General features: G+C 36.3%; 6 protein-coding genes across 8 annotated transcripts in view; 1 reads left to right on the forward strand and 5 right to left on the reverse strand.

Annotated features, from left to right (window-relative positions):
- Positions 1-3102: 3102 nt before the first annotated feature.
- Positions 3103-47465, reverse strand: LOC121408710 (serine racemase-like). The gene is made up of 7 exons (XM_041600314.1): positions 47259-47465; positions 28636-28819; positions 24332-24565; positions 9926-10045; positions 9232-9306; positions 7906-8118; positions 3103-4003 (listed from the first exon to the last, which is right to left on the reverse strand). Exons 2-7 carry the CDS (start codon positions 28795-28797, stop codon positions 3827-3829), a joined length of 981 nt encoding a protein of 326 aa, XP_041456248.1. The 5' UTR covers positions 28798-28819; positions 47259-47465; the 3' UTR covers positions 3103-3826.
- LOC121408709 lies at positions 12636-21281 on the forward strand. 2 transcript variants are annotated; one of them, XM_041600313.1, is made up of 2 exons: positions 12636-12885; positions 14078-20849. In XM_041600313.1, exon 2 carries the CDS (start codon positions 14284-14286, stop codon positions 19489-19491), a length of 5208 nt encoding a protein of 1735 aa, XP_041456247.1. In that variant the 5' UTR covers positions 12636-12885; positions 14078-14283; the 3' UTR covers positions 19492-20849. The 2 variants fall into 2 exon arrangements, 1 of the variants encoding a protein (XP_041456247.1); XR_005969080.1 differs by lacking the exon at positions 12636-12885 and adding an exon at positions 21190-21281 and having other exon boundaries at positions 13748-19997.
- Positions 47466-50710: 3245 nt separating the features above from the next.
- Positions 50711-61067, reverse strand: LOC121408711 (heparan sulfate 2-O-sulfotransferase 1-like). The gene is made up of 8 exons (XM_041600316.1): positions 60715-61067; positions 60007-60128; positions 59378-59506; positions 58283-58365; positions 54019-54142; positions 53218-53309; positions 52014-52183; positions 50711-51470 (listed from the first exon to the last, which is right to left on the reverse strand). The coding sequence occupies exons 1-8, from the start codon at positions 60839-60841 to the stop codon at positions 51316-51318; spliced, it is 1002 nt and encodes a 333-aa protein (XP_041456250.1). The 5' UTR covers positions 60842-61067; the 3' UTR covers positions 50711-51315.
- Positions 61068-67300: 6233 nt separating this feature from the next.
- LOC121408712 (solute carrier family 43 member 3-like) lies at positions 67301-87426 on the reverse strand. Of its 2 annotated transcripts, none has more exons than XM_041600318.1 (10): positions 87201-87426; positions 81310-81531; positions 80637-80821; positions 79105-79228; positions 77739-77831; positions 73239-73776; positions 72679-72783; positions 72073-72271; positions 71602-71725; positions 67301-68562 (listed from the first exon to the last, which is right to left on the reverse strand). In XM_041600318.1, the coding sequence occupies exons 2-10, from the start codon at positions 81490-81492 to the stop codon at positions 68479-68481; spliced, it is 1635 nt and encodes a 544-aa protein (XP_041456252.1). In that variant the 5' UTR covers positions 81493-81531; positions 87201-87426; the 3' UTR covers positions 67301-68478. The 2 variants fall into 2 exon arrangements, with proteins under 2 accessions (XP_041456252.1, XP_041456251.1); XM_041600317.1 differs by having other exon boundaries at positions 77739-77834.
- A 7785-nt stretch (positions 87427-95211) lies between these two features.
- Positions 95212-111963, reverse strand: LOC121408713 (solute carrier family 43 member 3-like). The gene is made up of 10 exons (XM_041600319.1): positions 111748-111963; positions 104359-104565; positions 103241-103431; positions 102333-102456; positions 100394-100486; positions 99505-100027; positions 98167-98280; positions 97209-97404; positions 96559-96682; positions 95212-95760 (listed from the first exon to the last, which is right to left on the reverse strand). The coding sequence occupies exons 2-10, from the start codon at positions 104536-104538 to the stop codon at positions 95659-95661; spliced, it is 1647 nt and encodes a 548-aa protein (XP_041456253.1). The 5' UTR covers positions 104539-104565; positions 111748-111963; the 3' UTR covers positions 95212-95658.
- A 5650-nt stretch (positions 111964-117613) lies between these two features.
- Positions 117614-129606, reverse strand: part of LOC121408714 (solute carrier family 43 member 3-like) — a 27790-nt gene continuing 15797 nt past the window's right edge. Inside the window, exons 3-10 of the mRNA XM_041600320.1 lie at positions 125988-126111; positions 125522-125614; positions 124537-124837; positions 123388-123570; positions 122501-122614; positions 120943-121132; positions 120396-120519; positions 117614-118587 (exon numbers count right to left, since the gene is read on the reverse strand). Coding sequence (XP_041456254.1) covers positions 118465-118587; positions 120396-120519; positions 120943-121132; positions 122501-122614; positions 123388-123570; positions 124537-124837; positions 125522-125614; positions 125988-126111 — 1252 coding nt within the window. The 3' untranslated portion in view covers positions 117614-118464. The remainder of the gene's footprint in view (positions 118588-120395; positions 120520-120942; positions 121133-122500; positions 122615-123387; positions 123571-124536; positions 124838-125521; positions 125615-125987; positions 126112-129606) is intronic.

Here is a 129606-nt window from a genome sequence, read left to right on the forward strand (position 1 = left end):
CAAGAACTAGAAAAAATTGGATTGACAACTGATTTAACGCGAAAGATATTTATTGCTGCAACTTATTTCATTATAAGGGAGACATATTATTCACACAAGTACGAAATAATGAAAAAAAAATATGATTTTATGTAATAACATATAGAACGGAAAGTTCATGACGACTGTTTTCACAATATATTGCTAAATTTTAAACTTTAATAACTTTATTATTTGTTATCCGATTTTGATGAAATTTTTGGCATTTTGCTCAGTGAATTCTATGTATAAAATATTTTCAGCCAGGACCATCCTTTAAACCCATGCTTATTGGCGGCGAAGCCAAAAAAATTAGGGGGGGGGGGTCCACCTGAAATTTTGGGATGAACACAGGTAAAACATTTGACCAGAAAAAAAAAAGATTATCAAACAAAATTTTAGGGGGGGGGGCACAAAAATTTAAGGGGAGGTTCATCTGAATTTAGGGGGGACGCAGGAAACAAAATTGACAAGCAAAAAAAATAGAAAAAACAGATTATCAGCCAAAATATTAGGGGGCGGGGGAACAGCAATTTTTTTTGACAAGCAAAAAAAAAGAAAAAAAAGGTTATCAACAAAAAATTAGGGGGGGGGGGGTGGGCGTCCACCCACCTCAAATCTAGGGGTAACCACCTCCCCCACTTCCGCCGCCTATGCCCCTGCTTAACTTAAAGATTATAGGAAACTGGTTACCAACTCATTCACCAAGTACAGATTATTCCATGCATGCAATGAAAGGCTGTACAAAATTGAGAAATGAAAAAGTAATATGTGAGTATACAATGAATTTCACTGAGTACATTATATCTTTGTCATTAAAGGACAAGTCCACCCCAACAAAAACTTGCTTTGAATAAAAAGAGAAAAATTCTACAAGCATAACACTGAAAATTTCATCAAAATCGGATGTAAAATAAGAAAGTTATGACATATTAAAGTTTTGCTTCATTTCACAAACAGTTATATGCACATCTCGGTCGGTATGCAAATGAGGGAACTGATGACATCACTCACTCACTATTTCTTTTGTATTTTATCATTTTTTTCTCGTCATTGTCATGTGAAATGAAGTTTCATTCCTCCCTGAACACTTGGAAATCCATTATTTTAACATTTTGTGCTTCAGGAAAGGAGGTCCTAATCATCAAATTCGTAAAAATTGAAATATTGTATAATTCAAACAATAAAAAAAAAAGAAATAAAAAAGTGAGTGACATCATCGACTCTCTCATTTGGATGTAACTGGCTCGTTCATATAACTATTTTATTAATAATAAGCCAAACTTTGACATGTCATAAATTTCTTATTTTACATCCGATTTTGATGAAAATTTCAGCATTGTGCTTGTCTGACTTTTCTCTATTGATTCAAATCAACATTTTTCTGAGGTGGACTTTACCTTTAACATAGAAGTGCAGAATGCCAAGTCTCACTCCTTAGGTGTGAAACTCCAGCATTAGAGACTCTTGCTCCTCCCCTAAATCTTAGCTCATATACTGAATCGTTTAGATTATTCATAATATGTTATGATCTCTTCCATGATCACGCATCGCTGGTCTTTGAACTTGCCTTGGAAGTGCACATTAACTAAAAACTCTTGTTTAGTAAATACATCAACACAACAAAAATAAAGAACTAGGTAAAAATCATATGAATTGATAAAACTCGTTATATTTGATTTGCTCATTGTTTAAAACAATTTGATATCAGATTGTTAAATATAATATTCATGAGTCACAGGAGTAGTATATAAAATAAAAGTTAAAAAGTATAATCTTGAAATATATTTAAGAATTAAGAAAACATGATTCATAATAATGTATCATCGGAATAAAGCAATTTATAGATAGTTATCAGAATAGAAAGAATATAAATTATTAATGAGTCCAATATTAACATTGGGTCTAATAAATAGAGTTTCCCTAAAGGACAAGTCTACCCCAACACAAAGTTGCCATGAATGAAAAGAGAACAATCTAACAAGCATTACACTGAAAATTTAATCAAAATCAGATGTAAAATAAGAGAGTTATGACATTTTTAGTTAAGCTTGATTTCACAAAACATTTATATTCACATGCTGGACGGTATGCAAATGAGGGGACTGATAACGTCACCCATTCACTATTTCCATATTTGTTATAATGACATATGAAATAGGCCTATTCTGATCTGCTCCTCATTTTCCTGTGAAACAAAGTTTTCTCCTCACTGAACATTTGGAATTACCATTGTTTTAACATTTTATGGTTCAGTCAATTTGGTCTTATTGTCAAATCTGTAAAAAAATGAAATAGGCCTACTGCATAATTCAAACAAAAACAAAAGAAAATAGTGAGCGAGGGACATCAACGAATATCAACGTTGAGCATATAACTGTTGTTTGAAACATGAGCGAAACTTTAACATGTCATAGTTTTTCTATTTTACATCCGATTTTGATGAAATTTTCAGCATTATCCTTTTTTTTCTCTCTATCTGTCTATTGATTGGAATAACATTTTCTAGGGTGGACTTGATCTTTATTACTAAGCTGCTCAATTTTGCGTTTGCCCAGGCAAGGTTTGTTTTCGTCACTGATGAAATATATTTGATTTTGATTTGACGTGATTCTAAATAAATATGATCTACTACCAATCATTAAAACATTCACAATTTGCAGAAGTATTCTTATGCGGATTACTTGAAAAAGAAAAGACAATCTCGGATTAAAATTCATTAAATTAATACATTTATATAAAAAAAACAGAATGGTAATATCTGTCTATGATTTGAATAATGAAGATGGAGATGAAATAAGGATAAGGATGGATAATGATATACATTAGGCAGAAACGTTCTGTAAAGAAACCACACATCTTGATGGGATGATTCGAAGACTACGCTACTGTTTACCCTGCCTACGTTTCACAAGAACTCATTTGACATGCACATTAGACAGGGGTTGCAGAATGGTTTTGAAAATGTGTGTGGTCGCGCGCGTGTGTGTAAAAGGGTTTGTGCGTGTGTGTGTGTGTGGGGGGTGGGAGTGGGGTTATAAAGAACACAATTCAGTTCAATTTATTTTTCATTCTTCAACATAATACAATTAAATAAGAGATAAATTAATTCAATCTAAATAAAAGCATGAACAAAATTCAACATTAAATAAATGATATACAATTCAATAAATGATTCCAATGGAAATTAACATGCATGTCAAATTTAAATCAATATAGTCAATATAATTAAATATAACCAAAGCAATATACATGTCATTGTATATCGTGAGAAGAATGGAGGGGTCCACTGAAAAGCAAAGCTTGTAAGATGTGGACCCCGCAAAAAGTTAGGATAGAAGAATATTGAAATATATGTAAAGGAATACATGAGATAACGAAAAGGGCAAAACAATTCTTACATACAGGATTGTAAGATTAATAAAAATTCTTATATACAGGATTGTGAAATTAATAAAAATTCTTACATACAGGATTGTGAAATTAATAAAAATTCTTATATACAGGATTGTGAAATCCTGTAAAACACAATCCGATGGACATTGCATTTTTTTTACACGTTTAATGAAAAAGTGAGGGCATCTCCCACCCAGGTTTAGCAGCTCTTACTGGGGAAAATTATTATTTGTTTTCGTTATAGGTTATCATGATTTTAGAGCTATAACAAAATAATTAAGAAGATTTTTTATACTTCAAATACACCCCACGTTAAAAAACACGGTAAGTCTGCTCTACATCTTACATGTCTTTAAAAAAGCCTCTTCAAAATGTTAACCAAGAGATAACCAAGTCTCATCTAGTCTTATGTTCATAACCAATGTTTAACTGAGCCCAAGTCCACATTGCCGCCGCAAAGTATGACAGCAACATTCTTTAAATCTTGGGACTTTTGGGAGAACTCCTGACTTAGAGCTGCAGCAACACCTACCCCAGCGGAAGGTTCGATGAAGAGCTTCATAAAGTGCCATATGTAACGAGTTGCATCCTGAAGGTAAACCAAAAAGGAAAACCTGATTCATAAAAATAGCATATTTTCACTAAACTTTCGACGAGCGAAGCAGCAAAAATGAGGCTTTGACTTAGCTTCAGAAATATGCCACGCTTGGGATTAGAATATTTGTGTGGTTAAGCCGAGATAAAATTCTGATCAGTGAGAAACTTTGTTGGGATATGTAATATTCTTATCACTACTGATGGAGGTTGTTTTCATTCCACACACACACAAAATCCTAATGAAAACAAAAACATAATACACAGATGTAAAAACAAACAAACAAACAAAACAAACAATAGATTTATGCTTCGACAGTTGCCAGGTCAATTACAAACCTAACTTTAACGATTTTCAAATAAATGACCTCTACGACCTTTGACAATTCAATTCATCAACCTTAAGTCAGATCACCATATTGTTTCATAGTTATGAGTACATGAACTTATCAGGTCATCATCACTCCCATATGTATAGTTTGGCGAGGTTTGGAGTTGACCCGTCAAACATTTTATTCATTTATCAAGGAAATGATTGAACGGACAAACAGGGTGGACGGACGACCTGAAAACAACATGCATGTTGACAACCGCCTACAGTCAGAGGAGACATGAAACTTATTTTTGATTACTTTTTTTGTTGTGCAGCCCCAGGGGTGGATCCAGCCTTCGCCAATGGGGGGGGGGGGAAGGGGGGCCCGGACCCCGATCGGCCGCTCGAAGATGATTTTTGGTTTCTTTGAAGGGGTAGTCCTAATAGTCACTTCTTAGCTCTATTCTTATAAATCATTTTATATAGATATATCATAATCCTTATTTATATAATGCGAGCGCGAAGCGCGAGCTGATTTTGGGGGAAATCTTATGTATATTTTCATATAATTTGAACATTCTGGGCAATGTTTGTTATTCTGGAAATGTTTGTTATGTGTATGCAATTAAATAATTACAACGAACGCGATGCGCGAGCAGAAATGAACTGATGACATAGGTACCTGTTAAAGACTGCATGCAGTTAGCCATAAAGAAGTTACATTTTTATTTTTAAAATCAAATGCGAGCGCGAAGCGCGAGCTGAAATTTTTTGACATTTTTACCTAAAGAATGGAAATTCTAAGCACTTTTTATAATTTGAGCAGAATGGGTATATAACTAAACATGCAAGCGCGAGCGGAAAATTTTCGAGATTTAGACCTACTGAACGAGACACTCTATTCATGTTATGTAAGCCATGAAAAGGATGAGTAATTGGGGATCTTCCTTACATTAATAATGCGAGCGCAAAGCGCGAGCATAAATTTTTTTTATATACGTTTTGAACTAATCGAAAAGGTACCTGTTAACGACTGCTTGCACTTAGCCACTGAATTGAACTGAATTTATTTCCATTAAAAACAGATAACAATACATATAAAATTATACATATGAATTGGTAAATAGAAAACGGAAGGATGGCCCTACTCAGCAGCATCAATGGTGCTGCTGATCTACCGAGGAGTCCTCATTTAGCATAAAACAAAATTACACAAATATAGATTATACACAATATAAAAATAACATACCAAAACAATAAGAAATAAAAATAATCGGTCATAACATCTAGCCCCCACCCCCTACGTTAACACACCTTACATTTCAATGCATAGAAATTGAGCAACAGAGAATAATGTACAGTCAGACCCAATTTAAGATGTGGTTATTAACTACGTTATTAAATGAACTATAAGAAAGAGAAAATTTAGCATCACGTGGCAATTCATTAAAATATGTCGTACACCTGTATGAAAACACTTCTTCTACAGTATTCAGTCTGTGGTTTAGGGAGAGAAAGATTTTTATCAGAACGGAGAGAATATTTATGAGTAGAAAACTGAAATATATTATTCAAGTAAGGCGCACTAAGACCATTCAGACTCTTATACACCATTGAAAGAGTATGCTTTATACGCCTTGATTTTAATGACTCCCAGTTAAGAGTTGATGAACAGTGTGGTTTGATATATGTTTAACCGGATTAATTTTGAGTATTATTCTGCAAGCTCTATTTTGTATTTTTTTTGCAATTGTTGGGTACATTTCAAATTTCCATGAAGACGTAACATATTCCAACAATCAAATAATGCGAGCGCGAAGTGCGAGGTGAAAATTTTTGACATTTCTACATAAAGAATGGAAAATTTTGATAAATTTTATGTAATCGTGAACAGGATAGCTATATAATTAAACAATTGATGCGAGCGCGAAAACGCGAGCGAAAAAAAGAGATTTAGACCTAAAACCGGGACACTCTATTCATGATTTGTAAATCATGAAAAGAATGAGTAATTAGGGATCTTCCTACATGAATAATGCGAGCACAAAGTGCGAGCAGAAAATGTTTGATATTTTGTGATCTGAAACTGGATAATGATTTAAATGGAGAACAAGAGTATCTGAATAAACATGAATGCGTGTTTCATATTTATGCCTAGAATCCAGTCATTCTAAATAATCTTTTATTATGGAAATCAAAGCGAGCGCCAAACGCGAGCTTAAACTATTTTATATTCCGATCTAAAAAGAGAGTCAATTTCAGCTCTATATTTTAGCACTTCCTATACCTCTTGCTAAGCGCGAGATGAAACAAAAAGGAAAATTTAATTACTAAATTGATATCTCATTCATTAATGCCTGATGATGCGTAATCTAATGATATTATGGCCTGAAAACTAGACTTTTTTGTGATTATAAATAGGATGCATCAGTTAATATATTTTAACCATTAATGCGAGCGCAAATTGTGAGCCAATTTTTTTTAGAAACTATGTAATGTAATTTATATTTTGATCAGTATAGATTGAAAGAAAAAAAATATCATGAAAAGGGGACTTTAGAGACATACATAACTCGCCAATCGAAATGCGAGCGAGCAGCGCTTGCTGATACGTTTCGACAATCAGACCCGAAAAAATGATATTTTGAAAACTTTATGGAATACACGAAAATAATAGGTACCTGATAAATCAAAATTTGCGGCCGCACATTGCGCAGCGCGAGCAGAAAATGTTAATATTTAGACTACAAAACTGACATTTTTACAGAGCACTTTTCAAGAATCAATCACATAAAATTACGAAAGTTCGGTTTCCGAGGTGAAATATGTTTTGTATATTGACTTGACTTGATATTTTAACTCCATATTGAACAAGATATGAATATCACCTGACAGGCAATGTGAGCGCGAAGCGCGAGCGAAAATTCTATATACTGACATGAAAGATTCTTTTCATTTTAGTCACTCGTTTTCATCCTCTTCTTTCTCCTCTCTTTTCCCTCCCTTTTTCTATTTTTTTCTTTTCCCTTTTCCCTTTTTTGCTCCGCCAATAGGGGGGCCCGGGCCCCTCGGCCCCCTGGATCCGCCTATGCAGCCCGATATACCTGGCCCATCACCAGCAACATTTAGAATGTTAGTGAGTCATCCTGAGATAATTTTATATTACTAACCTTTCGTTTTGAGACAGTCACTTCAACAAGTCAAAGTTACAGCCATAAACTTATAAAATGGTACTCTAGTAGCAATGGTTTATAATCAACACTAAGATTATAGGGTGCCGGTTATCATCTCATTCACCACATACGAATTAGTTTCATCACGCCATGTAAAGTTTTCAACAAAAAAGTCGTGTTTTGAAATGAGAAGACAAGACCAATATGAGTGTACAATCAATTTTGATGAGTTGAAATTTGGTTTATCATTTTCTTTATGGATATTGAAGAAGCGAGGTGAAAGCATGCATTCCAAAATTAAAAGATAAATACTCTGTATAAAGGTAATCCTAGTTTGACTATCAAATAGGGGCCTATAATCTTTGGGCCGTTTTCCCAAAATCTGAGTACCAAGTCATATTCCAAACCTACCTTTATCTCATTTTCTGTGACCGTGATGACATCATCAACATACTTCTCAATGATTGGCCAAGTTAACTCTCCAATAGAAACCCTCATACCATCAGCTATGGTGTCTACTGGGCCGGGTGGTAGAGGAATGAGCTTCTTGGATTTGAATGATCGAAAACAATCATCTGCATTTTTGGGTTCAGCTGCAAAGACTCTGATTGCTGGATTTTTGCTCTGAAGAATTTTGATAAAAATGAAGATCCATTCGTTTTTTTTTTCTCAAATAAATGCAACATCTACAATTACATTATTTTTTCATTAAACCCCCCCCCCCCTAAAATTTCAATTTTCGTCTTTATTAACACTATCCTTTGCATCACAGAACCCCCATTTATCTTTCAAGGTGGCGTGGATAACCATTAAACAATACAAATATCCTAATTTGAAATACCCCTTTCATAAACCCAATTATGCGGCTAATAGCAGCATAATTTGGTCGTAAAATCGGAGGAGGACCAGAGTTATCCGCATTATTTTGATGCTGCTATTATCCGCATAATAGCAGCATCGGGACCAGATTTTTATTTTATGAACGCATTTCCAAATAATTGCCATGGTGCGGTCACAAGGTCACCCTTTTCCAACACCACCGCATCGGAGGGGGCGTGTCCAGTTGTCATGACGTTTATCCGCCTTTTTCAGGACGGGCGCTCGTAAAAATAGTGCGGATTATTTTCGGAGTTTGTGAACTCAATTTTTATTGAATTATCCGCATTAGGCGGCTAATTGGAGTATGGGTTTATGAAAAGGGTATAAAATGAAATGTGTGTTCAGAACACACGGTATAGTATTTAGGAGGTGCTCTTAGTGGCATATCGACTTGAGTCAGGAGAAGCAAACCAACAGTGGTGACGGAAGTCAACGGTAGTATGAAGAATTACACAGATATGTAAAAACCCGACATGTCTAGAAGTGTTGCCAAGCCTAGCTCCAATATACGTAAGTTTTAAAGAAATTATGCCAATCACAAATTATCGCTAGCTGCTGAACCCCTATATGCCTGTACCAGCTCTTCATTTCATGTCATGTGCTTTGTTGGTGTAAAAAAAGAATTGATCCAACAACACAGTTGTCAATATCAAATTTTATTTCATTGTCATTTTTATTGTTTGTTGCAAATAAGATTTTATTTGGCATCCTTTTAAGAGTGAGGAATCTTTCTTGTTGTTTGTCAAAACTTATTTTCTGAGAGGATTGGAATGTACCCTTTTACCCATCTATTAATAAAACCCGGGATATACCCCTGTCCCCTGATGTCATCAACATTATTTTCAAACATTGATTTACCTTCAATGCAACTGCGATACCAGCTACCATTCCACCTCCTCCTACTGGTACTATTACAGCATCAAGATCACGTATCTAAGATCAACAAAAAATCAGGAAGATTAAACATTCCCCTATTACTTATTGTAAATTTTGATGCACTAATTTGTGTAATTTGAGTTGGGCAGTCAATTTTTTTTCACAATCTATGATAGGGTGTTTGTGTGTGTGGAGGGGGAATTGGACAGAGGAGCCAACTGGTCCCATAATTTTTCAAATACATAGGGAAAAGGAAACGTGCCAATCGAGAGGTCTACAGTCTGGGATGTGCAAATGCATAGTACCGGGCCATATTATCAAACTGAAAATAAAAACCGCCTTTAGGTCATCTTGCCGCTAAGGCGCTAATCGAACAACCATCGAACAAAAACTAAAAATGGTCAGGTTCTTCAAAGGTATGCTTTTGTATTTGAAGCTTGTTTTCATATTGAAGTGATAAATCACCTTATGCCCATAACAGCAAGCCCTTTTAGTATATTATCAGACATGTCAGACATTGTTTCTAAAACGTGTGGGAAGAAATTAATTACTTCAAATTGCAATAAAAAAGTATTCAAACTACTATCATATTTTGATAAAGTCCATTCTATTCTAATAGAGAAAATGAAGGAATGTTCGCTGACTGCTCCTCATAAGTGACAGATGTTTGAATTACCTGATCTAACAGCTCAAGACCGATGGTACCTTGTCCTGCTATGACGTCATACATCTGAGATGAAGAGAAAAAATGAGCTCCGGTCCTTTTCTGTACTGCCTCCACCGTAGTCCTTCTCGACTGAAACAACCAAAAGAATGTTTATAAACCACCATAATGTATACACACCCACACCCCCACACACACCCTCACACACACACACACACACACATATATATATAATGTATATACTCCTGAAGAAGACGGAGGACCGTCGAAAATTCGAGTAAAGAATAAAACCTATATTGGCAAGGAAAGCATTATCTTCAGCATACATGTATTTTGTTTATATATATGTGTGTGTATATATATACAGTGCGTATAAAAAACGGGACAGATTTGAAAGTTCTATTAAATTTTTGTTTCAAATAATGATGTCTATATTTTCGTGTTAATAGATGCTCTAAGGTCTTATCTTTGAAATGCAATTAAAAACAATAAATTTTGTTCATGTTTGAGCGAACACGAGACGTTTTTATTGGGGGTTCAAAAAGAGGCTTGCGCCAGATCAGGAGACTTCCTCTTGACCTTTTCATTATCTGTGCCACAATTTTCGAATTATGCTGTCAAATTTCATTTACAAATTTATTTATTTAATTGAATTATTCTTTTTTTTTATTCAAACTTCTCTTACCTTTTAATTTTCCTTCATAAGTAACTGAGAAAAGAAGATTTTTTTTGTCAACCCAAGCAAGAAGATTTGAATTATTAATTGGGAAAACTTATTATGTGAAACAAAGTATGTTATGTACCTTTAAAAGACATGAATCTATTTTTCAAGTGGTCATTAATTCCTTGACAGGAAACACAGGAAGGGATTAATGTATTTCAATGACAATGGTGTATTGAGTCAATTTTGAAAGAGCTAGGTATGGCAGATCGGGTAAAATGTATTAAAAAGTTGTGAGCGAGCGAAGTGAGCACGCAAATATTCCCACTTTTTAATACAATATCAAATTTTGTGATAGATTTTGACATAATCATTCAGAAAATAATATCATATTTTACTTTCTATCTTTCCTTTTATTTCCTGTCCACTTTTTTTCTTGGTCAGGATTTTTGTTTTGATTGATCGAGGGGGGGGGGAGCATCCCGAGCGCCCGCTCATCTGTGTGGCACTGTTCAAAAGGCACCATAACCTTTGTAGCACATAGTTAAAGGATATGAATAAAAAAATCCATACTCTCCCATAATTTGGTTGAAACAAAATTGTTTTAGCTTGAAGAAGGAATACTTAAAGCTAATAGAGAGCATATTTAAAAGAAACATTAGGATAATGCAAGCAAATAAATAGTTTTGAAAATGAATTTTGACCGCATGATTTGAAAGTTATGGCAAATATAATGAAAAGGTTAAGAGAAAGTCTGCTAATTAGCAAGAAGTCCGACCATCATATAATTTTATGCCATTTTGGCGCAAGCCTCCTTTTTAACCCCAGAAAATAACATTCCTCAAGCATGAACGAAACAATTTTTTTCAATAACATTTGAAAGATAAGACCTTAGAGCATTTACTAACCACCACAATATAGACATCATAATTTGAAACAAAAATTTTATAGACTTTGAAAATCTGTCCCATTTTTTTTGATACGCGCTAATTATATATGTATATATATATATATATATATATATATATATATATATATATATATATATATATATATATATATATATATATCATCTTCATCCATTTCTTTACAATATTTAAATAAAAAAGAGTTGCCAAAAGCTTTTTTTTTTTCATATTGTTTTATTCTGATTCCATGAACAAAAATACATAACATTTCAATTTAACATTTCAAAACACATAATATTTTACATTTCATATTTTGACTTTTTTCACTAACTTAATACAAGCATAAATCATATATAACTTAAAGGAGAAACAATGAAATCAGTTATAAAAATGGTTGAAACACCACTCCCCCCCCGCCCCAATCAAAAAGTCTTCCCTTGCACATTTGTGGAGGGCTATTTATACATGGAATACAAAGAAAGAACAAAACAAAGTAGACCCAAATCCAAAACAAACCAATTAACAAATAGATATACTGACACTAGGATCCCCTTAAAAAATACATATAATATGCCTAACACTTTTCCTTTCATGTATCAAATATTCAACAATGATTTAAAACCATATGAGATTACTTGGCTTGCACTCATCAAAAACAAAGCAAATCAAAAAAAGAAATCGACAAGTAAAAAAAAAAAAAAAACATCCCAAAAAATCACCCATCCCAAAGGAAAACTTCATTATCCCTCCCCCAAAACACACATATAAAAACACCCACTCACATACACACATACACCCTCACACACACCTACACAGTCACTTTCTCCCAAATCACACCTGGATATCGCCCTCAGTCCTGCCATTTCGGTACATTCTCTCCCATTTTAATAAATGCTTGTCTAACTTGTTCCTTTTAATAGCTATTGCTTTTTCTTCATTTCGATATTCTACGACTCTCTGAATACTCTCTTCTTGAGTAGGAACTCTACCTTCTGACCTTGATCTAAAAATGATATATTTCATTAAAAAGATTACCGTGTTACAAAATTTCACTTCAAGATCGGATCCATTAATTCCCACATGTATATCTTTCCACTCTGCATTTTGAAGCTTTATCAAACTAAGTTTTTCAATGACCCTCTGCCATAAAGCATTAACATCATTACTGGTTTGCAGAGCAAACCTTGAAACTATATTTTGTAATTTGTCGATTTTTGCTCCTTGTATTTTTCAAGTTCGATTTTGTCACTTTCGTGCTACCATGAAGTTTTTGTTTATCTTTTGCCGATTCTGCTCATGAATATGTAAATTTAGATGCCATTTTGATTTTGTCAAGCACTGACGTTCGAGGGACGAAAGTCTCTTAATTTGTATCAAGTTGGCCAGGAAATGCCGCCCAAGAAGTAAGTTTGATGATTAAAATACTATATATTATATAAGTAATAAGATATAAAGATAATTTCCACAGAGTATTAAGAAAAAGTACGTTTAAGATAGTGTAGAGATTCTTGAACTGTAATAAACACGTGCGGCGTGTAATAAACGCTCGCAGTATGCGTGTCTGTGTAATGTACAGTAAATGGATGTGAAATGAACTTGAGTTGCGGTGCGCACTCGATTCGGCAAGGTAGTTGTACTTTATGAGCCGAAGTGTGAAGTTTTAAGAGTATATTTGAACGTTATAAAGACATAAGCTTGATAGATTAATTCAGGAAAAGTAATATGAGTCGTATGAATATTTGAGTTTTTGAAGGGAACAAATGTTGAATTTAGCGGCGTGATGACGTCATAGGCGAGATTCGTTAGGGCAGGCATATGGGCGTGGTCTCATGTATTGATTGACGTTTGTTTTCGTTTTAATTCTACCAAAGATAGGTGAGGTGTATAAAGGCACATTTAAAAGGTTGTACAATGACAGTTTGAGTAATTATCCGATTTTTAGGAACTTTTAGTTCAGTAGTTTTGTCAAACAAACGAAGCTTTAATTTATGCAAGGTCAGTTCAGGGTCACCCGTTGCCTTTCTTTTGTGTTTTTAATATTAGTTTGCAAACGCTAGCTAAGAAGGATGCCTGTTAAGTTGAGAATATATATTGAATGTTTTTAAAGGGTTTCTTATAAATTTAGTCGGGCTTAACTATTTATCTGGTTAATAAAGCTTTTTGGCAAGTTATCATTAGGCTCATTCATGATATAACTGAAATTAATAACGGATATATTTGTTTGTTAATTGTGTTATTTAATAATAAGTTAAGAAATATGATATTGTAAACGGGAAGCTGATTTATTGGAAATTTATGAAGCATTTGACTAAGACTTAATGCAAATACATATGCAAATGAGGTTTATTTCTAGTCTCTTTTCAAGACGTTTTAAAGATTATGTGGATTAATTATAAACCGTTTTTTCTTATATAGATGAGGTTTAAGCATTTGTTTACATCATCCACTATATACAGATGAATATTTATATTTATATTTCAAGTTGTTTTAAAGAAGAAAAGAAGTATTTCTGGTATGTAAATGACAACAGATAATTCTTTGTGTCAAATCATTGGACATATGTTTATGATGCTTTTCCGTTTTCTGTCTTTACAGATTGAATAAAATAAGGTAGTGAGCCTGCCTGACTATACAGTTTAAAGCGGCCTTTTCTGGTGTCTGTTATCTCTGAGTCTTCGACGATCCATCAATTCAATTTCTTCAATTTCTATGATCTGGGAGAGGTCTGAAGGTCACCACGAGAAGTCTGCTGTCTGGATCTGACGACTCTTCACATCAGGGATCAGAAGTCTTAAAGAGATATGTCAGTTGAGAAAGTCAAGTCTCTGCGCCTGCAGAGGAGAGGGGCAAAAGCCAAGTTGTCCAGGTATGGAAAGGCCCTTCAGAGCCTGATCAATGATCAGAGACCTGTACCAGAAGTACAGGAGATGTTTGAACAGTATGCTGGTGCCTTTGATGATCTTCAGAATAAGCATGCTAGTTATACCGAAGTGGTAGAAGATGACGACGAATTCGAAAAGGAAGAGTTGTGGATGGACGAGTGCCATAATTCGTTCATGAAGCTACAGATCATCGAAAGGGACTATTGCAAGGTTGATGAAAGTTTCAGGGAAGTAACGCAACCCCAGGAACATCAGCAAGGTGCATCGGCCAGGTATTATCAGAGTTTAGAAGCAACGTTGTCAGCCGATGAACAGCAAGATGAGTCACCCAGAGAGGCAGGTCAGCCTGCTGATGCAGGAAGGAGAATGAAAGGATCTGCTTATAAGATGGAGAGGCCTAAACTGCCAAGCTTCGATGGCAACATCCGAGATTACTGTATCTTCAAGGCTGATTTTCTCCATGCTGTTGGAAATCAGTACGATGATAGAGATGCCCTCATGATTCTCCGCTCTTGTCTTCAGAGCAAGCCCTTGCAGTTGGTTAAAGGGATAGGACAAGACTATACCGCAGCCTGGGAGCAACTAGATATGATTTACGGGGATGAGCGGTTTGTAGCTGACGCCATCATCAATGATATTTCCAAGGTCAGACCATTAAAGACGGGAGAATCTGACAGGTTCTGTGAATTCGTTCACCTTGTTCGAAGGAGTTACAACACCTTAAAGGAGATAAACCAACCAGGGAACCTAGACAACAGCCACATGCTTGCCATAATGGAAAAAAAGCTTAGCCCGGAAGACCGACTGGTTTGGTTTAGACACCAAGAAACATGTGGCAAGGCAAGCTTCGATTTGTTCCTCACCTGGCTTACAATCGAACTGAAGTCCAGAATGAGAGCGTCGGCCCCAGTAAGAAGTGATAGTAAGTCAGGTGGTGTTCATATAGTAGGAAAGGCAGTACCCAATGAAGAAACCAAATTCCAGCCTTTTCACAAGTGTTGGATCTGCGAGACTTCGTCACATTGGTTGGATCAGTGCAAGAAGTTCTTAGCCATGTCACAGATAGATAGGCTTCAACTAGTCAAGACCAACCATGCATGTTTCAGCTGTTTGAAGAAGGCTGGGAAAGAACACAGAATGTCCAACTGCAAACGAAGACGTAGGTGCAGTGAAACAAGTGCTGGGGAACCATGTAAATACTTCCACCATCCCCTCCTACACGCATCAACAGAAGTCAGAGGTGGAAATGTAGATGTTGCCTTTGCGGGCAACTCGGAAGCACTGCTGCCTATTGTTACAGTCGAGATCTTGGGGCAGCGAGGAGCAGTCTGTGAGGGAAATGTGCTCTTGGACTCTGGAGCACAAGTAAGTCTAATCAAGAAGTCTGTTGCTGAGGAACTGAAGCTGAAGGGAAGCAACATCAGCATCACCATTACCAAGGTCGGTGGAGAGCAAGAGCAGATGGAAACCCAACAACATCAACTGAAAGTGAAGTCCCTCTCTACTAATGCCATCCATTCGGTGACAGCAGTGGCATTACCATGTATTAGTGAGAACATTGCAGAGGTGAAGATGGATGCAATGGCCAAGCTGTTTAATCTGAAGTCCGGTGATCTACGAAGAGGAAGTGGGTCAGTTCATCTTCTCATTGGCATAGACTACCCAAAGATGCATATGGGTAAGTCAAGACAGAAGGGACAGTTAGCAGCTCGTAAATCTCCACTGGGCTGGGTTATCTTTGGTGCTCCCAAGAAAAGCAGTGACAGGATGAATGTGCTGCATGTGAAGTTGACAACTCCTATCGACTTGACTGATTTCTGGAGCTCAGAATCCATGGGAGTGCAGTCCAGCTCCTGTCATTGCGAGCCAAGTCCCTTGAGTAAGCAGGAGAAGGAAGAAGAGCAGATCATCAGAGAGTCTAGCAAAAAGGTTGGAAATAAATGGGAGATTGCTTATCCTTGGAGAAAAGATCCCAACCTACTTCCTGACAATCGAGCACAAGCAGAGAAGGTACTGTGTTCAACAGAGAAAAGGCTTGCACGAAACCAGGACCATGCAGATGCCTATGTTAAACAGATGAAAGAACTGGTAGAGAATGGATTTGCTCGTAAGTTAACAGAGAATGAAGTAGATCAGTATGAGGGTCCTATTCACTACATATCCCACCATGCTGTTCTGCGACCTGAGAAGAGAAGCACACCTGTACGCATCGTATTCAATTCATCATCATCATATCACGGTCATTGCTTAAATGACTATTGGTTCAAGGGTCCAGACCTCCTGAATGATCTTTTGGGGGTGCTGCTGAGATTCCGGATGAATGAAGTTGGATTCTGCGGAGACATTTCTAAGATGTACCACAGGGTCTCGATTCCTGAGAGAGATATGAATGTACACCGGTACCTGTGGCGAGACATGCAGACCGATAGAAAGCCAGATGTTTACATTATGAAAGTGGTTACGTTTGGAGACAAGCCAGCGCCAGCTATGGCCCAGCTGGCATTGAGAATGACAGCGGAAGCAGCAGAAGCTACACATCCGAAAGCAGCACAGGTGTTGAAGGAGAGTGTCTACATGGACGACATTTGTGACTCAGTTAGAGAAGTGAGTGAAGCAGAGCAGCTTACAAGTGAAATTGACCAGGTACTTCAGGAAGGTGGCTTCAAAGTCAAAGGCTGGACCAGCAATGAAGCATTGAAAGGAGAAAGTAAAAAGGAAGGGGAAACCAGAATCCTTGAAGCTGCCCTGGAAGACAAAGTGCTGGGAATAGCATGGGATAACCAGCAAGACATGTTCTTCTACAAAGTAAAGGAGACAGTTCCCAGTTCTCCTAATGATGGGAAAGATGAAGAGAGTCTGCTTACCAAGAGAAAGGTCCTGAGCAGAATTGCACGAATATTCGATCCAATAGGCTTTGCCGCTCCCGTACTAGTTCGTGCAAAAATTGGAATGCAGCAGCTGTGGCAGAGAGGATACGATTGGGATGAACTGTTACCTTCCGATCAACAGAAGTGGTGGGTGACATTCTTGAAAGAGATGCAGGACTTAAATAACGTCAAATACGAGAGATGTCTTACTCCACCGATGGCTATCGGTCAACCCACACTATGCATATTTGCAGATGCATCTGAGGTAGCATTTGGAGTCTGCGTATATTTGCAGTGGAAACTAGAAGATGGTAAATATGCTGTTAGATTTGTACTAGCCAAATCTCGAGTCGCTCCTCTGAAGAAGATTACTGTACCTAGACTAGAGCTTCAGGCGGCAGTGATGGCTGCAAGAGTCTACACAACTGTCATGAAAGAACTGAGGCTGCAGCCTGAGAGTGTCATCTTCATGACTGATAGCATGATCGCCCTATCTTGGATTCGAAGTGAGGGTAGGAGATTCAAGCCATTCGTTGCAGCAAGGATTGGTGAAATCCAAAGCCATACCAACCCTGCACAGTGGAAGTATGTCCCAGGAGAGCTTAACCCAGCTGATGACGTCTCTAGAGGTCTGCCAGTAAAGAAGCTCTCAGAAAGATGGAAGCAAGGACCTGCGTTCCTGTACAGACCTAAAGAGGAATGGCCGTCAGAAAAGGCTGTTCCAGACACAGAAACAGAGGTTGAATCAGAACGACGCAAGGTCAATCACATCTCAGCCAAACAAAATGATGTGATAGATGTCAAGAAATTCTCAAGCTGGAGAAAACTAATCCGAGTGACAGCCTATGTCTTGAAGTTCGTCGAGAAACTGAAAGCTGCACGTTGGATAAGGTCTGATGACAATGTCGATCCTGATGAAAGATGCTTATCGACAGCCCAGTTGCAGAAAGCTGAACGCTTTTTGATTAAGGAAGCCCAAACTACCTTGCATCAACGGGTAAAGAATGGAGACTTCAAGACACTAAGCCCGTTTGTAGACAAAGAGGGAATTATCAGAGTCGGTGGACGGCTAGACAAGGCTCAGATATCTTATGAGCAAAGACATCCAGCTTTGCTGCCATATGGTGCATGGATATCAACGCTGATCACAAGACATATGCATCAGCTAGGACATGGTGGTGTGGCAGCTACAGCAGCAAAGATAAGACGCCAATACTGGATCCTGCAGATTCACAAGCTGGCAAAGACTGTGAAGTATAGGTGCGTGATGTGTCGACGCATGGAGCATCAGGTGGAGTCACAAGTCATGTCTGATCTACCAGATGAGAGAGTTGCCCCGTTTACACCACCATTTTACTTCTCATCTGTGGACTATTTCGGGCCAATATCAGTTAAGGTAGGGAGGAACAAGACCGCCAAGCACTATGGGGTCCTCTTCTCCTGCCTGAATACAAGAGCCATACATCTTGAAGTGGCTGTTGATTGCACGTCCATGGAGTTCATGCAGGTGCTACGGAGGTTTTTCGCCATGAGGGGTCAACCTGCATTCATACTGAGCGACAACGGCACACAGTTCGTCGGTACTGAAAGAGAGTTACGTGAGATGGTGCAAGGTTGGAGCTCTGAGGAGTTAAGAGATTTCTGCGCTGAGAGAGGAACGACGTGGAAGTTCACAACTCCATCTGCACCACATCACAATGGGTGTGCTGAGGCGCTAGTGAAGAGCTGCAAGATTGCCCTGAAGAAAGCTATCGGGGATCAACTGCTCACACCCTTCGAGCTGCACACCTGTCTCCAAGAGGTCGCTAATCTCGTCAACCAGCGACCCATTGGAAGAGCACCAAATGATCCTGATGATGGGACATATCTGTGTCCAAACGATCTACTCCTTGGAAGATCTTCGAGCGCGGTTCCTCAAGGTCCCTTCAGAGAGACGAAGAACCCAAGACATCGCTTCGAATTTGTCCAGCGAATCGTCGACGCTTACTGGAAGAGTTGGATGCGTGACGTCTTTCCACTACTGGTTCCGCGTCGAAAATGGAACAATGACAGACGCAATGTCCGAATCGATGACGTGGTAATTCTGGCTGACCATAATGCAGTTCGAGGAAAGTGGACATTGGGTAGAATCATCCAGGTGTACCCTGGAACTGATGGGAAGGTTCGAACAGTAAAGGTCAAATCTAAAGGTTGTGAGTATAAGCGACCAATCTCGAAGATTGTTGTAATCTATCCAACAGAAGGGTATGACGATGAGTAAAAAGGGAGTTAATCCAATTATGTTGGCTCTATTATCTCGCTAAACGAGGTAATTTGTGAATTTTGTGATACGTTTGAACATGTTGAATTTTGTACAAGCAAAAATTTTATTAACGCACAGTTGTTAAAAAGCTCAAAATTGGAAGCTTGGGATATATTTGTGACAAGTACAATTTTGAAGTGAATATTTTTCATCAAGTTTGTTAAACATTGTTCTTTTACAGTGAAGGGATATTGACCTGTTTTCCGCTATGGTTGGCGGGGGGAGGATGGTTTGCAGAGCAAACCTTGAAACTATATTTTGTAATTTGTCGATTTTTGCTCCTTGTATTTTTCAAGTTCGATTTTGTCACTTTCGTGCTACCATGAAGTTTTTGTTTATCTTTTGCCGATTCTGCTCATGAATATGTAAATTTAGATGCCATTTTGATTTTGTCAAGCACTGACGTTCGAGGGACGAAAGTCTCTTAATTTGTATCAAGTTGGCCAGGAAATGCCGCCCAAGAAGTAAGTTTGATGATTAAAATACTATATATTATATAAGTAATAAGATATAAAGATAATTTCCACAGAGTATTAAGAAAAAGTACGTTTAAGATAGTGTAGAGATTCTTGAACTGTAATAAACACGTGCGGCGTGTAATAAACGCTCGCAGTATGCGTGTCTGTGTAATGTACAGTAAATGGATGTGAAATGAACTTGAGTTGCGGTGCGCACTCGATTCGGCAAGGTAGTTGTACTTTATGAGCCGAAGTGTGAAGTTTTAAGAGTATATTTGAACGTTATAAAGACATAAGCTTGATAGATTAATTCAGGAAAAGTAATATGAGTCGTATGAATATTTGAGTTTTTGAAGGGAACAAATGTTGAATTTAGCGGCGTGATGACGTCATAGGCGAGATTCGTTAGGGCAGGCATATGGGCGTGGTCTCATGTATTGATTGACGTTTGTTTTCGTTTTAATTCTACCAAAGATAGGTGAGGTGTATAAAGGCACATTTAAAAGGTTGTACAATGACAGTTTGAGTAATTATCCGATTTTTAGGAACTTTTAGTTCAGTAGTTTTGTCAAACAAACGAAGCTTTAATTTATGCAAGGTCAGTTCAGGGTCACCCGTTGCCTTTCTTTTGTGTTTTTAATATTAGTTTGCAAACGCTAGCTAAGAAGGATGCCTGTTAAGTTGAGAATATATATTGAATGTTTTTAAAGGGTTTCTTATAAATTTAGTCGGGCTTAACTATTTATCTGGTTAATAAAGCTTTTTGGCAAGTTATCATTAGGCTCATTCATGATATAACTGAAATTAATAACGGATATATTTGTTTGTTAATTGTGTTATTTAATAATAAGTTAAGAAATATGATATTGTAAACGGGAAGCTGATTTATTGGAAATTTATGAAGCATTTGACTAAGACTTAATGCAAATACATATGCAAATGAGGTTTATTTCTAGTCTCTTTTCAAGACGTTTTAAAGATTATGTGGATTAATTATAAACCGTTTTTTCTTATATAGATGAGGTTTAAGCATTTGTTTACATCATCCACTATATACAGATGAATATTTATATTTATATTTCAAGTTGTTTTAAAGAAGAAAAGAAGTATTTCTGGTATGTAAATGACAACAGATAATTCTTTGTGTCAAATCATTGGACATATGTTTATGATGCTTTTCCGTTTTCTGTCTTTACAGATTGAATAAAATAAGGTAGTGAGCCTGCCTGACTATACAGTTTAAAGCGGCCTTTTCTGGTGTCTGTTATCTCTGAGTCTTCGACGATCCAATTACAAAGCCAGAATAAATGTTCATAAGATTCCGGGTTATGTTTACAGAATGAACAGATATTAGTATCTTTAAAACCAAATTTGAACAAATGTTCGTTGGTGTATATTGCACCATGAAGTAATTTATATTGAAATTCTCTTACTTTTGGTAAGATTATTGTGATTCTAGGTCTTATAAATATTCCTGAGATTTCTTTTTTTGAGACATCAAAATTATTGTGTGTGTGTGTAAAGTTATACAAGTACTACATGTATAACTTTACACACACACACACACACACACACACACACACACACGTATATATATATAATTATACATGCATCTTAAGGTTTCATGTATTTTTTAAGTGGTAACAAAACAAATCAAATGATATCCACTTATTGCTCATGCCAATCAATAAATATTCATTAATGCCTCAATCAGATCAATCAGAGCGTCAGAAAGACGTTGGTATGATGACTTATTCCGTTTTTCTTCTCAAATCAAATATTTGAAACAGAATTTAACACATTTCAATGGATTTAATGGAACCTCATGTTAATTTGACTGCTTGGATTCCTCTTGGTAAATGTGCGTGTATTTTACCTTGATAACCCCGACGTGGGACCCCAGACTGAGTAGAACTCAAGAATATATTAAAGTTCTACAGATGATTGTAGGCTGTTTTTGGTCAGAGGAAAGGTCTGAGGAAGCTCCTTGGAGGAAGTCTGGAAGTGCCCGTATGACAAAGACACTCCGATTTTGCTCATACCTAGATACAAACCAGTGGCGGCCGCACAGAAGCGTTGTTAGCGTAACAGAACGCTAACAGTGGGCATGGTAGGGCCAGCCCAGTCACATCTTTCACGGGCGACAACCGCCTAGACGCCATGTTTTCACTAACAGGGCACGAAAAGTAGGCTATACTGGTATCGATAAACTCACAGAAGCTTATAGTTAGATGTTCCCTTGCAATCTTGCAGATTTGCTCATAAGTGTCTTCTCCGCCAGCTTCAGGAATGACAGGAAAGAATCATGATGTGTAGATAGGGACCTAACTCATTCACCTATGCTGCTAGTTTGCATTCCAAATAAAAAAAAGTTTGCCTTCGGTGACCTCAATCTGATTAGTGATCTTGTTGAATGCACCTTTCACTGCGTCATGCACTGATTGACGTATCAACTCTCGAAGGGAGTCACCATCAACAAACTTCTTCTTCGGGGCACACACCACTATTTCCCCATAAACTCATGTGTAAACATTTGAAAAATCGCCAAAAATAAGTCTTTGAAATCACATCATCCACACCTTTATCATTTGGTAGTTCATCTAATATCCTTCAAACGCTAAATATATGAAAAGGTGTTTTTAAATATATGAAAAGGTGTTTTTCAGCATTTTTTCGAACTACAGGGGCTCAAACCAAGACTACGTGCAAACTTGGTTGCAGTCACAGTGCTCACAACTAATCAAGTTCCCATAAAACCCAGCATTGACAAATTACTGCTCTCCCATGGGACTGAACAGATCCAGTAGTAATCCCTCTCTATGCCCATATGAAAAAAATTGTTCAGATATGCACCGTTGATTTTATATGAATATTTTTCCAACCATTATTTTGAGGTACGGGTCTAAAAGGGATTCCCGAAATTGCCGGATCCTATTATTGGTGTGCGTCCTTCGGCGATAGATTCCGCTATGGTTTCTATTTCTACTTCGCTACGTGTAATTGCCTGAGGCATACTGAACCAGTATACCCTGTGCAATAAAAATGGCGCCAATACTTAATCCAACGTACTTAAGGCTCGCAATGGTACAAATCATGTATAGTCAATTGAAGAACGGTTGAACATGGAAAATATTAACATGTCATGTTTATTGTAAACAATTCAGAAGAATGAAAAAGTGTTTAGAAACGTTGTGTATAATGTCACAGATCACCGTTTTTAAATTCTGACAGTGAAATGTTGACTCAACATAACTATGAACTCTCTTTTTAAAAGAGATTCATGTTCTCAAGTTAAAATCAAAATCAAATATCACATGTCAATGATGCACTCCTCCGAATTGTAATTATAATCATAAATTTAGCACATCTTCGAAGGGGCGAAAAGTTACCATTGGAGTTACAGTTCATTTATCGCTCATGTAAAGTGTGAAGTGACGTGGAGATTTTCAAGACACAACAAGCGTATTTGTTCGGGACTACAGTAAAGTTTTAAGTCCTCACTGGTAAATTAAGGATCAGAACATGTAGAGCGATAAATATAGCTCAAAAGGACGTATCCTTTCATGAACATCAGCGATGTCCAGATGTTACACTCTCACGTAATATCATATGGTAGGATTTCTACGTAGGAAATTACGCCATGGCTGGGATTCGAACCCACGACCCTCTGTTTCAAAGTCCGAAGACTAATCCCCTGGGCCACAACGCTCCACTTGTCATCTCATCATCTTTTCTACAGGATGTAGACATGACGGGAGCTAAGATCATGTCACATCATCATTTCTCCCACAGGATGTAGACATGACGGGATCTAAGATCATGTCACATCATCATTTCTCCCACAGGATGTAGACATGACGAAATCCGAAATCTTGTCATATCATTATCTCTCCCACAGGATGTAGACATGACGGGAGCTAAGATCATGTCACATCATCATTTCTCCCACAGGATGTAGACATGACGGGATCTAAGATCATGTCACATCATCATTTCTCCCACAGGATGTAGACATGACGAAATCCGAAATCTTGTCATATCATTATCTCTCCCACATGACGGAATCCGACGTCTTACTAAATCATCATTCCTTGTACAGGATGTAGACATGACGAGATCGAAGACCTTTTCATCTGATCAACTCTCCCACGAAATGTAGACATGACGGGATTCAAGGTCATGTCATATCATCATCTCTCCCACAGGATGTCGAAATGACGAAATCCGACATCTTGTCATCTGATCATCTCTCACAAGGGATGTAGACATAAGATGAATATTTTAACACCTGGGTGAACCTTTTTTAGAATCCATAATTGGGAAATTGGAAACAAAATTACCTCTTCTGTAGGTTTGCACGTGATCACCTCTGCTCCATATCCCTTTACTGCATTAAACTTGCACTGTGGAGCATTCTCTGGCATCACTATATATGCATCGAGGCTATTCAGCTTGGCAGCATAGGCTAAACCTTGACCAAAATTCCCTGAGCTAGTTGTGACTACTTTCGGCTTCTTTTGATCCTCAGCTATGCCTTCAACAAACTTTGACACTGCATTTAAAGCGCCACGAATCTATTTGGGGAAAAGGGAACATACTTGTAATTTTCATTTTTTCAAAGTTCACTTTCTGGTACATAAAGCTTGAGAATTCAACAAGTGGGAGTCTCTATTTGCTCATCTCAAGGATAGATCTCTTAGAGAAGTTCACCTGATGCTTGTTCTTCCCTCGGAAAATTTTCATTCCTGTAAGTTTACTATACATGATAAAAGCACAATGGGAATAAAGTCACTATGGACAGCACACAATGTTGTGATGGATAATGCAGTATGTATAAAAAGCATGCACTTTACATTTTTTGCTTGATTTCACCCCTTTTTATATAGGCCCGATAAATACCTCAACAAGCATGACAAGTGGGTTTTATTGCGACGTGCACCTGCAGTGTTGCTCAGTTATGCTATGATTCTGTTGGATGATGGCTCAATACTTAAGTACCCATTTCTGGATCAGTTCTTGACAAAAAATTCACGTCTGACTGTAAACAATATATTTATCATGCACACGGCCTCAATAAAATTGATTAATCTTTTTAAGATTCTATTTCACACAGATCAATACAACCAGGAGCCTTTATTTGGCAACCTCTTTTCTTGTTGGGAATTCACGGCTGCATTTAAAACTCATTTCACTTGTATATGAAAAAAATATTGAGCAGATTTACAAATGAACTCAAATCACCGAATTCTGTGTGAGCAATGTAAACGTAAGGGCTGAAACACATAAAGGATCATATTTTGACAGAATGATCACAGATCAGAGATATCCCCTGGACATCCCTGTGATTCAATTAACAATTAAGTGACTCTGTGATTCAGAATTGACCCTTCCCATTAGAAAGTAATAAAATGGTATCGAATCTAATGATCATGGAAGATCAGATGGATAGGCTTGCAACGTTTACTCACGTAATCACGTCATGGCGCAAACGTACGCAAAACATCTACCTAATCTACGAAAATTTTAACATAAAAAAGTAAGATTTTGGCAGCGTAGTCATCTGACGGACGCATTCTCATTTATGTTATAGCAACAGATGGCAGGACAGTGAGTGAACAAGAATGAACTTATACGTTAACAAAATAAACAGACTAATATATCCTGGCACGGTAAACGGCCGACCACCGGGCCGCGATATACTTTTGTAAATTGAATCTGAAAATCACAAGGTTCCATGGCAGGGGCGGATCCAGCTCTCGCCAATAGGGGGGGGGGGGCCGAAAAAATTTTTGATCAACATTTTTCTCGATTGGCCGCTACAATCTGGCTTTTTTTGTTGGTTTTCACGGGGTAGTCCTAACTAAAGACTGAAGTTTTAAGTATATGTTAGTTTTTATTGCTATAAACAATATTAGGTATCTCATGTGGTCTTAATATATAATGCGAGCGCGAAGCGCGAGCTAAAAATCTTTGATATTTTATGTCCTTAGAACTGAAGATTCAGAGCAGTCTTTATAATCATGAACAAAGATAAGTATCCAACTAAACAATGCGAGCGCGAAGCGCGAGCCGAAATTTTATCATATAGTAACGTGAAAAGTGACTCAATTAGGACTGTTTTTAGTGATTATTGAAGAGGATACAAGTATCACCAAATAAATAATGAGAGTGCGAAGCGCGAGCTCAAAATTTCTGATATTCCGACCTGAAAAAATGAACAGTCTAAGCGCGTTTTTATTTAAATAAACAAGCTGTGCGTCTCAAACAATTAAATGCGAGCGCGAAGCATGAGCTTAATTTTTTGATATACTGACATGATAAAGGAGCATTTTGACAAATTTTGGTAAGAATTTCCAAAGAGCATAGGTATCTCACAAATTAAACAATGCGAGCGCGCAGCGCGAGCAGAACATTTTGATACACATTTAACAATTTGTGTAAATCAAACAAAATAATAAATGCTTGATGTGCTAGAGAATTGTGTGCAAATTGATATCAGAACTGGATATATTGTATATATACTGGTTATATATTAGTGTCATTTAACCCTCTTGAATGGGATTCATTACACAGGCAATGCGAGCGCGAAGCGCGAGCGAAATTTTTTATATAAAGTCTATTTTCCAATTCTTCCCCTCACCTTTATTTTGTTTCCTTTCGGGGTCGGGCCGGTCGTTACGAGGCTGTAAATTACACATCATGAGTAAAATACCTTTCTTACTTTTCTTTCTGTTTTTCGTAGTTTCTATCAAGGTAAAGAGTAAACTTTTTTTCTGCAGGTTGTCAAAAAATAGGGGGGGGGGCCGGGGCCGGCTCGGCCCCCTCCTGGATCCGCGCCTGCATGGAACGCCCGGGGAACGCCGCCAGAATTTCTCGTTTTAAGAAAATACAGAAATTTACAGAAACACAAATGGCAGGTTACGATCGGAGATTAAACTGCTTCATAGGTTACCACTTTGCGGAATTGAAAAGAGTACAGGAAAGTTTATTAAAAGGGTAAAATTTTCGGACTAACATGTTTTGTTGCACAAATGCATTGCGAGTGCATTTTAGGTGTGTGACGTTATGATTAGTCTCACTAACGAGCGCTTGTAATTTCTAAAAGACTTGAAAAAACTGTTGGGTAAAATGCGCAAAGACTCCTGTTACGTATGTGCAGAACTGTGACTTTTCGTGATTTACCGGCGTGCAGAATAACAAAGTGTAGACCCTCTACATTTCGTAGATTAGAGGATTCGTTTTTACCACGGACCTATAAAGAGATAGAGAATCAATGCGAGTCGATATTCCTTGGAGGCAATGATATTCACCGTCACCTGATTAATTGTATCTAAAGGGTGTTTTGACAATAGAGTACCATGACTACCAAGGTGTATCTGATCATTTACAAAGGATCAGTTTCCATTGCCTTAATTTTTGGTGGCTGATGCCCTGTTTCATAATATACCTTCCAATCAAGGTGCTTCAGATTTGGAGCAACAAACTTGTGATATAAGAATATATACTGGACCACACGGGTCGTGTGGTCTAGTGGTTTTAGAGCATTGGACTCATAATCGCAAGGTTTTGATATTGAATCCCAACTCTGCCATTGTCTCCAATTTGATAAAAGCCCGATAGTGAATCAGATATCTGTCGTATGTAACGTCAGCCACTATGACTGATTAATCTAAACGTAAAATGTTTCATAGGTAATTGGTTATATGCACCAGCTTGGCGTTTACCAGCAAAAATGATGTCCTGTCGAGTTCCTACGGGAGTTACCACAAACAGAAATAGAAAAATGTGTTATTATTCTTTCCGCAAACTTCCGCAAAGACAAGTCAAAATAACATTTAAGATACACTCGGGGATACACTATCTCTACACGCTACATGTACACTGTAAAAACTGTGGTGTTAAAACTGACACCAATTGGTGTTAATAGAGGACCACACACTGAGGTATTGAAATAACACCCTAGAGATTGAACATAACACCAAAGAGTGTAAATGTAACAACCATAGGTGTTGTAATAACACCTACAGGTGTAAAACTAACACCGCCAATTTAACACCGGTGTAAAATAACTGGTGTGGTCCTCTATGTACAACGGTTAACACAACAGTTTTTGCTGTGAATGCACCATGTACATGTATCTCAGTCTGGAATTTAAGAGGACACTTGGAAATGGGATCATAAACGATAAAGATAGAAAGCAATCACATTATTGCCTTTTTCTTAAAATATAAATATATTTTTCCAAATAAAACTTATGGAACTAAGATTACTAAAGGTAGGCTGCAAAGCCTTTTGAAGATTACAGCAGATGATGATGGAAGGTCAACTAGAACTGCACATCGATTTTCCAGTATATATTTGAGTGGTCTATTGTCTTCTGCGCATACAATATCAATGTCTAATCACTAACTGCTTCACGGTGACGATCATAGAATCAAAGTAGACTTCTGTGAAGTCAATGTTATTCAGGTGACAATTACAGTTACCGGTTAATAGTGAATTCATTATCTAACCGATGAATGTCCATCTCTTCATAGGTCTATGTTTTGACGAAAAGTCTTAAAACAAGATAGCGCGCCGTGATGTGATTACTTGAGTAAACGTTGCAAGCCAAATTGATGGCCCAATTTGCCAATAAACTTGCCTTAAAAGAGCCCGTCTTCTGGAGAAGTTCACATTTAAAAAAGAGGTTTCTTCTAGGAATCATCTTGTCTATCATTCCACTGGTCATGACTGGGGTCAGGTGTACATGAACTTTGATCCGCTTAGCTGCATCCTCAATCGCTTCCAGGTCAACCATTTCCATTATCAAGTAAGGTCAAGTCCACCTCAGACAAAAAGTAGTTTTGAATCAACAGAGAAAAATCAGACAAGCATAATGCTGAAAATTTCATCAAAATCGGGTGTAAAATAAGAAAGTTATGACATTTTGAAATTTTGCTTATTTTTCACGAAATAGTTATATGCACAATTTAGTCACATATGCATAATATGAGAGAACTGATGATGTCCCTCACTCACTTTTTTTGTTTTTATTGTTTGAAGTTATACAATATTTCAATTTTTACAGATTTGACAATAAGGATAATTTAATTTGAGCGAAAATTCATTATAAATAACTGTATTCAACGTTTTTAAACAAAAGTGCCAAGAAATCTACCTCATTTGCATAATATACAAGTAAGCATCATTGTATAGAAAACAATGTCAAGATAATGTGTTTACATTTCATTCATTTCGAAATTTACATGCTGTTATCACTAAGGACGTTGAACACATTCATATTCAGCTTATTGTATGTAGTGTAATTTGCATATTATGCAAATAAGTATCTAGCATGTTATAAATATTCAAGAAAATACACTGGTAATACATCCCTTAAAAATTGCAAGTAGATTATCTATTGTAATTGGAACATGGCAATGCCTAACAGGAACGCTTCCTAAACACCATATTAAAAGTCCTAAAATATACAACCATATTTCATAAAGTTTGCATTTAATGCAAATTAGCCATAATAAGTTGCAAATAAGGAAAATAATCCAAATGTTGGGAATCACGTGCAGAAAGCAATATTAATTGAACGGAAGCTAACGATAAGTTTTACAAAATTCATTTATTCTTTTAATTAAAAAAATCGTAATTAAATCTATCTCATTTTGTATGAGCATTCTTATATGGGGTAAGAACCCAGAAAATTTGATTTTTCTCACACAAACAGTTATGAAAACATTTCAGTCGAGATCTTGCCAATCCCATCATCTTGTCCAACAACATGGGTTTAGGACGCGAAGAGCACATTTCGAGTATTTTCCCTTAAATACAAATTATAATAGGAAAATATTCATGCTGCATCTTGATGTGTACAACAGTCAATGTGAGAAAATAAAAATTTCTTGACATTTTCTATATATTAGTGGTGGGTTACCCCCCTATTCTGGCTAGATTGACTGGACTACCGTACTTTGGTTGGGGTGGACTAGTCCTATCTAAAAGTAAAAAAGAGTACGTTTCCAAATTCCTTCAAACAATGAAAATGCACTGCAAAATTAAAAATAAAAGAGACTTCACATGATCTAATGTATGACTGAAGTAAAGCAAAGTAGAAGAAATCGTAAAAATGTTCCTATTATGCCATGGGTTAGTGCTTCTTTGTTGAGATCCATTAACAAGAAAAACAAGCTGTATTATTCGTATAAAGTGCGTGGTACTGAATCTTCACGTAAACGTTATGTAAATTATAAAAATACGCTTACTTCAGTTCTACGTACTGCAAAGAAATCATATTATTGCACTCAATTTCAAGCAACAAGAAACAATATCAAGGGAACTTGGAAAGTAATTAAGAAAGTATTCAAGTCAAAGGAAAAGATATCACATGTAAAGAGTATTGAAATTAACGGTCATGTGGTGGAAGAAAGGAATATTATAGCAGACAACTTTAATGATTACTTTTGCAGCATTGGTCCAAAACTTTCACGGGCAGTGCCACTTTCTCAGCAGACGTACAGAGATTTTATGAAAGAGCGAAATAGTAAAAGTTTATTTTTCTTACCAGTAGTTCGGGAAGAACTGCTTACCATTGTGAAATCTCTTAAAAACGGGAAAAGTCCCGGTTATGATGGGGTTACTAACAACTTAATTAAAGAAATTATCTTAGGAATTATTCAACCTCTACTTCATGTCTTTAATCTATCAATGTCATGTGGGAAAGTTCCTACTGACATGAAAATTGCGAAGGTCGTACCCATTTTTAAGAAAGGGGACCCTCAATATCTGAATAATTACAGACCTATTTCTCTATTGACTGCATTCTCAAAGATTCTTGAGAAAGTGATCTATGTTAGAACTCTGAAATTTTTCAACAAGAGTAATATATTTTCTAAATTTCAGTTTGGCTTTCGCGAGAAACATACCACCACCCATGCCTTGCTACATTTTATTGATAAAGTATCACAATCCATAGACAAAAAGATGCATACAATTGGTATATTTCTTGATTATTCGAAAGCTTTTGACACAGTAGATCATGATATTTTGATTGGCAAGTTATCACATTATGGTATCAGGGGTACAGCATTGGACTGGTTCAAGAGTTACTTAGCTGACAGGAAACAATTTGTCTCGATAAAGGATGCCGAGTCAGGTTTACAGAATGTCACTTGTGGTGTTCCCCAGGGATCCCTCCTTGGTCCGTTATTATTTATTGTGTATATTAATGATTTTCACTATTCCTCTGATATTTTATCGTTCATTTTATTTGCAGATGATTCAAGTTTGTATTATTCCCACAGAAATCCTGAGACCCTTTTAAAAACAGTTAATAGTGAACTGAGGAAAGTCACTTTGTGGATTCAAGCAAATAAATTATCTCTAAATTTGCAGAAAACAAATTACATGCTTTTTAGCAACACGATTAGAGAAGTTCCGGGTGATGTTATATTTAATGATGTGTTAATAGATAGAGTAAAGACGACCAAATTTCTGGGGTTGCATATAGATGAAAAACTGATTTGGAAAACCCATATAAATCATCTATGTAAGACATTATCAAAAAATTGTGGTGTAATATACAAATTGAAATCCTTTTTCTCTACTGATATTCTTTGTATGATGTATTCAACACTAATTCTCCCGTATCTCAATTACGGTGTTCTTGCATGGGGTAATTCTCTTAAAACCAATCTAGAAAGGGTGTACTTGATTCAGAAAAGAGTTTTAAGAATTGTTTGTAATGTTAACTATCGCTCGCATACTAGCCCACTTTTTTATGAGCATAGGATTCTTAAATTACAAGATATCTATGATTTTCAACTTGGTACTCTAATGTATGCATACAATGCAGGCATCATGCCACCAGCTCTGGTCACAATGTTCATGAAAAATAGTGACATACATAACTATTATACACGAAATGCTTCTGCATTCCACTTACCAAAGTTACATACAAGTTTTGCTTTTAGGACAGTTGTAAATACAGGACCCAGGTTCTGGAACTCTCTCAATTCAAATATTAAAAAATCGGTAAGCATTTATACTTTTCAGCGTGTACTTAAAGGTTATCTTCTTAATTGTTATTTGTGAGTTGCTCTAGGTTAAGATATGCTTTTTATACTATGTTATTTTTTAATTTTGGAGCCTATAAAAACTGTATATAAGACTGGAGAATGTTATGATATATCAATATTTATTTATCTTGTATCTTATCTAACTGGATTCTTCTGCAGAGGGTCAGCCCATGTTTTTTTTCCTTTTGTATTCTGTTCTTGTGTATCTTTTACCTTTGTCATGTTTTTTTTTTTTACTTTACTATTAGTATTTATACATACGATCTTCCTCTTTTTTTTCATGCCATGTTATCCATACTTATTTCTTCTTCCATCATATATCCCTTAATTATATCATATTGTTGTTAGTTTATTAGACTTCATAATTGTACATTCAAGCAATGTGTTTTTTGTCATTGATTAGTTTTAGTTTGTCTTTTTTTTTTATTGTTGTTGCTTTTTTAGTTGTTTTGTTTCTTTTGTATTTTTAAGGATATCACATTTACACACTGAATACTATTTAGTCATGTACTTGAAACAAAGGAGACCCTAGCCTTACAAGCCTTGCTTTTTCAGGGGTTCTCCTTGTCTTTCTCTCAATACGTAATTAGTTATTTGCTGTGTTTCTTTTTTTCTCTACTGTAACAATGATTTATGGTTAATTGATTTTCATTTGTAGAATGTGAAATCACACTTGTAAGATAAAATGTATGTGCAGACAGAAAGACGAAATCTTATCTTATCTTATCTTAAGAAAAAAATCAATCAATAAAGCATGATCTATACATACATCAATGCGAGAAGTTACCCACCAGCTAGTGTAACCTTGCTCTCCATATATGTATAATAATATTCTCTTCTTCTTTTGTACGTGTCAGTTGATAGTTAATGTGTGGTCATGGTTTAGAGCGTTCTTTGAGGGAATTAATAAGTATGTGATTTAAAGCTATAATTGTCCCTAATTTGGTGATACTAGCTTTAAAGGTCTGAACACAATTAAAGTTACTGGAGCGGATCAGAACTAGGCCTATATTTATTTTGCAAACAGCGAATAACTCTACACTGCGAAGCATATTAAATGCGAAAATATCTTGTAAAAATCAGATGGATCTGGGGAAACGGATTCGCAGAAAGTTATTCTGCAGAAAGGTTTGAATACATTTTCGAATTCAACTGGCGATACACGTGCAAATCAGGGATCCGCGTTTCTTCCTCAGTGAAATGACCACGTCCACTCTCTTAAGAGCGTTTCATCAACATTTTTGTCAGATGGGCTGATCACAAGAGTGAGCACTAAAATGCACATTATTAAGATAAACGAGTGGAATATTGACTAAAAACATCTATTGTTAACAAAATATGTTATTCAATATGCCATGTATGTGTTAAATGTTTAATTTTGATATTCAAAATGACCGCCAAAGATTCTAACAGTACTACATACAATGAGAAAGAGGACCAGAGGAATCACAAGAGAGGGGGGGGGGGGGGGAGCACTAAAATGCATATTTATGACAAATAAATGGAATACTGTCAAAAAGTCATATTTCTAAAAACAATATATCATTCATGTTTCAAGTTTGTGTTCGATACTGCATTTTGACTTTCAAAATGGCCGCCACAGACATTGCCTGTATTTTGTACAATGCGAAGTGAGACACCAATTTTCACAGGAGTGAACTCCATAAATGCACACAATGTGATCTACGGGTAAAATATTGTCTGAAAGCATAATGTTCTGACAAGATGTATCACTTCTTCTGTCAGGTAGGTGATAAATACAGTGTATTTTGAAATACAAAATGGCCGTATATGTCCAACGGTATTATGTACAATGTGATTGGGGACAATAGATTTTAACAGATTCTGGTTTTGCTTGAATATGGTGTTGTATGAGTGAAATAGTGTCTTGAAAACTGATTTCTCACGAAATATGTCATATTATCTTATTCTAATTTAGGCGATGCTTTATTTCAAAATTCGAAATGGCTGTAATATGCCCTTTTATACAAAATACCTACCCCCATTCAAATTGTACATAATACGATAAGGGCCTATGGCGGCTATTTTCAATTACAAAATGCAGGTTTTATCACCTAAATTACACAATGATATATCTCGGTAGAAACCATGAATTCTGTCAAAATTATAGGTCCCCAGATACAATATACATAATATTTTTAGGGGCTATGGCAGCCATTTTGAATTTCAAAGTACAGCATTTCATGATCAATTTTGTTAGAAATCATTCTTAAGACAATATTTTTACTCATACATCACAGTAACATGCACTTTATGATTCTCACTCTTATAAAAAGTTGATTCCCTATACGCATAAATAGAATATTTTTCACCTACATGGCGGAAGAAATTCAATTCATTAAAATCATATTTTAAAACAATATTTGCTCATACAACAGGATTATATGAATTTCATAGTCCAGCAAATCCCTTCATAATTATATGTCCCCATTTACAATGTAGATAATAGGCCTACTGTTAGCACTGGCGTAAATCCGTGTTGATGGGTGGGGGGATGACTGAAAATTTTTGGCATTTCTTTTCTGCAATCATGTTATTAGATATGCAAGGAATTGTCATTGATATGTCCACAGTGGTGTACCGTGGGTCACGGCATTATGGGGGCACCAGCATAATTTTTGAATCACTGAGTTAGCACGCGAAGCGCGCTCAGTTGCCAGATATACTGACCTAATAGAGCCATTTTGAGGACAATGTCATGATTAAACCGATATGTATCTCACTGATCAAATAATGCGAGCGCGAAGCGCGAGCTGAACTTTTTTCATATTCACACCTTAAAAGGGACATTATAATCAAATTCGTGTAATCATAATCGGTACCTGTCTTGGTAAACAATGCGAGCGCGAAGCGCGAGCTCAAATTTTCGTATATTTTGACCCCAAACAGCGAGATTTAAGGAATGTATTTTAGTAATCCATTGAGAGTATGCATATCTCACCATAGTCATATAATGCGAGAGCCAAGTGCTTGCTGATTTTATTAGAATTACATCTGAACACATGAAACACTTTTTGTAGTCATTGCAATCATGATTATCATACGCATCTCAATAACCAAATGATGCGAGCGCAAAGCGCGAGCTGAAAATTTTTGATATACAGATCATCAGAAGGGACATTTTAAGGACCGATTTTAGGAACTCATGAAGAGCAGATATAACTCACCAATCCACTAATGCGAACGTAATCACGGACAGGACATGTTTCATATATAACAGAAGACCTGAACATGGGACAACCACCGTTTGAGTCATGTAAAAGAAGCACATGTCCCTACATAAAACAATGATAACTCAAGTGCTAGGAAATATATTTGGTTTATATTGACTTGAAACGGGATGTTTTAGTACATCAGGATTATATATCTCGTTAAACAGACAATGCGAGCACCAGGAACAATGAAGACGTAGGCCCGGGCAAATTATGTTTCATAAAGTTATGGTAAAAATGGTTCTTATGTAATGTAACATAACATAATCATAATATAAAATAACATGATAATGAATAATATTTTCTTCTTTCCCACTACGTTTCCTTTCTCCCTCTTTTCTCCTTTTCCCAGTTTTTTATTTGGTCAGCCGATGGGGAGGGGGTATGTGCCCCCATGTCAACCCGTATTTACGCCACTGTATGTCCATATGGCAAATACGCCTTCAATATTATTATCTTTTTCACCCCATGATGGTGTAATGGTTTTATTAGAGATTACATTCAATTTTTATGACATTCCATCTTAATCCCTTCCCAAAGACCCTAACATTGATGAATTGGAAGAAACGGGGGTTTCTCTTCAATGTTATAATAAGGACATAAATATTTCGTTCGGAAATAGTGAACTGGCTCTTTATATGCATTTTTTGATTCAATAATATTGTTTTATTTGTTAAGCGGTATTTTAGGAAGAATTTTCACCAATAAATCAATTATCTCTTGTGATTTTGTTCATTTCTTTCGTAAAAAGTGGGGGGGATGATTGTACAGGCCATCCCCCCCCCTCCTCGAAAAGTGGGGGGATATATCCCCCATCCCCAGGATGATGGCCAAATGAACAAAAAACTTATCAGAACCGTGTCTGATCTGAACGCATTAAACTAATATGATGTATTCATAGACGATTTGTGAACGAACTTGTAAACTGGACTTATAGAAATATATTAAACTATGAACTCAGTATTAAACTCTTGTCTTATTGAACATCTACGGATTACTTTAACTATGGATATCATCCTGAGTATCAAAATACTTACATGCTTACAGTGATAAACTTGCCAGTGGACTCAACTTCATATCTATACTAGTAGTTTCAAATTTACCTTGTCTGTTTTTTGTAAATATATATATACATTTTGTTTTTCTTCTTTTCCGTACGGTTCATAATTTTTGTGTGAGTGGTGATGAAGTGTTATATTTGTGGTAAATGCCTGAGACAGTATACACGAGGTAACTTATGTGATGATTGTATTTATGTGTTACCCTTTAATCATTATAAATCCGACAATGAATTCAAATTCCAGTTATTATCATTCTTTAAGTTGAATAAGGATATTGAGTACGACAGATTTAGATGTATGAAATTAAACCCATTCGAAATGAATGATCTAGATTTTGACATTTGTTCTTATGGTTTGGACAATGAAAACTTTATTGAAAGATTAAAATGTAATTATATATTTTCTGACGAGTTCAATAACATGCTCAACTGGGATCCAGATGATTTATTTTCCTTGCTTCATATTAATGCAAGGAGTTTGATCAGAAACTTTGACAAATTTTTATACTTACTGGGGTCAATTCAACATAAGTTCAGTGTCATTGGTATATCAGAAACCTGGTTTCAACCATATACAATCACAGATATGTTTAATATTCCTGGTTATACTCTTGTACATGTAAATAGATCTGAAAAGGCTGGAGGTGGAGTGTGTATCTATGTTAACAATGATTTTGATTTTGAAACATACCAGGATGTATCTACTTGCTCTGATATATGTGATTCTTTATTTATTGAATTGAAATGCAAGAAAAGAAAGTCTATTGTTATTGGTTGTGTTTACAAAGCACCAAATGTGAACTTGACATGTTTTAATGAGAAAATGCAAGAATATATTAATATGATTAATAGAAGTAATCTTGAAATGTTTATTATGGGTGACTTTAATGCAAATCTATTGAATATTGAAACAAGTCAGAGTACTAATGCATTTTTGAATCTCATGTATAGTCATAGCTTTTATCCATTAATAACCAAACCCACAAGAATATCTAACGCATCAGCAACTCTCATCGATAACATTTTTTGTAATTCTTATGATGTCAATATGATAAAAAGCTGTTTACTTATAGATGATATATCAGATCACTTTCCTATTTGTGCAGTGAAGAAGATTACACATGTGAACAAATGTCCTAATACATCTGTAAAGAAGAGATTAATTACTGATGACAATATCAATGCATTTAAGAGAAAACTAAAAAACGCAGACTGGAGTATTTTAGGTGCAATCAATGATGTCAATGTATGTTATGAAATGTTTCTCAACAAATTTCAATGTCTGTATAATGAGTCTTTTCCAGAGGTAGTTAAAAGAACACATAAACACAAATTTAAAAAACCATGGGTATCAAAGGGCTTGTTGCGATCTATTAATAAAAAGAACAGACTGCATAAGAATTATTTGAAAAATCGATGTCTGGAAAATAAGATTAAGTTGAATAAATATAGGAATAAATTAACTCATTTGTTACGTGCTGCAAAAGAAGATTATTATCTCCATCTCTTTAATAATATTAGAGGAGATATTAAGAAAACATGGAACCAAATAAACCATCTGCTAGGGAAAAGAAAGCTTCGTGGTATTCCTAATGTTATGTTTAATAATGGTAAAAAGTATGAAACAGCACCTGATATTGCAAATGAATTTAACTCATTTTTTGCTTCCATAGGTAGTAACATTTCTCAGAATATTCCATCTACACCGTGCTCATTCAGCTCCTTTCTTAGTAATGAATCCCCGATAAATTCAATGTTTTTAACTCCAACTTCGGTTTTTGAAGTTCTGAAAGTATGTTCCACTTTAAATCCATCAAAGTCGAGCGGCTTTGATGATATATCACCTCGTGTGGTAAAAGAGTGTATAAACTTTTTTGTAGAACCATTAACCTATATCTTCAACCAATCACTTTGTTATGGAATTGTACCTAATAAACTGAAAATATCAAAAATTATACCCATATTCAAAAAAGGTGACAAAAACGAAATGACTAATTATAGACCCATAGCAGTACTCCCAATCTTTGCAAAACTACTTGAAAAACTCATTCACAAAAGATTGTATTCTTATCTTCAGTTGCATAATATTTTGATAAAAGACCAGTATGGTTTTAGAAAACAACATTCTACTGAACTTGCAGTTTTGAATTTATTTCAACATATTTTATCAAATATAGAACATGGGAAGTACTGTGTTGGAATATTTATGGACTTGTCCAAAGCATTTGACACCATTGATCACCACATTCTTTTACAAAAGCTTCTTCATTACGGCGTGAGAGGTAATGCATTTAATTGGTTTGATAACTACTTGAATAATAGAACACAATACGTGGTGGTCAATGGTGTCAAATCATCTATTCAATCGAATAGATGTGGGGTACCCCAGGGTTCTGTCTTAGGCCCCCTCCTGTTCCTTGTCTACATTAATGATATTGTAAATTCATCACACTTGGTTAAATTTTCTTTGTTTGCTGACGACACTTGTGCAATGATGGCTAATAAATCTTTAACTAATGTTATTCAATCCATTAATGTCGAATTAAAAAAAATAAACACCTGGTTCCAGTGTAATAAATTATCCTTAAACGTTTCAAAAACTAATTATATTATTTTCAGGACAAGGAACAGGAGGGTTCCTGGAAACCTAGATGATATTCATATTGATAATACAACATTAAATAGATCAAGTGATGTTAAATTTCTTGGGATTATATTTAATGAAAATCTAAACTGGAGTACACATATACATCACCTCTGCAACACAATATAAAAGAATGTTGGTATATTATCCAGGCTTAAGTATATTCTACCTAAACATATTCTGCTTATATTATATAATACCCTTATTTTGTCTTATCTTAATTATGGAAGTTATGTCTGGGGCAACACGTATAAAACTCATTTATCCAAAATTGAATTACTTCAAAAGAAAGCAGTTAGAATAATCAACAAATCTGATTTTCGTTCCCCATCTGCTCCTCTATTTAAAAATTTGAAAATACTGCCTATTTATGAACTTGTCACCTTTAATACAATTATATTTATATACTCCACATTGAATAATATCATTCCTGAGTCTAAGGATAATCCTTTTGTATTTAATTCAGAATTGCACCCTTATAACACTCGTCAAGGTAACAAGCTTTATATTCCTCATTTTAAAACTACAGCTGGTCTTCAGTCCCTAATAAGCAATGGAGTAAAGAAATGGAATGAACTCCCACCAGATATTAAATCAAGTACAACTCTGAATAAATTTAAATTACTGTTCAAATCACTACTTATGGACGCTCTTTAAATATATGTACCTCCCTTAAGTCTTTTAGTCTCAGGCATTTGTGTGTGTGTGTGTTTTAGGGTGTGTGTGTGTGTGTGTGTATGTTGGTGTGTGAACTTATGTTCTGTTGTTATTGCATTTGTTCTTAATGTAAGTTATTTCTTTTTATAATTTTTTGGGATACCATGTACAAGCATTTTGCTTTTCGGTGTCCCAAACCATAATTTAATTTTATCATCTATTGTACATTGCTATTTTGATATGTGTTTTATGGTTGAATAAATAGATACAATACAGATACAATACAATCCCCCGGGATTTGATTACGCCAGTGACTGTTAGGGCCTTTAGTGTCCATTTTGAATTGCACAATACATCATTTTATGTCATGCAAGACTAAAGAAAAGATATGATTTGCTAGAAAACATGTTTTCAGATAATATTTTACTCGGAGATCACGAATACATGTATTTCATGGTTATTGTTCTTGTGGAAAAGCGTTGGACATTTTTATCATTGGACATTTTTTTACACGCACCCGATCAGCGCTAAATTAAGCGTAATTTATACAGGAAATCAGCATAAGCCATGGATTCAACCGTTGGTTTAATTCGGGCCAATGTGTTTGGGAATGAGTCCCGTCTATGCTGATAGGCGTCTCATAAAAAAATACGTTACAGGATTTTTTTATGAAGGTGCTCATGGTTATTATTAAAGGACAAGTCCACCCAACAAAAAGTTGATTTGAATAAAAAGAGAAAAATCCAACAAGCACAACACTGAAAATTTCATCAAAATCGGATGTAAAAAAAAGAAAGTTAAGACATTTTAAAGTTTCGCTTAATTTCACAAAACAGTTATATGTACATCCTGGCTGGTGTGCAAATGAGGAGACTATGATGTCATCCACTCACTATTTCTTTTGTATTTTATTATATGAAATATGAAATTTTCTAATTTTCTCCTCATTGTCAAGTGATACAATGATCAATTCCTCCCTCAACATGTGGAATTAGCATTGTTTGATACTCTATGGTTCAGTCAAGTTGGTCATTATTGTCAAATCTATAAAAAGTGCAATAATGTATAATTCAAACAATAAAAAACAAAAGAAATAGTGAGTGATGGACATTATCGACTTACTCACCTAGTTGTGCGTATCACTGTTTTGTGAAAAGTAAGCGGAACTTTAAAATTTCATAACTTTCTTATTTCATATCCGATTTTGATAAAATTTTCAGCACTATGCTAGTGATTTTTCTCTATTTATTCAAGTAAGCATTTTCCTGGGGTGAACTTGACCTTTAAATTGGACACTGCCATAACAATCACCACTTCGATTGCAGCAATCATTACATAAACAAAACTTTTTTTGCAAGCAAGGGACTTAATATTCCATATTATCAGCTACTGCCTCAGTAATCAGAGATGGAAAATAATCCGACAACCATTACTAATAACATATGAAGTTATAAAAATAAATGTATTTTCAATCAAAAATAACATTCAAATGATGAAAAGTAAATACGAACCAATATTCACATTATCTAATGTATGACTGAATAAACACAAATTTATACCACGGTGAGTAGATAAAGAAGAAAATCAATCAATAAAGCGTCATAATTATATACATACATCAGTGCGAGTGCATGTTATATTCAGAAGTTACCAACCAGCTAGTATAACCTTGCTCTCCACATATGTATATGTTATGTACCTTCATCTTTTGTACGTGTCAGCTGAGTTGATAGTTAATATGTGGTCATGGTATAGAGCGTTCTTTCAGGGAATTCAACAAAAGTATTTGATTTAAAGCTATATTTGTCCCGAACTTGGTGATACGAGTTTTAAAGATCTGAACACAATTCAAGTTACTAGAGCGGATCAGAAGTAGATCTATATCTATTTTGTAAACAGTAAATAACACAACATACAATAGACTGCGAAGTACAATGCGAAATAGTTATATATAGTTATTATACCTTTTAAAATTCAGATGAATATAGGAAACGGATTGGCAGAAAGTTATTCTGCAGAAAGGTTTGAATACATTATCGAATTCAACTGGCGATACACGTGCAAATCAGGGATCCGCGTTTCTTCCTCAGTGAAATGACCACGTCCACTCTCTTAAGAGCGTTTCATCAACATTTTTGTCAGATGGGTTGTCAGATCTGACAACTTTCCTTGATTTTGATTGGCTGAGAACTTTTGCCATGGTAACTGTCGAATAAAAGGTACATACTTGTCAGATGCAACGTCCGTCATTTCCTTTCATGAAAAGCTCCCCTAAACATTTTTTTGATGGCCAGTCGGGTTGGGAAAGGGCGAAAAATTAAATTCTGAATGTGAAAATGTTCTCACTCGATTTAGTCCACGATAGAAAATGCATAACCTTGTTTTTTCATATATACAATATTTCTTGAGGGTTTTTGTCAATTCGAGGGTGCTGATTACGAATCTGAATGATGCCACTCGTGTAACCTTGAGCATTTACAGCTCAAGATTTTGCAATTTGGCAAAATCCAATATGGCCGCCAAAATATGCCAATCAACCATGAAATTAATAAAATTTCCCGCACTCTGGAAATAAAATGCATGAAATGTGTGGCAGGAGTAAAATACTCTCTGAAAAAAAATGACTTTGACAAAATATTTACTTTCTTGATATTCAAAATGTCCGCCGTAGACCCCTGTATACTCTATTATGTATAATATGGATAGATAATAATGATTTTCAAGAAATGAGCACTAAAGTGCCATTCTACTGTATGAACAAAGTAATGTATGAAAATCAACATTACTAACGAGACATGTCATTTATTATGTCATGTATGGGAAAAATTTTGATAGCCGCCATTGGGCCAAACTGTACTATGTACATGTACAATGGCAATTGGGAACCCCTCATCCCCCCAAAAAAATCACAAGAGTGAGCACTAAAATGCATATTATTAAGATAAACGAATGGAATATTGACTAAAAACATCTATTGTTAACTAGGTATGTTATTCAATATGCCATGTATGTGTTAAATGTTAATTTTGATGACCGCAAAAGACTCTAACAGTACTACCGTGTGTCTAAAAAAAAAACGTAACGCTTTTGAAATGGTTGCCAAATTGAGCACATGTAATTTTATGAGGAAATGTCGATATGTATAGAAAGCTGAAGGACCAACCTTTCATATGATATGAAGAATTGGAAAAAAAAATCATGCTTCGATGAACAGTGTTCACTTAAGTTAGAGGTATAAAAATGTGCCTGAGCAGGATTTTTCCTTCCAATTTTGGACACGTAAGTTACATGTAGCTTACAAAATAATGTCGATATGAGATATTCATGATCGATGGATCAACAGGATATTTTGAATACCTTGAATACCATTCCTTTTTCTCTTTTATTTATCTATCCCGAAACACCACCCCCCCCACACACACGCACACACACTTTCACTCCCATCTTATTGTATCATTGATCTGGTAGATGTGAACGGGATTAAGGATGAATGGGAATTGGCTAAATTGAAATATTCCAAATCATAATTAACATTACGCAACCCACTGTCCTCCCCCTCCCACACACACACACACACACATACAACCTTCTTCCCATCCTCTCACCTACTCCTTCCTTTTTTATCACTTTTCTTCTGAAAGTTTGGTGGATCGTTTTTTTTCCATTAATAATCAAATTATTAACCAGTCACTCATTTTGATCAATGAAATCAATCGATAAATCACTGAAACATTAATTCCATCAAGCAATTGCTCAAACCAATTATCACACGCCCACAAACCACACACACACACGCACGTACACACCCTCACACACGCGCGCGCACACCCCCCACACACACATTAGGGCAGACATGACAAAAACAAGTTAAATCTTTTTTTTTAAGATGTTCATGTTTCTTTTATTTTTTTTCTTATTTACAACTGCTTTGTTCATCTTAAAAAGAAAGATCTGACAAAAGTAATCAGTTCATAGTCCACATGGCTATCTTTTCTTCTTGACTGAATATCACGGCTTTCAAAGTACCGATTGAGTAAGGGTACCGGTAAAGATAAGTCTTTCACATTAATGATCGACATGTCCACCTTCTCTCTCGATACACGATCTTGCCCGTTTGAGCATGTCCAGAACAGTTCTCCTGACTGTGGCTCTGTCCTGACGAAGGACACCAATCTCATGGGTGATAGCTATTACATGTTTGGGTCATTCTTAATACCTGAATAAAATGTGATTGATGATCCACCAAATTTACGGAAGAAAACAGATAAAGAAAAGGCAAGGGGTAGGTGATGGGATGGGAAAAGGTTGTGGGGGAGGAGAGTGGGTTGCATGTCGATTATAATTTTGAATATTTCAATTAAACATTTTCCAATTCTTCCTTCATCCTGTTCACATCTACCAGATCAATGATACATTAAGATGGGAGTGGAAGTTGGTGTGTGTGTGTGTGTGTGTGGCATGGGTGGTGTATCCTTTTAACTCTTAATCCATCGATCATGAATATCTCATATCCAATTTATTTTGTATGCTATACCTGTCCAAAATTGGAAGGAAAAATCCTGCGCAGGCACATTTTCATACCTCTAACTTAAGTGAACCCTGTTCATCGAAGCATGATTTTTTTTTCATTTTTTTCATTTCATATGAAAGGTTGGTCCTTTAGCTTTCCATACATATTGACATTTTTTCATGAAATAATATATGCTCAATTTGGTAACCATTTCAAAAGTGTTACGTTTTTTTTGAGACACACGGTATATACAATGAGAAAGAGGACCAGAGGAATCACAAGAGAGAAGGGGGGGGGAGCACTAAAATGCATGTATTTATGACAAATAAATGGAATACTGTCAAAAAGTCATATTTGTAAAAAAAATATATCATTCAGGTTTCAAGCTTGTGTTCGATACTGCATTTTGACTTTCAAAATGGCCGCCACAGACATTGCCTGTATTTTGTACAATGCGAAGTGAGACACCAATTTTCACAGGAGTGAACACCATAAATGCACACAATGTGATCTACGGGTAAAATATTGTCTGAAAGCATAATGTTCTGACAAGATGTATCACTTCTTCTGTCAGGTAGGTGATAAATACAGTGTATTTTGAAATACAAAATGGCCGTATATGTCCAACGGTATTATGTACAATGTGATTGGGGACAATTGATTTTAACAGATTCTGGTTTTGGTTGACTATGGTGTTGTATGAGTGAAATAGTGTCTGAAAACTGATTTCTCACGAAATATGTCATATTATCTTATTATAATTTAGGTGATAAAATGCTTTATTTCAAAATTCAAAATGGCTGTAATCTGCCCTTTTATACAAAATACCTGCCCCCATTCAAATTGTACATAATACGATAAGGGACTATGGCGGCTATTTTCAATTTCAAAATGCAGGTTTTATCACCTAAATTACACAATGATATATCTCGGTAGAAACCATGAATTCTGTCAAAATTATAGGTCCCCAGATACAATATACATAATATTTTTAGGGGCTATGGCAGCCATTTTGAATTTCAAAGTACAGCATTTCATGATCAATTTTGTTAGAAATCATGTTTAAGACAATATTTTTACACATACATCACAGTAACATGCACTTTATGATTCTCACTCTTATAAAAAGTAGATTCCCTATACGCAAAAAATACTTCACATACATGGCGGGAGAAATTCAATTTCATTAAAATCATATTTTAAAACAATATTTGCTCATACAGCAGGATTATATGAATTTCATAGTCCAGCGAATCCAAATCCCTACATAATTATATGTCCCCATTTACATTGTAGATAATAGCCCTAAATATACTGTTAGGGCCTATAGTGTTAATTTTGAATTGCACAATGCATCATTTATGTCATGCAAGAGTAAAGAAAAGATATGATTTGCTAGAAAACATGTTTTCAGATAATGTTTTACTCGGAGATCACAAATACATGCATTTCATGGTTATTTTTCTTGTGGAAAAAGCGTGCATCAGCATTGGACATTTTTTTACACGCACCCAATACTCGCTAAATTAAGCGTATGATATACAGGGAATCTGCATAAACCGTAAAGGCATTTCATAGTTATTGTTCTTGTGGAAAAAGCGTGCATCAGCATTGGACATTTTTTTATACACGCACCCGATACGCGCTAAATTAAGCGTAATTTATACACAGGGGCGTTGATCCATTTTTCAGATGGGGGGGGGGGGGGGAAATCATGAATCAACGTTCCAAAGGCGCTCGATGGTACAAAACAAACAACCTCATCCACAGACACACACACACACACATTATACATATATATATATGCCTATGTATGTATGTTATATGAGTAATGAGATACAGACACGCATCTTACTAACAAATTAATGCGAGCGCGAAGCGCGAGCTGAAATTTTGTAGTAAACTGATTTTAAAACAGGAAAAGGGTAGGCCTACCTGTTTAGGACTGTTTGTAGTTACTCATGTGGATGCACAGATAATGCGAGTGCCGAGAGCGAGCTCGAAATTTCTTTATATTCTGACCGAAAAGCTTGATATTCTCAGGATTTTTGGTACCAATGTTTAAGATTAGTATATAAAAGAACAATAGATGCGAGCTCGAACTTAAAATTTTGATATTTTGATCTGAAAAAATGAGTTTAATGAATGTTTTTGATACAGAACAAGATATACATGTATCTATCCAACAAAAGATTATTGCAAATCAAAGCGGGAGTTCTTTTGAGGTTTAGAACTGAAAACGGGACATTCTATTCCCCTATTTAATCATGAAAAGTATGGGTATTTGCTAAAGAAATGATGCGAGTGCGAAGCGCGAGCTGAAAATTTTGATATTCCAATCTGAAAAGCGGACATTTTGAGCACGATTTGATGAAATAAAGAACGAGTTGTATATCTCAATCTCGCTTGCTGAACATTACATTCTTATTTTATTTTTGCACATCCGGAATTATGGGGGGGGGGCAAAACGATATGTTTGCCCCCAAATATTTTCATTGGTGGGGCGATGGCCCCCCCCCCAGGATCGACGCCTCTGTTTATACAGGAAATCTGCATAAACCATACATGCAATTCATGGTTATTGTTCTTGTGGAAAAAGCGTGCATCAGCATTGGACATTTTTTTATATACACGCACCCGATACGCACTAAATTAAGCGTAATTTATACAGGAAATCTGCATAAACCATTGATTCAACAGTGGGTTTAATTCGGGTCAATGTGTGTATGTATGAGTCCCGTCAAAAAGGTGCCCATGATTATTATAAAATTGGCCAAAATAATCACCACTTCGATTGCAGCAATTAATACATAAAAAAAACATTTTTTACAAGCAAGGGACTTAATATTGCATATTATCAGCTACTGACACAGTAATCAGAGAAAGAAAATAATCTGACAACCATTACTTTTCAAATACATAGTCATATTGATAAATGCATTTGCAATAAAAAATAACAATAACAAAGATGAAAACTAAATACGAACGAATATTTACATTATCTAATGAATGACTGAATTAACGCAAATTTATCCCACGGTCAGTAGATAAAGAAGAAAAATCAACCAATAAAGCATCATATATAGATTACATACCTCAATGCGAGCGCATGGGGTGTTATATTCAGAAGTTACCAACCAGCTAGTGTAACCTCGCTCTCCACATACCTTCTTTTATATACACGTATAAAAGGTATATTTTATACACAGTCGAGTGTGGTCATGGTTGAGAGCGTTCTTTCAGGGAATAGACCAGTTCGTAATTACTTCATGGGCAATTTTAGTCAAATGACCTTATTATTTCTTTCATCATGATAGGCAGATTTCAAAACAAGATATTACGTAAGCTTGCCTTACATAGCAGGATGAAGGAATTGAATAGACCAGGTGACTAGAATAGCACAGCAATGAACACTTAATGAAGGTATTTGTTGCATTCCTACTTTGAATGCATATCTTGACAAACTGTGAAATACCAGTCGTTCGTGGAAGCATTGTTGTTTTTTGTGGATGTAAATGAAAACGACAATTCAAAAGAATATATGAATAATCAAGACATCAAAGTTGGTGCTTATCTCATTAGATTTTAAAGCACCATGTCACTTTAGTACAAATGACCTTCTTCTGATCATGCGTAGAATCTTTTGATCATGCGCAGAAAGGAACTACGAACTGGCTTATTCAAAAAGTATGTGATTTGAAGCTATAGTTGTCCCTAACTTCGTGATACCAGTTTTAAAGATCTGAACATAATTCAAGATAGATCACGAATACATGCATTTTATGGTTATTATTCTTGTGAAATTAGTTTCTCCATTTTGTACATAATAATGTATGGCCTTTGGCGGCCATTTTGAATGTCAAAGTACAGCTTTCATCACGTACATTGCATATTGAATATTATATTTTGTTAATAATTATGTTTTATTCAGTATGCCACTCGTTCATCTTAATACCATGGATTTTATTACTCACTCTTGTGATTTTTGTTCCGCTTAACGTTATACATAATACCGTTTGGTGGTATTTTTAAAATATAAAAATACATAATTTATCACATACATGACATAACAAGTGATCCATTTCGTTGGCACTCATGTTTTTATTCATTACTTGACTTGAAGATCACAATTACTTGCATTTTAGTGCTCACTTTTGTTAAAATGAGTTTTTCCTATTCATATTGTCCATAATAAAGTATGCAGGGGTCTATGGCGGCCATTTTGAATATCAAGAAAGTAAATATTTCGTCAGAAATCTTTCTTTTTTGATAGAAAGTATTTCACTCCTGCCACACAATTTCATGCATTTTCTATCCAATATGCTGGCAGTTTTATGATTTGCATGGGTAATTTGCATATTTTGGCGGCCACATTTGATTTTGCCAATTTGTGCTCAAGGTTACACGAGTGGCATCATTCAGAATCGTTATCAGGACCTTTGACAAGAAACCATGAAAAAAATACTGTATATATGAAAAAACAGGTTTAGTCAATTTTCTGCGAGGACTAACCTGGACTAATTGTAATATTTGTACCAGCTGAAAATATATTGAATTGTGAATGAGAATTTTATTGTGAACCCCAGGGAGCACATAAACATAAATTGATAAAAATAATGAAGATTTGTGTCAAATAGATTCTATGTTTGAATGACATGAGCTTTTAAAAAGAAGCACTGATAAAGAATAAGGGGTGGTCAAACTGAATGACTCATACACCTTTTGTCCGTAATTTTTCTTTTATTTTCTTGCTTCTTTGCTTTATTTTCATCATGTTTTTTTTTAATATATGTTTTCTTCAATCCAATTGCAAAGTAGGGACATTGGCCCCCTGACGCTCCCATTGTGTACGCTCGACAACAAAACACACCCGCACATACACCGCACACACACACACACACACACATTCATTCTCCATGCCCTCTCGAAATGTTTATCTTCACCAAAACCTGGCCTACTGGTGTTGGGATTTTATTTCATCCATTCATTTTTTTTTTTGGGGGGGGGGGTGGCTGCTTATCCTGCCCCGAATTTTCAACAAAGTTGTTTTCTTCTGCCAGGTCATTACAACATCCTATTTTCCAATGAGCATGGCAATTTTTCATCGAATCTCCTTTTAAAAAGGTTGTCGAATTACGTTTCCTATACGCCACAAAACAATTTAAAAAAATAGAATATTGGCACACTGTTTTCGCTCTCCTGTAAATTGAACAGAACATTACAATAAAAAAACAACTTTGCTACCCTGAACGCCAATTGAACCTGGTGACCTGCTATACCTTTCAGTAGCGTAATAAACCAAAAATTTTGAGGGGGCGAGAAATTGAATATTTTTGACAAATTTCGGAAAATGCTGAAAAATAGCTATTTAGTGCAAAAATATAATTCTGTGACAACAATCATTACCCTTTTCCACTTTCTCCCTTGTTTTTGGTCGTGAAAATTTAGAGGGGTTCATAATTATATGCCCAAAGTCCCCCATTTGTACGCCAGAGATACCATGCTTCACCATACCTTCATTTGATTCCTCCAAGTTGTTTCCATAACCTGACCCCAGCTTTTCTGACACCCCTGCGGTGCCCCTGATCCCCTTTTCTCACACCCCATTTTCACATTCACTTTTACTTTATATACAGCGTTATCATATCATGTGATTGGCTGTTTTGAATATTCATCACTGTGCATGCTCTATCGCCGCATGAACAGACCAGTCCGGCGGGCGATCTTCGCCTGGGTATATACAGCCTGCTAGCGATCGCTCAATTTGTTACGCGTCACATTTACACATTAAACAAACAAACAAGTTTTTAACTGTTACCCCAAATAACCTCCCCCCAAATCGGTAGTCCAAATTAACAAAGACAGGTCACTTCCTTAACATTTCAACATCCCTGGATAAACATGCATACTTCAGAGATCACTAATCTTGCTTATTTAAAAATTATTCTGCATAAATGAGATTTTTTAATGACTTTGAAAATAATATTGTATTTATAGCGCGATGAAAGACTTCCACGAGCAAAGAAGTGTTAGATGTTTCATGAATATCAAAAGCATATATTTCCGTCACAGAATGGAATTCGAAAACACGGAAACATGGAAAAAAATGCATTTACATAGACAGTGATAAATATTCATAAATCCCAACCATGGCGTAATTTTCGTCAGCGAGAAAATATGCTGAAATCAATGCAAGTGAGGTAAATGGGTACCGGCATGGAGTAATTCCTCCAAAAGCTGTGAGCTCTAAATTCAGTAGCCTAGCGCATCAGCAGTGGAATAAGAGGGCCTTGAGCACCTAACAAGGGGATACGTGGAAATACACTATTATATACATGTGCCCTACATTAGTAATGAAGCCAAACAAATAATGATATAAACTGCCTGTCCAAAAAAGTAGGGAAACAGGTGTCAGGAAAGTGGGGGTCATGCTATGGAAAAAAACCTTTTGTAGAATTTGTTTCCCATCTTTAGCTAGTCTTGACCATTTTCTCTCCTATTCACAGACACACAATTATGTTCACAGAATGATACATTAATTTGTTTGATTACTGACAGTTTATTGCCTGTGTAGTCAACCACAGTAGCATCGATCAAAACATTAGTGCGTTACATCGAAAAGACATTTTTATAGATACTGACGTGTTTGCGTACAATATTCTTCCATTGTTATATAAAAACAATCAAAATCAAAACAAAATTCTTGGAAGTTTGTCTATACCTCATAATAATCGATAATTTTAAAAAATAATGACACAAAACATTGAGACATATATTAAAAAAATGAACAATTGAATTCAAGCAAAGGCAGTAGCGTAATGCGCCCAAAAGTGAGGGAGTCAGACCCCGGATCTGGCATACAAGGCAAGCTAAAAACCTGCGAGCGAGCAAAAAGAAAGACCCTTTAATTAAAAAAGTACAACACTTTGATAGAAATTGCAGAAAAATGATACTATTATTTCATTCTTTATCCTGCACCCTAACTTTAGCTAACTTAATAAAAAACAGAAAAAAAATCATGCTTTAAGGGGCACAGTTGTCAAAGTCAACAAGAATTGCATATTAGTTTATGGCTTTCGTCAAGATACACAAAAGGCTAGCCGATATGCTGTGGGAATGTATCCTCCTCATCAATCCAGTACGGTGTCGAGTTTATTCCAGTCCAAATCTAACCTTGAGCTGATTGAACTTATCGTAGGCATAATCGTATAGTTCGACATCGTCTTTCATGATTTCACGTGCTTTATTCTCCAGTCGATGAGACAGCCTTTTCTTGTTCCTCGTCCGAAATAAATCATTCCAATTAACTAATAGAAAGAAGGGGGATATAAAATATGGTAATGGACACTCCGATTAAAAAAAGAAAGAAATCAGGATGCATTTTCTTGACAGACTGGGTTAAATTAGACACAACAATTTTATAAGGGTGTAATGCATTGAAGGCAGGACTCATGTATTTGAAATCTTTACTGTGATAAAGTTCAGGAAAAATATATTTTTCTTCGGTTATTTTTAAAAGCGGTATATTCTTCATTTTAAAATCTCATTTATTTTTCCACAGGAAGATGGGTTATTACCCTCTTTTCCCGATTCTTTGTCACATCACCACGGCCATACACAAATGTATACATCGACATAAAAATAAGGTTTTTCGTTTTAACAGTGGCGGATCCGGGAAGGAGAAAAAATAGGATGTAAAAAATATATTGCCCCCCCCACGACAGGAGAAATTAGTGATTCGTTAGTGATTACTCTTTTTCCTTTTATTGTACAATTTCCTGGATTGTCATCCCTGGATCCGTCATCGGTTGGTAACCCATATTAATGATTGAATCTGAAGTCAAACTTACTGCCATCGTCATTCAAGTCTTTGTAAGCTTTGAACAGTCCACCCAATAAATCCGGCACGAGTAGTTCAATAATTTGAAGAGAAGTCTCTAATTCTTCAGTTATTCCTACGAAAGTGTAGTACTTGTCAATGTTTTTCTTGGCCTTTTCGAGGGACCATTCGTGATCCGTTCTGTATGAATAACACATATTAATGTCGTAATTATTCCAGCACCATGTTGAATATTGCCATTTATCCGGAATGATTTGCCTATCTTCTTGGACTATGAATAACTAAAGAAAATTACATGTGGTTACAGAAAAAGGAAATGACATAAAACATTACATAAAGCATGAGTAGCAAGGAAAACAATTTATATGGACTACGGGGGTAAAAAAGCGAATAGCTTTATTGAACGTTGACCCCTAATATATAATAAATGGGGGTGGGCTGATTGGACGAGAAAGGTGGAGTCGTTAATGATACGCTATTATGCATGGATATTTAAGTTTAAAATTCTTAAGATAACGGGAAGTTTATTCATTAGACTGTTAGATGGTATGTAGTTCTGACTTTAAAAAAAAATACGGTATTGTAACAATCTTTGTTGATTATGACTTAATGATTTTGATTGCTTTTTAAATGCTGGTGCTTATGGTTGGTGACATTCCATAATGTGTGTCATAATTCATGACCCGTCCCTAGTGTTATGATGATTCTGGTTATGAATAGTGGTCCTTGATACTAATCATTTCATGGTGAATTATGAATAGCGATCCTCATCTCGCATCATAAAAAGCGCATCTCATTTATAAAATTTCTTTAAGACTGTAGTAACCACCTTCCTAATTTATTTATTTCGAACAAAGGATCAGGAGGTACTTATATTGGTCATCTTGAAAAATGGTCCTTGTGATAGCGGCCCTGCCCGTTAAAATATTGTTCCCGATACGACAACCGATTATTGCAATTTATTGGATTACTGGCACTGTTCCTTTATTGCTTTCACCTCATGTATGCTACTGTTTCCAAGAAAGGCCAATTTCTTTCAAAATTCATTGAATTCAAATTAATTTAAATGTCACATCTCTTAAAAACAAAATACATGTACAATACATAATCCTCTCGACCTGCCTTAGTTATTTTCGTCGTGTAGTATCTCAAATTATGACATGACGTATTTCCATGTTTTCGGTAGGTCTCTTCCTCTTCATAATTATACTTACTCGCATTTTGAGTCGTAACCACAGAAAAGTATGTGCCAATTCCACCACGGACCGCACCAGACCAAACCTTTCTTTACACACATTTCGAGAGTCTTAAACAAGGAGAAAAATACCAAGACCGTTTCAATTAATTTTCAAATTCTCATCATCATGATCATAGGCAGATATTAGATTACTCTAAAACGTCCTAACATGTAAATTAGATATTTATATGTATATATTATATTGACGTCACTGAACTATCAGATTACAAAAATCATGGATAGCCAACCACAAGTATGGATGAAATCAATAGGCGTTTTGCACGATTATGTCCCAGCTGCTCTGAAGATGTCGCCGCGACTCTGCACGAATCGTTTTTATGTAGCCCTTTTCAATTAATGTCCCCATCTTTTTTTGTATATTTTTCCTGGCCCTTTTGCGAGACTATGTTATATTATCCTATCCTCTAATTATCCAGAATACAGTAATATATGGATATGTTATCATTCTGTAAGAGAAACATAATGAAAGCTGGCACATTATACCTTTATTATTCAGTTGTATATAGATTGCATCCTTTATGATTTTTTAATTTTGAAATATAGGACATATAGGTAAGAAGAGGAATAAAAAAGAACAAGAAAGAAGAGCGTAAAAAGAGATCGTGTTCACGTAACGCTATATTCTACCCCTATAATACTTTCGACATTTATAAACAAGCCAACAGGGTTCCTTCAATTTAGTTTCAGTTTGGCGCCCTATCTAATACACTGGCACCACCCCTGGGAAAAAAAAGATGAAAGAAAACTGTCATCGTACCATGTTGTCATTATGGTGAATAGATGGATCTTGAGCATAATCGCCGAATCTTTCATAGTAAAAACTTGATTCCATACGAGCCACGGGCTCCCGTACGAAGTTGATGTAGATCGGTGGATTTTCCCTTGATAAAAAAAGAACACGACTTGAAACATGCTATGTGCAAACAATTCTTTATTGTCAGGCCCTAAAAAATTGGATGATGAGGGGGGGGGGGGGGTTGTAGAAGATCCCTCCTACAACTGTGAATGTGTCAATGGTGATAATGTTGAGGAGGTACAGGACGAAGAGGAATAATGGTGAAGACGAGTAAAAATGCGCTCGCAGGCTTGCCTTTCAAAAGAGTACAATAGACTCAAATCGGTCTTGCCTCGCCTTTGTTGGTGTGACTAGCACGCATAAAAGCATGTAATCAGAAAAAGCGTCGCGTTAGAAAAGTGTATATTACATATATGGGTATGAGGGCAAAAGGCGTTTTTTACACATGAAAGCAACTTTCATTAATGAAACCTCTTGGAAAGTTAGAGGAGGCATTGCTCTGCATGTCGCCAGCAATTACATTCGGGCACCTTAAAACATAGTCCCGCAAGAGCCTGTCGAAGGTACCCCACCCTTATCCGAAGCTTGACAATTAAAATATCTTGCCTTTTGGAGCCCTCAACGTGACAAAATGATGCTTCGGATAGGTAAAAAAACATCTATTTTCTTGAAATCACTTAGAGACGTAAGAGTAGGCCTTTCTCTATCAGCTACATTTAAAGAAGTGAGGGCACAGCAAAGCCTAACCCCTTAGGGGGCTGCCCCAAGGCACCTAGCCCCTTTTCGTATTATGCCCATTTCTTGGAAAATTCGACATTTTATTTCTTGGAAAATTCGACATTTTGGAGCCACATTGATGAAAAAAGTGTTTCTACTATGTAGTGAAGCCACTTATTGTTTTAAACCACTTGGAGACAAAAATGTAGAGATTCGTCTATCTGCTGCATATAAAGAATTGCTGGAAAATTGAAGCCATCCCCGTCAGTGGGTTGCCGAAGACACCATCCCCTTTTTCCGTATTTTGCAAATTTATCGAAAAATCTGCAAATTTGGAGCCCTCACTGAGGCTAAAGGGTGTTTCTGCTAAAAAGCCAATCCATTTCATTGTCTTAAAACCACATGGAGACGAAAGAGTTGCCTTTCATCTATCAGTTATTTATAAAGAAGTGCTGGCACATCGAAGCCTACCCCCGTCAGGGGCTCCTGAAATTACCCACCCCTTTTCTCTTAGATTACCTTTTAATTAGAAAATCTGCGAATTTGGAGCCCACATTGAGGCAAAAAGATGTTTCTCCTATATAGCAAATCACTTTCATTGTCTAAACACCACTTGGATGCAAAAAAGGTTGTATTTTCTCTATCTGCTACATTATAACGAAGTGCTGGCACATCGAAGCCTTACCCCCTCAGGGCAAGGGAAAAGTCACCCAACCTCTATTTTGTATATTGCCCATTTCTAGGAAAGTTCGCCATTTTGGAGCCTCATTGAGACCATGGAGACAAACGGCGTTTCTGCTTTGCAGAAAGTCACTTTTATTGTTTTGTAACTCATGGGAGACAAAAAGGTAGGATTTTCTCCATCAACTTTATTTGAAGAAGTGCTCGCACACAGAAGCCTACCCCCGTCAGAGGCTGCCGAATCCCCCCACCCTCTTGCCTATTTTCCCACTTTATCGGTTTATTGAATAATTCGCAGTTTCTGACCCTTCGATCAGGCAAAATAGCTTTTCTGCTATATAATGAAGCCAATTTTTTTTAAAGCAACTTAAAGTTGAAAGAATAGGCTTTCTTCTATCAGCTACATGCACAAAACATGCTGGCATATCACAGCTACTCAATTCAGGGGCTGCTGAAGTCACCCCACCTTTTTGCCTATTTTCCCTCTTTTTTGGAAAATTCACAGTGATTAGCCCCATCGATGCAAAAAGGGTATTTCTGCTATGAAGTAAAACCACTTTTATTATTTTAACTCCCCTGGGCTTGGGGATAAATGAGTAGGCTTTTTAAATAAAGAAGTGCTGGCACATCAACGCCTACCCTCTTCAGGGGCTGCCGAATATTAAGTCACCCCATCCTGTTTGTCCATTTTGTCGAATTATTAAAAAAAAAAATTGTCATTTTCGAGTCACCATTGTGACAAAGGGCGTTTCTGATTTAATGATAAAGTCACTTTTATTTTTTAAACCACCTGGAAATGCAAAAGAAGGCTTATACATATATATAAATATATCAGCTACATATAAAAAGCTGGTACATCGACGCCTACCCTCTTCAGTGGCTTCAAATTGGCAAAATACGGAAAGGGGGCGGGGGAATTCAACAGCCCCCTGAGGGGGTAGGCTTCGATGTGCCACCATTTTGTTATAATTATGAAGCAGATAGAAAAAAATACTACTTTTTTATCCAAGTGGTGTTAAGACAACGAAAGTGGTTTCCTATATATGAGAAACAACTTTTTGCCTCAATGTGGGTTCCAAATTCGCAGATTTTCTAATAAAAAGGTAATCTAATACACAAGGGGTGGGTAATTTCAGGAGCCCCTGACGGGGGTAGGCTTTGCTGTACCAGCACTTCTTTATAAATAACTGATAGATGAAAGGCAACTCTTTCGTCTGCATGTGGTTTTAAGACAATGAAATGGATTACTTTTTAGCAGAAACACCCTTTAGCCTCAGTGAGGGCTCCAAATTTGCAGATTTTTCGATAAATTTGCAAAATACGGAAAAAGGGGATGGTGTCTTCGGCAACCCACTGACGGGGGTGGCTTTAATTTTCCAGCAATTCTTTATATGCAGCAAATAGACGAATCTCTACATTTTTGTCTCCAAGTGGTTTAAAACAATAAAAGTGGCTTCACTACATAGTAGAATCACTTTTTTCATCAATGTGGCTCCAAAATGTCGAATTTTTCAAGAAATGGGCATAATACGAAAAAGGGGCTGGGTGCATTGGGGCAGCCCTCTGAGAGGTTAGGCTTTGCTGTGTTCTCACTTCCTTAAATTTAGCTGATAGAGAAAGGCCTATTCTTCCGTCTCTAAGTGATTTCAAGAAAATAAATGTTGTTTTTTACCTATCCGAAGCATCATTTTGCCACATTGAGGGCTCCAAAAGGCAAGATATTTTAATAGTCAAGCTTCGGATAAGGGTGGGGGTACCTTCGACAGGCTCTTGCGGGACTATGTTTTAAGGTGCCCGAATGTAATTGCTGGCGACATGCAGAGCAATGCCTCCTCTAACTTTACCAAGAGGTTTCATTAACATAAAAGTTGCTTTAATATGTAAAAAACGCCTTTTGCCCTCATACCCATATAAATTATGTAATATACACTTTTCTAACGCGACGCTAATTACATGCATTAATGCGTGCTAGTCACGCAAACAAAGGCGAGGCAAGACCGATTGAGTCTAGTAGCGAATTAGTGTGACTAGTGACGGAGGTTGCTTTTTTGGTGTCATTTTATCGCAATATCGGGGAATACATTTGGGGGTATTTCTCCTATATCTAAGCAAGTTAAGACATTAATACTGTCATGAAGCATATCAATGTTCTCGTTAATATATTCTCTTTCGTGAAGAATGCTGATATTTTGCATTAGTTGTTGACATTAATGACAAAACAGAAAGATATTAATGCACATGTAAATTTTTGCCTACAAACATGGAAATTTGGGCATAAATTCTTATATTTATCAAAAAAATATTAACCGGACTGTCCAGAAAACGATTGCAATCGATTTATACTATCTAAATCATTGTGAAATGCGTATTTATTTAATATTTTTCATTTGTTTGTGCGAAAATATGAAAATAATTGATTTTCATGAAAAATCCAAGATGGCCGACAAAATGGGGTCCTCTGGGCCTTCCGTACAGGATATGACCCGGCAGCAACATATTTTCTTGACCACTGATATCATGCCAACATGTTGGGACCATCAAACCTTTTGTACCCGATCAGCCCCCCAGCCCCCGGACTATAATCTTTCTGATCGAAATCAGTGACAAATACGAACGATTCCTCGGACTCGCACTGATCATCGCAGTATGGTCAAAATTTTGATCAGAATCTGCACATTAACAAAATGTCAAAAGTGAAATAACATTTTCCAATTCGTGACGTTAGGGAGTCACGATAAGAAAACATTTTCGTATAGGGAAAGGACTTCCCTTATTTTGAACCCCACAACCAGCCATTGAACGGTAAAGGGCAAATACAAAATCTTACCAAACATCAGTGTAAGGGTGAAAGCTCGTGTGCCCGTGCACTAGAGTCGGTGGTTTCAACTTCTCAACTTCTTCGATATTTTTCTTAAAAATGAAAAAAATTAATCACAGGGATCAGTCAGTGGGGTAACTATCGGGGGGAGGGGCATATGCCCCCCCCTATCCGCTGGCAAAAAAGGGAAAAGGGAGAAACAGAGAGCGGAGAAAGAAAGAGAAACTTGGTGGGAGAAGAAAAAATGTTGTATATTATTACATTTTGTTATATTGTTCTATATATGTGAAATTAAATTTCATAACAAATATTTTTTTCATAACTTTATGAAACATAATTTGCTTAGAGCCTATGACCTATATGTTCATCATTCCTGGTGCTCGTATCGTCTGTTTATTATAATCCGATTGTGCTAAAACATGCCGTTTTCCAGTTAAAGGCCTGGTCACACCACCCGAGCGTTGTTGGAGCGGTCGTGGAGCGGTAGGGAGAGAGGGTCGAATTTCGCTCACAAACTTGGAGGGAAAAATCGAAAAAAAACAATCGAAATCGAAAATGGTGAACGGTAGCGAGCAGTGATGATTTTTTTTTCTCTCCGATCCACGACCGCTCCAACAACGCTCGGGCGGTGTGACCAAGCCTTTATATATACACCAAATATATTTCCTGGCACTTATCATTGTTATATGTAGGGACATAATGTTTTTCTTAATGACTACTCAAAGTGAGAAAGTGATTGCCCCTCTTCAGGTCTGAATTTCATAAATAAAATGACCACAAAAAGTGCTTTATGTGTTTGGGTGTAATATCTACGTAACATGATATTCGTGTATCAAGTTTGATGTTCAAAGATCTTTAATGGTAACGGTCAGCTATGGCGGATCAGGAAGTCCGAATCGGTCTCCGTCGATTAAACCTTTATTTTGTTCGCCATCTAGCCTTCAACACCGACGTCTGCTAGATGTATCCCTTTGAATAGATAATATCCATCACATGAAAAAATAGGCCATACTTTTCGTCAGAATTCTCACAAAATTTAGATTTCATACAAACATGGTTAAAAATCATATTTGGAAGAGGGCAAGTAATAAAAGAAAATGTCACCTTTTGTTTTTCAATCTGTACGAGATGATCAGCCACGGTTGTCCAGTTATATTCAAATGCACCTAGGGCAGCTTTATACAGCAATCGACCGGCAGTGCGGGGTATATCATTCATTATTATTACGTGTTTCTGAGGAAGAAAAGGAATAAAATGCTAGTGAAAATGAAGTTGTTAAAACAGGCGCGATTCTGGAGCAAATATTGAGGTCTTCAGGAGACCTCGGAGGCTTGTATGTGAGAGAGGGTAACGACAGATGAAAAATGACAACTTTGCTTCATATTACATAATCAGCATATCTTAAGTAGGCCTATAATTTGCTGAATATTTTTTCTTTACAAAAAAACTTGTATAATTGTATACTAAGAGTGAGCACAGTGAGCGAAGAACAGACAAAAAACTTGTTGAGTACAGGATAAGAGCTATTTTCACAATTATAAGCGCTTTAAAAAAAAGAAAACCTGACCCAAAACGTCCACACTTCTTAGAACATTTCATTGAATTATGCTTGTGCAAATATCTCTTGCAAAAATTGTATAATTTTTAAAGAAAAAAATCATATCTTGAACCACGCCACGAATAGCCCTGTTGCAATTGAAAACCTAACACTGCCTGTCATTAATGGAACTTACCATTCCTTTCACAGTTTGGCCGTATCTTGGACCCGTCCAACTAGACTTTTTAGATTTCAAGGTGGGTTTGATCAAAGTCACATTCATTGTCGCTTTCATCCGGTCAGTGCCTGGGTTCACATCTGTAGATAACATTCAGGGTGAAATAATTATTTCCAATGTTTTCACCGTCATTTGAAAGACAAACGCACACTATACGCACGCGCGCAGACATACATCTATCCTCCCACATACACACACACACTTTTTTTTAAAACAAGTTCACAGCAAGTTACCATTAATGCATATTAGCATTTCCATTTATTTGAAAGCAAGATAAAAGAGCATTGTATATTAAATGCCTTGCTCACGGGCATAGGTGCCGCACACACACACACACACACACACACCTGCGAAATACGGTAAGCCTATATCTGTTTAAAAGAAATTTCCAGTGCTTTGCTTCTTATTTCTCTCCATTCATAAACATCTTGTTGTGCTGTTGGTCTTATCCTGAAAAGATGACAAGTCATGGATGGGATTGTGTTATTTCAGGCTGATGTCATCAATGCGTAGAAAACACCAATACGTTTCAAATAATTATATCAAGTATGTCTTGTTTAGAAATGCTTTATACTAAGATTTCGAAATGACACGAAAGAAAACAAAATAACAATTTTAAAGGGGAATGCCCCCAGGGAATCAATTGCAAGACTGATAATTTCATACCTCTCACATGTCTCTCTTCAAGAACATCTACTGGTGCAAAGAATCCAAGATCTAAGGCCATGAAATAGTTCACAAATGCCCCGAAAAGGAACGCAATCGCAAAGTATGGAGACAGACATCTTGCCATTTTCTAAGTACAGGAATCTCTTATGATATTAGTGTGAAGTTATCACCCAGCGATCTTTGATCAGTTGTCACTGTCTGCGTTCGTTTTCTTGAAGAAAATCAGGGCTGTAGTCGACTGAGTGAAATCAAAATCATTCATCAAGCCTCTTGATTGTTTGACACGTAATAGAAAAGAGGAATAAGTAAGGAAAGGGCAAGGGCGAACTGGTTATATCAAGGCCTCGCGCTACTACGACTGAATGACCATGATCAGGGGTGGTGGTACAGCGAGGGGGGGGGGGGGGGGAGGCGACCAAATTATATTTCAATTAGCAAAACGAGGAAGAGAGGAATACATAAGAAAGGAGGAAGGAAACAGGAAGATAAGGGGGAAAGAGAGTATGATAATGAGAGTTCTGAGCAAAGAAATTAAGTCACTTTTAGGGAGGACCTTGCCCCCATCCCGCATGGAAAGGCCCCGATGCCGCCCCTTATTATTATGATCACACTAGTTGATCGATCAGAGAACGCCATAAAACTGATGAACAGCAATGTCATTAACGAGTCTGATAAAAGAACCGTGTGATAATACATTCCAATCTTGACAACATGCCTTGCCACACAAAGCAACAGCTTATGTATGCAAACTCGATTCTTATCGTCAGTAATGGCGCAGTCACATTTCCCCCAAAGGTGGTTGTACGGCGAGTCAAAAACAGCCGTTTATTCATTTTTATTTCAAACCACCTATATTGAGCTGGTACACGAAATGTTGAAACGGCTGTTTTCGAGTCGCCGTAGGGGAAATGCGACTGCGCCATAAGTCCCAGTGACGGTCCATAAACAGATAAAAAGCCTCCATTCAAACTAGAATTACATGGCTATTGATAGAGACCGATTCGATTTGATTGTTGCTTTTGATGACAATTGCTAACCAGGTGCTTCAAATATGTCTAACAAAAGGTGCATTATACATTGACATAGCAACGCACCTGGGCTATTGCATAACAACAAACCATAAACACAAGTGCTCGGAACTTGCATTACTCGGCTTCGAATGTTCTGTTTTCTTAAAGGACAAGTCCACCCCAACAAAAACTTGATTTGAATAAACGGAGAAAATTCAACAAGCGTAACACTGAAAATTTCATCAAAATCGGATGTAAAATAAGAAAGTTATGGCATTTTAAACTTTCGCTTCATTTCACAAAACAGTTATATGCACACCTCGGTCGGTATGCAAATGAGGAACTGATGACATCACTCACTATTTCTTTTGTATTTTATTTTATGAAATATGAAATATTTTTATTTTCTCGTCATTGTCATGTGAAATGAATTTTCATTCCTCCCTGAACACGTGGAATTCCATTATTTTAAATTTTTTTGCTTCAGGTAAGGAGGTCCTAATCGTCAAATTCGTAAAAATTTAAATATTGTTTAATTCAAACAATAAAAAACAAAAGAAATGGTGATTGAGTGACATCATCGACTCCCTCATTTGGATGTAACAGGCTTGTTCATATAACTATTTTGTTAAAAATAAGCGAAACTTTGAAATGTCATAACTTTCTTATTTTACATCCGATTTTGATGAAATTTTCAGCATTGTGCTTGTCTGATTTTTCTCTATTGATTCAAATCAACATTTTTCTGAGGTGGACTTGACCTTTAACAAGTAATAGGCCTACCGGTATACAATAGAGCAGCCGTACATGCATGGTTCACGTCTGCCTGATTTATTTCAACAATTCCATTAGCTAGGCTATTCAGAGTGAGACGCAATTGATGATGGTACCCTTATCAAGAAGTAAATGAACGGAATATTTGATTTTCAGTTGAAAGTATCATCAGAATGATAGTCTTTGTTTGATCAAATCATGACCAATGCTAACTGAAATTTAATGTTGATGAAAACATTAATATTTCACAAAATCGTCCATTATGTAACCATGACTCATGAATCATGAGGACCCAGACTCAGAGGAAATTTCGGAGGACAGATTCACCTCGATCTTGCTCCGACCAACCAGTAGAAGTAGGAGTAGGTATGGCTGGAAGTACTTTAAGAATTCTTTCCACGGTAGATTAAGATATTGTGGGAAGAAAGCCATAAAGAGGGGGAATTATTCATGAAATTGTAGTGAGTATGTAATAATTATGTTGTACATTCTACATATCAATGTCCTATTATGTTGCATCCATGATTAGGATGCAGGGAAGATTAGATGTTAGCCTGGCGCGGTTCAAATGGGATAAGGCATATTGACTTTAAAGGACAAGTCCATCCCAACAAAAACTTTAATTTAATAAAAAGAGAAAATTTCATCAAAGTCGGATATAAAATAGAAAGTTATGACATTTCAAAATTTTGCTTCATTTCACAAAAACAGTTATATGAACGAGCCAGCTACATCCAAATGAGAGAGTCGATGATGTCATTCACTCACTATTTCTTTTGTTTTTTATTGTTTGACATATGAAATATTTTGATTTTCTCGTCATTGTCATGTGAAATGAAGTTTCATTCCTCCCTGAACACGTGGAATTCCATTATCTTAACATTTTGTGCTTCAGGCAAGGGGGTCCTAATCGTCAAATTCGTAAAAATTGAAATATTGTATAATTCAAACAATAAAAAACAAAAGAAATAGTGAGTGACATCATCAACTCTCTCATTTGGATGTAACTGGCTCGTTCATATAACTATTTTGTTAAAAATAAGCGAAACTTTGAAATGTCATAACTTTCTTATTTTACATCCGATTTTGATGAAATCTTCAGCATTGTGCTTGTCTGATTTTTCTCTATTGATTCAAATCAACATTTTTCTGAGGTGGACTTGACCTTTAACTTATATTTTGTGTGATTTCAAGTTTGATTTGTATGTTTCTACTAGTTTCAAAACTAAGTTCGCTTCCTAATCTACCTGTAATGAACGCACAGAAATGTTGTTAACGCTAACAGTGCGCTAAAACTAAAAAAAAGGAGACCCTGGCCGTTTCATAAAGCTGTTCGTAAGTTAAGCGAAATTCGACCCCCTCTCCCTACCGCTCCACGACCGCCCCAACAACGCTCGGGCGGTGTGACCGGCCTTTAAGAGCGACTTTAAGAACGACTGGTGAACCTTTCTTATGCGCTAAATAATCACCAATGAACATTAATTGTGAATATCATTTACCACGAGAAAGGATCATCAGCCGTTCGTAAAGTCACTTTTAACTTACTAACAGCTTTATGAAACGGCCCCAGGTTACAACCGGTAATGTGGCAGCAATGCCTAATGTCACAACAATGTATTACTTACATATTGAAATAAAATGTTTTGTCTTGACAATCCGAAAGATGTGACTTGGCTTTAAAGGGATGGTCCAGGCTGGAGATATTTATATCTCAATAGATAGAATAAACTTCACAAAGCGAAATACTGACAATTTGATCAAAATCGGGTAACAAATAACAAAGTTATTGAATTTTAAAGATTGCATTATTCCGGTGAAACAGTTCTAGGCATGTCTTCATGAATATTCATTAGGTGGGCTAATGATGTCATATCCCCACTTGTTCTTTGTATTTTATTACATGAAACTGGGTTTTTTAAAAAAAATTCTACCAAGAACTAAAAAGAACTGTATTAACAACTGATTAAGTGCATTAGGTATTCATTGCTGCAACTTATTTTATCAGAATGGAGACACATCATTTACACATGTATGAAAAATGAAACAATTATGATTTCACGTAATAACATAAGAAAAAGGAAAGTGGGGATCATCAGCCAACCTAATGAATATTCATGACGATGTGCATAATTGTTTTCACAAAATATAGATAATCTTTAAAATTCAATAACTTCTTTATTTGTTATCCGATTTCGATGAAATTTTCTGCATTTTGCTTTGTGAATTTTACTTTATTATTCAGATATAAATATTTTCAGCCCGGACCATCCAATTAAGACTGTTATCGCTCTTTTAGGCTAACAGGGCCGTGGTGTAGTGGTTCTGACTCTCGCCATGTAAACAGAGGGTCGTGTGTTCGAATCCCACGGCGGTCTAGCGTCCTTTGGCAAGGCGTTAATCCACACTTTGACTCTCTCGACCCAGGTGCTAATTGGGTACGTGGTAGGATGCGAAAGATATTGTGTTTGATTTTGCCACATAAGGAGGCTGCGATGAATGCAAGGAATGCTCCCCAGGGAGTGGGAATTGTGTAGTTTTCGTGCGGGATTGAAATGAATCCATTGACCGGGGTAATAATATGCTGTAACGCGCTTTGAGCCATTCTAGGAAAAGCGCTTTATAAAAATTGGCTATTATTATTATTAACAACGTTTCTGTGCGGCTGGCACAGGTTATTAAATATATCAAACCTAGTTCGTACAGTTAGAATCAAATCACACTTGTGAATTATAAATAGAATAAAGATTGGGAAAATTATTTTATGGTGAGTCATTTCATAAAATATTGTGCTGAAATCTTAATGAAGGGTCTACATGGACTAGGTTGCATCACCAGGGTAGTCTACAGGCACAGACTCAAATTTAACAATTGAACAAATTATTTGTCAGGGTAGATGAGGTACGAGAACCCGAAACATCTGCTTCAGAATAGTTCTTGGCAGAAGAAACGTAATAAGGAGTGACTGAATCTAGACTCACTGAATCCAGTCACTACATTATGCGCCATGCAAAACAACAGGCAATGTGCCTACAGAGTCTAGAATGCCACAAGTGTTCAGAACTTCAGAGCCAGGCGGAGACTGCCCTTTTTGAGTTTTTTATTATTAATAAAGAGAGGAAAGAATGGATGGGGAAGAAGAATGAAAATTATTGCGAAAAATAAGGAAATAGATAATAAAAATTGTTTGCGAGTGTTAGAATTATCAACACTCTTGTTATGACCAAGTATAATGGAGGTGGAACGGAAATATATCTCTTTTAGCTAACAGATTTGGCAAAGGGTAGATGAGATAACAAGTGGAATGCCTCTGGCCGTCTCACCTGCATCACGCAGTTCAATATAGCAGCAGTGCTGACTTTGAATACTACTCTAACTTGCACAAGATGTTCAGTGATACATGGTTACTCTTATGTCCACTTTTTATGAACTAGACCAATAAACTTACAGAGATATGATGGTTATTCAACAGATACACCCAATTCGGCCAAAGTTCATTGACCTTTAACCTTGGTCATGTGACCTGAAACGCGCACAGGATGTTCAGTGATACTTGATTACTCTAATGTCCAAGTTTAACGAACTAGACCAATAAACTTTCAAAGTCATGATGGTAATTCAACAGATACCCCGATTCGGCCAAAGTTCATTGACCCTAAATGACCTTTGACCTTGATCATGTGACCTGAAACTCAAACGGGATGTTCAGTGATACTTGATTACTCTTATGTACAAGTTTCATGAATCAGATCCATAAACTTTCAAAGTTATGATGGGATTTCAACAGATATCCCCAATTCGGCCAAAGTTCATTGACCTTTGACCTTGGTCATGTGACCTGAAACGCGCACAGGATGTTCAGTGATACTTGATTACTCTAATATCCAAGTTTAACGAACTAGACCAATAAACTTTCAAAGTTATGATGGTAATTCAACAGATACCCCCTGATTCGGCCAAAGTTCATTGACCCTAAATGACCTTTGACCTTAATCATGAGACCTGAAACTTGCACAAAATTTTCAGTGATGCTTGATTACTATTATGTCTAAGTTTCATGAATCAGATCCATAAACTTTCAAAGTTATGATGGGATTTCAACAGATATCCCCAATTCGGCCAAAGTTCATTGACCCTAAATGACCTTTGACCTTGGTCATGTGACGTGAAACTCAGGCAGGATGTTCAGTGATACTTGATTAACCTTATGTCCAAGTTTCATGAACTAGGTCCATATATTTTCTAAGTTATGATGACATTTCAAAAACTTAACCTCAGGTTAAGATTTCGATGTTGAATCCTCCAACATGGTCTAAGTTCATTGACCCTAAATGACCTTTGACCTTGGTCATGTGACACGAAACTCTAATAGGATGTTCAGTAATACTTGATTAACCTTATGGCCAAGTTTTATTAACTAGGTCCATATACTTTCTAAGTTATGACATCATTTCAAAAACTTAACCTCAGGTTAAGATTTGATGTTGACGCCGCCGCCGCCGCCGTCGCCGTCGGAAAAGCGGCGCCTATAGTCTCAATTTGCTTCGCAGGTGAGACAATAAACGGGAAATCGGAATAAAATTCATCAAAATCTGATGAACTGTATTTAATCGAGTAGTTAATGTAATAATGACACTGAAAGAACTAAACTAGTAAGCAGGTCCAGTTCGATTTCAAGTAAAAGTTATATTTGTCTCAAACTATTTCACACATTTTATTACCATGATTACACCGCAAAAATTTATTTCATGATATAATTTTGTCCTTAAAAAATTATGACAAAATATACAGGCCTTTTTCGAAATGATTGAACCGTATAACTAATTTATAGATCACACTTTGGACATGAAAGCTTCGAGTCCGAATGCCCCCTGAATAAGAATAACACTGACGCGCACCTTACCCCACACCCACACAACTGCCCTCACCCACGACTACAGCCGCAAACACCGTCATCCTCATCCTCAGTAGCATGATTTCACACTACAATTCTCGCTGACAAACACACAAATCACATCACGTTTCTCGCTCTAGATGGTCCAGATAGGAAGACAATCCTATTATTTATATACATTTGAATGGAATATACAGATTAAATGCTCCCTAGCTTATCAATTCATTACACAAACATTTCAATTTTGGGATTAAGTCATAAAGTATCTTCACTTTATGTTTACATGAATTTTTGACAAATGCACTGTTGATAATGAGCTCGAAATTTTCTGAGATAAAGTTTGTGAAACTGAACAATGTAAATTTGAATGGTGTGTTGAATGCTATAGTGACATGGCTCAGATGCGGCTCTACTCCCCATTGCATAAATTTAAATTAAAAAGTAACACTTCCTATATGACAAGTGTGATTCGAATTGCTTGGCTGAAGATTACTGATGTGTAATTTTCCCCAGGCTCCTGACGGAGATACACATGGAAAAAATAATAAGGATTTGAATGCATTACCAGCATGCTCAATCAGAACTTTTCGTTCATTAGGGTCATAAATTAGTAACTCTGGTACAAAGGCAGATGAGAAAAGATATATTGATTTTGCAGGAAGATATTGCCTCTTTGAAAATTATTTACATGAAAATCAATTAATCTAACATGCCAATAATAATAGTAAACTAGAACTGCACATCTATTTTCCTGTATTTACGTGATCTATTATCTCCTGGGCATACAAAAATTACGGACTGCTGTTTTCAACCCATTGCCTTATTGACGGTGACCATCGTAGAATCAAAGTAGATAAAATTAATGGATTGACCGATGAATGTCCATTTATTTGTAGGTACCTGGTAAGATCACACTCGTGTGGGACGCGCTCTATCGCAATTCTATCAATGAGATTGATTGCATTTTCAAATACTGAGTGTGTTGGTACTTAAGCAAGACTTTTAGTAAGACGAAGCCCCATCAGGTCCAATAAATGAACTCCATCGATGATGGCTGTGGTACCACTCTACTGCAATTATTTCAGTCTACTCTTTCCGTTTGCTAATGACGTAAAGAGCGGCGGGTAGGGTGAACGTGCAAACGTCAGCAACAATAAATGCAATGGTCACCTGCATATAGAGTATGAGATAAACACATATAAGGAATCTTATTTTTTACATTATCATCTCATAAAATAAATATAGGAAGACTATCTTACTTATAATAGGCCTCTTGAATAAGTTCCATGGACATGTCGTATGCAGTACGCATGGAAATAACAAGCTTGCCAAAGGCTTGTTTGCAGACAGTATTTGACCAATTTGACAATTTAAGATGAACGTTGGTACCAACGAGACACACACATTCCCCCACATACATATGTGACCTACCAATCCCAAAACCACCAATAAGTCGCCTTTTTCGGACTGCTCGGAAGTTCCAGTGATATTACACAGTATGCATTCTCATGCTTTAGTGAACCCCAAACTTCAAACTTTATTTCTCCTTAGTTTTTGTTACCTTATTTTTTATTATCTTTGGTCAATTTCAACAAATTATATATCATTTGGAAGCTTAGGAAATGAATTTTCAAGCTCAATAAAAATCTCAATATTCATTTTGGTCGACTTATTGTTGGTTCCGGGGTGGCAGGTCACAGCCTACATGGACATAAATAAATAAACCCCTCAAAAAAAGTTTTGCAACTCAGTTTTGGGGATGATATCTTTTTGGTTAATGAAGTATAAAAGATGAAACTGGTATCATTAGAAAGCTAAATTATTCTTCTTTACAATGACATGCCATTTGCTGTGATTAGTATACGTAATCATGGAATTTGCAGTCACCCTGAACATTGAGAAAAGTCAGAAGTGAAATGTTGCAAAATGCATTGATTTCTAACAAGAGTCTCCATTTCTATAGAATTTCCACCATGCAGGTGGCAGTGAATGCACTCGGTCCATCCTCGAAACAATTGGAAATTCGCTATTGAAAACGACGCATTTTGCAACATTTCATTTCTAACATTGCTGCGCATTATCATGTCTGTGTATTTCATGATAACACTAGCATTACAAATGACACATGATTGTAAAGAAGAATAATCATGCTTTCTAAAGATATCACTTTTACACATGATGATGGCACATTAAGAAATTTATTACCACTCAAACTTGCAGTTTGAGTTGCAGAACTCAAACATGACATGGCAACGAATTTTGCAACATTTCATTTTTTCATTGCTGCACTTTAAAATGTCTGTGTATTTCATGATAACACTAGCATTACAATCATTTCCAATGATACCACTTATCTATAGGCTTATGTCGAAAGGGTGGGTGCTGTCGCATTAGGGTGCGTCAACGCGAACGCGAAGATTCGTCCAAAGCCCCCCCCCCCCGGTTTGGACGAAAGGGTGTGTTTAATAATAATGAATAAATAAATACAAATATTTATAAGAAAGCTGAACAAACAAAAAAGACGAGTGATATGTAACCAAATTTGCATAGGAACATAAATCATCATATGGCACAAACATTCTTTTTAAGGCAAAAAAAAAACAATGACGGCATGCTGCATGAGGATTTTTCGGTGGGAATGTTTTATGGTGTAATATTGATACATGTAAAAATTATGACTGATTTCAAGATTCTTTCAAATAAAAAAAAGTAACTTACCTTCAATGTTATACTTTGCATGTGTGTATTTATTACAAAGGAAAACATTCGTATACCTGGAAATATTTGGTGTCCCCCAAATTATAAAACTTACGGCAGATGTGTCCTGGAAAGGCAAGGCCAAAATTGATGTCAGGTCAGCATTCACAACGTTTAACCCTTCAGACCCTACCTTACTATATTTTACACTTGAGACCCTGCCTCAGTATATTTTGTGAGATGTATCTGTTGTGTATGTGTGCGTGTTGTGTGTATGATAATAATAATAATATGTGCGTGTTGTTTGTATAATAATAATAATACTTTTGATAATAAAAATAATAACAATAATAATAATAATACTTATAATAATGATAATAATAATAATAATTTTCACCCCAAAGAGTGAATTTATGGAAATGAATTTGGAGTGAAAAATTGGCGCCAAGTGGCTTATTGCAAGGGTGGGTATCTGATTTTATTATCATTATTATTATTATTCTTAGTTGAACTTTTCTTTCTTTTCCTCAAATTGTCAATGCTTTAAATGATTGAAAATCCACTATTTTACGTGCAAATTGGCAATGTTTGACAAAATACCTTATATTCAGCTTTCTTATAAATATTTGTATTTATTTATTCATTATTATTAAACACACCCTTTCGTCCAAACCGGGGGGGGGGGGCTTTGGACGAAAGGGCGCGTTCCAGTGAACGCGACGCGACGTGGCGCTCCTAACGCACCCTTTCGCCCAAACCGGGGGGGCTTTGGACGAATCTTCGCGTTCGCGTTGACGCACCCTAACGCGACAGCACCCACCCTTTCGACATAAGCCTATCTATATGATGATGGCACACTAAGAAATTTATTAGCACTCAAACTTGAGTTGCAGAACTTTTTTTGAGGGGTTTATATATATTCATGTAAACAATTTCAAGGGAGATGTATTTTCTGATTTAAATGTACAAGAAACTGTGAAGAAGAATAGAAAGAAGACGAAGAAGAGGAAGGATGAGGAGGAAATGAACGTGAAAACGAGCAGAGGTGAGTAGAAGGGAGTAAAGAAGAATAAATGGTTACACTTCGTAATTCCGAAGGTTCGTAATTCCGAAGGTTCGTAATTCCAAAACACGTAAATTACCTATACCTCGATATTCGTTAATCTGAAAACGTAAAAGGGTTCGTTAATTCGAACATTTGCGGCGTTATTCCGAAGAATCGTTATTCCGAAAACAAAATAAGGTTCGTTAATCCGAAAACAAAATAAGGTTCGTTATCATTTAGCTTTCGGACTAATGAACCTTCGGAATTACGAACCTCATTGCGTTTTCGGATTAACGAACCTTCGGAATTACAAACCTCACTTCGTTTTCGGACTAACGAACCTTCGGAATTACGAACCTCATTTCGTTTTCGGACTAACGAACCTTCGGAATTATGAACCTTCGGAAATACGAATGTGTGCGGAATAGATTACCCTATTCCTTGAATAAATGATATTTCCATCTTACCCAGAAAGGGTCATCATCGAGGTATCTTTGTAGTAAGATGAAGATTGGGTATTGAAGGAAGGTGAAGAATCCACTCATGGTTCGCATGGCGCCGTATACACTCGTGAAATACTTCATTGGAAATCTATGACGTCAAAAAATGGAGTAAACTAGTGTAAGCAGTTTGTTCAACATTTCATATATAATCATTAATATGTTACCACATATGCTATGGAATTCACCAACCGGTGAGCAATGGCATATTTAAAGGGACCAAGAAAGGGGACACGTGCCCAAGAAGCCACTTTCAGGGCCCTCAAAACAGCAACAACGAAAGTTGGCAAGGAATAGGCAGATAAAGACAGGAAGGATAAACCTTTAATGTTTTATTTCATCAACAACCAATAATATAAAGCTAAAATGTTAGAAATGAAACAGATGTCAGCGTTTTGATTACTGAGTTCAACATATAAAAAAAAGTTTTCAACTTACACTACCGCCACAACCGCTGACCCAACTCCAAAGAGTAAAGACTTCATCACCAGAATAAAGATAAAAGTGAGATACTGGAGTTGAAGGCTTGGAATCAAAAGGCATATTGAGTAACCAATGGATGCCAGGGTTGTTATAGCCAGAGGAAGACAGCTATCTCGCATCTCTGCATAAGGACCTCTTCTTTTTTGTTTTTCTCCTGAATGACATTGATCACGGAATAGTTTTAATATTTGTATAGTACTTGACATATCTGTAATATAACGTTTAAGTTTTCGTCAGCTAACCTTCGACTTCGTTCTTACACTGATTAGCACAGAATGAACGTACCCGGGCCTTCAACGTTGGATCAAGTTTATGTTTTTATCAACGTTGTATAGACATTTGCAGGTAGCCTTGTATCACGAATGGAAGTGTATACGCGTGCAACGATGTTTACAACTTATCTGCCAACGTTTGCTAAATGTTGGCTGAAACGGCAATTATGACGCTGATTCAACGTCATGTCAACGTTATTTCGACTTAATTTTAAGTGAATATAGGCCTACCTTGTCTGATTATTAAAGAAATCATAAAAGCTCAAAATACCTACAAGCTTATACTTACTTTTAGAACAAGAGATGGTGTTTCTGTCCATGAGAAGGCCACCAAGAGGACCAACGATTAAGATGAAGAATTGTGTGATTGCGAAGACGTTTATATACCAACTCACTGTAGAGGAGAACGAAATGGTTCATACCTCGTGGCATAATACAGTGGAATTGATTTAATATGATCATAATGGTGATGTTGATTATGACGGCGATGGTGGTGATGATGGACATGGTGGCGGTGGTAATCATGCTAATGGTGATGACATTATGATTGTGGTGGTGATGGTGATGACTACAGACTACAGTAACGATGTTCATATTTTACTGAGTTACTTTACATATAAAAGCATATAAAAATGGTTTTTAGTGTTGAGCACCAATTCCAATGACCGTACATGCAGATTTAGCCATGATTTCAGATTTAATGCAAACAAGGGCGAAAGCATGGATTGGTAAATCCGTTTTTGTAATGCAATGAAATTTACAAGTCATGCAAGAGAAAATATGGTTCATGCTGCAGGAGTCCCTTTATCCAAATATACACCATTTGTCATATCTTTAGGTTTTACTTACCGAGATCTTCATCGCCATTGGACAATCTTGTTAAGAAAAAGTTGAGTGTTCCAAAGGTAAAGAGAACACCCGTCTCCAGGAATGCTTGCCAAAAAAGCAGTAGAAAAAATGGCACTGACAAGAGACATGAGCAAAGGCTACCAAACTCTTTCTCCTTCCGTTCTTCAGTCTCGCAAACGCCATCTTCATTCGTTTCGCTTCTCGTGTCCATGGAAAGAGACAGCTGGCTCGTTTTTCGACTTCGTTTAAACCTTTCTCTGCGTGCCGATAGCTCACTAGTCTGTCTGTTGTACCCATTTCCATCCACCCCTTCGCTGAATGGGTCCTCGATGTACCCCTGGTTATCGTAAGCACTCTTTTCCGTTGCCTTTGGAGAATTCCTGGGTGTCCCACATGTGATGAGTCTATAGCCGTCTGGAAGTGGCCAGGGGATGTACTTAGTAGGGAGAATAAGGAATGTATTGATGTTGAGGAGGACCACCGATCCGGCCATGATGAAGAAGAGGAGATTGATAGAAAACCCAGCATCATGCACAATCTAGACAGTAAACATGGTAAAAGAAATGTGGTTATACAAAAAAAATATTAAGAGACACATTCTACTTGCCGTAGTTACCTGTCGCCCTGCAATAAAACCTCTTCCCAACACACTCAATCCATTATTTATTACTGTTTTCCATTTTCTTCATTCTTTTGACAGTTCGTTAGGCACATCTATTTTCTAGTTAGAAGTGAATCCCCATCATCAATTTTCTATCAATTAGATCTGGATTTGATGGAATAAGTAGCACTGTGGTAGCTGACCGAAAAAAAAGACAATGCTCCGAAGAGGAACGCATTAGTTATTGTTTATGCTAGGTTCACACCAACGCCGCTTTGATGGCGCTTTAAAGCGGCGTGCAAAGCGGCGGCAAAGCGTAACAAAGCTTAATTAAAGCGTAAAGACCGTAATAGAGCATGAGAAGGCTTTGAGCAATTCGGGACATTCGGCAAGAGCGCCAAATTTTTTTAAACAGTTTAAAAATTTGAGGCGATCTGTCACGGATTGAGAAAAGCGGGGAGAGCGTATTAAAGCTTATCAAACCGTCACAAAGCTTATCAGAGTCGTAGGAAAGCATAACAAAGTTTAAGAAAGCTTGGTTCCAAGCGGTGACCCCACTTTTGATACTTTGCCCATAGGCCCTACAGTTAAGGATTCGTTCAGCCTGATTTTACCACTTACAGACCATTGCAAGAAGTACTTATAACCCCAAAACCACTGAATGTGATTTTGATATTTTTGGATCAGCTACTAAATGAAGAGTTGGTCTTTTCAATGAAACAAAAAATAAAAAAAAAACCCGACCAGAAGTGTACCGGGCATTTTTTTATGGGACACCCTGTATAAAACATAATAAAATGGAAAAGGCAATAGAATAAAAAAAATAAATGAATAGAAAAACTCTGTTTAAAACTCCAAGTTTTCCACAAAGTTTTTTTTTCTATCTATTTTTTTATTATATCTAATTTTTTAATTCTACAATGTTTTATATTTTATTTCCTTTGTTTTATTTTCTCTTTTAATAAGGGTTATTTATCTCACATATAAAATTGATTTTCTTACTAATTTTTAAATTAGTAAGAAAATTTGTAATTATTTGTAATAATCAATTTAACAAAAAAATGCGTATTTAAAAAATCTTCAATCGCACATGTCTAAATTTCGAATTCTGCAACTTGATTCCTTTAAATTTTCACTCCTCATTTACAATAGTAGTATTATCTGATTTTTCATTGGTAAAAAATCAATAGAGTCTGTATTCATAATTTTTAGAAGCAGATGAAATACATAACAACAATAACATCAATAATAATGATAATAATAACATATTCTCAAGAACACATAATACAACAATTATTTCAAACTTATATTAAAAATAAACATAGTCTGCACATAGGAGTATATTCTTATTTCCAGACACAAAAGTCTTTATCTTCATCATATGCTTCTGAAAATATCTGAGCCACGTCTTTCTTGACTCAATCAGGAAGTGCCACCCCAGCCATTCTTTGTCGCCAGTCAACAGCACCCACTGGAAAGTATTCTCAGAGATGATCTCTCTGATGTCTGGCATCCATTGGCGAGGTTTCCCCCTTACAGGTGGTTGCGGAACATCTTCCCAGTGAGGTCCACCTCTCCTGGCCCCTAGTGCGAAGCTGTGCTCTTCATCTTCGTGGTCCACCGCATTGGCTGCCAGCGCCACCCTCTTCCGCAGCAGGTTGTGGAGCACCACAGCAGTCTCCACCAACGCTGTGACGTTATCTACCTTCTGTTCCAGTATTCCCAACAGGCACCGGAACCTGTTGGTCATGATGCCAAATGCATTCTCCACCACTCTTTTCCCCCTTGAGATCCTGTAGTTGCAGATCCTCTGTTCATCTGTCTTCCCTCTTCTGCTGTATGGCTTCATCATGTAGCTCATCAGGGCAAAAGCATCGTCACCTAGAATGAAGTAGGGAATATCAAGCTGATTTTCTCAAGGGAGAGGGCATGATGGGGGCAGCCCTATGGACCCATCTTCTAGGCATTCGAAACGCGTGTCATTTACCTCACACCTCAATCCAGATGAACTTGTACTCTGCATCTACCAATGCCAGCAGTGGTATAGAGAAGAAGCCCTTATAGTTGTGGTAGAGACTGTCTGTGATTGCTGGATTCTTAATGGCTGTGTGCTTTCCATCCAAGGTACCAATTGCATGGGGGATATTCCATCTCTGTTCAAACTGCTGGGCAAGGGTGCTCCATGCTTCAGGGGTGGTAGGTATGTTGAAGACCTCATCTTTATACGCCTCTACAATGGCCCTGCACACTCCTGGAATCAACTCTGATATGGAGATACCACATCTGAAACCATATGCCAGTGATCTGTAGTTGTCCCCAGTGGCCAGATGTCTCAAGGTGATTGCTAGGCCAGCGGACAAAGGGTGCATTGCTTCTGGATGACTGGTGCAACTCTCGCAAGGATCTCATCGAATACCCCAGGGGTTACTCTGGTGAACATTGTGAAGGCAACAGGGTCCTCTAACCGCGGTTGTTTGTTAAAGAGGATAGTGTACTGGCCATACTGCTGTCTTCTTTCTTCAGTGAGCCATGGCCTGGTCCAGCAGCACCTGATGAATGGTCTTCTCCCTCCTGCTGGTAGTTCAATCTCCTCTTGTCTTTGCTGTTCTTTCTCTCTCCTCTGCCTCGAGGGCTATGAAGTAGTTATATAGCAGAGAGACAAAGATCATGTCTACATCATAAGATGGTTCAAAGTCTGGTAAATATTGAACTTCCATATCTTGTTCTTCTGCCAATGATGTAATGATTTCGTGTATCTGCTGCATCTTTATATACTCTGGATCAGTGGCGGGATGCAATCATAATCTCGAATTTTGTCATTTCGTAACAGAGCTTGACAGACCCTATCAATGCACAAGAGATCTTGATAATCGTATCAGAGCGTTATTTAAAGCGTGATAAGCCCATCAAAGCTTATCAAAGAGTAATAAAGCATATCAAAGCGTGATTTAAAGCGTGATAAATCCTCATCAATCGGCATCATAGCGTGAGAAGCCGTAGCGATTCGGGAAATAATTTGTCGCACAAGCGGGAACGAACTTCGTATCAGAGCGTATCAGAGCTTATCAGAGCATAACATATCTTATGAGATCGTGAGATTTTTTTAAAAGTAAAAAAAAATGACGCCGAATTGATCGCCGATTTAAAGCGCGGCATTCGCCGTTGGTGTGAACTTAGCATAAGGCCTACTGGTAAGGTCCAACAAGTTTATTGTCATGAGCATGAAATCAAAGCGCCATTGTATTGTTATCGTAGTATAATGATGATTCGATGTTGCAATTGCAAAGTGTAAGCGCGCCACCTTGTGTTGGTCTCTTGGCCATGGTTATTAAAGACAGTAACTCGTAACCTCAAAGTTGTCTAGTTTATTTACTTCTTTTACCCTAAATTGTGCCTTATAAACCCATGGCGCAGGGCATCTCCAGCAACTCTTATTCACTGTGCACATAACGCTACTCACCAATTTACAATGGAGTACAAAGGAAGATCATTCCAAACTAAAATTGCAAATTTCAATCCAATATTTATAAATCATCCTTTAAAATCTTATCTTGTTTTGGTCCGCAACCGTAACATTATAAATTGATTGACAATCTATAAGAGAATTTAGATTAGAAGGCTATTGAAGGCAAAATGAACAATATGATTAGGAAACAAGACATACATTCTGAAATGTGGATTTCAGATCAGAGGTGCGCGGTTCAGCTATACGATCCTTTTCTGAATTTTCTTTACAAACTTAGATGTCAAAAATGATGTCATGGTTTACATTTAAACTACTAGCAAAACAAATGACCTAATTGCAATTTCAAAAGCATAATCAATTATAAGAATTTGTCATTTTGTATTTTAAGAATGATATTTTGTTGTTAACTGTTGGTGTGCTGAAATTATCCCACCTTTGCAACGAAGAACATAATGACAGATCCACCATACATAGCGTTGATTAGGGTAATAATAGTAGATTTCTGACCTTCGAACAGGTTCCCAATCTGCTTTTAGGAAAAAAAAAACAATCATAAACATGACAGACAGACTCTGTGCTGTTATTCTTACATTCATGAATATAACAGTTAAAAGCAACATAACTTGTTTACTCATGAATTATTTGAAATGGGTATCAGACATTTTTCCCCCTGAAATTCGGTATCAACGTGGAGGGAGTCTAACTAGAAAGACTTTTTTTCGGTTATTGGCCATTCTGGGACCTGTAACACAAAACTTTGCAATCTTCGTGCTACATTTTTTTTACTGATTGCATTGACTAAAATATACAATTAATGGTGAAAATCAAGCGTACGATTAATCGCTAACTTTTGTTATTAGAAACAAGAACATCGATGATTTGACTGTAATTATGGCCAATTGGCCCATTAGACGAACATGATAATGTTACACAATGTGGGCGCTACAAGGACTGTCTTCAATTTGCGGATTTGAATTACCGTTCTAACTAAACTGCAATGTGCCTTGGTTGCCAAAGAGCTCAAAGTGGGATTGTATGGGAAAGTGAGAAGAAGAAGAAGAAGAAAAGGAGGAAGAAGAGGAAGAAGAAGAAGAAGAAGAAGAAAGAAGAAGAAGAAGAAGAAGAAAAAGAAAGAAGAAAATGAAGAAGACTGAAGAAGAAGAAAAAGAAGAAGAACAATCGAAGCGTAATCGAAAAATATAAAGTGCAATCTGATGAAGATGAACAACGAAAGACGCCACAGACGCTTAACATAATGGAAAGAGCATCACCCCAGGTGGGTGTTTCATAAAGCTGTTCGTAAGATACGAATGACTTAACGCACGACTGGTGATCCTTTCTTATGCTATGTGATATCCCTATGTATAGATTTATGACCATAGAGCATGTTCCAGTCCTGCGTAAAGTTGTGCGTAACTTTACGAACAGCTTTATGAAACACCAACCAGGGATACAACGATGTTAGAGTAGAAAGAGCGCAATTTTAGAACTTGTTCCGGGCGCAAGTGATTTACATTGATGAGACAATCTCTAGGCCTATAACTTACTTGTATAAATTCTAAAATCATTCATCCCTGCAAAATACAATTTCATGTAGTAAGAGAATATTCAATGTCAGTATATTAGTTTGTATATAACTTTGAGACAAATCCATAAAGTGAATTGTCGTGAATAAGTTGAAATCGGCTACAAACGGACAGGGGCCTAATAGCAAATCTGCGTTTCAAAAACCGATTAAGGTCGACCACAGTTTTTATTGAAAAATGACAGATAGTTGGTGTGTTTCTAACATTACTAACCTGCATAGAAGAGAATAGCATGATGACACCTCCAATTGTAAAACAGATAGTTCCAGGAAAAACAAGAATTGAGTACGTCGGGGAACTGAATGCCATCAAGATGTAGCCAACAAGCATCAGGATACTAATGGATATATTTGGTTGGAAAAGGGAAATTGGAGATGGTTAAAAGAGAAATACAACTGCCATGACTGTGTACGCCTAGTTGATAGAGGACAACCAATGCACTCAACCGAAATAAAGACAAGAAACAAAAAAACAATAAAAAATGTTGAGTTGAAATAGAAATTTTAAAGAAGTAGAAGTAGTAAATAAAAAAATTATATGTCTTTCTCAACCATGATTATAACCAAAAGCGATTCAAGGGTACTTTGATATGAGATAAGATGGTCAAAAATTTAGTCCGATCTATTTCTAGAGCTGTTATTCATATATTTTAAAATAATCTCCCCACTCTTATTCTTGTTGTCTGGTTCCATTTTCCCCTTTGTTATCCCTTGCAAAATACGCATAATACACTTCAATGATTGGCTAAAATGCTAATGTTTTATTCATGTCCTCAAGCATTGAACATTTTTTTTCTGTTCCACAATTCTTAACGATATCTGTGCTAAGTGTCTTTTCTTTTTGACTCTGCGAAGTTCAACTTTTTGAAAAACAATAGCAAGACTAATTATTATGTTTGCAGAATTGATGTCCGGAATCACGATTTCTGAGAATTGAGCAGAAAATCTTTGAGGGAACATCGGCACCAAACTAATGGCATTCCATACGAATAAAAGAAAGTTAAGTTCAATTTGGTACTTTGAACTCACTTGCCATTGTAATGTGTTTGCTGGGGTTCGGCGTCGCAGTCACGTCGGGTCGCATTTATGTTATACTACGAAAACCTCAATTTCCGTATTTCCAGAACAGTCTTTTCCTGATCCAAAATAAATCTAAGATCTGACTGACATAATATTTTCTCAAAAAATAATGCAGTTTTTCGTAGAACTAAATTGTTCAATTTGAATGCCTCATGCACGTCCTTGTTAAATCTGTATTTTAGTTTTATTGTCAAATATCAGGGGTAGATGTGGACTTGTTTAGTAACGACAAAACTGCATCAAATCTAGGCCAAATATGGTCAGAGCGGGATAAGACCTTTGATACCGCAGGTGCCTGCCGGCTGGGAAATTTCCGATGTAGGCTAGGTAATTGGGTGTTGAAGTTAAAAGTTAGGCCTGGGCCTACTGATTTTTTTTGACACCGCTATTTCATCTTCATATGAATCAATACAATTATCTGCATTTTAAAAAATAATTTAAAAGTAAGTAATGTTATTCGATTTGGAATGATACCAGTATCTAGATTTGATTTGAATTAAATTTATAGTGCTACAAATGCAAGTTGAATGGAAGGAACCAGTGCTGTATCGGCTCCTCATTGCTTCTTGCGCTGTCCAAGAAATCAGCTTTTCACGGAGCTTTCGGCCTGACATGCTTGAAGAACCCTGACAACAACGTTTAGTTTTTATTTTATCGGAAACCCACCTCATGACCAGACGTGACAATCTGGTACCGTAGTGATCAAATAGAAAACCAACGGGGAACATGCACGCAGCCTGAACTGCCACGGCCACCGAGAAGACAAGTTGAATACGACTCTCCTGCTCTGGGCAAGACTCCACGATGTCTGTATCACGGCTACGGTTATAAACAGCGGTAGTACCGATGATCTGTAGTTAGGATGACAACAATACAGATACAGTTGTGTGCTGGAGATCAGAGCTAGGCAGGGGAAGAACATTCTGAGGCTGTATGAATAATGAATACCTAATTCAAACTTAGATATCAATGATCTTGCTGGAATCTTCAGAATATAATTACACTGTATAGTCGAACAACCGACCTTTTAATTTAGATATACGGGAGCTAGTCTAGAGAACGTTAGGATTTAATTAATTTTTAATTCCCATCGAATTCTGGAGGCAAATGTTGATCGACATGACCTCTGTTTTACAATATGAACTCCTCAAAAATACAATAATATGCTGCTTTTTATCATGATGAAAGATACATATTCCATGATAGAATATGTGTAATGTCTATCTTCATTTCGATTGTGGAAAGCAATTATGTATTTATCACTGATGTGTATTTTCAGGCTAGCCTCACAGAAGACTATAAGAAAAGTTTCAACTCTGCACGACAATTTGCCTCTTACCTCTGTTGAAGATGTTGAGTTTTCGCTGCTGCCGTAGCATAGGTCGCTGAAATATCCAAGTTGTATGTAGACGAAGACAAGTGAGGGCCAGCCAAAGATGATACCTCCGTGTATTAGATTCTCAAAACAGACAAACACCAGGGCCAGAAGGCGCTCCGTGACCAAGACGGCCTTTATCACCATGGTGGTCGATTTTCAGCTCTTTTCAATTTGAAATCAATTCTGGTTTTTTGAGAAGATTTGAAAAAAAATGAGGCCACTGATTTTAAAGCCTGAAATTAACATCTGTATATTAAAACACAAAAAAGTTATATAAAAACTTCGTTCACATCTTACATAGATAGCTAAAATAGAAAGTAATTCGTACGTACTTAAGTTGTCAAACCTTACCTTCGTGCGAAACAAAACCGGAATTTTTCAGTTTGATTTTCAACCACTTTTTAAAAAATTAGCATCGCTTGTATTTGTAATTCACGATTAAGCATGAATGAGTGTTCACATTTTCATTCTACCTGGCGTTACAATTAAATATCCAAGCCGCCAAGTTGACGCCAACTCTCTTAGAAGTACAGAATATTATCTATAAAAGTGAAGCAAATTTATAAGGGAACTACCTGAAGAAAATGCCGCCGCATGTATTACCTATAGGCATGATAGGAGGAACGTTTGGAAACCGGCTCATGTGAGGAACCGAAGATGAAAGTAAGGTGAGGGGATGGGGGGGGGGGGGGTAGGAGAGGTATTTAACAATGATTGCTTTTGAACCACACAAAATGCACTAACGGGTCATTGCTAGTTGAATTCGCCCATTGGGTTAATCCTACTCATTGAGGCTTACTATCTTTCCGACTGAAGGCCCCTGACGTGAAATACATAAATTATTTTCAATGCATTGGTCGGATTAATACTGGAATGTGATGATCAACTATTTTTCAGCCGGATAGAGAGGATGCTCATCTTTAACAATAGTGGAGAAATTGTTTTGAAAAGGCTGAATACCTTGCCCGGGGCATATTGTCATCTATTTAGGTGAGGGATAAACGCAATTGCTCTGATCAAACATGCCATGGACAACGAACTGCATATATGCCGATCAGACATTGGGAAAGTAATGGTTGGTGCATAGCATATTCATTTAAGTTTGATATAAACGTGTTTTTTAAAGCTTGTGTGTTATAATAATAATATAGGCGATGTTCCTGTTTCCCACTCTAGCTTGTCGTATAAATTAACATATTAACATCACGGCAAATGTTCTTTAAAGTTAATTTTCAAGTTCACGCCCAATTATAGTATAGGCTGTACTTTTTTTAAATATATTAATTCATAGAACGTGTAGAAAAGAAACTTATTAAATGTTACACGAAGTTTCATGCTAAGGAATTGATATAATAGGCACATGAAAATGATGCATGTGTGAACTTTGTAACTATAATCTATTCACCACAATGACGTCACTCGTCTGTTTTGACAAAAATAGCTTTTGTACTGCACCCCGACGGGCCCGTTTCATGAAGAGTTATACAACTTTTGTAACTTTGCCATTATGGCTCTCAGCAGCCAATCAAAAATCGAGGTTACCATGGTAGTTACCATTATGGCAAAGTTACAACAGTTGCAACTCTTTATGAAACTGGCCCCAGTCAAACAGTATGACAAAGATATTTTAGAATGTCTACATACCCTATTATACTAACCGTGGAGGTTATAGGGGATGATGAAGAACCGCTTTCCTACGATTTTTCAAACGATGAAAAAGTACCAAAGTATGAAACGCTATAAAAAAAAAAGTGGGGCGGATTGGTCATATTTAGTATTTGTATGTATTTTATGATTGTTTGTACCTGATGATGGGTTAAATAAATTGAATTGAATAGATATATACGACTGCCAATTTATAAAAAATACAAATGTACGCACATTTACAATTCAAATTCAATTTTGCATGCTGGGATCATTTAATATAAATTTGATAACTGCTTGTATAATGTCTGAATAAAACTAGATTGCCATTTTACGTATTTTGGACTGTGGTAATTGCATTGCTTTCATTTTCAATTATCCCACTATCTTCTGAATTGTGTAATTCCCATAGGCTTTAAAAAGACACCGGCCATGCAGTTTCAGCAAGCCCTCGTGTTAATTTTGGATATTCGGCAGGAGATGGTTTCGAGTTAATATTGTGGAATTCTAGAAAGTGTTTTCACAGTTCAACACAATCATGTCAAGGATGATGTTGAGTTCTGTTCAATCTGGCGTGCGTGGGAATGTAGTTGTTTAAGTTGAAATCTGCGTCATATTAAGCAACGTTTTGTTCAGGATCAGAAAAGGGCAATTTCTTTCTTGTAGCTCCATTGGTGTTATAGGTAAAGCAAAATGAGAATGGCGGATTTTTTTCCGATTCGATTCTTACTGAAATGCAACATGTCTAAAAAAAAAGCGAAATGAATTAGATTTGAGCATCCCAGAGAAAATACAAAAAATGATAATTATTGTTAGATGTCTCCGGAAAAAATGCTTTGGATCACGTTTTGGTCTTCCATGCCAAAGGATGAAACAGACATTCCTGTAAAGACTGAGAAATATTCAATTGATAAAGGTCATCAATATTATGGACGTTGATTGTTCTATTTTACAGTCAGACAGCAGGTCCCTATGCTATTGAGCAAAAAGGCCAGATTAATCCAAATCATCTCGTGGCTGAATCCTCCTCCTTGCAAAATCTCGTGATTCGTGAGATTTTCTTTCTCTAAGAATTTACCTGTTTTAATCTCAAGTTAAATGAAATATTATTGCACCATCAGATAGAGTAAAAGTTACTCTTTCATATTGGTCATTTATTTTGTATACAATATTTTGTTAAATAAGTAAATTTCTGGCCTGAAAGTGTGCCTCAAAACAGAATTTTCTTCCTCTGTTTTCTTTTGCAAATTGTGCAAAACTTTTTATTTTGAGCCTCAATGATATCTATATCACCATAAAGCTGAACTTCTGTACTTTCTCACAATGCCACTCTTGATATGCGGCACCTTTTAATCGGGTCAAGATCACATGCACTTTTCCCACCAAGGTAAAAGACGAGATTTCTGAAATTTTGTACTTGCATGAATCCAGAGTCCTGATTGGCTGGATAAGGTTCACAAAACAACAGGCGCGGGGTAGTTGAGGAGATTACCACATGGCAGGGGCCGCGGAACCGGGGGGGGGGGCTTCAGCCCCCCCACTTTTTCCAAAACCGTGTACAAAAACGCAAAAATGACCATACGATTGTGATTTTTAGCATGGTCAGCCCCCCCACTTTTGGCTCAGCCCCCCCCCCACTTTGAAAACCGTTCCGCGGCCCCTGCATGGGAAGTGTGACCTTCCCACGAACCCAGGCACTGGAATCGTTGGAATTTGCCACTGGGTGGTCTCTTTGACCAATCAGAATGCAGTATTCTTGTTTTCAAACTACTTTATGTACTTGGCAAATAAAAAGTGTGATCTTGACCCGATTAAACCAATTCTTATTTTGAAACCTATATCATTTCAAAGCATACATATTCAGCTTTATCATGATATAAAAATAATTTGGGCTCAAACATAAATAAAGTGTGAAAATAGCAGATTTTGTCAGGTAAAAATATTTATTTTGTAGCATATTTTAGATCAAAATTTTAACCTATATAACAAAATCTTTGAATATATCCAAACACATGACCTGAAAGAATGATTCTTCTTTACAATGGAATTAAAATCATGAAATTCGATGCACAATTAGAGCAGCAATGACTGAATGAAAAGAGGTGTTTCGGTCCGCATCAAGCTCATTAAATATGCAAAACAACTCAAGTCATGAATATCACTTGGATGAAAGAAGCCACTTTCTTGGGACCTGCAGTCTGACTGCTTTCACCCTAAATTGTAGGAGAACGGAACGCCCAGTCAGATTTTTTTTTCGTATATGTAAGAATGAAGTTAATTTCTGTCTGGGAGATGGTTTCCTGTGAATTATGAGCCTACTGGGCATGCCCCTTTAAAGTGTAGGAGAACGGAACACCCAGTCAGATTATGTTTTTTCTTATTTTTTGTTTTGTATTTGTAAGAATGTAGTTAATTTATATCTGGGAGATGGCGTCCTGTGAATTATGAGCCTACTGGGCTTGCCCCTTAAAGTGTATTAGAACGGAACGCCTAGTCAGATTAATTTTTCTTTGTTTTGTATTTGTAAGAATGTAGTTACAGTAATTTCTGTCTGGAGATGGTGTCCTGTGAATTATGAGCCTACTGGGCTTGCCCCTTAAATTGTAGGAGAACGGAACCCCTATTGGTGTTTGATGGTCATGATGATTCTGTTCAGATTTAAAATGATTTTCTACATGCAGCTGTGTACGAATAAAATGAATCGGGAGAAAGGAGCTGAAACGTAATGACCCATTTTCATAGTGTTTACCTAAATCAAATATATTGATCTTTTTTCCTTTGGGAATATAGTATCGAGGCCATAATCCCATTGTTATCCAATCATAATACAACCGGAATGAAGTCTTTATTATTTTGATTATCATTATTGTCAGTTATCAGAAAGTATATGGGCTATCTTCAAACCCATTTCTCTATCGGATGGCGATTGAAGATTAATGCAATGCCATTCAAAGGAGTTTGGTGCTACGTTGGGGGTATCGATGCATGTCTTGAATATAACGACCTTTGACATTTTGATTTGAATTAAGGGATCGCATTCAACTACATATCTTCTAATAATAGGGATAATAATAGAATGATAGAGTGTATTTGTGGGTGTGTACATGTGTGTGTAAGGGGGGGGGGGTCTCGCGCCCCTTCCACTTTTCCAACCGATTATACTTTGCCACTCATCGCTTGCATTCGAAGGATGTGCCAACGTCATCTAACATGTCTATAGTAACAGTATTGTGATTATTGCTTTCGTAAATGTACTGACGCAACAGTATGACTTTATTCTGTATGCTATTAACAATGCGTTTTTATTATCATAAATGGTACCGGCGCTGTCTGGGACGTGCGAATGTCGCAACCCGGACTTGTCTAAACATTCAAATATATATTTCAAATGAATCTATTTACATGATATCAATGAAAGAGGGGTTCATTGAACAACATAGATCATGATGATTCTATACGGAGTGTTTGTGGTAAAGAGGTTACATATTTCTGAATTGTGACGATCCTTTGATGATTTTTCATCCGCGTATAAGCAGAGATAGAACTTTGACAAAAGGAAACCACATAGAAATCATAATCAACCCATTTTCCGAATAACAATTTCAGAGCGAGCGAATAAACTTTTGGGAAAACAGAATGATCAAATTTGTTAGGAAAAGGACGTAATCAATATAATTTGTTTTGAAATAAATGTAATTAATGAGACATTTGACAATTTTTACGATTTTCAATGTACATGTATACATGTAAACATGTAAAATGATGTATAGTATGCTGCTTTACACGGGTGGTAAAATGGGTACCGCGTTAAAAACAATTAGGAAGGAGCAAAACAAACCAGCTTTCTTTTTTTTTGAGGGGGGGGGCAGTTGTTTTTGAGACTCGAGGATCTGGAGTAAGCAATTGTAGGAACATATATACAAAATGAAAATTACAAAATCTAAAATAACTTTAAGACTTCCGTGCTCCTTCACCCCCCCCCCCCCGCTGATAATGGTAAGCTAAGATGCACAAAAAAATAGAATTTAGAAATCAAAATGCACTTTTTCTCACTCAAAATGCACAAAAGTCTCTAAGTTCGTATAGAAATAAATCAAACATAAAATCGAAATGTATATCAAAAAACAGGAAACTGAAAGCGAATTAAAGGAAACAAAAATAGACAAAACATAACAATGAAAAATTAATTGAAGCATTGTCGAACTTACCGATAATATCTTTCAAGATGTAGGTATAGGAAAGGAAGATCAAGGTTACTTCTTCTTACCCATGCAGGCCAAGTTATGTTACATGATGAGCCGGAGGAAATCATGTCATGCTATTCATATCAACCCATTTCAATCATGGGCTCTCCTTTTTTGTTGTCAGGAATGCATATTTGCTCGACTCACCAATGAATTTGTTCAGTTGGTTGCACGGTTTAGGTTCAAAGAATCCGATCCAGGTTTCCAGTCATGCTTCAGATATGTCTTTTGAATAGGTATGATGGCAAAACAAAGTCTGAAAACTCGTACATCGAGGCAGAGTCGTGTAAATGACGGAATATGATCAGGCGGGGGAGTGCAAGAATGGGGATGATTTTTTTTAAATCAATATTTGCGCCACAGACGTGAGAGAGTTTAACCATTGGGCATTTTAGCAATAAAATTGAAGACGCTTTCTATAACGCAGGGGATGTTATTTGTTTGTATTTATTTGATTTATATTTTGTTGAAAATGAAATAAATGAATTTTCAAAAGCGCTTTGACAAAGCAATCTCTGTCGAAAATCGGTGAATCAAGCATGTCAAGGTAGCAATGTCCTCCTGGACTCTGGACGAACGACATATGCGAATCTTAAAACTGTGGCGGCCTTCCGTCTTGGATTGGGTCCTGGATGTTGCGGGGGTGGGGCTGTCCCTTGCCTCTATCACCTTCATCAAATGATGACCTAGCATCCCTTTATTGCGAGCGGTTTCTTTATAAGAGACCTGGGCTTGTTCCGTTTTCCCACAATATATGGGGGGGGGGGGAGAGTTGAGAGGTAATGTGAATTGGTAATTTCTATTGATTGAAGCTGTATATTCTCTATGGGAATGCTTAGAAGTCAACTGAGATTCAATTAATTACACCGGTTGGAGACGATGATTTTTTTTTCTTTTAAAATAATTTTATTAATAAAAAATCACATACAAAGCATGAAATATTTTCTTCAACAATACTGTTTTCAAAAATACACAAATGTTTACTTTTACAACGCTTCTCTATTTCTAAACGATTACAAATCAACCTTTTGAATAAACAAAGTATTCCAAAATCATGAATTCTACAATTCCGACTTTCTGTTCGAATAAAAATTGAATAAATAGCATACCTTGCATACATGATTAGAAGATTCAAAACTCTATGCTTTTTGTTTCGTAACTCATATCCTTTTGTCATAGTAGCAACATTAAAATAAAAATTAATGCCTACAACTTCATACACAATGCTACTAAATTGTTTCCAGAATAATTGTGTTTTTTTACAAGTCACAAATAAATGTACGCTGTCTTGAATTTCATTGTCATGTGAACATAAAGGATTATCTATTAACTTCCATTTATACAAATTATATCTATGGGGTAAAATATTGTGTAATAACTTATAATTAAACTCTGTTATTCTATTTTCTTTGACAGTTTGTAAATTAAATAACCATACAGATTTCCAATCAATCTCTTCTTGTAAAATATTTTCCCATCTTTCTTCAGCTTTAAGTTTAATACTTGTCTTATTCAAAATCATGGTGTAAAATAACTTTGAACCTCTTTTCCTATTTACATTCATCAAAACATTCTGTGTAATATATTCACTCTTAGGTTGCAGAATCTCAAAATATAACTCAAACTTATTCCTTTTCCAAACATTTGGTATGGCATTCATTACAATGTTATACTCTTAATGCATACTTTTTTCCAAATAAACCTTCCATTTCCTTTAATGATTTGAATTTGGAATCTAAAATAATGTCTTTTACCTTAAGAATTCCAATATCGAACCATCTTTTAAAAAACAATACATTTCCATTGTGATCTTTTATTTTCGAATTAAACCACAGATTTTCCTTCTCGATCTGGATATTCTGAAAACCTGATTTATCTTGAACAGTTTGCTTAAAATTAAACCAAGCGTAAATGATCGCTTTATAATAATATGGCATTTTCATTTTGTCTATATGTACTTTAATTTCTTTTTCTGTACAATTACTATGTAATACAAAATCAAATCCTCCATATTGAGAAAGATAACTATCAATAATTGTACTAAATTTCGATTCTTTGTTATTATAGTAATACAAAATCCACTTCAATAAAAAGCTTTGGAGTAACATATTCAAATCTACCATTTTGAGTCCACCTAGATCACATTGCTTACAAACAACCTTTCTCTTTACTTTATCAATCTTTCCATTCCAAAGAAAAGAGAACAATAAGGAAGTTAAAAGCTTTACAACCTTCTCTGGCATTTTAATCATTTGAGCATTATACAAAATTTGAGAGATAAGAAATGTTTTGATTACAAGTATGTTTCCTATTAAAGTTAGGTGACGTGCATTCCATGATTTAATCAAACGTTCTACTTTCAATATTTCCAGCTCCAGTTCAAATCGGAGAGATTTTGTTCATCTCCTCCAAAATAAACGCCTAAAATTTTGACATTTGAATTAGTCCAAGGAATGTTTTTGACGTTTTCATTAACTGAACCATCTTTTAGATTTATTATGGAACATTTTGTTTTATTCAAATACAATCCTGAAAAAGAACTATACTTTTCTACCTCGTTAATAGCTTTGTGTAAAGCAAGAGTATCATTAACGAATATTGATGCATCGTCTGCAAACTGCAAAATTTTGATTTCAACTGATTTAAAAAGTTTGATACCTGTAATTTCTGGGTCATTTCTTATCTTGACAGCTAATACTTCTTCAGCCAGGATGAAAAGCAATGCCGAAAGGGGGCACACCCTTGGCGCACACCTCTCGATATACTAATATTTTCTGTTAGCCATCCGTTAAATGTATGTTAACAGAACTTTTTACATTATTATAAAAAGTTTTAACCCATCTGCAAAAATCATCTTTAAATCCATATCTTTGCAAACATTCAAATAAAAAATCTCGACTGAGGCAATCAAAGGCTTTTCTAAAATCGGTCAGTAACGCTATTCCTCCTTTGGCATGGTTTTTAACGTAATAGAATATATCCTCAATTAATCTAACGTTTTCAGCTATACTTCTTCCTTTTATATAACCTACCTGGTTATCTGAAATTAATGTAAATATCACCTTTTGCAATCTTTGAGCAATAACTGAAGCTGCAATTTTATAATCATAGTTTAGGAGGGAAATAGGTCTCCAATTTCCAATCTAGATTTGTCACCTTTTTGTACAATAATTTTATAATGGCTTGTCTTTGGGAGTTTGATAATTCGTTACACTCAAAACTTTCATTTAAAACAGGCAAAAGTAGAACTTTAATTTCTGTCCAAAATATTTGATAAAATTCTATATTGAAACCATCACTCCCCTATTGACTTATTTTTTTTCAAAATCAAATACAGCTTTTTTGCACTCTGATTCAGATAAAATTCCTTCACACATATCAGCTAAATCGCTAGATAACTTTGGAAGTTGTAAATCAAGAAAATATTCTGCCAAGTCTTGACATTCTTTTGACTTATATAATTCTGAATAATATTTATACACATACTTTCTAATGTGTTGCTGATTTTTTATGCTTTTACCTTTATCGTTACGTAATAACAAAATAGAATTATTATCAATATTTCTCTTTTCTAATGACATAAAATATCTTGAGCACCTTTCACCTTCCTCAAACCAATTTACTCTTGACCTAATAATTGAACCCATACATTTTTGTTTATATATTTTTTTCTAATTGTTCAGTAGTCTGTTCATAATCTTTTATAATCTCTTCATTGTTATCATTTTTTGAGTTCCAAATTTTTTCGTTCAGCTTTAAGAGTTTTTCTTCTAATATGCCTTCGTCCTTTTCTTCTTTTTTCTTATGTTTTGCATATCTAATGGAGTATTCTCGTATTCTTATTTTGCACAATTCCCAGGTTTGACGCCAGGACATTGATAATTCTGTCTTTTCACGGACTAGATCGCCTATGATTTGTCTAACCTCTTCACAATAATCATTGTTTGTTAAATAAATTTGTATTCAATTTCCAAACACCTGGACCTTTATTCGTTCCATTAATTTTGATTGTAATGGTGATAGCGTTATGGTCACCATTGACTACTGGTCTTATATCAGTTTTAAGTACTTAACTTCTTAAATCTTTACTAATTAATATTATATCAATTCTTGATGATATTTGCAAGTATTTATTACGCCACGTAAATTGTCTTTTATCGACGTGAACCTTTCTCCAAATATCGATAAGATACATTTTTTTCATAAGCTGTTTTAGGGAACAAGGAGTTTTGTATTTGCTTCTTACATTAAATGTGTCAATACTTGGATTTAATACGCAGTTGAAGTCTCCGCATAAAATTAAATGTGATTTTTCGTCATCTGGACAAAACTTTTGTTTCAATATATTGTAAACATCTCTGAAAAATGCCTCTCTTTTTAAATGGATATTTGGTGCGTAAATATTAACAACTACTTATTTAATCCATTGTATTTCACATTCTACAATAAGGAACCTTCCAGCACAATCTTTATGTTCTGATCTATATTTTATCTCAGTCTGTCTTTTAAGCAATATTGCTACCCCACGTGCGTTAGTATTGCCGTGGCTGAAAAACACCGGACCATTCCACTCATTTCGTATAATGTTTTCGATATCTTTAGTCCAATGAGTTTCCTGAATTAAAACAAAATCAGCAGCTTGTTTTTTAAACCATTTAAAACACATTTGTCGTTTCAATTTGTTTCGTAGTCCGTTACAATTCTGGGAAATTGCTAAAATGGACGTAGTCATGTTTGAGATGTTCTTCGTTAGCGTTCCATCATTCATCATCCTTTCATCACAACTTTTTTTCATTTTTACGTTTTCGCTTTCTACATTTTCGAGCACGATGTGGATCAGCAATCGCTTGATTTACTGCGTCTACTGTAGCTTCAGTGAGCTCATCCTCGGTGTTTACTTCTGATTCATCTGATTCAGAGGAGGAAGATCGCTCAATGTATTGTGTGATCTTACTTTGGCCACCAATGGTTGGCGCGCTGTTGCTACGCGATCTGAACTCGGCCAAAGCTCTTACGACTTGACGAGACTCATGACTGACCGCCGTAGGCTGTCGAGAATCGCGACTCTTGCCTTTTGTCGCCGTTTTCGGTCGTGTTAGGGGTGCCGATGACGTAACACCGTGGGGTGTGGCCGATTCAAGCGTTGCTACCGGATCGCGTGTGGATATCTGTGAAGTGGTATAAGGTGTTCCTGTTTGCGTGGTTACCATCATAACTTCAGCTGAACCGTCTGCTCGGAATGCGTTTGTCTTCGGAGTGGGTTGTTCTGCTTCGGGGCACCTACTTTGCATGTGACCTGGTTTTTTTGCAAGACCTGCAAACTACTTCATGGCTACATTTGGAGCGATGGTGCCCCTCTTTTAGACAATGGGAACAAATGACCTCTCTCTGTGCATCAGGTTGCCCGGCTTGGAATGCGCGGGCTTTGAAGCTCTGAAAGCGCATAAATCTCGGGAGGGGCTGGGGAGGGGGGTCGATGTAAACAACTCGGTCTCCTGTGAAACATTGGGTTAATTTTCCATCAACTCGGAGTTTGGGATACATTATGGGACCATTGATTTTCAGATTCATCCTTTCAAACTCATCTGAAATGACGTTCTCGTGAACTGATAAAGGAATGTCCTTTATCGTGACGCGGAGAGCGTTGTCTGCTTGATGTGGTAGAAAGGGGTTCTTGTCGTACACTCTAACTGAAGTGTTTCTAATTTGCATACCTTCTGTGATCAGTCTTATTCTGTTTTGGCGTTCGTTTATGTACAGGCACCAGAGTCCACCTACTTTCTGGATCCCATGAATATCTTTGGATTCAACTGTCTTACAGATAGCTTTATACATTTCTTCTAGCTCTACCCTTCTTTCACCAGGAATGTTATTATGCATCACGAAAACTGGCTTACCTTGCCCCTCATTCGGGACTTGTGGTGGCGCCGCCACAGATGCGTAGTTTGTAGCATGCATGATGTTTTACAACGTAGCAGTCCAAGTCTCCAATATTGGCCAGTTGAGGTGAAATTTCGTATCTCGAAATATGTCAATATACTGTTATTAATGGCTATTTACATCAAAGTAGATGATAACTTCATATATGACAAACTTACAGATGAGTTTCACAGTAGAATATGTTCGGTTCTTCAGGTTGAAAATCACAAAATTAGATCAGTTTCGGGAGCGAGAAATCAGTCGCGTGCAACTGTTTACTGAGCGCCCTGAGACGATGATTTTAATAATTTAATGTATGACAACGGTCATAATTATAAATCATCATTCAGCATCTCCTATACAGGGTTATCACAATAAGCCTGTTCAAGATTATTAACTGCGCACGAGCAGAAAGAGGTCATTTGAGATAAACCATGAAGGTGGCTTTCAAATTCTCTGACATAGGCATTTGTGATTTGATGATTATTCATGTATTCCTTTCAAAATATTAATTTTATCATATTCAAGCTGAAGAGTATAAATAGAGCCTTCATAATCACTGGTATTTGACAGTAGCCTAAACAATAGTCAAATGTGCCAAAGGCAGACAATAAAACAGATTTCCAAACTTTATCCCTGATGTACTATTATAGTCACCTGGTCTATACAATGCCTTTTGTTCTTAGAATTTGACTACTCTACCGGTAAAGCTTACGCAGCATCTACATTTGAAAATGATAGTGCTTATCCTAATGAAAAATCACAAAGGTCATTGAGAATAGTTGATCATGAGCTAACCGTGAACTGGCTTATTAACACCGTCTCCAATTATCCAGACTTATATTTGCATTCTTAAAAATCAATTAAGTTGGTTTTCTGATCATTTTCGAGAGGAGCGCGAGGAGTTCGTCATCCGACTACGACCTGAGCCAGCATCGAAGTGACAAGCTATATCATTGCAAAACTCCGCTATTTATAGTCTCCGAGAGCTGCCTTACGCAATGCGTTGCGTCCGGCGATCATTGAGCTCTCACCTGGCTCTCACTATAGAGCGTTTTGTACTTTCCACCTCTTTAGCTCTTACGCACCAAATGACCATGTCCATTTTAATTTGACATACACACCCTCACACACGCGCAAACAAACATACACATACAAGTTGTTCTTTTGATCACTAATTAAACATTTTCTTTGTTCATTCATATTTGTTTACCATAACAGAAAAGGGAACAAAAAGCTCTGAATATAGGCGGTCGTATACCAGTGACTGCCCGTCATATCAATAGTCTCTCTTTATCAAATCCTAACACTGAAGGTGTGTGTCAGAAAAGTGTTAGAATTGCTAGCACAAACTGTTGAGAAGACCCCATGCGTGTATGTATGTAAACATGGGGGTATATTTAATTTCATCTAAGCGTTAATCTAAAAATCTGCCTCTATTATCGGTCTTTTTTAAGTCAAAAGAAGTTCCTTTTCACACGCAAATCTTGAATCATCATTGTATTGATGATTGCAGTTCGTCTTTAGAACCATCGGACCTTTCTCACGCTCACTCGAAAACTGTGATTTGAATTCGAATTCCGAGCGAAGGCGGTATGTGTCCTTGGTGACTTGTCAATCAAATCACTGCATTAATACGATGAGTGCATGGCAATTGTATTATCTACGGAAGTGCTAGAAAGGACACGAAAGCTCCGCCCCTCAAAAGATGTTTTGGAAGTCAAGCCTTTCACACGTAAAACTTGTACCGTAATTTGAGAATTAACCTCCGGAGTAGAACTACCGCCCTTTCACACGGTAAAAAAATCGTGATTTTAATGATGATTCCAGTGAAAAATAAGGCTAATGACGCATAAGTTAGCACGTGTGAAACCAAATTAGAACATGATTAGAATTATAAATCAGTCAAGATTACACAGCAATTATCAGTACAATGATTCAAGATTCAAGTGTGAAATGGCCCTTCGAATTTGTCATTTTGATTAGCGTTCGTGATTCTAGTTTGGTTTCGCACGTGCCAAAAAATTCGTAATTAGCCTTATTTTTAACTGGAATCATCATTCAAAAATAATTACGATTTTTTTTACCGTGTAAGGGCGGGAAGGCATTACAAGTTACACATTCTATACTATTTTCTTCAATATTCTACATTGACGAAATAAATGTATCCTTCAGAAATAACGCATGAAGACTTAATTTATTAAACTTTCAAAAGTAAAAGATATATGATTTCCTTAAAAAAACAACACTTGAAACCGAAGAAACATCATCATTAATCATGTGTGAATTATGAAATAATCAGAGAGTTTGAAAATATATCAAAGGAAATGGAAAAGGGGCAAGAAAAATATGAAAACAGTCATGACAGTTCTAAACTTTTTATATCATTTACTCACCAATTGAACTATTTATCTTATAATTTTGAGGATTAAATCATGCACAAGAAATACATCGGTGCTTGCATGTACTCATTACTATGGTCTTCATATGGTTGAAGAGATATTTAGTTCTCCTTTTGGTTTCTTGATCTCGACCTACTACGGAAGTATAGTGTAGCCGGTAGGACCAGTGTAATCACATCAGCCACGATGAATGCTATGAATACCTGTATAAATGGAGGAAACAGTATGGAGCATAGTTACAGATATAACCTAAGTTATAGTAGGGGGGAAACGTGGCATTTTATTGGTAGTATCCCTGATACCCCCCCGATATTTGAATGATATGGGTAATATAAAGTTACAAGACCCATGCAGAATATTCTTTTTTATACTCTTTTATTCCCCCCTTTTCTTTTCTTGTTTCTCCCATCTTCCTCCTCCTCCTCGAAGGCTTATATTTTCACCAATAGGAAATTTAATTGGAAATGTTATGAAAAGTTAACTTTTATTAAAAAAGGGTATTTATATTGACTCATACTACATGTGAAGTGAAAAATAGAGGGTGAAAATTTTGTAGTAAGATTGCTGTGCAAAAAACGACTAAATGATTGATTAAATACACATTCAATTTGCTGTCAATAATTGACAGAAACTATTTTGTTTAGTAGGCTAGCTACTAGGGATTGATCGGAAATTGTTTCGAGAATGAAACAGAAAATAAAGATTTTGTGTTTATCAAATTAATAAATTAACATCAGGATACATATATATGAAGTTTAGCTCACATGGGTTTTCGTCGAATGGATTGTGAGTCTTTACTGGAATGTTTGGCCAACATCTTTCTGTGACGTTAAGAGTACAAGAGCGCAAGGTAACGATATACCCTTGAATTTCTACAAATATTCTACGTCAAAGTATGGACCTGACTTTTTAAAAGTGTACTCTTTAACAAACAAGGGCCATTTACACAAAACTCTTCTTTTGGCTTTTACTGGTTGCACAACCAAAAGTTATTTACTTACCCAGAAAGGATCATCATTAAGATAATTCTGGAGTAAGATGAAGATTGGGTATTGGAGGAAGGTGAAGAATCCACTCATGGTTCGCATGGCGCCGTATACACTCGTGAAATACTTCATTGGAAATCTGTGACGTCAAAAGGAAACCATAGTGATGTCATTTTCAAAGCAGTGTCTACAAGAAAATTTGATCTCATCTTGTATTTTGATTCTGGTTTCGATTTCTTAACATTACCTTCTGTGCAGAAATGTTGGGTAAAATAGTTGTACAAACATTACCCACTAAGCGTTTTTTCTCGGGTTTCGCTCTCCTTTATTTCGTAATATTTTTAAGTGTATTTTTTTTATATACTGAATATATTGAATTGTTGCTTTTTTCATATTCTATGTTTGTTTTGTAAACTGAAAAATATTTTTTTATCTTTGTATGTGCACTTTTTATGCGAATAAAGAAAACATTGGATTGAATAAAATATTGATTTTATTAGGTAGGTCAACGGTCCAGAAAAAAAAAAATTCCGTTGACAAAGCAACTTAAAGTGTGACCCCCATTACTACGTAATTGTGTTAAAACTATCGACATGGGACATTGAAGTTATGATACCAATGTAACCAGAGGGTACTTTATTTCATAACATAGCAGGACGACTTACACCACGGCAACGACAGCAGAGCCGACGCCAAAGAGCAGAGATCCAACAATCAGGATGAAAATAAAGCTTAGATACTGGAGTTGAAGACTTGGAATAAGAAGACAGACGGTGTAACCAATGGAAGCAAATGTAGTGATCGCCAGAGGAAGACAACTATCTCGCATGTCAGCGTATGGGCCTCTGGTTTTAGATTGTCCTGGGGAAAAAAATCACACAAAAATCTGGTGTCCGTTTGGTAAAGAAATGTGGGATTATGGAATATTGCCATTCCGATAGCCATGATGATTTGGCTTATCAGCCAATCAAAATCAATGTTTAATTCTAAGCTACTATAGTTGCAAAATTACCTTAATCGTAATTTCTTTATTAAACGGACCACAGAGCTTGAATTCCAATAATCAAAGTATCAAACGGCAACAAATAAATATACTGCAACTGACATCATAAACAAGCCATCGAGAAGTAGGTCGTCCCAACATTAATATGGTCTCATTATCTCCAGAAAATTGGATAAATTGTTTATCTTAATATTGCCTAACGTCTAAAATGAACATGAGTGCTATGGTTGGTGGTTCCCCTAATAAGAAGCAACAGGACTGTCTAGTATTTCATGAAGAGTCTTGTCAGTGATTGCCACTCAATGTTCTATTCCAATCATCCACCCAGCAACAATGACTTAAGTAACTTACAATGATATCAGGGGAAAACCACTGACTATTTTGTTTATGAAATACTCCCTCGATCAGACATAATATTGAAGGGGCGCCACTGATCTAACGTGTATAAGGGCCATGGAGGGAATCCGGTGTTAAAAACCCGGCAATGGCATTTCTATGAGCAAATCATTTTGTCTACACTGTTTTTTTTTCTTCACATATTAGTACTTCTCTTCTTTTCCTCCCTTTTCGTGTGCGTCTTTTCCCACCACCAGTCTTAGGTAATTTAGGGTTATAATCACTTTTAAGACAGCATGAAGTCGAGAGTTTGTTCCTGTCCATCAGAAGACCGCCAAGGGGACCGACTATCACGACGAAAAATCGAATGATAGAAAAAACGTCTGTGTACCAGCTCACTAGCATGCAGAGGGACGAGAATAAACAAATAGAACTGAAAAATTGCATTACCATATGACTCATTAAAGGGGAAGTTCACCCTGAAGAAAACTTTGTTGTAAAAATAGCTGAAAAAATAGTAAAAAATATTGTTGAAGGTTTGAGGAAAATCTGTTAAAGAGTAAAAAAGTTATTAGAGTTCCAAATTTGGGATTTGTGACGTCATAAACGAGCAGCTGCCCCATGTGTTATGTAATATAAAATGTATGAATTTCAAATTCTGTATGGTTCCTGATGACTTAATTTTGTTTTCTTTTCATGATCGGGTGTGCAATGATTTGTCTATTGATATACAAAAGTTACAGTGATTTTTTTTTTCAATTTTCTGAGAAAATGACATTTCATTGATTTTTTACCATTCGCTATGTAGGAATGCTGCTCGCATATGACGTCACAAATCAAATAATTGAAATTCTAATAACTTTTTAATTATTTGATGAATTTTTCTCAAACCTTCGGCAATATTTTTTATTATTTTTTCTGCTATTTTTACAATAAACTTTTTGTCAGGGTGAACTTCCCCTTTAATACTGGCATCCAAAGGCGCAAGGCCCGTACAAGTAAGACCTACAATAAGTTTACTTTGTTTTGTTGGGAATCCGAGAAACCATGGCAGTAGTATACTGCTGTGGTGGCTTTCTACAATACCAAGTAAGTACTGGTCATGAGCCTTTGGATGAATTGCAATAATACCTACTTTATTTCAGGAAATTATTTCACAATTGTTCCAACAAATATAGTGCCTATCGAATTTTTACAATAATAAAACGGTCACCGAAAGTGAAGGGCTTGCTGAAGGGACATTTCGTTTAAAAAGACCCCTCGGTCCACCTTTTCTTTCCACCAGAAACTTCATTGTTGAGAGAGAAGGATGATTTATAACATCCCTAATTATTCTAGAACTTTAAAGACATTACCATTGAAAAAAAATGATTAAAAAATCTCAGTCTCCTGAAAGGTATTTCAGAAAGCCGTTCGTAAGTTACGAGCGACTTTGCTTGCGACTGGTGATCCTTTCTTGTGGTAAATGATACACACCTTATTTTCATTGGTGTTGATTTAGGTCCTAAGAAAGGCTCATCGGTCGTTCGAAAAGTCGCTCGCGACTTGCAGACAGCTTTATGAAACACCCACCAGAATCTATATTTCGTTCGAAATTCATCAGAGTTGTTACAGATACTCACCCAATTCCTCATCGCCGTTGGATAATCTTGTTAAGAAGAACGTCAGGGTTCCAATAGTGAAGACCATGTCAATCTCAAGAAACGCCTGCCAGATAAACAACAAAATAAACGGAGTCGACACAATACATGAGCTGAGGCTTCCGTATTCTTTGATCTTTCGCTCTTCGACATCAGAGATATCGTATTCTGGTTTGACTGATTCTTCCTGGGACCTGTCGGTCTCTCTGCCGATGTCCTCGCTGGTGGAGTTCACTCCATCGAGTCTGTAACTCCCATTGACACCTGTTATCTCCGAGTCAGGGTTACCGACGTACCCTCTGTTGTAGGTACCCTCTAGGTCTTTCACCTCCAATGTGGCCTTTGTGGTAGGCCTACAGCAGGTTACCAGTCGGTATTTCTCTGGGAGAGGCCAGGGAATGTACTTGGTGGGAAGGAAGAGGTAGGTGTTGATGTTTAGAAGAATCACTGACGCGGCCATAATGAAGAAGAAGATGTTGATGGAAAACCCTGAGTCGTGCGCCCTCTGCGTGGAGTAAAGAAAACAAGCTTGTTTCTGATATTTTTCCACAATTTGCTCAAAAAACACAATTCACATAATATCAGAATTTGCCTGCGACGATAATGTTTTCGGCGAAGATACAATTTAGATATGTAATTTTCCTTTTTATTCTGTTGAAATCTTATCATTATCATCTGTACCTTCAAAGGCATGATCCATGTTGCAACCTATTTGGTCACTTGAATTAGGGAAAATAAAAGTGATATTTGAATTTGCTATCATTTGGCATCATCTTTAAAACGCACTATGCAAATCCAACACGTATTATTATTATCATTATTATTATTGATTTTTTCATCATCAAACAAGTGTAACAAAAGTTGACCTCACCTTTGCAATAACAAGCATGATGATAGCTGCTCCGTACATAGCATTGATTATTGTAATAACGGTAGACTTCTTTTTTCCAAAAAGATTCCCAACCTATGGAAACAAAATAGAATATAATTCAATTGTTTGCGAAATGAAGGTCATTGTGAAGGCGTTGAAAAAAATTGAGAAATGCAGTGCGATAGCTAGGGGCTGGAATTGTGGGATAGACTCTAATTACATCTTTATTCATGTATTTATTTACCTACACATTTTGTTCTGTTCAATGAAACTGTTCTTCCCCAATTATTTACATGTATGATTGACTGATTGAGCATTCTTCATATTTTTGATAAATCTGTATCAGTAATCTCAGCAGACTAAATTGGTACAACCACAATGCCTTAAGGCCACCGCACACCTTACGACCCGACCGGTCGCCGACTGGCTTGCGACTGGGTGAGGGGAGAGGTGACGTCACAGCGCTGGTCATCTTCACAGTCGCAGACCGGTCAGAGACAAGTCGCAAGGAAAATCGGAAGGATTTGACATGTTGAATCCTTATGACTGGATCGCAAGCTCAATCCAACCTCCAGCCGATCAGACAGCAGAGTTGCATAACGCGTATTATGATAAACAACGAGCACACGCAGCAGTAAGCGCAATTTCTCAGATGCTATGCCAAAAAGCAAAAAGCGCATGCGTGAGTCGCAGATCGGATCGCAAGGTGTGCGGTGTCGAGTCTTATGACTGCCTTGCGACTCATCTTAAGGCCACCGCTCACCTTATGACCCGACTGGTCGGCGACTGGCTTGCGACTGAGTGAGGGGAGATGAATCGCAAGGCAGTCATAAGCCTCGGCACCGCACACCTTGCGATCCTATCTGCGACTCACGCATGCGCTTTTTGCTTTATGGCATAGCGTCTGAGAAATTGCACTTACTACTGCGTATGTGCGTTCTTTATCATAATACGCGTTATGCAACTCTGCTGTCTGATCGGCTGGAGGCTGGATTGAGCTTGCTATCCAGTCATAAGGATTCGACATGTCAAATCCTTCCGATTTTCCTTGCGACTTGTCTCTGACCGGTCTGCGACGCTCAGCTGACAAGAGCTGTGACGTCACATCTCCCCTCACCCAGTCGCAAGCCAGTCGGCGACCGGTCGGGTCTTGAGGTGTGCGGTGGCCTTAAGGCTCATGAAATGATCTGATCGGTCTAAATTAGTTTCAGAATTTGAAGTCTGAATGAATTCTTCTCATATACAGTCATTATGGTAATTGTAGTCCCCTTCTTTCATAGTGTCATGAACGTTGGCCTGTATGTTGTAACATCTAGAATTGCCAGTAGAACTATCCATGTGTGGATAGGACAGGATATAGATTTGACGTGCCCCCACCTTATTTTGCCACTATTTTCCCTATTTTATGAGATGTTTACCCGTTTTAAGTGATAAAGTGAAAAGGGTTCGTGTCAATAACTTAACAGATAGCTTCGTCCTTTTTGGTTAAAAATAGTTATTGTTTTCCCTTTTGGGTGAAAGAGCAGATTTTCATATTTCCGTGTCAAAATGTTCTAAGGATACTGACCCATATTTTGTGCACCATCTTTCAAGAAGACATGTATGAGCCCCAAATTTTATGGAGCAGGGAAGGTGGGTATACGGGCAATGATTTTATGTTTACATTCTTAACAACCATCATACGGTAACACGTGCTGGCATCATAGGAAGAGGGGGGGGGGGGGGGCAAAGACATAGTCGTATAGAAGTGGTACCAAGATCGTACATACATCGTACAATATTCGGGAGAGCATCGAATGGTAGCCAAAGTGACATTATCTCAGTAATCGCACAGAGATCATACGATGCCCGTACAACACTGTATCATGACTCCGTTAAGGGCAACGATCTTTATGATTCGCAGTTTTTTTTAACTCCACGCTAAAGAAGACCGACTGACCTGCATAGAAGAGAATAGCATGATGACCCCACCGATGGTGAAGAAGATGGTTCCAGGAAAAACAAGAATGGGGTACGTTGGAGAACTGAGCGCCATCAAAACGTAACCAATCAGAAGCAGAATACTGTAGATATTAAAGGCAGGGGGTTGGGTGTGAACTAAGTTTTTTTTTAATCTTCTTCTTACAAACATGTTCTGGTAAATTGCTGTATTATAATGGACAGGCTAATGAAGTGCGAGCCGAATGTTTTAAAATGAGAAAGAACTATACCAACAGAAATGTTCTTAAGTTTATTTTTCAATACCCATTTTATCGTATCAGATTTTTTGAAATATGGTCTCTGGACTGGAAAGATAATAATTGTGGTGAATAGAATCTCCGACAATGGTATATACAAACAAAAATGATGGACGATATATAAAAACAGGGTAAGTATAATACGTATTTCAAACATACAAATGTTCGGACGACTCTAAATCCAGCCTTTGCAAACATGCGGATCTACAATAGGTAGTATTTTACTATGAAGTCATGCTGCAATTACATAAAAAAAAAACGATCAAAAATATGCCATTCAAAATAATGCAATATATTTCATCAGACTGGGGTCAGTATTGTTCATATGACGGCAACACATTCCTTGGAATCCACCAGCAGGACTAAATTGAATTATGATTTATAATCATCTACACGGATTTCGATTATTCCAGGGACTTCTTAAAAATGAATTTGATTGACATGATGGGCTGTATTTGATCTGAATTGAATCGTAATATGATGTTTTTTTTTTCGTTGAATCATTTCATGAATTCTAATTCATTTTATTTATTAATGACTCGGGTAGATTGATAAACTGTGTGTCCCTGGACCACTGTGACATAATTACTGTGATTGATGGTATATCTACCTCATGACAAGTCGAGATAATCTGGTACCGAAACGATCAAAAAGGAACCCAACAGGAAACATGCAGGTTGCCTGAAGAGCAACAGCGATCGAGAACACCAGCTGAAGACGACTCTCCTGTTCCGGACACGACATGAGTCCTTCTTCCATACCGAGACCGTCAGTAGCGGTGGTGGTACTGATAAGGCTGAACTGAAGATATAATTCGCGATATATTTTGATGATGTTGATTATGACGTCAGTTGCTAGTATTCGCAATCAAAACGAGGACGGATTCTGCAATATAGTAAATCTATTGAAAATGCCCGTCAAATCACAATAGACAGCTTGAAAGCCTTTGTCGGAACTTGGTGAACCGTCCCAAGATTTACAGCTGACGAAATAAATGCAAATACGTCGTTAGTCCAGAGTCTAGGACGACACTACTGTTTTGGTTCATCGCTATTCGACAAAGGCTTCTTTGGCATGAAGGGCTTTCGACAATAGATTTTTTACGTTCCAAAAAGCGTCTGCATAGTGATTACAAAAACTCCCTAATTTAATGGTGGTGACGAAAGAAAGGTGGTGATGACGATGATGCTACTGATGATGATAATGATAATAACCGTTATGCTGATAACGGTAGTATGATAATGATGGAGTGTACGGCGAAATGAAGAAGTATGATGATGAAGAAAAAGAAAATGATGAATATAGTATCGATGAGGATAATTATATTCAGGATGGTAGCCATATAGGCCTTTTCGAAATGGTATATATATCTAAATGTGTAAAGTCAATGGCCAAAAGGCGTGGTAGTGTTTCTCGTTCTCCTCTGCCGTTTGTGTTGTCTTACCCTGGGGCCTAATGCTAATGATTCTAATAGTATTAAAAAGTAGATAGGAGGCTCCCTGTTTTTAAAAATACTTTTTAATCCTCCTACATTTGGATATGCATATCAAGTTTACAGTTATATTAAAAATAATGTTAAGCTACTGAGTGTATAACAATAGCAAAGCAACGACTGATCATTACTTTTTTTTCTCATACATGAAAATGAAGTACATGTAACATAACAAGGGAAATGATAAATATGATAAAGGGAAATAATAAATATGACGCCTTATGGTATCCACTTACGTCATTGGAAGTTAATGTTGCATTTTCACTGCTCTCGCTGCAGAGGTCACGAAAATAGCCAAGCTGTAGATAAACAAAGACGAGTGATGGCCAGCCGAACACGACAGCACCGTGTATGAGATTCTCCAAGCACACCAATACCAAAGCCACGAGTCTCTCAAATGATATCCAGATCTTCATTTTATCGATATTTCTTCGGTTCTGGATCTGTGTCGGAAACAATAGCGTATTTTCGCAATCAATAACTCAAACGTTTTCTGCATCGCACCAATTTTTTGGAAATGCGGGTCAAATTTGTACAGCTAAGAGGTTTTAGTCGAAAGATGGTTAATTGGGACAGCAGATCGTCCGAAGATTCGGCACCCGGGACGAAAATTGCAAACATGCCGTCTGTCCAGGACGACACTGCTGATTTTAATTAATTCACCAATTTTCGACAAAGGCTGTTATATGTCATTGAAGGGCTTTTTCTCCCCATTATTCTGAACGGATTAGAGCCACTGTAATTTCTTGGAATATTTTATGGGCGATAGCCCCATGCACCCCCACCATTCGACGCCAATGGTAACGCTAGTGGTATACATTGAAATAATCATGAGCATGTTTCAGGCATCCTTTTATAGGTTTACAATCTACCTTAGATGGCATGCAGTGCTGTTTGAAACCTCACAAAATGGAATGATTTCTAAAACAATTTCAGCAGTGTACATGACTTAACAAAAGTATGCATTTAGCTTCATGGAAATACAATTTCCTATATTGTTTCTTCAAATTAATTAATTATTGGGTAATAAACGATATTTTTGTTAATTGTCTGATTCCGAGAGGCAGGCAGTACCCTCTTCGGACCTGGTAATTGTCAAACCTGCTCATCAAATTGGGCACTTTTACATAAATTCCACAAATGTGCTTAGCAAGTATTCAGATTTAATCTAAAGTATTCACAAAATGATTGTACGGCTCTATCGCTTAGTTCTACCGCTATTGTATTTCCTTTACTTGAAGATTATATACTCTCCCATCCTTGCGAGGAAAAATAATTTTTACACTTACACCGCTCAGCTATATTTTGTTTACAGAAATCAAGACGAAAACTAAAAAAAAAAGAAATTGAAAGAAAGTGGCCAATCCGACTTTCAGAAATAGATGTTAACAGTGATGCTTTGGAAGTGCTGAGCAAATCTTCATATTACCATGATTACCATAATTACATTATGGGATCAAACGAACAATCTATCACTTCAACGTCATGATTTTGTGGGAGCTTTAATGCATTTGATCGTCCATTATGAAAGGGACAAGGGTGCTCCTCTCATGTATGACAAGAGATAACTAATATTATTTATATAGCTGAATACATAACACCTAGCTCGAGGCATTGTCATTCACCCATTCGGAATTATTTGGATTCCGAATTTGCTATTCAAAGTCTTAAATGGGGTCAAAGTGTACATATTTAAAAAATAAAAGAATACAAAACGGTACACGAATTTATGCCACCTCATCTATAATACAATTTTTGAGGACCAGATGGAATGTCAAAACAAGTTAATCCCTATTGTAGTATTGTGTATCCTTTAAACTCTGGTGACTGTTCGATATCAAACTTGCTTAGCCCTGCCTATAAAACATTCTGATGATAACAATGTAATTACCACCTCAGTGATACCGACCCAAACCCCACTCATACATAACCCACACACATCCATTAAAGCATATGAACATGAAAAGATGCATCATGATGTATCAGCAACGTTGCATTTCTCATTTCTGTGACAAACGCCTAACGAATCAAAGAACCAATCGACGTTTATTGTAAGCATGTCAAACCAATATGCCACACCCACTTTGAGCAGCATCGGTTCAAGACTAACCTACTCATAAAGTTCGTAGTTCCTCACACAGGGTGCCTCATTTTGATTATGTGGTTTCATGATACATACGCCTAAAATGGTATTTTCGCTATTATTTACACAGTAAAAACGCTATATAATTGATTTTATACAACGCTGCTTACACACTAAGAAATAAAGTTTCAAAATTGAACCCCGAAAGGTTGATGCAAAATCATTTGGGGTTAAAAAACGGAACCCTGCGGTTGGGGTTCACCCTGCGGGTGCAAAACTGCACCGTCCCCTAGGGGTTCAATTTAAAATTCAGGGGTGCAGTTTTGAACCCGCAGGGTGCAAAAATGAACCCCAACCGAAGGGTGCTGATTTTTGCATCAACCTTTCGGGGTTCAATTTTGAACCTTTATTTCTTAGTATGTACCGTATGAACCTCATAGTAGTTGTTTAAAAAATTAGGAAAGTGTTCTATATCTTCAACAACAAAGTTTAATTCTTTTTTATTTAATCTTCAACATGTTCAACGAATTAAGCTTGGATGTTTAATCAACTAGTGTGGATCATATACAGCGTTGGATGAAATTTTAAACAGCATTTTATTGTATATTACATCAGTCACATCGCAATACTGGCCGATAGACGAAACCAAAACAAAGGATATGCTTGCAAATATTACGACTTTCAACGAAGATCAAACAGCCATCATAATTCAAAAAGAAAATGCCACTATAGGCCGGATTTTTTTTATTGCTTATGAAACGTTTTATTATCGAGAATATTCTAATAGGGCAGGAGTTCCCTATAAAAGTTGTTCGAGCTGAATTCCCACAAAATTGTTACTAAACATTAAATTTTCCAATCTTTAAATCGTTTACAAATGGCTTACATTATCATACTTAATTTCAATAAATAACTTTAAGTCAATATATTGATAAACGATGAATCTTGCTTAGAACTATTCCTATTTTCTTTTACATTGCTCCATTTTTTCTCCTTTATAACATTTCAATTCTATTCTTGTCTGAATAATTCTTCTCAAAGGATCGTTGCATCTGGAAGGCAATTTATTCATCATCATGTGAAATTTGAATCCAAAGGCAATCAACTGCATATTTTGAAGAACAATTCTGGTTGATCAATCTTTTAATCAAATTGGATATGCAACAATAAGGATCTTTGTTGGCCATTAACTTTTTACAATCGATTTAAAACAGTACAGGGTTCAACGTCTGACTGAAAGTATTTTTGTGATGTATTGTTATGTTTGCAATACCAAATATGACAATGGTCAAGTCATTTTTATGACATCCAAGAATCAAATTTTATTTTGGTAGCTCACTGTTAAAAATAACCCTGATTTTATAGCAAAAACAAGATTTTGAAGAAAGCAATAACACAATCATTCTGTAAATTCATAGAACGGAATTTTTTCTGCAATTTAACAGAACAGGTCTGTTGGGGAAAAGGGTGTTTTATAAGAAAGTTGTAAGGTTCAATGCATCAAATACCAATTGCCTGTAATTTTACATGATATAATGTAACTTTACGCAATCTGGTAAGATTACAGGTGTTCTCGAGACTCATGCTGCAGGAACTTTTTTTTATTTGAAAGATTTTCAATGACGTGCATGATGTATACATACTTCTCCGGTTCTGATTCATATCAGGGTTGATGCACTTCAATTCCAAGCATCAAAGAAATCGGATTTTCCCTTTCACAGTTGTAGGAACACCACCGACAATTTTGCAATTGACACATGATAAATGGAGCGTGGATCATGATCAATTAATCTACCTCACCCGGTTCCTCAGACCATATCAAAGGCAATGATGAATTGTTTTGTGAATTTACAGGCGATTTGCAAAGGTCGAAAACAGAGGTTCTGATCTGATATAACTTCTGTAATATTTGGAATATGTAGATTTTCATAATGCTGTAATATTCATACTCCCTTCAGGCGCGGATCCAGGAGGGGTCCGAGCCGGCCCCGGCCCCCCTATTTTTTGACAACCTGCAGAAAAAAGTGTATTCTTTAACTTGATAGAAACTATGAAAAACAGAAAGAAAAGTACGAAAGAGGTATCATACCCATGATGTGTAATTTACATCCTCGTATCGGCCCCCCGACCCAGAAAGGAAAAAAAAAGTGAGGGGAAGAATTGGAAAATAGATTATATATACAAATTTTCGCTCGCGCTTCGCGCTCGCACTGCCTGTGTAATGAATCCCATTCAAGAGGATTAAATGGCACTTATATATCCAGTTCTGAAATCAATTTGCACAATATTTTAGCTTGCATATCAAGCTTTCATTATTTTGTTTGATTTACACAAATTGTTTATATATATCAAAATTTTCAGCTCGCGCTGCGCGCTCGCATTGTTTGATTTGTGAGTTACTCTTTGGAAATTCTTTCCAAAATTTGTCAAAATGCTCCTTTATCATATCAGTATATAAACAAATTAAGCTCGTGCTTCGCACTCGCATTATTGTTTGAGACACACAGCTTGTTCGCGCTTAGACTGTCCAGTTTTCAGGTAGGAATATCAGAATATTGAGCTCGCGCTTCGAACTCTCATTATTTAAATGGTGATACTTGTATCCTCTTCATAATCACTAAAAAACAGTCCTAATTGAGTCCCTTTTCACGTTACTATAATAGAATTTCGGCTCGCGCTTCGCGCTCGCATTGTTTAGTTGGATACTTATTTTTTTTCATGATTATACAATCTCCTCAGAAACTTTAGGTCTAAGGACATAAAATATCAAAGAATTTGAGCTCGCGCTCGCATTATATATTAAGACCGCATGAGATATCTTATCTTGTTTATAACAATGAAAAATAACATATACTTAAAACTTCAGTCTTTAGTTAGGACTACCCCCAAAAACCAACAAAAAATCAGATTATAGAGGCCAATCGAGAAAAATGTTGATGAAAATATTTGTTGGCCCCCCCTATTGGCAAAAGCTGGATCCGCCCCTGCCCTTCAACAAAAGAAAAAAAACGTTGTACGATGAGAAAGAAAATCTCACCCGGGGTTCAAAATCATCATGATCTAAACATGCTTTTCTGTTTGGATTTCACTTTGATTGCATCATTACTTCAAGACCGTTGCCACTAATCGAGCAAATGCACCCAAATAGTTTCAAATCTGTGTGGTCAACATTTCTTATTCTTAACTTTCCTGTTTTTCTTACCAATCTTGTCTGTCCCAACGGGATTGGCCATTGAAAAATGCTTTACTTTGGAAGTGAAATGGAAAAATAGAATACAAAAATAATAACATTAAAGAAAATTATAGTGTCCGAAATCGACCAATTTAAATGTCTGCCTATCATATCCATGCAAAATTTCCCACTATAATAGGCAAACAGGGATAAATGGGTTATTTTTATTCAATATTAAAAGAAAATCACTATAGTCATCTTTGCATTATAAATCCAAAGCAAGGTCGAACCATCCTTGGGCGAAAAGAAAAGAATATTTTAATTGAACCATAAATCAGCCGTTCATAAACGCAGGAATGGGTTTATGTGCAAGTGATCATTTCATATATCGTGTACAAAACAGATGAACAAAGTTGCTACCATTTAAACGATTTAGTTCGCCTGGGTGTGGATTGTCACTCAGTGGGATGAAACTTTGTAAAAACTGAATGGAGGACGTACTGGATATATAAACAAATTAATGATGGTTTATACTAAAAACAAAATAATAATAATGATAATAATAGCCAATTTTTATAAAGCGTTGGCCCAAAGCGCGTTACAGCATATTATTACTCCGGTCATTGGATTCATTTCAATCAAGCACGAAAAATGCACAATGTCCACTCCCTGGGGAGCATTCCTTGCATTCATCGCAGCCACATTATTATGACGCTGGCAAAATCAAACATACAATATCTTTCGCATCCTACCGGGTACAAAATGATGCGGCCCTATGTTCATTTTTATAAAATCAAAATCTATGTGATATTGTTATCTCATTATATTGACCGATTGCTTAACATCGGTAAATAGTAATGATTGAAGGGATACTATGATGTTGGTGTCTGATTGTCATTTATGTGGTGTGATAATCGGGAACGATGCAAGGGTACTGTATTGTAATTTCAAAGGTGAAAATGCGTCCTTAATGTGACATCATTTTTCCTCAAAGAAACAAGTTGGGATTTATGATTCATGCATGGTCGTGGGAAGCGGGTCATTTTTAAAATCCTTTCGATATAGTGCTTATTACGTCTTTTTTGTTTTCACTTTTCCCTTCCCTTTTGATCAGAAATTGTATGATAAGAGAGGGTCGTCCGGTGCCCCAAACTCTCAACGCTCCGAGTAGACAATGATTTGAGTATATGATCGACTTTTTGAATCCTGACTAAAAAAAAAGGCAGCGTGGACTTTTTTCTTCTTAATAGTCACAACGCGAGCCAATGCTTCAATGGATGATAAATATAAATTAATTTTACTAGTAATCGATTGAGCATTACCAGATAATCCTGGCCATTTATTTCATAAAACATCAATGACAGAATATAGCTAGAAGCCTATTTGGAACCACATTTTATTAGAAAAAAATATGTTCAAGTTCATTTATTTCTACATTAAAGAATTGCAAAATATCATCATCATCTTCGCCATCACCACCGACACCACCACCACCACTACCACCACCACCACCATCGTCATCATCATCATCATCATCATCATCAACCCTCATCTAACATCATCCACTACTTCCTCCATCACCACACCACCATCATCAATAATCTTCATCACCACTATCACCACCACCAAAAACAATAACAGCAATGTCATTATCATCAACGTCATCATCATCATCATCATCATCATCACCACCACCACCAACAACAACAACAACAGCAACGGCACTATCATTATCATTAACAACGTCATCGTCATCACCATAAAAAAATAGAATTATATTCATCAGCACCAGCGACGTCATCGTCATCATCAGGAGCAACAGCAGCATCATCATCATCACCACAGTTATCATCTTCGTAAGTTTTTCTTTTAGTCATTAATGAATGTGAGCAATTAAAAAAAAACGCGTTATATACAAGACGGTTCTATTACAAGATGAGATCGGTTGTTTCTATATTTCTTTTTTTTTCAAATTCAAGCAGCAATGTGCAGTGGTCATTAAAAATAAATCTAAAATACATTTGTTTAAGCTCTAAACAGATTTAAAGCTACCAATCTATTAGCATAATCATTCATTTGTATGAGTGGTAAATCAATGGTTCGCCACATCACTTTGAAACGTTGATATCATCTTTATCATCATCTCTCATCATCTTTATCATCATCTTTATCATCATCTTTATCATCATCATCACTATCATCATCATCACTATCATCATCATCATCATCTATCATCATCATTATCATCATCTTTATCATCATCTTTATCATCATCATCATCACTATCATCATCATCATCACGTACATTCTCACCCTCCTCCTCCTCCTCAATATTACCACGATAAATCAAATCCTTAAATTACAACCTACCTGAGGTCTTTTCGATGAGATCAAAGTTTCCCTGTAAAATGGTGACGCAATACATGTATGTTAGTGAAGTTCTGTGTGATGCAAACTTTGTAGTGGGTCGACGTGCACCTTCACCCAAAATTCTTAAATAGCCCAAGTTTGTTCCCTATAGTATATTTCATTGAACTTTATGGAATAGTCATATTTGTGTTTGCGGACTTCTTGGATGAATGCTTGTATACTCACAATGTCCAAGCGAAAAGGGACCGCAAATGTCATGCATGAGATATCTCCAAATAACTTGTTTGGAATATAATTGGCAATCTATATGAAAAGTCATAAAAATACTTCAAACTCTATTCACGAGGTTGCTACTTTCCTACTCCAAATGTTTGGAGTAAACATAAAGGACAGGGATTCTTTTAACCCGATTCGTCACGGGCAAACAAACAGTGCCCACATATTGATAATATTTAGAGCAAAACTAAAAAAAGGAAAAGAAAATGCCCCCGAATTATGGGTAGATAAATGCGTAAAGTCTCATTCATAATTTGAGTTGCCTATAAAGGCACACTAAGTTGATAGCAGGAAATGATCAATTTCAAAATCACAATTTAACCATCAATTGATACAATATTAAACTTTTTACCCCACGTTTTCTATCTTCTTCTTTTCTATTACATTCACACAAATACGCGCTCCCACACACACCACAACATTGGGCAATACGAATAAATCCACTCAAATAACATAACAAGCTAAACACACACCCGCGCGTCTAACCATCTTCCAACCAAAACGCATATATTAATTATCATTACTAAATTTATTTTTATGTTATCCTCCTCCTCTCTTCCTATTTTATCACTGTTATCATTACTATTATCATTATCACTATATTTATAATTATGGCGGTAGGCCTATATTTATGAATTTTTATATGAAGTAGGTATCACTAGTATTCTTTCATCCATAAAAGATGTTAAATTGTATATAAATGAGGATGAATGTGAGAGTTATATAAAATATTTTTATTATTTTTGTTTATATTGTGAAATAACGGTTCCATTTTCTATGGAGTAAAATGAAAGAGAGAAAACCCCATTATTATCATCATTATCACCACCTCCACCACCATCATCATGCACATCATCATCATCATGATCATCATCATCGTCGTCGTCATCATCATCATCATCATCAATATATTATCATCGTCACTGTCATCATCACATGGTAGTTTCTTATGAATAAACCATAAAAATACATTTCCACATGTAAACACAATTTTCGTGTACTTTACTTTTTAATATATACTCTTTTATCTTCTCAATCCGTATTGAAGGTCAAGTCTACCAAAGAAAAATATTGATTTGAATCAATAGTGAAAAATCAATAAGCATAACGCTGAAAATTTGATCAAAATCGGATGCAAATTTAGAAAAGTTATGAAAGTTTAAAGTTTCGTTTATTTTTCAGAAATCAGTTATATGCACAACTCAGTGATATGCAAATGTTCAAATGAGAGAGTTCATGATTCATTTTGTTTGAGTTCTACAATATTTCAGTTTTTACAGATTTGACAACAAGGACCATCTAAACCGAACCACAAAATTGATAAAGAAATAGTAATTGCATATTTTCAGGTGGGAACATAAGACTTTGTTTCATATGACAATGAGTAAATTAAGATATTTCATATTAAGGGATACAAAAGAAATAATGAATAATTATCACCATAATCCCGTATACCATATACGTTTCAATACACTCATTTAAGGGGGTTCGCTGATACTTTTAATTTACATTGTTTATATTTTGATATACATGTACTCTTCTCAATTTAAATTAGAATTACATCTGTGTATTACTACTCTCATACCCATCTCTTCTGTCTTCATCGTCCCTCACCCTCTTTCCCTACTCTATTGTATCCCCCTTTCCCCTTATCTCTACACTCTGGTCATCCTTTCCTTAATCTGTCTAGTTACCCAAAGTGTTTGTATTTTTATTTGTAAACAATATATTTATACTGTTTGATTGCTATATACCATGTTATCATTTTATTGTTATATTTTGTAAATCCAATGCAATTCAGTCTAAATGGCTGCGATATGTGGATATTCTAATAAAACCTTAAACCAAATGGGTGATGTCATTAGCCCTCTCATTTGCATGCCGACATACAAGGGTGTGAACATAACGTTTTTGTAAAATTAAGCAAAACGATAAAATTATCATAACTTTTTTTTATTTCACTTCCGATTTTGATGAAATTTTCAGTGTTACGCTTGTTGGATTTTCTCCTTCGATTCAGACCAACTTTTTGTCGGGTGGACCTGTCCTTTATACTAGCTTAGCATATCATCGTAAAACATGTTCATAACATAATAATACATCAATACCACATTTTATAATCATGAGATAAATAACATAAGTCGATGGGAATGCATTGGATGCTTTGTGCACATATACCCTGTGAATATACTCTTTAGAGTTCACATTCCAAAATCAATTATAGATTACACAGATATTAGTTCACCTCCTCGCATATTGCGTAACGCCCGAATCACTACACGTTTGATTTCTATTGTAAAACAGTTAACATTGAAAAACATTCCATGTATGCAAACACCAATAATAAAAAAAGGGTTAAAGATGAACAAAAAGCTCGTAAGAACAACTAAAACAATATAAAATCATAAAACAATTCAAAAGAAAAATGAGACGAGAATACACCAAGGTAATCCATTGAAAACTGTCTCTAGATCTCTTGAGTTATTGTAGATTCGCAGCTATATTTATGTAGGCCTGTAGGAGTTATTGCATAACAATTATGGTACGAATGAAAAAACAGTCAGCTGCTGATGCAATATCATATGGGTAATCTACTCGATTTATAAAAATACTGTTACCCTGCTATTACAAAGTAGATAGGAGCGTTTAAAGGTCAAGTCCACCCCCCCCCAAAAAAAAAAATGTTGATTTGAATAAATGGAGAAAAATCAAACTAGCCTAACGGTGAAATTTCATCTAAATCGGATGTAAAATGAGAAACTTATATGACATTTTAAAGTTTTACTTATTTTTCAAAAATTCAGTGACATGCAAATGAGACAGTCGATGATGTCCTTCACTCACAATCCTTTTGATTTTTATCGTTTTAATTATTAAATATTTCATTTTTACAGATTTGAAATAAAGAAACAACTTGACCGAACCATATTGTATTAAACAATGCCAATTCCTTCCACATGTTCAGGGAGGAATCATTCGTTGTTTCACATGACAATGAGAAGAATACTAGAATATTTCATATAACAAAATACAAAAGAAATAGTGAGTGGATGACATTATCAGTCTCCTCATTTGCATATCGACCAGGATGTACATATAGCTGTTATGTGAAATTTAGCAAAACTTTAAAATGTCATAACTTATTTTTTTTTATTTTACAACCGATTTTGATGAACTTTTCAGTGTTGTGCTTGTTGAATTTTCCCCTTTTTATTCAAATGAACTTTTTTTGTTGGGGTGGACTTGTCCTTTAAAGATGGACGCTCAAAACAATCTGGCTGGTTATACCAGGGACGTGTCTCCCTCTCACGTCCCCGGTTATACGAGACTCCGTCACCTATTCCAGATTGACACTAGCAAACATGAAAACTGAAAACATGCCATAGTGCTAGAGTGAAAGCTAGAGTCTTATGACCTTTGTCGAATTTAACACAACTGAGTACATTATATTAACAACTAAAACAAAAACAATTGCTTCGGATGATGAACAGATTCAGTTTTCAGGCAACAAAGTGTGCAATGATGATTTACAAAATAAACCATATTATCATTTACTGAAATAGACAAATTAACCACATGGTTCAAATCAAACAACCTGTTGACGATTACATGCAAAATAAATATGTCATTTTTAGAATAATCCTCTGAACGATGAAACAAAATTAACTAGACAGATTTCAATCATGAAAGTGCTGATATTGATGAGTTTCAATTGTCGTTTCTGTTTTCTATAATGTAGCACTCATCTCAGTAAAGTCACTTTAAACATTTCATAAAACGGATCTTTTACTTGTGATTTGTATTATTGTTACCCTGCCTGTTTTTCAACTTTCAGGATAATATTAAGTTACGGCAAGTATTCGTCAAATGTTTAATTTCATTGATATATCTTTATATTCAATAAAACAATCCCGTTTTCAAGATATTAGTTTTTTACATCTACCCTGTAAATAAAATAATATATAGTGAAATAACATTACATCAGTAGAACAATTACCTTTTAAAGGACACGTCTACCCCCACAGATGGTTAATTTGAATAAAAAGAGAAAGAATCGGATGTAAAATATGAAAGTCATGACATTTTTAAAGTTTCACTTAATTTCACAAAACAGTTGTATGCACATCCTGGCTGGTAGGCAAATGAGGGGGACTTATGACATCATCCACTCACTATTTCTTTGTATTTTGTTGTATAAAATATTCAAATTTTCTCCTCATTGTCAAGTGAAACAACGATAAATTCCTCCATGAACATGAAAAATAAGCATTGTTTAATACGATATGGTTCAGTCAAGTTGAACCTTACTGTCAACTCTGTAAAAAATGAAATATTATATAATTTAAACAAGAGTAACAAAAGAAATAGTGAGGGACATCATTGACCATCTCATATCACTGTTTTGTGAAAAATAAGGGAAAGTTTAAAATGTCATAGCTTTTTTTACTTTACATCTGAGTTTGATGAAATTTTCAGCGTTATGCTATTTTGATTTTTCTCTATTTATATTCAAATCAACATTTTTCTGGGGTGTACTGGACTTTCAATTTGAAATTCCGCCCCTAAAGATGTAAATGAGTGCAAGCTCCCTAAATGTTTAAAATAGTGGCAGCAGAGTTCGCATTCTATTTTGTTATAGCCATTTTCTATCTTGTAAAATATAAAATTATGATTAAACATTCTTATTCTCTGTTAGGCCTATCATGTTCTACGAATAACATAAATATTTGGAAACTGCACTGAGTGACTTGATCTATGTATGATAGTTTTACTCTTTTCATTTTAAATTTAAACGTTGTCCACAAAGTATTCTTTTATTTTTTGTCATTTCATTTCCAGCATACAAAATGAATGAATGCGAAATCACCAACAAAAACAGTTTTATTTAATTGGTAAGCGTGACAGGTATTCATCCCTTGAAAACGCTTGTGCAATGTCGAAAGCGCGCGGGAATGGCGGCCGGGTTTCTGTTAGAGTAACATTTAAGTAATAATATTTGTTGTATCTTTTAACTAGAACACTGCTAGCATTATCAGATAATTCAGCCAAATAATATCAGAAATGTCTTGTGTAAATTTACTTCCATTTTCGACTTCGGCCATAACACTATATCAACTGGTCAAATATCGGCATTTTGCTTTAACATACCCACCCCTGTTTTTTTTTTACGCAGCACCGCCCGGTCGCACCCTGGATTTAAAAAAAATCATCAATTTTTTTTCTTTCACACAAACTTAAACATGTCAGAACGAGTATTCAATCAACTCTACGCAGTTTTTTTTAATAAAAATATAGCATTCAATAATATAGAAAATGCATTAAAATATACCACAAGTATTCATTTAGATTCTAAGTACAATATAAAATGTATGTATACATGTATATATAATTCACAATAAACGCAAATGCTATTTCCGGTTTCAATTTAAAATTTCATGCCATGTTTGGAAAATACAATAGATCATCAATTTCCTCAATATCATCATCTGGATTTAAATAAAAAAACTTTATAAAATCAGGTATGTGATTTGATCACAATATGAACCATTATAATGCGCTAAATAAAGACAGAACAATGCGCTCATTATAGCGCTTAGAGCTATCTTTTTTTTTTTTACTCTTCTTTCTTCGTTGTATGTTTGCTTAATTCTTAATTAAGTCTTTATGCTCATTCTCCTCTATTATTTGCTCAAATACAGAGTTAATGTAAACAGATTATGTTGGTCATGAATAGAATACCGAAGTATGACGTCATCACTTTTTCAATTTTCCATTTCTGCATTTTGATAACATAGTTTGGTAGAGCATGACAAAATACCTCCACTACCAAAATTTGGCGCGAATCGGTCTATTGGGGCCTGAAATATGACCTCATGAATACACAATTAGCCGCATTGAAGTCATTATATACCTGGTTCCTAACTTTATTCTATCATGCTATACCAAAATATGGTATAAAAAGGCAGAAATGCAAAAAAAAGTTTTGCGACGTCATCACTTTGATACTCTCATACGAGTTGGAGTTCATCGTTTTTATTTATTTTCATCTCTCTCATTATGAAATATACACCGTCTTTGTTTATATGCAAAAAATAAACGTAATGCCTGAATATTTTCACATGAATATCGTGAAATACGCGGGACAAAACGGCGTCCGGGGTATAAAGGGTTATACGGGACGAGGGACTAATTGCTGAAATACGGGACTCTTCCTTGATATCAGGGACGTCTGATGACCCTGGTAGTCATTAATGCTGTGTGGGAAACTAATGAAACCATAATCAAAACATATGATAGTTATCATGACAATAACATTGACATTAACCTAATTTGCAGCGGATTTTACGAGCAGTTGTATTAACAAATGGAAATCAGAAAAACTAATTTTTAACAGGAAGAAAGCAAATAAAAATGATCTGGAAAGGCGGATGGACTATAAAACTAAACATTAACTTGTTCGGTGGCAGACATCCGGCCAACTTTGGCCTGCTTCTTGACGAAGTACCAAATGTAGACCGGAAGAGCAAATGTTGTGATATCAGCAACTATTAAGCCTATTATCACCTGCATGTAACAAAAACAAGGGGTAAAGACAGGAAATGAAAAATATTAAGAAATGACGGGGATTGTCATCTTTTTATCATTAATATAGGCATACCTCGAAAGTTCAAGGTTCTTGAAATGGATATGATTGGGGCACACGAAAAGTTCAAGTGATTGTCTTATCTGTCTCGTAGAACAGAATACATATAAAACTTTGGTACTTTTACCGTCCACGCTGAATGATCTTGATTTTCATTTGTTGTTTTTATTCCAATCCACCTTCATATTATCAGAATTACATAGACCCAAGTTCAGAAAGGATGTTTAATTGCCGTTTCATTCAATTGTTAATTTATTGAAATTGTTTAAAATGTGAATTTAAAAATTTGTGTCACCAATGTTACCACTATCACTATAGGATCAATATTATAATGTGGGGGCATAATATACAATTTGAAAAGGGGATAAACCAAATAATTCAGTATTACAGAGTAGTATCTAAAGTAAGGCAACATAATTATCCAAGAATTGCATTTTCTTATATGTTTCACTATTATCACTGTTATTTCATTTTTAACATACATGTTCTTATTTACAAACCATGAACAAATAAAGATATTCTATGAAAAGCGTTTTCAAATCAGCATGCGTTACTTCTGAAAAAAGAAGACTCGAGGGCTCAATATAGGCGGGACAATAGACTGGGTTTTTTTTAGGGGGGGGGGGACTAAGCAAAATAATGAATAAAAATCGAAACAGCAAAAGCAACAATGTTAAAAATCTGGTTTAAAATACACCTAACTAGCCAATAGGGTGTATTTTTATTTTATTTTTTTTTACAAATACTGATGAATTGCTAAATGAGGAAATTAAAAATAAAAAAGACACATACCTTTTCATAAACCTATCCTCCAATTAGCCGCCTAAGAGTAATGCGGATAATTCAATAAAAATTGCGTTCATAAACTCCGAAAATAAGCCGCATTATTTTTACGAGCGCCCGTCCTGAAAAAGGCGGATAATCGCCATGACAACTGGACGCGCCCCCTCCGATGCGGTTGTGTTGGAAAAGGGTGACCTTGTGACCGCACCATGGCAATTATCCGCATTATTTGGAAATGCGTTCATAAACTCAAAATCTTGTCCCGATGCTGCTATTATGCGGATAATAGCAGCATCAGAGTAATGCGGATAACTCTTGTCCTCCTCCAATTTTACGACCAAATTATGCTGCTATTATACCCTTTTCATAAACCTATCCTCCAATTAGCCGCCTAAGAGTAATGCGGATAATTCAATAAAAATTGCGTTCATAAACTCCGAAAATAAGCCGCATTATTTTTACGAGCGCCCGTCCTGAAAAAGGGGGATAATTGCCATGACAACTGGACACGCCCCCTCCGATGCGGTTGTGTTGGAAAAGGGTGACCTTGTGACCGCACCATGGCAATTATCCGCATAATTTGGAAATGCGTTCATAAACTCAAAATCTTGTCCCGATGCTGCTATTATGCGGATAATAGCAGCATCAGAGTAATGCGGATAACTCTTGTCCTCCTCCAATTTTACGACCAAATTATGCTGCTATTAGCCGCCTAATTCATTTTAATGGGGTTTATGAAAGGGGTATTAGCCGCCTAATTCATTTCAATGGGGTTTATGAAAGGGTGGGATGTTTGGAAGAGATGTTCGTTAGCTACGCATGAATGGTAGGATAGGAATAAAAAAAAAAACTGTTAAAGATGATTTAGCACCAAGAAAATGTTCTGGTTGTTTGTAGTCTTATAAAATCGTTGCGAATAGGGTAATGAAAGCATCTAATTACTCACATAGGAAGGATCGTTTTGTAGGTAGTTTTGTATCATCCTAAAGAGAGGAAATTGAAGGAAGGCGATGATACCTCCGAGAGTGCGAAACGATCCAACAAGGGTAGAGAAAATCTTCATAGGAAATCTGACGTAAAAATAACACACACACTTTATTGTCACCCAATCGCTTACTTCCATCACTGCTTCACTCATGTAACGATCATCGTATTGTCACTTATTTACCAACTGATTATCAAATTTGTAATGTATTTCGATACTATTGAATAATATTCTGAGTGGGCTTGTGACGTTGTTATTTTTTGTTTGTTGTTAAGTATGTAATTTTCAGTCATTTAGTGTATTTAAAATGCAAATCCCTTTTTTAATTTGCTTAATAGAATTTCTATTTTTTTTCTCGTTCTGTAATTGAGCATGCGACTTTTTTATGGATCGGATGAAAAAACGAATTGAAGTTGTATTTCTATTTTGACGGCAGGGGAACAACGGGACGTCATCCATGATTAGCGCATGCCCCCCCCCCGCGCAAAACAGTCAGCATAATACTCACATGATAGCCGTGGTGGCAGAAAGATAACCCCATAGGACGGACATGACAATTAGAACGAGGGTAAAAGTTACGTATTGCACATGGAGGTGAGGCACAAGAAGACATGCCGAGTAACTGATGGATGTGATGGTTGTTAACGCTAGAGGGAGACATATATCCTTCAGGTCATCAAACGGTCCACGGCTTTCACCTGAGGTGTAACAATTGTTATAATAGCGCTGATATTTACTTCAATACTTTTTTTTTTCATTCCAGTAGTAAATATTTCTATTGGGCCATTCATCATCTCTGTTTATTAAAGGGTATGGGGTGTAAACTTGGATATTACTTAGACCTGAATACTGCAACATCTCTTGCTGCCAAGTTCTCATTTTCCTCCTCATCTTCTTATTCTGCTTTTTGTTCCTATATTGTTCTACATCTTCTCCCCCCTCCTCGTTCTCAGCAGGGGGTGGGGGGCAATTACCTCCCAGAAATTTTCACAAAATTCACCAAAAGTGAACACGAAATCCATTTATTTCACATTAGAAAATGCAAAAGCACCCCAAAGACCATGCAGCTCGGTCGCTTTGCTTCCATTTTTTTATGTCTCCTTCGAAAAATATTATGCATCTTGCATAAGATTTTCCCACAGAAAAAAATCTGCTACAGTCATGCGTATAATACTGAAATCAAACCTCTATTACTTTGGCAATACACCATGACCTTTATCAGAGTAGGTTAGCAGGCCAGGACGAAGCCTTCTTCCTTCTATTCTCTATCAAAATATCACTATCACTATCAAAATCATTGAAAATATGGGATTCTTCTATTACAAAATGGAAGAAAGTAGATATATTTGAATTCAAGTCTGAAGTTCTGGGAGTCATGTCGTTACTTACAATATATTGCATATAGTAGTGATAAGAACTTTCACACAAAAGCACTTATCTGAAACAATTATCAGAGTAATATTGGGAATTCCATGTATCTAAAAAAGGATAAAACTGCAGAAGAGTTGCTTTATTTTGAGCCTATAGTGAGACACAGAGATTGACGTGCAAAAGCAAAGTTACATTCCTTTATAATATGTTGTTGACAGCACGAGCGGAAATCCCGGGGGGTGGGGGAGACAGGGATGACGTGTCCCCCTACCAAAAACAATAGGGGGACACAATATCAAATGTCCCCCCTACTATTTTTTGTCTTTTATGATGGAGAAAAAAAATAATTTCACAATCGAAATAATACACGTATTTTGGACTAAATGACCTTACATTTTGGGTGATAACCTTTTATTTCTTTATTTTTTGCTTGTCAAATTTTTCAGGCTCTGGCCCCTCCTACCTCTAGGGACAGATTTCCGCCCATGGTTGACAGTGGCTATTTCGAACAACACGCATGCAACAGTGATTTTTTTAATGGCCCATTTGCTAACCTTGTCTTTCTTGGTCATATTGCTTCTATGAAGAATGTTTAAAATCAATTTACCGTTGACCAATGTAGTGAATAAGGCAGTCGGGTGATGCGCTAATCTAAGTATGACTATAGTTCTTCATTGATATGAATATATACCTACCATCCCCTTTTCGACATAATTTGACTTTGTTGCGATCCATAAGAAGACCGAGTGGTTGACTTAAAAACACCGGAATTATTTGCAGCAGGAGAAAAACATCGGTATAGCCACTTACTGTACAAATGAAAAGGAATACAAAATAAATAGGCATCCGAGAAAGATGCAGCTTGATCTAAATTCTCCAGTAGATCACACGTTTTTGTGTGCGTGTTTTTTTTGGTCAATGTATGCTTCTTCCATCGTCTATTTTATTATACATAAACCAGGTAAATTATGTGGACCTTATTAGAAAAGAATATGAGTGTTATGTCCTAAAAAAGTGTTAAGTAGGATTACTCTGTGGTTGGAAAGTGCATGGACCTATCCACGGAGGATTATTTATTGTTACTGGGGGTGCTGTGACAATGCTCGGAACCCCAGTAACAATAGATTAATCCTCCGTGGATAGGTCCATGAGTGAGAGCGCAATCTGTCAACATGTTACATAATCACAGTCGAAAGTTTGCCATAATAATGAAGGTGGTAAAGGAAAAAAATATTATTTACAAAAAATGCACATTTAAAGTAGAGGATTGAATTTGGAAATTATATTTCAGTTGTCGGTCATAAGATGAATTTGGTACAATCTATACAAGGATAGTAGATTTCCAATTTCCTTTTTAACATTCATAATCACAAGTCAATTAAACGGTATTTCTCTGCAATAAATTATTAACTAATACAATTCCAGTCTAAAATGCTTTATAATATTATTTATCATTATTATTATCACTTGAATACTGTATAATTTCAATAGGCCTGCATATCAAGCAACAACTACTATTGCTTTTACTATACTACCACCAAACCCTTTCCCTCTAAGAACTTGAAAATAAATGGCAGCTTACCAACTCTCAAATCACCACCAGCAAGTCTTGAGATGTGTGAATTAAAAGTACCAAAGAGGAATAAAACATTAAGTTGTATGAAACCAAACCAGTGGACGACCAGCCAGAACAGAAGGGAAGTGACACAGGCTCGAAAGTTGGGGTACCTCTGGCGTTTTAAAGATTCTCCCCACTCTTGGATATCTGTATGGATGAAATGAGATCGTATAAACTGTTGAATGTAGGGCAACTAAGGGGGAGGAGGAGAGGAGGGGTGAAGGTCTTTTCCTAGCTTAGATAATGTGGCCACACTCCCGCTAGTATTAACATTTTTTTGTGGAAGAACACAGAAATTACACTTAAAAAACAATACATAACGTGGCATAAGCTCGTCGATTATAACCAACATGATACATGTATTTGATTCATGACTGTAGCAGATTTCAAGACATACAGAGAAAGGGGGGATATTGAAGCACTGTTACCTTAAAAGACAAATAATTAGCTGTTAGCAACATAATTTCTGTCTAATTATAATCTAAAAGTAGCACCGAGATAAAATTCGGATAAAATTCATTCTGGCTTGCAACGTTTACTCATGTAAGCACGTCACGTTTTGAGTCCCTACGCAAAAACGCGTCCTCTAAGAGTAGGATCTACACTTTATTTTGCACGCCGGTAAATCACCAAAAGTCACAGTTTTGCAAATACGTGACATGTGTCTTTAAGCATCCTTACCCAACAGTATTTCAAGATTTTTTAAAATCGCAAGCGCTTGTTAGTAAGACTAATTATGACGTCACACACATTTACTCCAAAAGCTCCAAAAAGTAGTGGCAAAATAGTCATTTCTTGACTGGTTGCCAGCCAAACCAAAGGAGAAGAAGAAGATGAAGACCAAATTACACCCGCGATGATCGCAATGTACATGTATATGCAGTGAAACATGCAGAATTTGGTTGATACTTTTGTTGATACTTTATCACATACAAAATACTTACCAGATCAGCTACTTTTACAAGCCTGCACCTTGACATATCATTATCATTATAATCATCAAAAGGTCAGGTGTTTTTCACTATAATTCTGCGATGTTCAAGTCAGCAATTTATGAAAAGGTTCTATCTTGGTCAGCCTTAAAATGGCGTTGCTAAACCCGAAATAATTTACCATGAAAATGAGATTGTTTCTTGATTGTGGTGGATTTCCCGTCCGGGCATGACCCTTTGGCTTCGTCCGTGTGTCCTAGATCGTGGGTGCCCCTCAGGTGACCAGACTTCCTCTGCTTGCTGATATCGCCATATCCCGATGAAGGCTGTTCCCGTAGGCACGTCCCAAGGCGGTATCCGTCTGGAAGTGGCCATGGGATACGTTTCTTTGGCATCATGACAGTGTTGACGAGCATCAAAAGTGTAATCCCGGCAAGGAAAATGAACGAGTGTTGAGCAGGTATGCCGTGATCATGAGCTATCTGAGAGACACAAGACAAGACGCAATGGCATAGGAACCAAAACAACGTTGTAAGAAAAGGTTATACAATTCAGGCATAATGAATGTGATAGCTATAACCCGTCATGAGCATGGTGACTCGTTGATAGAGAGATCACATCAAAGGTGGGATTGATGATAGAGAAACCACAAAGGAGAAGGGTGACACCAGGTTATTGATGGGGATATTGAAGCTATAGGTAATATTTTTCTTCAGAAAATCCCAATTTATAATGAAATTGCATAGTCATGCAGGCTGTTTTCAATGACCCCCTTCCCCTATCTTCTCTTTTTCTCCTTTATTTTGATATTTTAAACAATCATAGAGAGCAATCTTTCGTATTTTACGCATTGGAAATGAAGAAAAAATGTCGCACTATGATTTGCAGGGTCGCGGTAGCACTGAAAAAGAAAAACCAAAAGGGTAATTCGTAAAGAGGCAACATGGTTACATAAAATCACTATCACCATTTAATATGCCACATTCATACCGACGCACCTGACTGAAGACCGACTAAAATGTATACGATATTGGTAATGGCATGCCGGGCAGTTGGGAGTTCGTTGGCGTGACTCTAGCATTGTCCTAAATACAAGCATTCTTTTGAATTGAGTAAACCTAAATTAATTTTTACATTTATTTGTGTTTTTTCTTTGTCCATCTCACCTTGAGAAGAAAGAATACGATGACTGATGCACTGAGACATCCATTCAGCCATGACATCACTGTGGACTTTCCTCTACCAAACAGATTACCCACCTGTGATAAAAGCACGCGGAAGAGTATAATGAACATGATCTCTATAAAAAAAGTTGTTGGATATCAAATTAAAATACTTATGAATGGTTTATACTGCATTAATCTCATAGGTATAAACATCATACATATCAGGTCACGTTTGACGGCGGACATCGTACGATCCCTTCGCGATTTGATATACGATGTAAGGGACATCGTAAGTGGTTATACCTTTACGACATGATCTAAATATGTATGGTGCTGCCGTCTCCTCACCCTCGATCTAGACACAATCGTAATATACTTTACAAAGATCGTACGATTTTCTTGCGGGTGCTGTACGAAGATGTCACTCTGAAGAAGGTCTTCAGAAAACATTTAGAAGAAAATTCACCTGTTGGTTTGCGGTGAGGAGAACACTGCCGCATGATGTCAGGATGATCATGGCAGGGAATAATAAGAATGAGGATTTAGGAGTAGCCACTGCTAGAAGTATATAACTCACTAAACAGCCAACACTGGAAAAGAAAGTAAAAGATACAGTTAATATAGCAAAGGTGATAGAAAACATAATTATGCATGAAGGAGACCTCATTTTCCTCATTACGTCCACCTGGATACAAACCTAATGCATATCAAATAATTAATAATGATTAACACCGGGAATTAGCATTATCGGTGGAAGTGGAGTGGTAATATCAGGCAAGGATCCACGTTGGGGAGCAACAGGGGCACTTTTCACCCTTTGGAGGCCCTCTTTATGTGTCAGAACATTTCTCGACGAGAACGTGCCATAGATGGTGGAGACTTTTTTTTACCCGAATTTAAATATTTTGTCCCTGGTTGAATTGACCCGTGGACAACATATTTCTTGGTTGTCATTTTTCCCCACAAGACTACCCATGAGTAGTATTATATTATATTGTAAAAGTAAATTTTGCTGGGTTCATTTACTTAATCTGTACTCTTACATTTGGCTCTCCATACTTTGTTGTTTACATTCAACTTGTTTATTTCCATTCCAACTCATCTCGTCCATCCTCACAGTCTACAAATATTGTCATGATCTCATCTTTCATTCCATCTCCACAATACATCTCACATAACAACACAGGTTCATTGCATTTAATTCTTTTATTCAGTTTCCCCTCAGTCATGCTTCCTGGGTTTCCATTAGCTTTCCACTCCACATGGTCTTATTGTTTAATTCTCATTAGGATTCAGTTTAACTCATGATCACCCTTCTCTATTCTCTGATTGGTTCTTATTTTTAAATAGGGTTAGTTCATTTCATAGTTCATACCATTTTCCTTGTATTTGATTGGTTGATTTCTATGATTATCCAATGTGGGTACATTGGCAGAACTTCCCAAAAGATTAGATTGGGAAGTAAAGCCAGTGCTTCATCGGAGACTGAGTTTATGAGTTTGGAAGTGTACAAACGGTCATGTTACAATATTAGTACCACAAAACAAATTGAAACAAAGTTTCTCGTTTGTTTGGGCAGCAGAAAGTTGTGAAAATGGCAGATTTTTCTTCCATGGAATCACTTCTTCAGTTGGTTTGGTCATTGAGTCACTGTGTTATCAGGTCAGTAAAATTTATTGAAAATCTACAAAATTCGCGAAATCGTGAATTTCTTAAATATTTCGTCTAATTGCAATGTCTCGTCGGGGATTCCATATAGAACCATGTTAACTCTCCTCTAGTCTGATATGCAGACTCTGAATAACTGGTGAGGTGGGATCTTAGCGCGCGAAGCGCGCTGCTGCTGGTTTGCGAAGCAAACCAGCTTGAAAGGGCGAGCGAAGCGAGCTATATTTCAGAGCCACAGCAGACCTAGTCTTCTATGCAGACTCCTTGAATCAGCTGTGATACACATCACACACAGCAGATGTGGGTCTACATTTGCAGACTAGCTCTACTCTGCATTTATGGGCATTTACATGTATGTAAGGATTAATCACTTTCTGCGTGCTACCCCCTACTATATCCAATTCCGCTATTTCTTGATATAGTTTTTCTTACATATAAGTTGTACTTATACTTTTAATGATTATGTATTGTTTGCATTTTTAAATATATGTGTAGGCTACTGGACCCCTCGGAAGAACAGTTAAAGGCTGCAGAGGGCCATTAAGCGGACAAGTTGAACAATAAAGAAAGAAAGAATAAATTAATAAATGAATGAATGAATGAATGAATAAATAAATGGATGTATGAATGAATGAATAAATAAATGAATAAATAAATAGATAAATAAATAAAATAACAGATAAATGAATAATTGAAAAAGTAATAATTATGAAGAAATAAAAAATCAAAGATAATAACGAAGAATAAGGCATAACATGAGATTGATGGAAAATGTGAATAACATTCTCCCATTTTAATTCGACAATGGGCTGTTATCCTGGAGACGCAATACACGAAACATTGTGAAATTGCGCCCCAAATGTGCATGTTTGGTAGAGAATTTATAACAAGTTTAAAGGTTTTATAGTGTTTTCCCTTTTTTTTTAATAAGAAATACATTTGCATTGTATAATCGTTATGAATTTTTCAAGTTTTAAAAATGTAGGGGGACAAATCGATGTTTGCCCGGATATTATCGCTGGGGGCAACCACCCCGGGCGACCACATCCCCTGCCCCCCCCCCCCCCGATAAACACCTCTGCTTGCGTGTCTGCATACCGAGATCAATGGTTTTGTTTTTTTTGCAAAGACTCGTGAGCATTCAGCGTAAACTATAGAGTTGTTCGATCCACAATACAGATATTTCAACTACTGATCAACAAATCTGACCTTCCGTCCCTGGTTCACATTTACTTCCCTTACTTTCTTTAGCTTGGGTAATCATGAAAATATATTGTGAGTGACCACAAAAAAAACAGCAGTAGTAAGTGACGTAACTATCCAATCAGCTGACAAAAAAAAAACCTTGGGAAAAGGAGAAAAAGGATTATGTTATATCATCTATATTATATTATATTGTATTTTTCATAACTTTATGAAACATTATGATGTGTTATCATTCCTGGTGCTCGCATTGTCCATTTGATGAGCTATATAATCATTTTGAACTAAAACATCCCGTTCTCAAGTCAATATACACCAAATATATTTTGGTGTATATAAAGTCAATTGATCTTGGCCATGTGACCTGAAACTCGCACAGGATGTTCAATGATACTTGATTACTTTTATGTCCAAGACTCCAAGTTTTATGAACTAGACCAATACACTAACAGACTTATGATGGTAATTCAACAAATACCCCTAACATGGCAAAGTTCATTGACCTTAAATGACCTTTGACCTTAGTCATGTGACCCGAATCTCGCACAGGATGTTCAGTTTTGATTACTCTTTTGTCCTAGTTTCATGAATCAGAATCCATTGACTTTCAAAGTGATGATGGTGTCACGCGCGTAAAACATTCCCATAGACTTGTGTGTTAAAATGGCACTTTTGAAAAATTCATAAAAAATAAATGTGAAATTAGAGGGTGAAATGTTTACTACCATTGGATAGGATATATATCTGGCATTCCATATCTGACCAGGAAAGGGTACCGTAGCCAGCTCATTTTAAAAATAAATCGCCATTTATGAAGATAACTATGAATGGATCAAATTTATCGACTGAAACAGTAAAATAGCCCTAATTAGTCCGCCAGTCAAAAAAATAGTTCCAAGTCACTTATTTATCTTCCCAATTCGGGCGAAGGAAGTTCAGTAGTTACCATTTCTAGAATCAGTGTTAGATTTTGAATCATATTCATACATTTTTGTCAATCAGCAACATCAAATTGAAAAAAAATCGAATGGGTTGGGTCGAACGAATATCTTGAGCCCTCCTGATGTAATTAGGCTCATGGCACCTGATGGCATTCACAAATACCCTCTACTTGGCCAAAGTTCATTGACCATAAATGACCCTTGACCTTGGTCTTGTGGCTTGAAACTCATGACGGATGTTGATTAACTTTATGTCCAAGTTTCATGAACTAG

Source organism: Lytechinus variegatus, chromosome 2 (assembly GCF_018143015.1).
Source record: "Lytechinus variegatus isolate NC3 chromosome 2, Lvar_3.0, whole genome shotgun sequence".
NCBI lineage: Eukaryota > Metazoa > Echinodermata > Echinoidea > Temnopleuroida > Toxopneustidae > Lytechinus > Lytechinus variegatus.

What these genes read in the sequence shown, in the direction of transcription:
- LOC121408711 (XM_041600316.1), bottom strand. Translation starts at nt 60,841, where the DNA reads ATGGCAAGATGTCTGTCTCCATACTTTGCGATTGCGTTCCTTTTCGGG. An exon ending in TGAAGAGAGACATGTGAGAG is followed by an intron (nt 60,129 to 60,714) that starts GTATGAAATTAT and finishes TGTTATCTACAG; the next exon opens with ATGTGAACCCAGGCACTGAC. An exon ending in CACCCTTACACTGATGTTTG is followed by an intron (nt 54,143 to 58,282) that starts GTAAGATTTTGT and finishes TTTTTTATCAAG; the next exon opens with GGAAAATCCACCGATCTACA.
- LOC121408709 (XM_041600313.1), top strand. Translation starts at nt 14,284, where the DNA reads ATGTCAGTTGAGAAAGTCAAGTCTCTGCGCCTGCAGAGGAGAGGGGCA.
- LOC121408712 (XM_041600317.1), bottom strand. Translation starts at nt 81,492, where the DNA reads ATGGTGATAAAGGCCGTCTTGGTCACGGAGCGCCTTCTGGCCCTGGTG. An exon ending in TCAGCGGTTGTGGCGGTAGT is followed by an intron (nt 71,726 to 72,072) that starts GTAAGTTGAAAA and finishes TTGACGTCATAG; the next exon opens with ATTTCCAATGAAGTATTTCA. An exon ending in TCGATGATGACCCTTTCTGG is followed by an intron (nt 68,563 to 71,601) that starts GTAAGATGGAAA and finishes CTCTATATGCAG; the next exon opens with GTGACCATTGCATTTATTGT.
- LOC121408710 (XM_041600314.1), bottom strand. Translation starts at nt 28,797, where the DNA reads ATGGAAATGGTTGACCTGGAAGCGATTGAGGATGCAGCTAAGCGGATC. An exon ending in CGTGCAAACCTACAGAAGAG is followed by an intron (nt 10,046 to 24,331) that starts GTAATTTTGTTT and finishes TGGTTGTTTCAG; the next exon opens with TCGAGAAGGACTACGGTGGA. An exon ending in GTCTTGAGCTGTTAGATCAG is followed by an intron (nt 9,307 to 9,925) that starts GTAATTCAAACA and finishes TGTTGATCTTAG; the next exon opens with ATACGTGATCTTGATGCTGT.
- LOC121408713 (XM_041600319.1), bottom strand. Translation starts at nt 104,538, where the DNA reads ATGAAGATCTGGATATCATTTGAGAGACTCGTGGCTTTGGTATTGGTG. An exon ending in TTATCTCGACTTGTCATGAG is followed by an intron (nt 102,457 to 103,240) that starts GTAGATATACCA and finishes TAATATCTACAG; the next exon opens with TATTCTGCTTCTGATTGGTT. An exon ending in TGCTATTCTCTTCTATGCAG is followed by an intron (nt 100,487 to 102,332) that starts GTCAGTCGGTCT and finishes TTGTTTCCATAG; the next exon opens with GTTGGGAATCTTTTTGGAAA.